This window comes from Enoplosus armatus, chromosome 16 (assembly GCF_043641665.1).
Source record: "Enoplosus armatus isolate fEnoArm2 chromosome 16, fEnoArm2.hap1, whole genome shotgun sequence".
Classification (NCBI taxonomy): domain Eukaryota; kingdom Metazoa; phylum Chordata; class Actinopteri; order Centrarchiformes; family Enoplosidae; genus Enoplosus; species Enoplosus armatus.
This window is the reverse complement of record NC_092195.1, coordinates 20,398,678-20,522,557: the sequence shown is the minus strand read 5'-3', so window position 1 is coordinate 20,522,557 and position 123,880 is coordinate 20,398,678. Positions and strand designations below refer to the sequence as shown.

The 123,880-nt window shown below is 41.5% G+C and overlaps 5 protein-coding genes and 9 gene segments (V, D, J or C); 1 reads left to right on the top strand and 13 right to left on the bottom strand.

Annotated features, from left to right (window-relative positions):
* Positions 1-6,274: 6,274 nt before the first annotated feature.
* On the bottom strand, positions 6,275-26,951 carry tmem65 (transmembrane protein 65). The gene is made up of 7 exons (XM_070922084.1): positions 26,693-26,951; positions 11,161-11,205; positions 10,179-10,246; positions 9,954-10,008; positions 7,482-7,524; positions 6,925-7,030; positions 6,275-6,400 (listed from the first exon to the last, which is right to left on the bottom strand). Exons 1-7 carry the CDS (start codon positions 26,949-26,951, stop codon positions 6,275-6,277), a joined length of 702 nt encoding a protein of 233 aa, XP_070778185.1.
* A 4,017-nt stretch (positions 26,952-30,968) lies between these two features.
* rnf139 (ring finger protein 139) lies at positions 30,969-37,169 on the bottom strand. 2 transcript variants are annotated; one of them, XM_070922305.1, is made up of 7 exons: positions 37,007-37,169; positions 33,910-34,526; positions 33,017-33,164; positions 32,784-32,890; positions 31,991-32,242; positions 31,209-31,751; positions 30,969-31,163 (listed from the first exon to the last, which is right to left on the bottom strand). In XM_070922305.1, exons 1-7 carry the CDS (start codon positions 37,167-37,169, stop codon positions 30,969-30,971), a joined length of 2,025 nt encoding a protein of 674 aa, XP_070778406.1. The 2 variants fall into 2 exon arrangements, with proteins under 2 accessions (XP_070778406.1, XP_070778405.1); XM_070922304.1 differs by having other exon boundaries at positions 30,969-31,751.
* An 803-nt stretch (positions 37,170-37,972) lies between these two features.
* On the bottom strand, positions 37,973-42,017 carry tatdn1 (TatD DNase domain containing 1). Of its 2 annotated transcripts, XM_070921855.1 has the most exons (12): positions 41,981-42,017; positions 41,342-41,407; positions 41,214-41,263; positions 40,775-40,838; positions 40,409-40,552; positions 40,202-40,244; positions 39,798-39,883; positions 39,659-39,699; positions 39,386-39,462; positions 38,881-38,951; positions 38,525-38,651; positions 37,973-38,371 (listed from the first exon to the last, which is right to left on the bottom strand). In XM_070921855.1, the coding sequence occupies exons 1-12, from the start codon at positions 42,000-42,002 to the stop codon at positions 38,269-38,271; spliced, it is 894 nt and encodes a 297-aa protein (XP_070777956.1). In that variant the 5' UTR covers positions 42,003-42,017; the 3' UTR covers positions 37,973-38,268. The 2 variants fall into 2 exon arrangements, with proteins under 2 accessions (XP_070777956.1, XP_070777957.1); XM_070921856.1 differs by lacking the exons at positions 40,775-40,838; positions 41,214-41,263; positions 41,981-42,017 and having other exon boundaries at positions 41,342-41,381.
* A 295-nt stretch (positions 42,018-42,312) lies between these two features.
* ndufb9 (NADH:ubiquinone oxidoreductase subunit B9) lies at positions 42,313-45,997 on the top strand. 2 transcript variants are annotated; one of them, XM_070921850.1, is made up of 4 exons: positions 42,313-42,430; positions 43,813-44,005; positions 44,389-44,502; positions 45,567-45,997. In XM_070921850.1, the coding sequence occupies exons 1-4, from the start codon at positions 42,342-42,344 to the stop codon at positions 45,696-45,698; spliced, it is 528 nt and encodes a 175-aa protein (XP_070777951.1). In that variant the 5' UTR covers positions 42,313-42,341; the 3' UTR covers positions 45,699-45,997. The 2 variants fall into 2 exon arrangements, with proteins under 2 accessions (XP_070777951.1, XP_070777953.1); XM_070921852.1 differs by having other exon boundaries at positions 42,322-42,425; positions 43,841-44,005.
* A 744-nt stretch (positions 45,998-46,741) lies between these two features.
* Positions 46,742-51,780, bottom strand: LOC139299011 (angiopoietin-2-like). The gene is made up of 6 exons (XM_070921854.1): positions 51,142-51,780; positions 49,273-49,507; positions 48,417-48,551; positions 47,552-47,768; positions 47,024-47,219; positions 46,742-46,888 (listed from the first exon to the last, which is right to left on the bottom strand). Exons 1-6 carry the CDS (start codon positions 51,778-51,780, stop codon positions 46,742-46,744), a joined length of 1,569 nt encoding a protein of 522 aa, XP_070777955.1.
* A 3,012-nt stretch (positions 51,781-54,792) lies between these two features.
* LOC139299306 (Ig kappa-b4 chain C region-like) lies at positions 54,793-57,073 on the bottom strand. The segment is given in 3 exon segments: positions 54,793-55,232; positions 56,033-56,140; positions 57,019-57,073. Coding segments are annotated over 3 exon segments (495 nt in total).
* A 1,432-nt stretch (positions 57,074-58,505) lies between these two features.
* Positions 58,506-61,441, bottom strand: LOC139299305 (Ig kappa-b4 chain C region-like). The segment is given in 3 exon segments: positions 58,506-58,923; positions 59,718-59,844; positions 61,424-61,441. Coding segments are annotated over 3 exon segments (477 nt in total).
* A 6,500-nt stretch (positions 61,442-67,941) lies between these two features.
* On the bottom strand, positions 67,942-69,225 carry LOC139299304 (Ig kappa-b4 chain C region-like; the record flags this gene model as incomplete). The annotated part of the segment is given in 2 exon segments: positions 67,942-68,389; positions 69,192-69,225. Coding segments are annotated over 2 exon segments (363 nt in total), but the record flags the coding sequence as incomplete, so codon positions are not given.
* Positions 69,226-72,067: 2,842 nt separating this feature from the next.
* On the bottom strand, positions 72,068-73,776 carry LOC139299303 (Ig kappa-b4 chain C region-like). The segment is given in 3 exon segments: positions 72,068-72,588; positions 73,390-73,516; positions 73,768-73,776. Coding segments are annotated over 3 exon segments (468 nt in total).
* A 6,507-nt stretch (positions 73,777-80,283) lies between these two features.
* LOC139299302 (Ig kappa-b4 chain C region-like) lies at positions 80,284-81,978 on the bottom strand. The segment is given in 3 exon segments: positions 80,284-80,793; positions 81,595-81,676; positions 81,922-81,978. Coding segments are annotated over 3 exon segments (480 nt in total).
* A 6,497-nt stretch (positions 81,979-88,475) lies between these two features.
* On the bottom strand, positions 88,476-91,452 carry LOC139299301 (Ig kappa-b4 chain C region-like). The segment is given in 3 exon segments: positions 88,476-88,980; positions 89,782-89,908; positions 91,435-91,452. Coding segments are annotated over 3 exon segments (477 nt in total).
* A 6,795-nt stretch (positions 91,453-98,247) lies between these two features.
* On the bottom strand, positions 98,248-99,886 carry LOC139299372 (Ig kappa-b4 chain C region-like; the record flags this gene model as incomplete). The annotated part of the segment is given in 2 exon segments: positions 98,248-98,676; positions 99,856-99,886. Coding segments are annotated over 2 exon segments (366 nt in total), but the record flags the coding sequence as incomplete, so codon positions are not given.
* Positions 99,887-107,353: 7,467 nt separating this feature from the next.
* LOC139299300 (Ig kappa-b4 chain C region-like) lies at positions 107,354-109,914 on the bottom strand. The segment is given in 3 exon segments: positions 107,354-107,774; positions 108,576-108,657; positions 109,897-109,914. Coding segments are annotated over 3 exon segments (435 nt in total).
* A 1,544-nt stretch (positions 109,915-111,458) lies between these two features.
* On the bottom strand, positions 111,459-113,120 carry LOC139299299 (Ig kappa-b4 chain C region-like). The segment is given in 3 exon segments: positions 111,459-111,932; positions 112,734-112,860; positions 113,112-113,120. Coding segments are annotated over 3 exon segments (471 nt in total).
* Positions 113,121-123,880: the final 10,760 nt, after the last annotated feature.

Sequence of the window (123,880 nt, the reverse complement as noted above, 5' to 3'; positions counted from 1 at the left end):
AATTACTAAATGTCGAATAGCCCGATGAGTTAAAAATCTAACTTGTGTTAGCGGGTAATTAGACAAAACTTCCCTGTTGCTACTAAATACTTTTGATAGAGTGTCATCCCAAGTCAAATTATTTATGTATTTATTCATTTAAATGTTTTCATCCATTTCATTTGTGGCTTTACACATTTCTAAACTCCCGACTGTCCTGTTGAGCATATAAAACATTAACAAATATATTTAATATGCATGTCTTTTTTTAGTTGAACTAAAGATTTAATAGTCTGCTTTTTTCTACTGGAACTGATGTTTTTCCTCAGTTGGTCTGCCTCTACTGGACCACAATGCATTTTAGATGCTCGAATCCGTTTCCCTACAGGAATCATTCATGTTTCATATTTTGTGTGACAGCAGTTTGACACCCTGTATGATGACTGAAGCCTGTCTGTTTTATATATCCGTTTCCACGCCGTTCGTTTTCCAGCGCAGGTTAACGAATACAAATCGTGCAGCTGAAGCGATGACAAGCGTATGAAGCTGATTGTTCGAGCCTGTGAGGACTCAGTAACTGTGTGTGTGTGTGTGTGTGTTATCAAGATCTGAGTGGCGGCAACACACACACACACACACACACTGAGGATTAGAAATGCGATTAATAGGAATGAACAAAATCCAGGAAATCATTTGTTCAATTATGTCAAACATTTCAGAAGAATCGTGTCATTCTAGATAAAAGTTAGATCAAACTTCACTCGTCCAGTCCTCAGTGTGTGTGTGGAGGCCAGTTTTGTCCCTGAGCTGTCGGTGTGTCCCTGCCCTTTAATGTTTAGCCTTTAATTTGAGTCAAGTTGCCAAATTTCCTACATATGCTAAATGATGCCCGAGGTTTCTTTCTTTAATTGTATTTTGTTCTCACTAAGGTGTTGTACATTTCACGGGTAAATATTACCAGTTTCTGTGAAATTGTCTTTATCTCCATATACATTTTAAAAATAAATAACTGAAATGACGCTTGAAGATTTTCCACATCGGATGTCCACTTTTTAAAGCCCTGATCCCAGACTCACACTGCTGAGGCTTTCATTCCTCAGATTTCATTACCCGCTCTTCCCACAGCTGAGTCAAGACGGATATTAAAACCTGAGAGTTTGGTAGCAAAAATCAATAATCTGCCTTGACTTGACCTCGTTGGCAGAAGAGTTATTGAGGGAAATAATGAGACCAAGAGAAAGTACACTATTAATGCCACTAATAACCTAAAAACGTTCTCAATTAAATATGTGCACATGATGCTGCCCTTCTAAAAGGAAATGTTTTGTTTTTTTCATTTGTTCCTCGCGTGAGGCCAAACGGTGGGAAACTTCAAATCAGACACCAGGAAAACATGGATGAACAATAATGCATCGTTATTCATTAATGAAACAGAGATATCTTGATAGTAAAATGTAGCTGCTGATAATGTCAAATATTCCTCGACGGGGTAAAAATATCCCTAACCCTCGTTAATCTGAGCCTTGTTCCTGTAATACGGACATTTGGGAAAAAAGAATCTGGACAATGGAAACATTTTAGCGGATATATTAATAATATTTCCTTTGTTTTATATGATTTATCAGAACAGCACATGAATGTTAAGTTGTTGTTTTCTTCATCTTAATTTCAGTAATATTTGCTCGTAAACCTTCTTGCTGAAAAACATAATGGGGCATCACTTGATCCATTAACAGGTTTTATTACATTTTTTAACTTGAAGAATTCGACCTGTTTCTTTACCTGTACCTTATGTCTAATGTTCAGTTCCTGAATACTAACTGTCTCCTATTTTCTATATATACCAGCTGTTTTGGCGAAATAATAAAACTGTAGCATACGATGTGCATCTGATGACTGAGGACACTTGTGGTTTGGGTTTTTTTTCTTACCGTCTACGATACCATTGGTTTGTATTTTTGATCATAGTTTAATTTTTCTGAATCTGAAGAAACAAACATCTCGTTTGACCGAGTTCAGGGTTGGTAAAACAGATTACTGTGGTTATTACTTTCGTCTAACAGCTAGAAGTGAAGAAATTTAGATTTTCCCTTAATAAACTCATTGTTACTGACAACACATATATTTTCTGCGTCATTATATCATAAATTAAAACCTGTGGCATCGTATCTACACATCAATCCAAGCCTGAGCTCAGAATGGACGGTTGAACTCATTGATTCGTGAGTAAAAACTCAGCTAAACCGCTTCATTTGAACCAATTTAATTGACAAGGACCCAAAAACCACCAACTGTTATTGATTTAAATTGCTCAATCTCGACGGTCTGAGACGTCACATTTTCCAACTGAGCTGTCGCCACTTCACAAAATCAGTGAGAGGGACAGAGAAAAACACAAGCGGAGAAGTCCCGACTGTGAAATAACCAAAACTATTCTAACTTGGGCAGAAAGTGGTGTGTAAGTAAGAAGCTGATTGAGAAAGAGACAACTTGTGTTTGGGACTTTAAGATACAGGTGCACACAATCTGACCTTAGAGCAGCTCAGAACAACCTCAGCCCTCCTCAACCACAAGTGACTTGAGTTTCCCTGCCTTGCTCGAGGGCACCTCGGCCGTCAGCGATGAAGGAGGAGACAAAAAGAGCTTCAGCATCACCTGCGGAGCCAGAGGTAAACACTCAAAATTTATTATCTTATTTTAAATTGCACATTATGTTGCAAAATGCACACGTATTGAATATTGAATCCTTCGACATCACTGGTTTTATAGTACAAACCGTACATGAATCAGTGCACAACATCTGCTGCTGCTCAGGACTGTCCACAAGATGGCAGCACAACACAGCATTCCTTAATGAGATGACTTTGTTCATATGCTTCAAGACTTCTCTTTTCTCATTTTGTTTTCTTCAGAGAAGGAAATTATGCAAAACATCGAGTACAGAGAAATAAAAACAAATAAAAATCTGCTTACCACCTTCATCCTCGTAGAGAAAAATACACAAACAGGATATGAACATGAGACAATACAAAAACATACCAGGTTGTCCACGGTAACAAACAGCATCCTGAAAACATCATCATTTATTATTATGAATTAGTCACTCCTTATTGACCAATTGAGCTTGTGATTCAAACAGATGGTATATTGCTCCTTGTTCTCATTCTCCACCACAAGAAATCTTTCTTCTAATGAGACCAAAACCTTTACAGTTAATCCAATAACAAACTTAAATATCTTCTGCAGCCGAGTGCAAACACTCATTAAAACATCAGCGAGTCTGAACTCAGAGGTTCGGCTGTTTACAAACGTCTTTTCTCAGCTTTTAATTCCTTCTGATTTGAGGATTTGTCCTCAGAGCTCAGCTCAGTGTCCCCATCCCTCTCAAGATGAACATTTCTCCCCACTGCAGCAAATATCAGAATCCGTTAAATAACAGCAGGGTTTAAAACCAGTGAAGTCAATCATTACTACAATATTTTCCCAAAGGTTTTGGCAGTTTTCAAACTTTTACAAAGGCATAGAAATAACTCTGTTCTCTTTCCGTACATTATACGACCTGCGCAGAAAATAAAGTGGATGTGCTGTTGTGAAACCCAGTTGTGACATTACAGGAGAGGATTAACGGAAAGCCAGAGGCTGTGTCTGAAATCACTCATTAACTATTTAACAGACACTCAATGGTTAACTCTGCACTGATATGGAATTCATGAATTCATAAATACTACTTTTGTCATTGCATTGTGGGAAATTTTGAGAGCACTGTACATAAATGTTACATCAAGGATTCAGACTACTACTGAAACGATCTCCAGTTCCAGCTTCTAAATATGAGGATTTGCCATTTTAAAATCACTCACAAGTTGAACAGGTTTTGGGCTGTTTTTGAGAAAAAACAAGTACTTTGAAGGATTAATCGTGATTGTGATGGATGTTTCTTTTTAGAGGATAAACGATTGCTCAATTAATCATAAAATTATCCACAGATTAGTTGATAATGAAATTAATCTTTAGTTGCAGCCCTAATTCAGACACTCTAATCAGTAGTACATAGGGAGTGATTTTGGATGCAACCAGTGACTCAACAGGAGAAAAGGATCAAATGGATTCACAATAATTACAAAACGCACCTTGAATGTTTGCTGGAAGCCGGAGTGTGTGTGTGAGAAGCACAGAAAGAGAAAGAAAGATTAAGAGACAGAAATCACTGAAAACCGAACTGACTTGTCATGTATCAACGGTTTCCATCTGGAGCTTCAAGTCTGATGAAACACAAGCTAAATAACTAATCACACAGACGGCTGGATCCGAGTCAAGAGTCTGAGAGAGAGAGAGAGGAGTGAAAAAGAGAAAAGAAAAAGATGGTACGGACAGAGAAACAGATACAGAAAGACCTTGGAAAGCAAACATCAGAGTAAAGCCCAAAACTGAAAATAACAACTTCAGCTTCCAAATAGTGTGTCGCCACTGAACGCCTCCTTCCTTAATAAAGCAGCATATTAAAAACCATCTGATGTTGAAATAAAAAGTCTGATTAAAGAGATACATCAGTTCTTCATGCAAAACAGCTAAAATATTGCCATCGAGGTAGCGGTGGACACTGTTCCTTTTCTTTTTATTTACATAGTTTGTTTTTTTGTTGTGTTTTTTGGTAAAAGTTTAGAGATACACAAGACCCTAACAGCTGATACTCAAGTGCAGTGACTGTATATTTGTCAGTGAAAAGTCTGCTCAGGTTCAGCTCAAGTGATGAGAAACATTACATGTTTTGACTCAAAATGAACAAATAGTGTTTTGGAGATGAAGTCTTCAAATGTATAAAGCGTCTGCTGAAGAAAAATAACCAAATATAAAATAAATAAAATCATGTGCAGTTCAATTAAAAAGGTCAAACATGCAAAATAGTGTTCCCACTGCTTAAACAGTCGGTCAGTATGTACCGTTTGTGTTTCTACAGTCAGGATGGGAAACGACCACCGGCCTCACCTGGAAGTTTCTATACTGGGGAAATTAGCCACTGGATTCTTGGATTCACCCCCCCTCAGTGGGGAAGAAGAGGATGTCTAATACCCTGTTGTAGCCAGCAGCTGAAGCTGATATTTGGAAGGAAGAATAATCCAAATCACAGCTGCTGTCTGACGGTGTTGAGACAGGTGAGCACTTCCCATCCTGGGGGCTACTGAGGCAGCGTCCACAACAACCATATGGTCTCATTTCTAAGAATAATTTAGCTTCAATGCCCTCGATTCCTCTCATCACTGCTGAGCCACAGCAGAAAAGAAAAGATGTGGAAACGTGGTCAGATTTTTGAAAACTTGTGAAAAGGCAACACATGCAAAATACTGAATTCAAAAGTGGCAAAAGCACCAGTGAGGTTATGCATTCGTTCGCGTTGCACCAATCCAACTCAGATAGCACACGCTGGATCAGAACGAGTCAGACCATGATGGAAATCAAAAGTGTTTATAGTTGTTCGCACAGCCACACTCGAAGGCAGCCGTCACAGAGACGAGGGAGACGTGATATTGTCTAAATATGGATTTGGTCTCTCCTGGAAGACCTTCAGTGTCGCACTCGGTTGTTAACATGAAGAGTGACAGAAATAGTTGTGTAAGGACTGAAAGAAAAGACAGCTAGAGAGAGAAGTTCAAGCCCTGGCTCCTTCCTCACCTCCCCACAGCCGACCAATCACGAAGCGGATCTGAAAGGCGGACCGTCTTTTTCGGAAAACTACAGAAATGGACGGAAATTAAAATAGGCATTTACGCATATTTATAGCTTTTTATAGATCGACTGCAATTAGTTTATAGTGTTTTATACCAGAAACATGTCGCCTAATAATGATGTGTTTAAAGCAACTGACTCGAGAGAATCTTGGATTTGACACTTGTGGCCAAAGCAGCTGCTGCTGAGCTTTAAATCTATCAATCTATCAAACGGGTCGAAAGAATGGGATAAATATGAAGAATCGATGCCCATCCCTCTCTAAAATACATTTTAAATTAGTGAATTTTGAATGGAGTGGGACCTCCTATTATATTGACAGACTGAATGAACAGACGGCATGTCTTGACGGGGCAGACGGTGTTAAAATACCACAGCTGAGGTTGTGATGGAGTTAAATATCATTAGCAGCCAGTGAAGTAAACACAAACTGCTTCAGAGACTTCAGAAGTGTGAACGCCGCCTGAGCAGGAGCACAGAGAAACATCCAACTGTAAATACTTCTTTTAAAGTTGACATCAGCTGTATCCAGTCGGTAGGTGTGACGGCGTTGTGCTGCTGTAGTGGCGTGTTAGGAGGAGTGCGACTCCGTGTCACTGCAGGGTTGTGCGTCTTTGTCTTTCTCGTCATCGTCACCCAGAAAAAACAGCGGGAACATCCCCAAAATACAGCCGATGGACACTCCGATGGCTTTACCCTGCAGGAGAAGAAGAAAGTAAGACTCCTTCACTTGTTATTCTGCTCACAAACCCTGGAGTAAGACCTATTTATTATATTCATCATTATACTATACTATTTATTTATAGCCTACTATGTTTTTTTTGAGCCATTATCTCAAATGTGCCTTTAATAGATAATAATTTTGATCTGACGCCACTTTCTGCAGACAGCTGACATTGATTTTGTTGGCCTTGGTTTATCTGTGGATCCTCCTCATTATGTGTCGTTTCCTCCTCTTCCTTCCTGCTCCAGTTTAGCTTTATTTCTGTTTTCATTTTGGCAAATTTCATGTAGCTTCATCCCTACCCCTATGGCTAAAGGCTACTTGATGTTAATGATGAATTCCTACTGGCGATATTAAACATTTCACACAAATAAAATAAAATCTCTCTCTCCTCTCGTTTCCATTCTCATTTGTCATCTATCTACTGTTGGCTATACAATACAAAAAAAAGGTATAAAATGGTTAAAAAATAATTTAAATGAATATTAAAACCTCACCATGTGAGAGCTGACCCTGGTCTGCCACATGTCCACCTGTTTGGGCGTCAGATCTGGAACCTGCATCCCCAGTTTGGAAGCCAGAGCCTCCACATAACCTGCAAGACTACATACACACATTTGTCAGTAAATGTCCAGTATAATTACACAATCATTTACCACCCATATGTCAGTTTAATGACATCCTAATCCTTGCCTTAATTATAAACCTAAAGCTGCAGCTAAAGTTACGTCACAATTAAAAAATGTCTAACACTCAAACTGGTTCTCACAAGGATATAAAGATAAAGGAGACACTTCATCCAACCTTCCTAATCAAAAACGAATCACTTATAAAAATGGCATTGAACAGGTTCTCCAGGTGAGAATGAGCAAAAAATAAATAAATACATCACATGGCAAAACAAGACAAAGAAACGTCAGATCATTCATTCACAACTTTAAGTTAAAAAGGCAGCAAACGGAGTGCAGTTCTAACCTGCTCGTCTTCAACAGACTTCACACGTCTACCTCAAAATAAATCTGAACCCTCAGAGATCGTTTATAAAGCTGCTTACCCGAGACCTGCCAAATCTGAAACCAGGTTCCCCAGAGCCGCAGCTGCAAACACACAAGGAGGGAAACACTTTGATTTCTGCTGCTCTGATGAAACACAGAGTGACAGATAAAAAATGCATCACATATAATAAAGGATTTTACCGATTTCTAAGTGTTCCAACAGTAATGTGGAAATTGATTTATAGCACATGTTGATGACTTTAAGGACTAGTTTGAGATTCAGGGAGTCATGTTTTGGGGTGAAATAATGTTACTGCAGATCTCTCTTTTCCTGAGACAGCCAAGGTAAGAGTTACCTGAGTGCTCACAGTCGAAATCAAACATATTTCAAAGGTCATCCGTTCATTTTCACATTTCAGAAGTTTTAGGGAGTATAAGAAGCTTTCAGAGCTCTTCAAGGCATGTGGGAACCCTCTTCTTACCTCTCAGATCCATGTGAGATTCTGAGATGAGGACAATCTCTCACAGACTGCTTTTCACCTTTCACTGCTATAAAACACTTCTGCTTTCAGACAGTCATGGATGTAATCCACCATCAGAGCCTGTGTCGTCCCTCCAACATGCCCCCAACAGTTGAAGAAAACTCACCCACATGCAAAAACCAGAGCCAATGAGTGAAAACACCTAAACTCTACAGTGCCAAGTGGCCCACATACATCTCTGTGTTTTCAGCAGAGAGAAGAGTCCCAACAATAGATCAAAGATGAGAGTCGGTAGGAGTGAGAGAAGGTGTGAAGGCTTTTACAGATTACAGAGCACCTTTGGAAAACCACCGAGACACGAGTCAGCTTCTTCCTCCGTCTGCCTTCGTGGTTTTACTGTCAGCAAAATCAGCTTCATAACAATTCCAGTTAATGTAGTCCATCAACAACACTTGGCAGCTATGAATAATTCACGCTGTGGATCGGATTTTCACAGGGGATTGCTGACAATGTGGTACAAAGACATTTGTTCATGGCCATTAAACCTGGAAAGGTGCTAAGGATGTGTTTGTTTTGCCTTCAGCGAATCTCTGGAGGCATTAAAAGCGACGATGCCTGAAGCTGGCACAGAGTTTCCTGCGGGAACTAAAACTCCAGATGGACGGCTTCAATCCGAGTTTCCTTCAAAGAAAAAGTGGCTGCGGCACCTCTGACACCGATTGTGAATGACAGCGAAGTCAGCAATAAAAGCTGGAAAAGGTCTCCCCTTAATATGGAATCAGTAAACTGGTTGAGCGTCTCTGCAGGATGGATGACGATGAAACAAATATAACGCAGCGCCTGGATGGAGAAATGCGTCAGAGCAGAGCTATTGATCTATCGTCTTCAGCCACTGATCTGCACTTTGCAGAGGAAATTGGAGCCAAGTATCCATGGAAACGGAATAATCTAGCGGTGAAAAGGGGGAGAAAGCGGGCTCCGGTGCCTTCATGGTTTTCAAAGCGTAATAAAGACCCCAACTGAGACCCAGAGCAGCGACCATGATGACAGCAGGCTGTGTCAGGACAACTGATGAGCTGCCAGTTTAAAAAAGATATTTCAGTGCAATTTCATACAACTGTTGGCATCACCTGAGCTACTAGTACGAGTAATAAGAGTCCTCCGGGTGATGGCTGATGGAAGAGGGGGCATCGCTTTCAGACATGTCATGTGCTGTGTGACTTCCAGCCTGAATATAAGCAATAACACCAGACTTTATGTGGTCGTAAGGTGGGGACACTGGGCTGGACTCCCTCTTCACCTCCTCCTGGACGAAGGAGAGAAGGAAGTATTTGTTTCTGGTGTGAAGCCCAAAATATAACTAATAAATTCACTGCTGTGTGGGTTGAAGGTTTTCCTCTATTTTTAAAAAATGACTTCCTGAGAATAAACACATCAGTGTTTTCTCAGGAAAATTGGATTTCTGTCCATGAATTAAGTTTGACCTTAAACACAGAACTGCAGATAACTAATTATAACATTTTTGATGATAAATTATGACGTAACATTTTAGTAAATCAATTCCTATTTAACAAAAAAAAACATTAGAGAGAGAATTACTGAATTTTCTAACCAGTTTTAAAATCACTAAAACACGCAGATATTTTCAAAACTATCTGCAGGTTTTTTTAAAAAATGTATTAAAGTATAATTAGTTATTATAATTTGTATCGTTCCCAATTCCAAAGAATGAATTAACGACTGAAAACTTGCCGCCATCCTCAAAGTAAACATTTGAGCTTTGATTTCAAATAGAGAATGTAATGCAAGTATTTTGGGGAATTTACTGACAAACAGATGTAAAGCTGCAAATCAAAGTTTGAAATGTTGCCTGATAAGTGACTTAAATGCTTCTCCAATCAAAACTGCTGATGCTTAATTCTCTGTCAATCAACTAATGGATTAATTATAAACGGAAAGGAGAACCAGCCAACAAGATGATGAAGTCACTTCAGGTTTCACGGTGACTCGAGTGCAGACTGCCTGGTCCGTTTCTCTACATGTTCTTACCAGCCATGGTGGAGATCCCCAGGGTGACTCCGATAGAGAGTTCAATCTGTGTTCCCTGGAGAACAGGAGACAATAAGGTTCATCCAGACTCAGTGTCAGCACAAGCAGAACAAGTAGACAGAAGAAAATCTGATCTTTAGTCAAGACTTCTATTCCGTTTCAGAATATCTGTGTTTTTCTTTCTGGCAAATTAAGCTTCATCACTGTGTGAAGAAATTCACTTACTGCTGCAATCATGATGGCATTATCAAGGAAGCCAAATCCAACAAAGGGGAGGGCGTTGTGGAACAAAACTGCAAACAAACAGAAGGAAGTAAATAAACAACAGTGGAAGGATTAACAGATAATCTGACATTTGAATGTGTTGTTTTGCACTTTGCTGTCGGTGAAGTGCACAGCGCACATTAATCATCAACCTGGCTGGTACACGAAGAAATGAAATACACCATTTATTCTACACATGTGCTCCCATTCATTTCACAAATATTTGGTACATATTTCTATAGCTGTGAAGGAAAATGTGCTCATGATTTGGTGTGCAGATTGTTTTGGTTCAATTTGAATCAGGACAGAAGCGTTTTTGCGGAGGATTCACAGAACTCACAGAGTCCTGTTTGAATATTAGTGCAAACCGTCTGTACGCTTCCAGTGTGGCTGGTCGTACAATGCTGCAGCTCGCTGGTTGTGACTCAGCATATGGGCTTTTATTCTGAACACCATATGGAGGTTTTGGAAGCTCAACTTTACTAATCCTGGGTCTGGTATCTGTTCTCTTGGTTTAGCAATCTGGGTCGCACGGATCTCCACAGCAATATTCTGCTGTATATGACCCCTGCTGGGCGAAATATCATTAATAACTCTTGTGAGTTCTGTTGAGAGAAAAACGTCTTCAAAATGATGTGGCGCGATTATGAGGTCAGTTATTGAACCGAGGTTGTCTCTCAAGTTCAGACTTCACAGAACAAACTGATTTGATGGAATGATAGACAAGAAAAGCTAATTAGTCTGGTCAGTAACACACAAGCAGCTTTGATTTCTACTTCTGAAAGTATTTATTAAAAAAGCAAACAGTCCTCAAGCCAGAACGGCTGACATCATAGAAACACTGATGGAGGAATTTCAGGTTGCACTTTATTTCCAAGTGTAGAGCAATAGTGTGTGTGTGTGTGTGTGTGTGTGTGTGTGTGTGTCAGATTTAATCTCTCACCATATCTGATCTGGGCTGCAGTCGGCGGCGAAGGCTCCAGGGTCTCTGAGAGGAAAAAAACATCAAAACACATCAAACGTTCGCTCATTAACTGCTGAGGTTTGACTTTAAGCGTCTGCAGCAACACAGAGACAGTTTGCTCAGCCCAGACTCATTACAGTCGCCTCTCATGTTCAACCACCTACACTTCAGTCGACGCTCCACAGTAACTTCTGACAGAGCTACAGTGAAGATCCTGTCCCACACAAACACTGTTACTGTTGTGTAGTGGTAGAAACCAGCACCGTCGCTAGCAGAACTGGACCTACGAGGGTCTATGAGAGCGACAGGCCGGACTCAACTCAAGCTCAGAACCTCCTCAGACACCATTCATCATTAAATAAAGTGATGCAGAAGGTATGACTTTAAAATGATCAGCGTGTCCTCTCACCTGCCACCACTTTTATAACGTCAACACAGAAGTGCCAAAACGCATCATCCAATTAAGTTTCTTCAAAATCAGGCCAGATGTGTTGTTCAGATTTTGACCTTTCATTTCCGCAGCCCGTCAGTGTTGGTTTTAACTGTCAGCAGCAGACAGCCTAAAGCCTCTTCACATTTCATCAACATTACAACAGAAGCGTCTCAGACTAACCATTTAATGTGATACATGGAGACATGAATACAAAACTTTATCATCACAGTGGGAGCCTGGGTATGGAATCTCAAAGCTGCTTGACTTTTTACCAAAACCTACATAAAAACGTCTTTTCCAAAAGGTTTCAAAAAACAGGAACATTTGTCAGATTCTCAGTTTTGTTTACAAACCCTGTGATAAGAAAAGTTCTTTAAATATTAATTTTGCTCAGTACAGAAACTCAGGCAATTATTCTAATACGCAGCCCTACAAGCCAGACGTTACTCCGCCTAGAATGTGTACTTGCTTGTTTTTGAAGGGCTTGCATGATTGATTTCTGGATGATGTTGGACTTCTGAGGCAAAAGTTGGATCAACTTTTTTACCAGACAACCTGAAGACTTTAGTCGGAGCCTCTGCAGCAGGATTGCAGGATTGCCACTGTGCCAACACAGTTCAATAAAAAGAAAGAAGAGTCTGTGTGAAAGCGGCCTCAGAGCAGACTACCTCCAACATGGCTGCCCGAGGTTACAGTATTTCGAGCCAGATGAAAGCTCTCTATGACTCCCTCGAACTGCCATCAGTAGCTTAGACTGCTGCAGCGTTGTCATATTTCACATTTTCTGTTTCTGAACTACACTACCTTTGAGTAGACACAGACACCCAGGAAGACGTTATGGTCACCCATAAGACAACTATTTTCTGGTTCACAAAAAGGTGATTAAATGACGGTTTAGATTTTAACTTCAACTCCTGAAGTCCTGAAGGAAATTTTGTTGGCAACTAGGCATTAAAACACTAATCTAATGTAAAACACATTAAAGCAATATAAAGTTTGAAGTGGCTATATGTCTAACTTAACGAATGAATTATTGCAGGTTTAAGAACACACTGTATATAAAAGATGCAAATATGGCAAAAAAAATAACACTAAAAAACTGCAGCAGATCAAGTAAAACAAATAAGCACTTGTACCATCCTGGACAACAAGTGGAAAGTGCAGTTCTGGGTAAAATAAAGGGCAGGAGTTCACGTGACTGTATGACATTGAGAGATTCAGCTTCACATGCTGGTGTTTATTCTACAGTCTGACTTTAATTGGTACGAGAGCCGCAGAGAAGCAGCAGACTTGAGTTAGTATGTCGAGCACCCTGGGGAGACACTGAGCTGACTCAAGAGAAGTGGGTCACTGGACCAGGGGCCAGACACCAATTGCAGGTATAGATCAATTATAGCAAAAAGATGAACCTGCTGAGTCCTTCCATTCCTGACCTTCCTCAGGGAAACTAAACAGAGAGAGGCCACAGTGTGTGTGTGTGTGTGTGTGTGTGTGTGTGCGTGTGTGCATAAAGAAGCCAGACTCATCTTTCTAAACAAACAGCAGCAGCAGCAGCAGCGTGGACAGAATCACACCTCTCTGACCTTTCCACAGCGACTGGTGGTTCAGAGTCTATTTTAAGATTCAGGATTCGAAGGCTCCTTCCAAACACCACAGCACCTGGTTCTGAAATACACCGGTTCCTTTTACTACTTTACCTGCCAGAACAAGGACCTCTAAATACTGGCTGATTGTCTCTCAATGTGGCTGATCAACAAGACAAGGGGCTGCAACTAATAATTATTTTCATTACTGATTTATCGATCAATCAATCGTATAAACATCAGTCTGTACATCATCACAATATCCTAGAGCTCAAGGTGATGTCATCAATGTTTTTTGTTGGAGCAACAGTTCAATAGTACTATAATATTAAGACCAAGAAAAACAAACAAATTCTTACATTTGAGAACTTGTAATCAAGTGTTGAAGTGTGCGTTTATCAATTATCAAAGTAGTCGCTCTAAAAGACGAAATGTCAAACTGTTGGTTAGATAAAACTATATTCCATCTCCTCCATTCAACCCATCTTCTCCCAAATCAAAGCCTCTCCCACAGCCCGACTATCGGAGAGATTCACACGAGAATCTGGCGCTTCCTCCTGCTTCCTGATAGAATGCTCCAATAAGCTAAAGTTGCCAGGCAACAAATTCCTTTCCGCTCACTGAGCAGTATCGCTTAGCAACAACATTCATCCAGGAAGTGACACAGGGACTCAATGGAGGGTGTAAGGAAATTTTAGGTATCAAATTACAATTTTGCTCTTCACACATTTTTCAAACCAACAGGACTCCACTCTGCTGTGGAGTCACAGGCCTCAGGTGCAGCCAACACTGAGCACTTCCACCACAGCAGCAGCGAATAGGTAAACTGCTCGAGGACGCTTATTCTCCACTCTTATTTAGGAAATTCCCAGAGTCTAGGACTGCCAAACCGAGAAGAGTCTTAGCAGCATCACACATGGGACGACTTCGCCCTTCAGTCTGTGCAGCACAATATGAAGCCTGCATGTCAGCATTTTACAAACTAAACTACATTTGAAAGTTCACATAGCTGTTGAAACAGCCTGCTGCTCTCACATTTCTCATCACACTCATGTTTCCTGAATGTATTCTCACCCTACACCATGAAATCAACAGAGAATCCACTCAGATGTATTATTGGGTTTTGTTTGAGATGTTGGTACTTTTGCACACCCCATTTTAAATAGACATTCATTGTAATTTAAGTCCCTGTATATGACTTTAAGATCATTCTGTAATACCAATGCAAGTGATAAGTGATGTTTGGGAGAGCAGTGACAAGCAGAACATATGTAAATGTACCTCCAGGTTAGATTAATGCCCACAGAAAAGGCATTTCTGTCTCATGGACGTCCACTGAATCTAAAAGAGAGGATCTGTGAGAGCTGCATCATTTCACCGTTGGTGCATATCATCCATTAAAAATGATTTATGTCCCGATTATACATATGTAAACAAAAATAAATCTAGGTCTGCCTCTGGAATATTCTTTATGAAAACATTATATCTGCTTCTATTTCATTTATTTAATTTACTGGAGAGTTTGTTGCACTTTATTAGTATCTTAAAACAGGGAGTGTTTAGCCTTTGTTGGAATATTGTAACAGCAACAGACCAGTTTAATCTCTGAATCGGAGCAGCTATCCTTTTAAATCAACATTGATCCTGAGTCTAATTATAAAAGCACAAACAGAACATCCATCGCTCCCCAAAACGCTGGTACAGTCAGCTCATTAAAAGCGTCTTTCTCTCTGGGCCAAGGCCTTGATTAAAACACGTTTTCATCTGAAATTCTTTCATGTTGGTAATAAGCAAACGGAAACAAAACTTTTCAGTTGCTTGATCAGGAAAGCAATTAATGTGTTCAGTGTCAGCGCCACGGTGGTTTAAATATCACAAACTTAAGGAGACACCTCAAATGGCATGATGATACGGTGTATCTGGGCCTATAGCAGCAGCTGAGTATGGTATGTTAGCTGGTCAGTGATCAGCCAGTTGACAGTACTTTCCTAAAGAAAAGATCATGGCACATTTCTGCAGCGCGGTCACAGGCTGAGCAGCCCCTGAACAAGGCTCTTAACCCAGATAGATCAGACTGTGGTTGTACTGTGACTGAAAGGGAGAGCTCAGTAAGTGCTTTCAGAGAGGAAACACTTGGAGACATATCGCTGGGCTGAGGCGGAAAGGTTGATGTACCAATAAAAACTAAATGTGACAAAGTGCAATGGAAACAGACTGAATAAATCATGACTAAATAAAGCATGTGACTTATTTGTCACCGAAGCTTCTGCTCTACTGAAGAGCGATGAGGAGACTGTTAAAGTTCCTCAAATTAATACATGAAACTAAAATAAATGTTATATTTCCTCATCGTTTGAGGTTTGACTGGCGCTCTTTCAATTACATCGTCTTGTTGTGCCCTCTTCTTCTGCAATAATTTAAATGGCACCCCACCGGAGAATTGAAGCCACATGCCATCACCGTCGACCGCTGTGCTGCCAATGATGCTGCTTTTATCCACCCCAACTTACAGTATGGAGCCTGACAAGTCTCTTCTGGACTCACTCCAAACTTTATTTTGTTGTCCCTACTAGTGGCAAAGATGGAAGAGCAAACTTAACTTTTCATCCATCCAAGAACTTTGTTTTGTGGTGTGTAATGAGCGTCACAGCCTCACGGGGGCCTCTGGAGTGGCTGTCGACTTCTTGTCGTTTTGAGAGAAGAATATTCATTTCAAATGCGCTGCTGAAAATATATCAGGCCACACAGTGGGAATAACCCATTTACACCCTTTCTGATTTTGCCTTCCTAATGACTGCAGTGTGAATACAAACACTGGGACTCCTGGGAAAACATGTCCAGAAATAGATCTGACTGACGCGGGCAAAACATTAATATCACTACACAATCTGCCAACAGCAGCAGATTTGGAGTCAGATGAGTAGATGCAGAAGAGTTGTAGCTCTCAGCTGCAGAACATCTCATAAAGCACATAATGACAGCAGTGTGGGACTAACACAGTTCATATGTCAGCGTGAGTCAATCAAACATAAGCTGACGGCGCGCATGTGTGTGTGTGTGTAATTAAACATCAGCAGATGTTGCTTCTATCTGCTGTCAGACTGCTGATTAAGAGTGGAACTGCTTCCTGCAACACACACTGCACACCTGACAATCACACACCAACAACAGTTGGTACTTTTCTGCAGTTATAAGTGAATATTCCTGAATAAATCATCACTTAACTTGATAAGTCACGGTTTTAGTTGATGCTGATATTCTTTAATTTCATTGTGATGCCGTTACACTGTCCCTGTAAGAACTGCTGCAGATGTGAACCTAAAAAAAAGAATTGATTTATTACTGAACACCACACTAGTTTCAATCACTGAAGGATTTGAGCTCTAATTACATCGACTCAAATGTGGAAAACATGACATTTATTTTGACATTTGCAATTAAGAACATCTTTTGTGTTCTTTCCGTGTTTTGGCAGTAGGTGGATCCTTGCCCTTGAAAACGTCCCAGTAAGATGTGACAACTGTCACAACTGCCACCAGTGAAAACAAGAAAAACATAATGCCCTCAATTCCTGAGGGTTTTTAGAAACGCACAGAGCGGTAGATAATACTCAAGGACTGCTTATTGTCACATTAGAACAGAAATGGCATCTTCATTCAGCCCATAAAGAATGAACTCTTATGGTCTTGTAATTAACCAATCAATCATCCTCTTATCAACTTATATACATAGCAATATATCAGGCATGCTCTCAAGCAAATAAGGTCCGGTAACCTGGAACGGTCATCTTATTTACTATTATACCTGTTGAAGAGCTTACGAAGACTAAGGACACTGCATTTAAAAATAGCAGCATTAAAGGATAAGGCTTACAATATTTCATTGTAAACAAATTCCATTAAAAGTTCAACACCAATGACGTGTTAGTCTCTCAATTCTTTCTGCCATCTGTACCCTGTCTGTGGCTCTCAGCTCGAAGTCCATTTGTTTAACGGGACAGATCACTAAATCACTAATGATCAGATCAGGGCAAACAGAAGACAACAATGTCCGACTGCATAATGAGGTGACAACAAATGGACAATTATTGTTATTGCTACAAAGAGCTTTGAGTCCTCTAAAATCTGAAAAGCCGCATTACAGCTAAAATCTACTGAACTTGTCTTTCAACGGTTTTCTATAAATCTCTTTGCTTCTTTGAGACAAACTCTTCGTCCACACTTTGAGAATGTTTTCAGACAAGGTTTGTTCTAATATCATAATTATTATTGTTTAAACAGCTGTTTCTGCTTTAATTGAAGAGATATCAGAGAATGGCAGAAGACAGACTGTCATGTCATACGCACACACACACACACAGGACGTTTCTTTCTATTAAAAACTCTGGATGCCAAACCTTCATGTGGAGTAAAATTAATTGAAGAATACTCATCACTGTTTTCACTCTGTTGTCTTCTAATTGGTTTTCAGGCACACTTTCCACATCAAACCTCCAGGCGTCGGATTCTTCACTTTCGATGAGTTCAGCGTGATGAATGTTGACACTGAAATATGACTCAGTCTGATTAAATCCATCACTGAAAATTAGGCTGTGCTCAGAGCTGTGCTGTGAATACAAGTTGCCATTACAACTGGAGGTAAAACACTCAAGAAACTGACAGTGATTCAAAACTGCCTCTGTGGAATCCAGTTTACATACTGTGAAACAATCTTTTACCTGCTTTTACTGTGGATTCTTTCCACCAAACTGCCATATGCAATCAAATTAAAAATACAACATATGGCCAACAGTATGTGGACAACCCACATGCATATTACACCCACATGTGGTTGCTGACCATTCCAACCATGGCCATTAATCGGCTGCTATAACAGCCTCCACTCTCCTCTGGTTTCAGGCTTTCTAACAGATCTGGGACCAGTCAAGTTCTTTCACATCAAACTGGGAAAACAATTTCTTTACGGACACGAGGACATTGTCATGTTGGAACAGGAAAGAGCCTGTTGCCACAAAGTTGGAAACACACAATTGTCTAAATTCTATTTGGGGTATTTGGGGTATCCACAGATTTGGCCATATTATGTAGCAGTTGTTCATCGCTACAGCTGGGTTTCACTAAAATACAGGTACTGCAAATACTATCAATCAATAATCATATCTCCAGTGGCGAAATGCATCACCTCTTTCAGCAGCTTTCATCCAGGAAAAAAAACATGTGATGCAATCTGGCAAGGCGCTGCATTGACCGGTCAAACACGAGTCAGCATACATTCCTTGTAATTACTTTGTAATGTTAATGACAAATTTCTGTTCACCTGGTGATCGTGTGGACAAGATTGAATTATCGTCACTGTGATACTTTACAGAGTTGTAAACCCTTCTTCATAGTGTTAATAAACGCTAAGCAGTGACAGGTCTTCAAAGTGAGGGATCTATGACTAAAAGTGGCCTTCTCAGATTGTGTTCTCACTGCTACCTGAAACAACATGCACCTCCACAGACGTACTGCCATGCTAGCTCCCTCACTGCAAACTGGCACAATGATTTACAACATTTATGGACACATAAATCAATGATAAAAATGTTTGTTACATTAAACAGTTTGCCTTCTTACTTTGCAGACCACGCCTATATACTTCCTTAAGAAACTGAAAATGCTCTGTGAGTATGCTGTCAATGCATAACCAACATTTCCTCCAGCAGCTCGACAGTAATATCCTTGCAGTGAAGAAAATTGATTATAATACATTTGGGGGGGGGGGGGCGGTGTTTTACACCTATTTTGTCAGTTTTACACAAGTGAAGTAAAGAGGTGAAGAGCTGCCGGCACATACTGCAGTTAAAATACATCATCGGTGACACTGCTGCAGGTTATTTTTTCCTATTTCAAGTTTTTACAGTCAACTTTCCAAACTCTTCAGACCTGTGCAGGAACGCTGACATTTTTCATTTGGGTAACAAGCTCTTGGGACATAACAGGACTCTGCTGAGAGCAGGTCTCTGCTTCCTGCCAGACAGACAACAGGGAGAACACAACAGATAATGCAGCTCTGCTGTCGAACTGGAGGACAGCAGATGTGCGCTGAAAATAACAAAAGGACATGTAGTCGACATACTGCCAGCAGTTAAGCTGTTGTTGAAAATGCGACATTAAGATGTCTCTTGTCTTTGTTTCAAACACAAAGCAGCCACCTCGTGCGGAGTTTAGCTCTGCTGTGGACTTTCTGCCTGACAAACAGTTTGAAACGACACTTGGCTCAGTAGAATCACAGGCTACGAGGCTAACATAACAGAGCCAAACACACATCTCTGCAGGTGGCAAGGTGTTTTCAAACTCTTCCTGTATTTCTTCACCCTCCATCTTTATGTAATTGTCAGCTTTGAGATGCGGAGGGGATTCATCTCAATCTCCCAGCATGCGGCAGCACTTTCGGCTCAGTTGAGAGCGATTACGTGCTGCTGTCGACCTGGAAGACTCGGGCACTGATTTAAGGAGGCAGCTCGAGTTTCGGAGTGAAGGCCTAATTTATGTGCCAGCCAAACGGCATCTCTACTTTAATCTTACTCAAACTTCCCAGGTGCTGCTGCTTCACTTCAACAGATTGTTCATCTGTCTCACGCCTCAGAGGAAATCACTGCTTCATTTCCAACTTCCACAGCACTCTATGATATTGACAAGTTCCTGAGGTGTGTTGGCACACTGCAGGGAGTGGATGAGTGAACACACACACTGTGCTGTGTGTTTACTGTTATTATAGGTATATGGAGGATAAACACCGGTTTCATTCTCTATGCTGAGTGTGCTGGAACAATGAAGCCTCCACTACATCAGATAAATGAGGGTTTGAAAAGTACTCTACATTTTATGTTTATTATCACTCATTGAACCTGAATCCTTGCGATCCTCTAACTGAATGCATTTAGGTTTAACTCTAAATAACTCTAAGTAGCCTGCAGTTCTTCATTCATAACACTGAGCTGCACAAACAGCAGAGTGAATAAGTTCATAAACTGATCATGTCTACCACCGTCTACTTCATCCAGTTCCAAACTTGAAAGCTGGAATGAGATGGTTATGATGTCGATACCTACAGCTGCACTCAACAGCATTTATATGAAAACAAACAAACAAACAAACAACTGCACCTGTGTTTGCTGCAGCTCAGGGAAGTGTCCTATTCCTACTAATTAATTCCCTGTAGATTTGTACCATTTGTCTGAATTAATTTCAAGCGTCTATTATTGTCGCTGGTGGGAAATGTTCTCTGCACAGACACACACAACAAACCTGAAAAGAAAAGGCAAACCTCCAGCACCCGATCCAAAGAAGAATGCAACAACTCTTCATACTTTTCACCCCAACAACCCCCCAAGTTTTCAGTCCAGGGTGTATGGTGTCACTGTTTGCTCCAGCTACAGTAAAACACTAGTAAAAGCCAGGGAAACATTTGTCAGGATAAAAGGGCTGGAGTGCACTGTTAGCTAAAATGTAACCCACCCGCAGCCTGAACCACATGCTGGTTCACTGGGTGTGTCACACGTTCAGTGGTTAATTATAAGCTATAGTGCAGTATGTGTCCAGTGAGCTGCACCGCAAACAGAGGATTTATTATGAACAGCAGCACTGTATTAACATGAAGAAAAGGTCGCCTCGCAATGTCCTGCCCTTCGTTTCTTTAGAGACCAAATGAGATAATGTTATCCCAAGAGTGTGCGCTGAGCAACAATAATGCAAGATGTTGAAATGTTGAGCCACAGCATCTTATGTAAAATAAGACTATTTTAATCTCCTCATTATAATTTGGCACTCTGCATTTCTGAGAAGTGTTTTCTTTCTTTGACAAGAGGCACAATTTGCACATTGCTTACACACACTGAACCTGGAATGAACAACTGGTCCATCAAACTTTCGGTCCATCCGTTAGATATATAAAATCATTGGATCTGATTCCCAGTTGGTAAACTACCCAGTCTTTTTCTCTCCTGGGTCTTTTTTATTAGCAAAGAGCGGTGTCAACATCATTTAGATTGCAGGTTTCTCACTTTTAGTTCGCACTTAACATCATTTTTGGACGTTATACATATTAATTGTGTAAAAGGCAAAAATAAAGACTTTGGCTGTTTTCTGGTAAATGTGCTCTCTGCAAGGCAGTTTATGTACTCGAACGTTGGTTAGAAAATAAAAAACATAACTAACATCACTCTACAACCACAAGTGGACTGTTTGTCTCCAACAGGACCGACAGAGTGACTCAAAGTTGACTCTTTAAAGCAGCTAACTAGCTGATTGCATCATGTCAATTCCATGGATATCATATCAATATTTAAAGCTAATCAACACCAGTATAAGTAACTTAAATTCAGGTGTAAATGTAAGTATGTTGCACCAGATCTTTGAGTTTCTGTTGTTTGCACAATTAAAGCTAAACCTGGATTTGGATGTAATAAAATATAAACCCACCCGACTCCATCCAGTGCATACCCACTAAGCTTTGGCACAAAATCAATATCCCAATAAATATCAAGAGTCTTTTTCTGAAGCACAGATCCATGTTCAGTGACACTCACAGCTGACGTACAATAATAGCCCAAACACAGAGCTGTCCTCACACAAACCCTGAACCACCATATGCTGCTCTGGAAGGAATTTTCTGAGCTGCAGATTGAAAAGTTTAAGTTTGACTTTTATTTCTGGAAGGCCACGTTTTCAATTTTGGAAGTGATTACAGATAATCATTACAAACAGTCTGTATTAGGTCATTGATCTACAGGATTGTGGCATAACTTAATTCAGCCAACTGAGCTTTTTGGAGAACTAATTTAATCTTAACAGCGAAATGGAAACTAAAAAACATTCTTAAAAGGCACTACCATTATCTCCAGTACAGCCTTTTACTTTTCTGTCAAACTGACACATAAGTAACGGCAGATTCACACTTTTATTCTGCGTTATAATTGGACTCAGTGGGACATCATGCTTCAAAGAACATGGACATAGTGTTGGAGTTCCAGCCAACATTTCCTCGATACTGTGCATCAACACCTCAGTGTTTTTCTCTTCTTAAAGCCAAGTGACAAACATTTCTGTAAATAATACTAATTTCTTTCTCAAATGTTTTTGGGACTAAATATCTCAAAAGAACCAACATACGAGCATGAAAAGTCATTAAATGATATTGATATATACTGTAGATATTGATGCATTTGTTAAGAGATATTACAGTGTTTGATTACGTCTATATTACAGAGCCCTGGCTAATGAGCAGCTCAGCTTTTAGCAACTGAGGCTCCCGTGCCTTCTCAAAGGGTGATCAGCTCAGCTCAGGCTTCTCAACAGTATCATTTTGTGTGAAACTAATGCAGGTTGAAGAGTGTGACAAGAGACCTTTACGAGTGTCCCGCTGTGTCTGCTGCTTCTGTCACATACATGCAAATGGTCTTTCCTGGGGAAGATGAATGGATGGACGAATGCTAGTCAGAAATACTTCTCCCCGGGCGGTTTTTCTAAATTAGTCTACCCCCCTTTTCACTTGTCACCCACATGATGACAGCATCAATACCCAATTCAATTATATGGAAACCAAGCCCATCTCTGGAGCATCATTAGTGAGAACAACATATTAGCAGTGCGACATCAGACAAATGACTGTGGAGAACAAACAAACTGTTACCACTCAATAATCCTGACGTAGAGGACGTCGGAGCGTTAATGATAAAAAAATTCTCTCTGTGTTTGGACGTTATTGCCAACCTCTTCATAAACCAACCTGTTCTCAGGTGTACTCTGTTTTTCCTTCCTCCTGGATCTGAACTCCTTTTGTTAGGTTTTGAGGATGCATTAAATTCAGGAGGAGGTGCATACACTTCAAAATCCTAACCAACTGCCGGCTCCACATGCAGCACACCATGACTGAGTTTTGCAAAAATCAGAGGATCACAGTCAGATTTTTCTAGATCGAATCATAATGGCTCAACAACTCTGATGCTCACTGGTAAAGTGAGGGGAGGGTCCTCCCTCACAAAAGAGCCTTGGCTGAGTACAGACACCAGCTTGCAGAGAACACTTTAACCAAATAACAAGTTTAATTTTGGCCCGTTGTCAAATCAGTCACAGAGTTAACATGAATTAGTTACAGGACGCACCGGTGCTGAGCCCGGCTGTGGTAACACAGAGCCGCACTGCTACACAAACACGCTGCGGTGGACAAAACACAGCAGAGTTCAGTAAAGAATCGATGGGATTTTGTTCGGTTTTAATTCAGCAGATACCGATCCTTCAAAATAAGCCTGGATCGGCCCTGATACCGATACTTAGGATCAGCTCAGGACATCTCTAGTAAAGCCCAATCGATATTGGATTACTGAGGCTCGCACCAATATTGATATTTGAGTTTTAAAAAATCCATTGATGATAAATCAATCGATATTAATTTATTTTAACATAAACATCTTTGACAAGTATATGTTCTGAGAGGGACAGTGAAAAAACCTTCAGTCCTCTCCTCTGGTGGACAGATAATGTAACAGAGACTCTTTTTCTAAACCACCTCAAACATTTCTTTGGATTTCTGTACAGCAATTTCTCACAATAATAAAGACCCCATTCCACTTAGGAATGTCACCATGCCAGTGAGCCAGCATGCATAAACACCAGAGTCCTGGAACGGACACATCTAAATGGAACGCAGTCATTATTGAAGTTAAAGTTACACCTGTATTTGACAAGTCCAAGTATCTGCTGTGACAAAGGCCTTTACGTGTCACACGATCTCAGCTTCGTGTGACTTCACATTTTCTCTACTGGTACGTCGACGTCGAGCCGCTGCAGTTAAGAGCCTCTGCTAAATGTCTGACACGTAGATGTGATGTTTTAATGAGCCTGCAGCTCAGAGTAACACTGACTCACTGGGAAGAAAATGTTTCACAGCTCAACAGCAAATGCTTCCGATTCTCTTACTGTTCTTCGATGGCATCTGGCTCATTAGTAGTAAAAGTAAAGGAGGGGGCGCAGACAGTTGTTTATTAGCGAGGACTCATTCCTACACTGGGCCATCTAATTAATATGCAGCACAATGCTGCAGAAAGAGGCGCTGCTTTGGTGGCCGACTCTGCACTGTCTAACTTAAAAATACACTTTACCAAACACTCTGAGCTCAGACATACTCTTACTTACTTTTGGATATGTTTACATACAGAGAAGAAATCAAGTTACTGTGAGGAATCAGGTTAAGGCAGGAAATCGTAGAAGGTGGTGACATTATAATAACCCGGTTACTGTGTGCTTTGACTTGTTGTTGTTCTGATCCAACATTGAAAATGAGCGCTTTTCATCAACTAATGCAGAAAACATTGTTATTCTCTTCTCATGCATCAGTGAAATATTTACAGAGATAAATACAGACAATCACTGGGTTACTGACGTGCATGTAAACATAACCAGCCAGTGTTCATTTTTTCCAATCACAGATAATGTTAGGGATCATGAAAGTCTATGGATCACTGGGATTATAACCCACCAGTTCCCATAGAAGCTCAACAGCACTGTTGAAGAGGAGAGGGAGGGAGGTCCTACTCAAGTCCTCATAACCAAAAGCCATAAAATGCTCAGCCCAAACTTTTGTTGTCTTTTCATCCATCTGATCATTTCTATTTTTTTTGTAAAAAGAAAAGTGTAATTTTCCTTGAAACTACAAGCGAGGCAACGCTGCAAATCCATTCCTAAATCCAATTTAGTGTATTAAAAACTGAATAAAATGCTGCTGCATAGTAGGCGGATAGATTAGCAGCCAGAAAAGGGTAACAATTTCCTAAAAATGTGCCTACATGTCATCTTACATAATACCCTGAAAACGCAGTTTGGGTGCACAGTGCTAATGAGAGCGCTGTGTTACACAACAAAGTGATGAGGAGTCTGAAGGCAACTGAAACTCTTTGAAATCTTGGCAGCGTGTCAGCATTTTACCATGTCAGCATTATCTGACTGTACTGACAAGATGGGGGGGCAGTGGGATACTGCAGAGACGAGGAGGACAGTAAACGCACCGTGAGACACTGAGGACGCAGAGCACCTGGTGATGTACTGAAGTTTGTGAGATGAAAGTGAGATTTACACGTCTGTGGTGTCGCCAAACATTTTGAAGTCTAAAATGATTCTTTTATTATCAGCTTTTACTGAATTAACCCCAAGAAGCTCTGATGACTTTACTCTGATGTTTCTACTCCTGATTCGGCAGCTGATTTTACTATTTCAGTCCTACGATGAGTCACTCTGGTTTTGGTTTGGTTCACATTGAGACTGTTTTTTTTTTTTTTGCTAAACAGAAAATACCCTCTGGTGACTCATAAGAGGAAATGTATACACGTGCTACACACACACACACACACACACACACACACACACTCGCCTGCCTGTGTCCATGCCCACTGACAGCACACACGCAAAAGGAAATAGTCTCAAACCACACACAACGAGGCGTTTAGGTGCCACTATCAATTTTTTCAATTAAAAGATGGACTCAGGAAAACTTTACTGGCAGAACATACCCCTCATATTTCAGCTGGGGTTTATGAGTGCTGAACGATGTCGGCCCCTCCTCTGTGACATGATGTTTTTAAGCTTCCCAGACCATCAGTGCCAGCATGTCACATTACATTAGAGTTGCCATGATTACAAGTTTCAGGCTTGGAAATACTGTTCGCTCCAACATCCCAGTCCGAGTCCTGATGTATCCGACTTGGTGCCGAAGCTGCTCATCAGCTGCTAATCACTTCTCGTTAAAGAATGAGCTCTACAGTTATTTAACAAGAAAAAAGTAAACATAAGAAAGGGAAAGATCATTTTATTTATTTGCCACATAGGCCACTGTTTCAAGTCAGCATATGCAGAATTAAAATGAAGTGGAAACCACTCAGATGTTTGTAACGCTCGGGTTTTGGGAGTGCAACCAAATGCTAATTCAACAGTGTGGCACCACCTGTCCTCAGTTTGTACTATGTTCAGGTGTCAGCGTTACATTTGTTATTTTCAGCCTCAAACTTTACTTCTTAAGTAAATGACCTGATAGGTTCCAATATTAAAGTTTATTAAAGTTGTAGAGGACCACACCCCTTTGCCAGTGTTGTTGCAGTTTCTACAGCTGCCACCTGATGTTACCACAGAGCCTCATTTTACAGACAGCACCTTCAAATGTCAACCAGTCGCTAATTAGCAACACCTGGTTCACCTGTGGCAGGTGTGGCCTTTGAGGGCCAACAGTCTGCAGGTCTGCACTTAAACAAGGACCCCACCCACTGCTCAGCACTCCTTAAAGCAGAGAGGAAGAACCCATCTCCTGCTGAGGTCATAGCTGTTTGCTCCTGCACTTGTACCAAGAGTGAAATAAAGGTGCATGTAAATATCGGTCATTGTAGGAGCGGGAAAATATCGCGTGTACCTGTGACCTGTCATTCAATCTCAGAGCTTCTCACCTTTGACCTGCGCGGTTTCTTTCTTACCTTGAGCGATGGCTATGGACTCGAAACTCTGCAGCTCCTTCAGTAAACACGTCCTCTCCGTCGGCTGAAGGCGGTAAATAAACTCTTTGGCTCTCTTGGGGGAGTTGAGCGGCTCCTTCGGCTCGTTTCTCCCGTGTGTTCCCAGGCAGCAGCTCGGGATGTGTCGCCCTATCCCCGGCAGCCTCGGCACTATCACCACCGCCGGTGGGAACTTCAGGACAACCGGCGGGAGAGCTCTCTGTAGGCACAGCTTCAGCATTGTGGCGAAATAAATAACTACTTCTCCCGAGTCCGTAAAATGTAAAACCTGCTGGGAGGGGGGGGGGTTTCCGTCGTCGTCTCTCCGCTCCAGCAACGACTGGCGCTCGGGCTGAAGTTGTTGGGTCCTACTAACGTTAGCTAACGTTAGGTTCGACCTCAGAGAGAAAGAAACCGACGACTTTTGACGACCGTCTCTCTGAAACTCGGGTTAACTTTCAAGCCGCCGTGCATATCTTCCTTCCGTGCCGTCCGCCGGCTAAACCTTCTCATGATCTGTCGGACTCGGCGGTCAGGAGTTCGGCACATGAAGTTCAAGCTAAAGCCGAACAAGAATCAAGACATGTCAAGTCGGCCGGAATTAAAAAAGCACACTTCCGGCGGCAGCTTTCAAAATAAAACATGTTGCTTCCGGTCATACCTTTTCATAATGATGTAATTCTCCTACGGTCCCCTGTAGGCATGGATGGAACCCGGTACAGGCCACCTCACCCTTTGGGCCCCCGTCACCTCCTACAGACCCTCTGTAATTAACATTTCTTGTTGGAAAGTCACGGAGCTCAGTTAAAAGAAGGGATGTCAATTTGTCTTGGATTGTACAATATCAAGTCTGAGGCGTGTCACATTGTGCGACTGAATGAAACACATGATCCATCTGTGTTATTCTCATGTTTTACACAGAAAGGGCGCTTAGCATACACAAAATACACAACTACATGCCAGTGTGATATATTGCATGTCAACGGGAGCTTACTCTGTCGGTTAGTGTGTTATTTGTCATTTCATGTTGTTTTCTGATCAGATGGTTTGTAGGCATGAGTTGCAGCTGTTGATTTCTGACACAGGCTTTGGTGTCCAAAGCCTTAAACCAGTGTCACCTAGGCCCAATGTTAGGATTGACAACCACAGATTTTACCTTGTTTCTCTAATGATACTAGACAACCCAAAATCATATGCATAAGCCTTTAATAGCACATGGAGCAAAGACCCACCCAAGTCTAAGTGTCATTATCTCATGTGCTCCCATGTCTTTTGTCTTCTAAGACTCGTCTTAACCCACAGAAGGTGTCCTCAACTCTGAACTAAGGCGCATCTTGGTTACCGCAGTATAGAAGTATAAGTATGTAGGTAACTACTCATTAAAACACATATGCGTTGATAGTGAAGTGTTGGATGAAGGTCTCAATCTCATCACAAACCATTTAAAAACTGTGTTGCTGTGAAGGCTGCCCAAAATTGAGCAGAACGTGTTCTTTGTTGCTCTCATGTGAGTTCAAAATCAGTCACCTAAAACTGCAGACTGGAGCTTCAAATCTATCAACTGAGAAATCACACTTAACTCAAAATGATGAAATAGCGCCATCTACTGGTCTGATGCGTTAACTGCATCTCCACACACTGAAGGCTGTATTCTCATGTGTGAAGCAGCTTCATTGGATTCCTACATGTGTCAAATATGTACCTAACAACGTCATTCACAGGTGATGTTGGTGACATTTCAGATACAGTCCAAACGCAATATCAAAGATGATTTTATTTACATAAATTTCTTTTTAAAACAAAAGGCAAAATGAACAGCTTTTACCTTTTTAAAAAGCTTTCAGAACAATCAAACTAATCATCAAAGTTCTTCATCGCTGACACATGTCAAAAAGCACAGCTTTCTAATCAAATTAGACCCCATCTCTGTCTCATTATCAACAAGAACTTAATGGATTCCTTGCAGCTTATTTTCTGCGACCAGTAATTACAACAGTAATGAGCATAAGTTTGTAGTCAAACCCTTAAGACGTTCAGGCTGTGGAAGTCTAAACAATGTAATACTCGGAGGAGTTGTGCTTGAAAGCTTTTTAATACAAATTCACAATGAAGATCTCTGTCGTCACTGAGGGATCTGTATTGGCCGAGCTGTACTGTGAAAAAAGGTGAAAACACGGCTCCTAAATATTTGCTGGGTCTTTCTTGCGTGCCAGTAGTTAGAATTTGGATCAGTGTTCAGTAGGACATCTGCTGCTGGACAACAGAACGGAGCAACTGCTTCTTGTAGCTGAACATTACGACAAATTTCACAGATTGTATGAAATGACAGTATCTTTGCAACTTCAGAAAACAGTCATAGGTGTTTACTTTTCCAGACTTTTCTGCAGCTCCTTAAGATTGTTCAGGCCTGGAAATTATTCCGTTTATTGAAAACACTCTTCCAGCCCTGCAGCGGGACCCTGAGAAGCACAGTTTGAGCCTTCGTGAAAGGTGCAGTCATCATGGTTTGTTGCCCAAGTCGGACAGAACGACAAAGCTCCGGTCTGTACCAGTGATTACTAATAAAAAGGTGCATTTACTGAATGATGTGACCACACTTCTGGGAACAAAGATGACATCTGGCCTTACAAGATGACTAAAAACTGACATGTAAAACAAATGTTGGTACTTTCTTTCCTTTTGAAAGAAAAGCAACAAGTACTGAAAGTCCATGGTAGACAAAACAAGTGGCACCCTTTCATACTGTATTTTTGTGACATTTACTGTGGAGCATCAAGAAATTATAATTTTACCAAACAGATTTTTGGAATAGAGCACTTCAAATCACACTAGTGCTCTTATTACAAACAACAACTTGTTAGGTCTGGAACAAGTATTTAATCAAACTAAATACTGATGTATGTGAAGAGAAATGTGGACAGTAGCATTATAAAACAAACAAAAAATTATCCTATGGGAGAATGTGTGCACGTTTTTGTTTTATTATATGTACAATAACGTACACAAATGTAAGCGAGGTCACACAAGAGACCAGTAGTAAGTAATGATAGAGGTATATCAGTGATTACAGTAGCAAGTCATTTCTTAAATCAGACACACCTCTCTGTTTTTCTCTGGTCGACGCAGAGTTGATAGAAAACTGCTTCACTCTCCTGCCTTCACACTCTGTCTGGACAAGTTCACGAATATTCTGTTTTAAGTTAGTTAAGGACAAAAAAGTTGAACAAGTGTGCCACAAACTTGAGCTGTGATCAATCTGCAAGTCAGGATTTGAGAGCACTCGAGGCTGGTTTAGACAAGCATTTCAAGAGTCACGAGTGGAAGAAACTCCACTGACACATGACGAAGAAGTAACCCTGATGAAGACCGTTAGCCAATCATTTTTGGCAAAATAAAAACAGTGGCAGCAGGTTTCAAACTGAAGCATACAAAAATCATCAGCAGACTGATTAAAGCTTGAATTTGTTTAGTCGCTCCACAGTTTTGTTGTTAAACTAACACACTCCAGCGTTTCCCCTGTAATACACTGCTAGGGAACAGGAACTGCATCTTTAAGACATCGTCTAAGCACATTACATGTCGGCAGGCGCACACACATGTCACACATATCCTCTCTCACACACACACAGGCTGCATAAGTGACAAAATCTAAACCAAGTTGTGATGTAACTGAAGTGTGGCTTCTTTTCTTTTCTTTTCTCTGGGGAAGAAATATCTCCACAGCTAGCTCAACAAGGCAGACTTGTTATATGCAGAATCTCTGAGATATCTACGCTGCAGAGAGTCTGATAGTTTAGTGTAGCTTATTGATGGTTATCAGCTTTGAGGCATTGAGAAATAAATTATGTAGAAACAGCTGTGCCCACATGGCAAGTATCAGGATCTCCACTAATTTTGAGATGAAGTAAAAATAAAATAAATTAACCGTATGAGTTTTTGGTCTACATCATGCAGCCTCGGCACACACACACACACACACACACACACACACACACACACACACACACACACACACACACACACACACACACACACACACACACACACACACACAGCAGCAGTTACTCTTTTCCACGAGCCCTTATAGAGTAAAACCCAAACTCAAATCAAACAAAAAGAAACTAACAAGAAAAAACAGAATGACATCCCTGACATTTTTCAAGAACAAATTAAGATGCTGAAGTTGTGTTTTATAATTATTTTTAACTTAAATATAATAAAGATATAAGTATATATTTTTTCTATAGATCTTTTCTCGTCAGTCCTCGGTGGAGTCTGTGTCATCATTGATATAGTCTTCTTCTATTGGCGTGCTGCCATTTTGAGTCCCCCACTCATCTTCATCATACTCTATGCTGTCGTTGTCCTCCAGCAGCTCGTTGTCGAGCTCCCCCGGTCCTCCTGCAGCCTGGACTCCGGCTGCCGCTCCATCGTCCGGCAGCTCGGCTACTGGCTGTCCATGCTGGTTTTCCCCCGGCGCTGGTGGGGCTGCAGCAGCGGCGTCCTGCGGCGCTGCGTAGCCCCCGTTGTTGTTAGAAAAGGCGGCTCTGTCTTGGCTCTCCTCCTCGACATAAACTCTCTGATGGCACATGGGGCACGTGTCCTGGATGTAGAGCCACTTCCTCAGGCACAGTGCGTGGAAGTAGTGGTGGCAGGGCGTGATGCGGGCAGAGGTGGCGAACTCCTGGTAACAGATAGCGCACACATCCTCGATGTCCCTCAGCTGGTCCCCGTGCACCTCCGGCAGGGAGTTGATCTTCTTGACGGCTGTGCGGCGGTTGATGAACGTCTTCCAGCCGTTCTTGGCCTGCAGGTAGATGTTGAAGTAGGCGTGCAGGCACATCATGCAGGCACGGATCTTGCTCCCCGACTCGAACATCATCGTGTAGGCACCGTTTCCAAACATGATGACGCCGAACAGGAACTCGATGATGTTGCCTGTGGAGCGCACGTAGTAGACATAGTCGTCCAGCTTCTCCCACAGGACGTTGGAGAAGCCATCCGCCATGAAGAGGCCGTAGACTGTCAGTGACACCACCACCTGGAGGGAGGGAATTGATTATAAAGATTTTGTTTTTAAGATTTAGTGACTGACATTTTCTGACAAATTTCAGCTTTAAAAGTCGAAAACACAGGTCAAGGGAAGCGGGTGAATGTCCATCTCCTATCACAGAATAACTCCTGGAATACACTGAACCTCACAGACTGATGAGACCTAACAGGAGTTATCTGACTGTATAATTGTTCAAACTAATTCTACAGTAAATTATCTGTCCTCACCTTGAGGCAGAGCTCCACGCAGAAGGCGGTGACGGCAAAGAGCCAGGTGTTGAGGGCGTAGTGGTGCCAGAGGGCGTAGCTGAGCACTACGGGGAGCACAAAGAGCGCCAGAGACACCAGCAGGACTGGGAAATGGCGTCGAAAAGAGGAGACGTGGGAGGCGCTTAGGGACATCAAGACAGGGTCGGTCATGCCGTGGATGAAGTGCAGGATGGCCGTCAGCAGGAGGCACATGTTCCGGCTGAGGCGGACCTTCAAATCAAAGCGAGAGAGGCTCTCAGTCACTAATTTATAATGCAAAAAGTGTTTAACAGCAAGCAATTGCAAATGTTCTTTATAGTACATCAGTAATTCAACAGGATGTTTCCCACATAATCACTTCAAGGTGCCTGCAAGTTTCATCAACTTAAGACTTAGGAAAGTTTAAGACTATTTCATGCCAATTAGAAACAAAAATAAGACTTTAAGCTGCGGCGGTTTAGGGGTTAAGATGTCAAGCATGAACAGCAACGTCCCCTGGTTCAAGTCCAGTCAGGGACCTTTGTTGGATCTCCCTCTCCCTTGTTTTCTATTATCTCTCTACTGTCTATAATAAAGGCTTAAATATTGATGAACAATGGCATACAAAACAGGCTTGACCACCTCATTCAATCAATATAGGTAAAAACATCATTTAAAAAAATACACCAGAGCAATACACACTGGAAATTAAAAAAAAACAAAAAAAACAGACTCAGAAATCAATCTGTCAATCAACTGGGGAGCCAGAGGCACGAATCCTGCAGTGACATACCAGGCGTTCCTCAGGGTCCAGGCTGCTGAGGCCGGTCTGCAGAGCCAGGATGAAGAACAGGACAGGAGCCACGAAGCCTAAACGCTTGTCCTCCTCCTCCGTCGAACCTGAAGGGTCAAAATCAGACAAAACACTTAACTCCAGGAGCTTTTTTTTTCTTTTTTACAGCCAGTATGTACAACAGATTAGAAAAGTTTGTAGAGCAACACACACACACACTCAGTCAGTCGTACCTATAAAGGCCAGGATGCTGAGGCCGAGGTAGTGTGCGACAGAGGAGATAACGGCACTCATCCCCAGAACAGTGAGTGTGGAATCACAGCCAGAGATGATCAGGTTACTCGTCAGATCCCAGAACACGTCCCAGCTCAGCAGGTAACCCTGAAAACAGTGCAGGCACAGAGCTCCGCATGTCACCTTTACTTATAACTCCCTCTGCTCTTCACATTCAGACATTTTTGGGGGGGTCTAAGGCACCTCTGCTACAAGATGTCAGCATCAGGTTGAATTCTGCCTCCCAAACAAGGAAACAGAAATTAGGAAATAAAGGTTTCTGCAGTGTTCATCTAGAGACTTTTAAATACCACACAGAAGGCAATTTAAAACAACAAGGCCTACAATTATTAAGTACATGAATTTAGTGACAGTTATTTCATGTTTTTGTCAGTACTTCCAAGCTGTATATGACAAGGATTTCTAGTGGTGTAATTAATCAAATAATTCAACCTGGATAAGCAGCAGGAAACTGATGATTCGCTTAAAAAATAAAAAATGATTAATATGTTTCAATTAATCTAAGCTTCATGAGATTTTGAGATGGTGAGCTTACTGTAGCTAGCAAACCGTGTTTGTAACAGGTCTGATGACGCTGACTTAAACTGCCTCCTGCAGACCAATCCACTGTTGCAACAATCACACTTTCAGTTTAAAGATAGAGCAGGCAAAGGTAAATATTTAAGACCTTTGTAAATGAAATGTAAGACTTTAAAACCTGCCAAGGTTTCCTTTTTTGGAGGAACTGAATTCAGCGCTTTTTAAGACCTGCAGATACCCTGATTAACAGCAAACTGAACGGTTCTTATCGTACCTGTGAGTCGGAGCTCCCGTCTGTGGCACCACCTGTGGCGTCACCGCTCTCCCTCCTCACCGCCCTCACCACGTAGACCAGGATCAGTGCCTGGGCAGTAACCCGGGTCAGCCAGAACACCCGCAGCACGTCAGGGAATCTGATCCTCTTCCACGTGTCCTCTAGCAGAAGCTGAAGCCCATAGATCCTGTACATGTGCCGTACGAGCAGGTAGACGTACCGGCACGAGTAGTAAAACCATTTGAGCCTCATGGCCAGGCACACAGCCGTGTTGAGAGCCAGCGCCAGGCCTGAGAACACAGCCACCAGCTGCCTGACGTCTGCAGGCAGCTCAATCATCAGCCCCCACAGAGGGATCATGATGTCCAGGACCACCAGTGCTGCAAACACGGACTGGAGATTGAGCAGGAACACGTAGCCCACTCCAAAAACAAGCTGGACTGCGGCCATGCCCAGCCACAGCGTCGGCCCGTTTCGGGGCAGCAACCTGAACCCCAGTGCCGCTTTGTAGTAGGCGCTGTAGAAGTCTATGTGAGAGGTGGCGTAGTAATTGAAGAGGACCGCCGCCATGCCGAGGAGAACAGCAAAGAAGAGGGTGTAAAACTTAAACAAGGCTTTCTGGGAGAGTAGCAGCACCACACTGGAGATGAGGACACCTGGGACACACAAGACACAGAGACACAGTTGGCAAAGATGAAGATTAACATGATGGAATGGTAAATTACTTCACACATATATATCACACAGACTAAAGTGTGGTTTGTAAATGTGTCTGATTAGATTCTCTATAATCAATCTGTCTGATAAAACAACAGTAAGAGTTGTTATAGAATGTGAACATTCTCTGAGAGAGAATAATGTGAGTGCCCGAAATATAAACAAGATCAGGAGGAAAACAATCAGCTTGCAGCGCTATAATATAAGTCAAAAGCAACAGGGCAAATAGAGAAAGAGTCACACATTTCATCAAACAAACCTGTCAAACATTTCTTATAGATAAGACATAATAACCCAGACGTTTGGTTGCAGGTCATAACAGTAAACTTTGGCATATCGCAGGTGCACGGGTGAAAAATCACCTGTCATGAGATGAAAGATGGAAACACACAAAACTAAAGTCCTCCATTTGAAAGGAATGCTGTCCACAATACACATAATAATAGTGTAACATACAGCTACTGTATAGGTATGACTGTAATGACATGTTAGTGTCGTAATAAATGTTACAGCACCAATACAACATACTGATTGGCTGTGGATTAGCTGAACCAGTCAGACGCTCCTTGACGTTTCACAGCGATGCTATCACTGTGGCAACGCAGTAATAAGTTATGTCGAATGTCTTAATATTTGTTCCTCAGTGTGTTGTCTTTGCATACAGGATTATCAGTTTAAGGTAGGATTAAAGAGAGGTTCAAGGTTCAGGGTTTTTTTTATAAATAAATAAGCTAGTATATACTAAACTCATAAACTTCATGTCTTATACACAAAATGACAAAATAGTCTGACTGTGTGTGCATGTCTAAATAAGGAAACATTATTTCTTTGGATGAATTGTTTCCGGTTTTAACTTTGAAAACAGTTGGAACCAAACTGGTTAGTGGTGCCTGAGCAGTCTATTAAAATCTAGTATATTAAAAGCAGCAAAACAGTCTTGGCATATAAATTTAGGTCATACTGAAGTTGACCATCTCATTTTCGCCTGACTCCTCCCATACCCCTTGTATACACTGCCACCTTGACCTTAGGCCCCTAACAATGTTTAACTGAAAAGCTTTGTTCACCTTGGATCACAGTGTGAAGAGTTCATTGAGTAAATGAACTTAGCTGTTTAGGGGGTGTTTGTGGATGTCTTCATTTGAGTTTATTCAAATAATATTGTTCACATTTTGGTATGTATTATATTGTATTTGTATTTCAGGTAAACATTCCTAGGTTGTTGGTACTAAAGAAGTCGTGGGTTGAAGAAACACAAGACTGTTGGCTGACCCACTTTAAAAAGGCACCTTATTTGGCCCCTCGCCTCGCCAAACCCAGAGCTCTTGGCTAACACCAGGAGGACTTTCATGGAGGCTGAGCCGTTCAAAGGTCTACAAACTGTACAAACGGAGAGTTATATAACCTGGTAGTTGTTTATCTGTGTAGTGTTTTCTGTTAATGACTTAACACTCCACAGAGAGAAGCTTTACCAGGTTGTTTTTTGTGAGGGGGAAAACAGCTGTGATGAATGTAGACTAGGTTATAGGCACTGAACAGCTGAAGCTATGTCTGTCCAGTGCCACAAAAATATTTGTTGTGAATCACGTAATAGAATAATAAATGTGTCAAATTAGTTATGACTGGCTTGTCTGTAAAAGACAGTGCATCAGACTGCACTAACACATTTGAATTTAATGTCACGATTACTGCGAAAGTTGAATGAAGTCAAAATGTGTGAATATTACGCCAAAACGCCCATAAAGGTAAAATGGCTTAAAATTGTAATGTCCAAGTGAATAGGAAGTAAAACCTCACCAACATTTGTCATATTGTGTGATCTTAAATACAATATCTTTTGAAATGTATAGGATTTTGTACAATGGCTCACTGTAAATGTACGCAATAATAAAATGAGCATAAGATCATGATACTTTATATACCCCATGCCCACACCAAGTCCTATAACGCTATAGAGTTCAGATGATTCGTGCAAGATATTAGCTTTCTAGGCAAAGTACAGGGATAAAGAAGCATATTTTGACAGGCAGAATGACAGGCTGCCATAATGTCCCCCAACAGTCACTTTGAGGACTTCCGCTGGATTCCGGCGGGGATACAGAATTTGACACGACACCTGTGATTAAATACCTGACGTTAGCAGCAGTAAGCTAGCTCGATAGCGACTTGCTAGCACTAAACCAGAATGAATTAGGTTTGAGGGAAACTAGTTAAGCACTGTGTTAGACATATCTGGCTTCTATTGATGTTACTGCTGGTAGTTAAATCGGCTTTAGTGGGTCTGACAGGTGACATAGCTTCACACTGATGACTAACGTCATGGCTAACGCAGCGTCAGTTAGCTAGCTGTCAGTTGGTTGTGTGCTGTTGACAGAATCGGGAGGCTCCTGTTCTGGACCCTGCACTTTAAGATGCTTACCCATGACTCTGACCAACACCTTCCCCATCGCACCGGCCCATCCCGAACCAGGGTCGTAGTAAGAGTTAAAAATGGCGTCGATAATAAAGATACAGGGAACTCGCAGCGCCACATCCAGCACCGCTAAGGCCTGCTGGCCTATCCGGGCTTGAGTGGACGCCATGCGGCTTCAATGGAGGGCTTACAGTCCTGTGGAGCCCCGTCTATCCATGCAACATTAAAATAAGTTTAAGTCCCCCGGAAGCCGTCTCCGGTTTCGCTTTGCCTGGCGTTTATTTCACAGCTGGGAACCTGCTGCCGTCCGCCATGTCCGCCCAGCTGAACCTCCTGTTGCTTCTTCTTCTTCTGTTTAATGTCGTGTTGCTGCCATCCGGAGTGTTATCGCCACCAACCGTTACACGTCAGGGTTCTCCTCAGATCCTGTCTCGTCCAGTATCATGAAAAATATCAGGATATCTCTGAATTGGCCATTTCCTATTGCTTTGGTTGCTCTGGGAAGACCGCAGAAGTTGCTCGGCTGTTGGTTGGTTCCGACGTAACGTGACGTAACTTCCAGCGTCAGAGGGTGTGGCAGCTGACGTAGCACTTTTCGCAAACATTTACATTTTTGCTAATATTATACGAATAAAAGTGGTAATTGCAGTTTTGAAAACATGTTAAATATGATGCTTTTCTTTTGTTTTCTTCAATGGTCTGGTCTTTTCTTTCCATCTCTATTGTTTAACAATATTGTTATAAATGTGTAAGGGCAACATATTTTGGTTAATAAAGTTTACTGATTTTTTACTGATGTAAATGTACTGTCAACATAAAACATATTTAGATTACTCTGTGCATAATTAGATATATTTAACCCACACAAACTTTTTATAAATGATATGCAAATGTTTATTTTCTCCTTCAACTAGCTCATTAGTTTGTGTTTTTATTAGGTTTTACATGATAACCGATGTATATATTCCCGTAGACAGTACATGGATGGCTACAAATCACCTGCTAAGTTCAAATAACATAGGGAAAATTTATTTATACAGATATACAGATTTATTTTTTGTGGCCTACCATGAAAAAATGTCATTTTTTATTTCAGAAGAAGACAGATCGGAAGCTATTTGACTTTTCAACATTGGTAAAGGGGGAGTTTTAACCCTGGACCCATCATTCAAACAGGCACACACACACACATTCATAATAGAGCCTTCATCAGGTCTCAAAGTAAAATAAGGCCATATCAGTCTGTCTCATGAAGGTCTGCTTGGTCATCAGCTGGAGCTGAAGAAGACTTTGATGGTGTTGTTGTAGATTGTGTTCGCCAGCTCCAGCGGCTCCTCTTCCCTCGCTGCTGCCATCACCTCTAGAACTTGTCTGGAAGAGACAAATAGTGAAATCTATACATTAGCTATTAAAATCTAACGTATGATGGATTGAAAAACATTCATGTTTGCTTTCAAACTGTTGAATTTATCCAAAGAGTTCTTCAAAGAATCTCCCCTCTAACTTTATTGCGCCTTTACTCACATGATGTGACAGGGCTCATTCCTGTCCTTCAGACAATGCCCCACCTCCCATTTCTTCTTTGTGGGAAATGTAGTTTTAAGATATTTGGAGCCTGCATGAGTGTTCTTCACGCCACACCACGGAGCATCTGGGAAGGAGCAGGCAAGTATGAATGCATAAATAAATACAACAGTTAAAAAAAAAGCAATGTGATGTACAAAACATCTTGACCTTTTATATCTTATGTATTAATGAAACATGTTGTCTTGGATTTAAATGTTTCATAACTGTGATACAGCTTCGATGAATTAAGTTGAATTCAGTCTGACATTTTGCTTAAATGCCTTCTTTATTACAATAAACTGGCTGCAACTCACCTGTTTCTATCATGAGTCTCTCGGTGGGGATAGACTTCATAGCTTCAATATTAGCCTCTGTTTTCAAGGAACTGAACAATACAAATAACAATAAACACAGTTTAAGTTGCAGAATTCTCAATATGCACCTCTAATGAAATTCTCTTTAATTTGTTTCAAAAGAGATTATGTGAAAAATGTGATCTACAGTATGTATTAGGGTGTATATTTTGGAAATTAAACTATTTGATTTCCATTTTTAAGGTACGGAAACATTAGCCTTCCAGATGTAATGTAATGTACTAATACTTCCCCTCATTGAAGACTGGGCTGGTTGATGATATATTAGTGACGAGAAACATCTTCACCATTGACATTCAAGTATGACATTTTTGTTGATTCACAAGCGTCAAGCAGATAGTTTGTTGCAACCTTATTGGTTAACCAAAAATTCAACACACGTCCCGTTGGCTCCATAGTCTGTTCAGGGGGAAAATGTCTACATCATAGTTCAAAATCCTCTCACCATCCATTTATTCCAATATAGAGGTCCAGGTCAATGAGGGCAGCAGCGTCCTCTGCAGTCCCATCAAATGAGTGAACCTGAAAGAAATAATTAAAAGGTACAGAACAGGCGTGTTTGTGATGTTGTCATCTCAACCGCAATGAAACTGTAAAGGATTATTCAGTTGAGCTCACACTGATTCCTTCTGCAGTAGCAACACAATTTTACAAGAACATGTACCACTTCCGAGTATAAAATACTAATCGTATATGTAGTATAAAACAAAGTCCTCACCACCCCTCCAACACATCTGTCTCGATTTCTCTTCATGATGTCTGTCAAAACAGAGACAGAGAAACAGTAAACTACTTTGTATAAAAAAAATTCCTCTAACGGTCCAGATCAGGACCAGGTCTTGGGTGCACAAACCTACCAATGAACTCCTGATGGGAGTTTCTGCAGTGGAGGAACATGGGCAGCTTGGTCTCCTCTGCCAAGTCAAACTGCTTCTCAAAGTATCTGTTAGAGACCAGAAAGAGCAAAGAGAGGGAGAGAAAATAAATGAAGGACACTTATTTACCGAAATACTGTATTTATTTCCAACTAGTGCTGACACTATTAGCCTTAATAATCGAGTAATTAATCAACTAAAAATCACTTGAATGAAACAATGTGAGAAGGTTAAAAGTCTCTAATTAAACTGCTCACAGCTCATTGACACACACAACCAGTGACGGCATCACAATTAGCCAAAGGTACATTTTAAAGGGTCAAAAGCAAATTATGTGCAGCCACTGAGAGCAGCTTTAGATACTCAATAGAGACAAATAAACTTACTTGAGTTGAGTCTCTTTTGGGCAAAATTCCAACCTGTCAAAATCTGGAACGAAGAGAAAAAACACACAGTATTATTAATGGACATAAAGAATTCATAGACCACAGAGTCAGGACAACACTGAGCAATGAGCCATAAGTGACTTATTTCTTGTGGATAAAAATGTTATTTCATTACTGCACGAATGCAACAGTGTTAACAGTACACACCTAGTCCACACTCTCCAATGGCTACCACCTTTCCTCTGTGTGCTGCTGCCAGCTCCCTCAGCCCTGAGAAGTACTGAGATTCTCCATTCAGCTCAAACTCACTGCAGCGGGTGGGATGGCAGCCGACCGTGCAGCAGAACTCATCTGTAATAAAGGAGGGAGCTTCTTAAACAAAGAGGTATAAAAGGTCCAGCACTGAGGAAAGCATGATTCTGCTCATGAAGAAATGGACTTTCACATTCACATTTAGCTCTTGCCCCTGGCTCTGCCATACAATCCTAGAGGGCCCATGCACACTGAAAATTAACCAAAAACCATTTGGTCACACTTTGTTCCACAATACGTGTTTGTCATTGTTATCATTACCTCTGCTCTCAGCTAGTTTCAGGGCCTCCTTGCTGTCTTCAAGGTTTCCTCCTGTGATCATAAACTGTGAGCAACAGATATTACTTACAAATGAGACTGAAGACATTTCAAATGGGTTGTTTTTCAGTGTTTCAGTGTACAATAACAAGACGAAGAGTCTGCAGCTACTCTGCACTAAAAACAACAGCTGAGGCAGATGGGAATGTCATTCACTTTGCAGGTATTTGGTCATAAACCAAAGGACAAACCTGATGATGGTGCTAGAGGAAAAGTCAAAGGATGACCAAAGTATCTAGGATTTATCCTTTAGGGACCTTGACTGTCTGTACTAAATTTCATGGCAGTGCGTCCAATAATTGTTTAGATATTTCAGAAAACATTGCAATCCCTGACTAGAATAAGTGCACACTTATATTAAAGTGGCGGACACATGGCTTACCTTTTCAACTCCGATTTTGAGAGCTCTGTCGACGATCTGACTGAAGTCATCTGTCAGAAAAATCACAACTGGTCTCAGATGAACTTTGTCTCAACAGCCGACAAGTCAAAAGTCAATGAGTTTCTTACCGTCGTGTTTCTGCTTCCCTCTGTAGAGTCCTCTAAACATGGGATCTGTCAGGTTCACACCGATATCTGGAGAGGGAGAGGTTGCAACACTGCAATATGTCCCCAAACATTTTCCTGTGATTCATTGCTGATGTGTATTCAGTTCCTAATAATATCAAAGAGAGAAAAGCAGCAAATCCTCTTTGAGAAGTATCTCCAATTTATTTATTGTTACTTAAAAGTTTAGTTGAGGTTAATGATTGAATAGCTGATTAATCGACTACTCCTTTCAGAACTACACATTTTAAATCTTAGATGTTCTGCTTTTTGAGCCTTTCGCCAGTTTGTGCCTGTTAACATTTGAATAACAGTACCTGCTGCTGATAGTTGTAGTAAATGTAGTGCAATATAAGCTGTCATGAGGAGTGATGAACTGCTATAAACCGAAAACAAACCACCTGACACTTCCCTGCACAGCTGCAAAGCTCTGTGACTGCTGTGTTGTCATTTTCAGCAGGGCTAACTCATAGCTCCATGCTAACTACACATGCAGGCTTGTCTGTTTACAACAAACACCAGCACACAGGACACTCAGAGTCTTCTCCCCTCTCTTAATGTTTAATCAATCCAGCCATTAAACACATTAAACACGTGTCTTACCAATGAATTTGTGTTGAGCCATGGTTGTAAGAGCAATGCTTCTACAAAGCACCACACATGCAGCTCTCACCACTCCCATGATGCCACAATACCGTAAGTACTGTAGCAGAGAGAAGCCACATTACTGAAACAGCTAGCTTTCTATCCAAACTGTTATATAAGAGACAACGTGAAGCAAATGTACTTTAAGTTAATCATTATTGTTAACATCTACGATCAAATCCTGACCAAAAAAAGTGACAAAAAAGACAAGAAATATATTTTCGCATTTTAAAGGCTTTTACGGTCGTAACGTCCAATCGCCACAAAGTCCCAGAATCCTCCGCGCTGATCGGCGAGAAGGTGACAGGGGACGGTGAAAATGGCCGCTGCCTATCTCACTCACCAGCAGAAGGTGTTGCGGCTTTACAAGAAGTCGCTGAGACACCTCGAGTCATGGTGCATCTTTAGGTAAGGGGGGCAGTCTTTGTCTCGGCTCTATGCTGAATAGTGAAAAATACAGAACCCGCTGCTGTAGTGTAGTCTGTTTGCTGTGCTGATAAGCTAACAGCTAAGCTAACTGCTAGCTGCTGCTAGCTGCTGCTAGCCAGGTCACTCATTCCTCAAGTCAGTTCCACAGTAAAATGCGTGTCCTTGTCAGCTCACCCACTCTTCTTTCAAACAAGAATACACCTCTGACTCTGTCCTGTTCATTTTAAACGTTATATTGGCCAAAGGTTCGCCAGCTAGCGTCGAAATCAGTGAGCAGTCAAGTCAGAGCAAACTTGACTCTCAGTGTCACCACAGACAAACTAATACATGAATACATATATATTAGCCAGATTCGTTCATACAAAATATTATTTATTTTAATTTTAAAGGTATTTGCTCGTTTACAGACGGCAGCTGTCATTTGCTCACCACCAAACACTGTTATGTAAAAGTTTCCCACAAACAGAAATATCATGAGGTTCAGTCTTGCACGATTTATTGACACTGAATTAACAGGATAATAATGAATTCAGATTCAATCAATCAAGTCATCAAACCTCTTTAGGTGGCACATCAGGGGAACACGTCATTTATTTGCAGGGTAGGGCTTCAACTCTGTTCCATAGGATGAACTGAGTCATTTATAGACACACAATGTAGTGTCAGTATATATTTGGCTTTTCTGCGCTGCAATTTCTTGTCACTTATCTGCTGACATGTGCTTAAACAGATATATCTCCTACAAGCTCATGTTTGTCGACTGATTTATTAAATGTTTTACAGTTTTAAATATTGTTATTGGATCGAACAATATTGTTATTGGGTAAACAAACAATAAGCTCCAGGATGTCGGACAAGAATAATGAAGAAGAATCAAGAAGAATGTTATTGCTCAAACATCTCAATGTTGGCTGGAGCACACTGTAGTGTGTCTTTCTCAAGTTTGTTTGAGCCGATATGATTAGTTTATCAACAGAAAAATAATCAGCAAATATTTTGATAGTTGTTTAAGTTATTTTAGAAGCAAAAATAAACATCTTTTAGGTTTTGGACTGTTACTCGAACAAAAAATGGGGATGTTTCCTATTTTCTGATATTTTATAGACTAAATGATTAGTTTATAAACTAATGTGCAGATTAATCAATAATGAACATAATTGTTAGCTGCAGCCCTACTGTTTACAATTGCATGCAAATGCATGCATAAAGACTGTGTTTGTGTGAGATTTTAATGGTTATACTGTATCTACATTTTTCTCTTACTAGATGTCTTGCAGTTACATGAGACATCCTGGTCCCCCTCTGTACTGTCAGAAGTATGATTTAAGAAATATAACTGTTGTGGCATTTTCCCGTTATAGAGACAAATACCGGTTCTACGCCTGCATGCTGCGGGCTCGCTTCGATGACAACAAGAATGAGAAGGACATGGTGAAGGCCACCATGATGCTGAAGGCGGGAGAGGAGGAGTTCTGGGCCAACCAACATCCCCAGCCCTACATCTTCCCGGACTCTCCTGGAGGGACGTCCTACGAGAGATATGAGTGCTACAAGGTGACGCAGAGCTTTACCTGAATAGTGACCATGAAATAATTTAAAGTCTTCTTATTTTCTCTCTTACATTACTAAGAAAACAAACTATTATTCAAAAAATGTATGTATGACAGATATGTGCAGGACGATGTGAGAAAGTGTGTTGAACTTGCTGTCAAGCTGTTACTGCCCTCTGCTGGAAATGTTAGGGGAATGCAACAGGATTGTGTCAATATCTACTTTGAAGAAAGCTCTTCCACATATACTGAGAAATGATATCCTCAGATGTTAAAAGTCTATAAGAAATTTATAGACTTGTTTTAATGTTCCAAAATCGTGATGTGAACATGTGACAGTCCTAATGTTACATGATGAAAGTCCTGAGCTCTGCTTTGTTCCCGTAGGTCCCAGAGTGGCTGCTGGACCACTGGCACCCCTCAGAGAAGGCCATGTACCCTGACTACTTCTCCAAGAGAGAGCAGTGGAAGAAACTGAGAATGCAGAGCTGGGACAAAGAGGTGGGCTGCTCAGCATCCTGTCTGTCTACAGGACACATTGTACATAGCACCAGGGCACACGCCGCCTCTTCTTTGAGTATATTATGATGTTTTCCATACAAAAAGCAAAGAAAAAGGCAAAGTTCAGAGGAACGAATTATGTGTAAGAGAACTATGTTTTTTTTTCCTCCTATACTGGTACTCATTTTGCGACCCGCCAGGTTTATCCCTGTGACCCTGTAGAGGGGTCCTTCCCCCTAGGTTGGGAACTGCTGTTTGTAAGACATCAGTAGCAGCATGTATTACTTAGATTAATAAAGTCTACTTTTATTTTGACATTTCCACCTGGCTGCATTGTTTAATAAACTGCAGTATGGTCAGCTGCAGGTGGAGTTAGTATCAGTTATACCCACAAGGTGGCACTGGAGTTCAGTTAGACCATTGAGACTCTGTCAGCATGTCATGAAGCCTCTCTGTCAGTCAGAGATGAAACGATTTGTTGATTTGACCGTAAATGAATCACCAACTATTTTAAGCAAAAAATATTTTCTGGGACTTTAGAGACCAAATGCTACAAATAATCACATGAATTGATAATGTAAATTTCATTAATTGCAGCCATGAGGTGTCTCTGCTTATAATTCAGAATGCACAATGGATTAGGTATACTATGTATATGACAATCAGTACGATCAGTGCAAGTTACCCTTCACAGCGGTGAAAGAAGAATTTACTGATTGCCAATGAAGAAATTATTGAAAACATATTTGAAATGAAAATTAAGAATGTTGAATATTATGTCAAAGTACAGTAACAAGTAAACACAATATTCTCTTTGTTGGTCCAACTATTATTATGATACGTTTTCCAGTCAATGCCAGATATTTGCTGATTCCAGCTTCTCAATTGAGAGGATTTTCTGCTTCTCTCTGTTATGTCATTGTTAATTAAATATCTTTGGGTTTTGGACATTAAATCAGACGAAATTAACTTCTCAAAGTGGTCACCTTTGATGGACAAAAAAAACAAAACAATTGATAATGAAAATAACTGTTAGTTGCTGTCTTGTTTCTGTCTGGTTCCAGGTCGCCCAGCTGCAGGCTGAGACTCCAGCCAGCGGCCCCAAGACCGAAGCCCTCCCTCCTGCTCGCAAGGAGGGCGACCTCCCCCCTCTGTGGTGGCAGTACGTCACCCGCCCCCGGGAGCGCCCCACATAAACACCCTCCACCTCCGAGGGTCAGTCATCCCCCCCAGTCTGAGGGGAAACTATCCCAACCACACAGCAGCAGCACGAAGACTGGCTGAGCTCTTATTGAATCACCATCTGTCTGTAAAGAGTGTTTTATTAGAGTCATTTCTGAGGAGGTTCACCTGTGCAGGTTGCATGGCTGAGAAAACGACCTGCCTGTATTCACACTGATTCTTCAGTAGTCAGTTTAAGGCGGTTGGTGACTTTGAGAAGTCCTGTAGATGTGTCACTTAATACCTGTAACTGTTCCAATAAATAAATGTATGATGAAAAGTGTGTATGTGTTTTCTTGTGAGACACTTGCACTTCATGAGATGACACACAGGGTGGCTCAGTATGTCCTGTAACTATGTGATTATATAGTGTTTGCATACATGCATAAAGCATCATGTAGCCTTAAGCTAAAAGCTATTATAGGCTGAAATCCTTTCGTTGCTGCAATGCTACCAAAGGAATACTTTGATATGTTCAGGAAATTTGATTGGCCATCCCAGGTGCCACCCCACTATCGTATGATTGGCTATCTGCCCTGTCAGAGGTGGGACCTTAGTTTAAACCAACTGTTTGACGAGTACACTTAAAAGCAGAAGAAGATATTGGCAGTAAAATAAAGTAATTACTGTTCAGGTATCAGACTCCGGTGGAGCAGTTTATTTCTCAGTCACACTGACCACTTCCTGTTTCTGCTGCAGGACAGTTGAACTTGTGATCATGTTGGTCTCACAATACTTTGTGACTTCCTGTCTGTGGCTCTCGGCTCTAAACCCACTGGGATGTAAATCTTTACAAAAAAAAAGGGCTACAAATATATTGTCTTATTTTTTAAAAAGGCTTAGTAATTTCTAAAAACCACTGTAGTTTTATACATGTTATTAAAATAGAAAGAAACAGTGCATTTGTTGGGAACTATTTTCAGCAGCGGATTCATATACGTTTGGCTAGCAGTCCTTAGAAGCTGCTGGCAGGGCTTCAGACTGTTTTACTTGTTGCTTAATGGAAGACGCTCCATCGCTATGGAGACAAGTGTGGCCTGAAGTTGCGTGGTCGTATCATCATGGTGACCGCCTTCAGAGAGTAGAAGTCTGAATCCTTCCAGGAGAACCAGACGATGCCGTCCGGTCCGAGCAAGTTCTGAGCTTTCAGAGAGTACCGCCCCCCCTGGTGGAAAAACACTTCAACATGAACATATTTATACAACATGTTTCAACATTAAGTTAATATTAGTCCTACTTTCTTCTGCGTCCGTGTGCTCTACATCTTACTATATCTTGTGGTACATACAGACAGTCCTACCTTGTAGTAGACGCCGTTGAGGTTGGCGTAGAAACACTGGTGGAACCACCAGCCGGCGTGGCTGATCTCGGCACAGATGTTGCCGGTGTCTGGCGTGCTGAAGCCCTGTTGGTCGTGGTACCAGCCGAATGAATCCTCCACCGTTCCACTGAAACCAGACACATGGAGGCGGTACTGGTTCTCCTCATCCTCTATCCTGCAGGAGGAGGAGAAGAAACCATAACGTCGATAACAAACTAATGCATTCATATGATAAGTGATACTTCACTGCCTGCATCCCTTAGTTACTGTTGCTACGTCTGTCAAGCTTTCCAATCTTATAATGATAACGTGGCATCAGATTAACGGCTGATTAACGATTGTTATATAACCACCCACCTCTTACTTGCCTCATGCGTACCGCTTCACATGTGGAGAAATCTAGAGCTTGGCAGACCTCCGCCTGTCCTCAACATGTGTCTCTAACAGTTGTCTCTGTACTGTTACTGTCTATATCATCTGTCCTTCCTCCACAGTCTCTCTTTCTACCTGAAGGTGTGGTACAGGGCGTGTCTGTGGGCGTGGCTCCAGTCCTGCAGGTCGATGCGGAGGCTGTAGTGGCCATGGTTGGACAGCAGGTGGAGCTGTTGGTTGCCCAGCCAGTGTTCGCCTCGTGGCTCGCCAAAGCCGACTCGGTACTCCGACCAGCCGCGGTTAAAACTCACTGAGCCATCGTGCCGCCGCTGAAACACCGTCCAGCCCCCACCTGGGGCACACACAGAGACATACATCACGTTTAAGTATTTGCATGCTTCTCCCACTGTGACCTGTCAAAACGTCTTCCATGAAAATGTTTGTGTCCACATGATGAATTTAACTCCAATATTCACTCTCCTTTTAGCTCAGTTTTTGGTCTCCACCACCTCCTGAGGGAAACATCTGTCTCTTTAGCTGCTAAATGCTGCACTATGTTCAGCAGCTCGTCTCTAGCTGTGTCTGCCTGTAGTTAGGCGCTGAGCAGGTCGTGTACAGTTGGTTTTTAGAGATTTCTTTCTGAAAACAGTTGCCTACTGAGGTCAAAAACAACCCTGATGAGAGCGGTGAGACTGAACCACGTCAGTAAAGTTGGCCGGAAAACCAAAACAATGAGCTGAAAGACGCTAAAACGCTTCGTAGAGTCGGGGTTTGTCACTACGAGCAATGTTCATTTTTTCTGTTTTGTGCTTATGATGCATATTCCTCAATTCATTTGTGTTTAATCAAATGACCACACATACGTATATTCATTCAAATACACTCACAGATATACTGTGCACATACATGCCTTTGTGTCCATACCTCTGTGTTTGTGCAGCCACACATATTATTATTCCTTACTGAATATGCGTGTGAATATCTAACGTGCGTGTCTCACCCTCGGTCTCCATGTCGCAGTAGACGGGCAGGGTGGAGCCCGGCGACAGGACGATGGTGTAAACACCAGAACACCGAACACCATTGTGATACAGAGATGCACAGTCTGATGGACAGAGAGACATGTACTGTCCATCTGAGAGCGAGAGACAGAAACAGAGAGAGAGAGAGAGAGAGAGACAGGTCTTCACACAGCATCATGAAACCAAACCGTCAAACTATCAACTAAACCTAAAGAAACTGGTGAAATCCTGAGTTATTGCTCTGTTGTTGAGTCTGTGTTGCTGTTGTTTATTTAAATTGCATAATGTTCCTGCACCTTCATTATCATCATTGGCTGTAACCTCATTCGCTGTACAACAACAATTTACTTTACAAGACTGTCAATAGTATATCCAGCTCCTCCCATGCACTATAATGGGTGTTTATTGTCAGACACTATGCAGGTTGATTTTGTTTGTTTGATAGAAAATTAAATTAAATCTTGTATTGCTTGCTGTATAAATGTTTCAGTAGTGGTTATGTTATTGTGTCCTTGGTGTTTGGATAATAATTGTGTTTCAAACAAATTCTATCTTGGTTTCAGTTTATTGTAATCAAGCACTATGATGACTAAATGAATAGCTTATGTTGTTTGTTACAAGACAAACCAATTCAAACTGAGACCCCGAAGCCTCAAACACAGACACAATACAAACAGCAGTGGATGCAAAATTAGATTTTTGTTTGCTAAAATAAACGTCACTGTCGGATTCCCTGCAGGAAGAACTGCTGGTGTTCAAATGTTCCACGTGGCAGTAAGTTTGCAAGAACATCATGCCACATGCAACTCACCGATGTGTTTGTTGCATGTGTACCTGGTGGCAGTGTGTCTCGCATGCCGAGCAGCGGCGTCGTTCTGATGACGTTGATCGTGCAGCCTGTGTTGCGGCTCATGTGCTGCACGGCGGCTGACAGGTTGCGGAGCTGCGCCTGCAGCTCGTACAGCAGCGTTGCATGCACGTGGAGCAGCGTGTCGGCCTCGGCGTGCCGCGACTCCAGAGCACGCAACCTCTGGTCAAAGGTCGAGTTTAAACGAACACTTCCTTCACCCTGAGAGAGGAAAGGAGACAGTTTAATCTGGAGAAGGTGCTGGTGAGGTTTGTCCTGAAAACGATGCTCTAAAAAGCCAGAAAGCTGTAAAGCTCACTTGTTACCTTTAAGACTACTTTAGTTTTTGTTACTTTTTTGTCTTCATCTTGGCACAATCTAGCTATTGCGTCATTTATGCGGAATAATAAACTGAATTTAGCCCCTTGTGTAGTTTACATGCTCAGTCTGAAGGGAAAACATGGTCTACTGCTCTACAAAGACTTCTGATAAACTTCCACCAGCAAACACTAAACAATGGCACCAGTTTTTTAAAATGAGTTTGTTAAATGTCACATAGTCAGACTGCAATCTTAGCCTAACTTGGTTTTCAGCAGGGGCGGCCTGGACTGGGCCCTGGCCAAAAGGCCTGCAGCTAATCCTGTTAGCATTCAGGGTTAAGGAGGACTTAGTGGGTGTCAAGACAGAGAGATAAAGACAGGCAGATATAAACAGAGAGAGAGAGAGAGAGAAAGGAGGGTGTTGGTTTTTGTTATTATTATATTTAGTTAGTGTTTGCATCTGCCTGTGTCTTGTTTGTTCAGTTCAGTTGGTGAACATATTTGGTGAATATCAAATCCCATACTGAACTGAAGCGACAAACAGTTTTCCAGGTGGTGACACAGTAAGATTTTAGTGAAGAACTCCTTAACTGAAAGGACCCTGATCCAGAAATATATTCTCACAGCCATGTTGAACCAAGAACCACACATGGTATATTTTTATGACATATTTCTAAGATATGATTTAAGATGAATGTCATAGAACTTTGCAGGCCAACTGGAAACTTGACACTAGATAGGGACACTAGGGAACGCCAATATCTGTATTGTATTGCAAGCCGCCAGATATTCTGATGATTCTGAGATGTTTCACTCTGGATCAAAGTGCTGGACAGACAGACATTACAATGCATCCTACAGATGATGGATGCCTTGTAAATTAAAAGAACACCGCCGATTTGTACAAAAAGGGGGTCAAATCAATTAATTTTCATTAAACAAATTATTACTGAACATGGAATCTATTACAGTAATTAATCTCACACTTCTGCTCCTCATGAAATCAAACTTCTTTTCTCGCCTTTGGAATATAGTTTTGAACACAGACTGTGTGTAAAGATGGACGACGTGTTTCCACTTCCTCCCTCTGTACCAAAATGAAGCCGGATACGTTCATTTGATGTGTACTTTGATGACCTGTACCGCTGCCAGCCACCAGGGGGCGACCGAGATGTTTTGGCTTCACTTTTGGGGGGGCTGTCATGTCGTCCATCTTTCTCCACAACCGCCAACATGCAGTGTCGAGCATAAACTAGCAATTGACGCACTGAGCGTGTGTGTGGGAGGGTGTCTGTAAGTATGTCTGTCTGATCTCTCACCGGAAACTCATTTTTCTCTGTTATTTCCCTCCAGTGTTACTCCTTTTTTGTCTCACCTCTGTGCACCCACGAAGCAGATTCATAAAGCAACAGCACACATGCCTCTAAACTTGTCTGAACACACAGTAAGTGTAATTTAACTGTCACGAAACTTAAGCTGCCATTTCATTGTACATACAAAAACAAGTACATAGTAAACTAGCGAACAGCAGTGTACCTGCATCTCCAGGGCCTTGACTCGATGTTGGTGGTTTCTCAGCTCCTCCTGCAGCTCTGACATCGTCTCCCTAAGGTCCTCCAGCTGCTCCTTTCTGTTCTGGTTCTCGTGGAGCCAATGTGAGACATCGTCTGTACAGCGGAACATATCCGGGCAGCGTTTCTGCGACGTTCCCACTGGCACTGGAGGCAGTGTTGCCATCAGCCGGCACTGGCCGTCAGACGTCAGCTGGCTGCTGTACTCGCCGCACTGTGCTGCTGCGCTACCAATAGTCTGGTTGAAGGTTTGGTTGGTGCTGTCGCCAACACCAGTGTTGCCACTGCGTATTATCGGCGGGGCGTCCGGGTGCAGGTCAGAGTGTGTTTCCAGGAGGGAGGAGGGAGGATGCCAGTCAGCGTCCTCATAGTTGTCCTTGTTTATGTCCCAGTTTGTTTCAATGTTTGTGTTTGGTACATCCCTGCTTGTTTGGATGTCCAAGTCCAGCACATCCCCGTTTGTTTCCGTGAGGGTGTTTCGGTGTACATCCTCATCATGTCCAACATCTGTGTGTTCATCAGAGGTCACATAGTCACCAGTGACAGGCTGGTAACACCAGCCGATCAGTAAGACAAAGGTCAGTAAAATGGATCGCCCCTTCATCGTTAGCATTCAGTATCTATCTATCCCTCCCTGGTTGTTGCTAACAATTATCCACAGCAACTTCGTGGTGGAGTCTGTTTAAATTACCGGCTCAACATCAGGGTCAGACGTCATAGCAGCAAGACGGGGTCTAGACTTCTCCCAAAGTTAGGCTTGAGTTGTAGGCTTGGATGCAGGATGGAAAACAAGAAGACACAAAGTGAAACAAGTAGATGAAGTTCCAGCTGGACCCCTTCTGTAACATCCCAGTCTGGTTTCTGTGAAGGTGCCCAACCTGGTCCAATGGCAGGACTGCTTTAACATTCACTGGACTGGTAGTGGAAGAGATCTCTACAAGTCGTGTTCACTTTTAGCCCAGGAAACAGGGTTACAATCAGTGAGAGAAACAAATTTACATCAGTGTGATGCCAAGAAACCTTGAAATCCTTGAAGTGAGAAAAAACCTGATCCAAACCCAGCCCGGACCCAGCTCAGGTCCAGGCCAGGTCAAACAAAAGGTTCAGACCTGCAGGTTTAATCTCTGGAAACAAACTGTTGAAGAGCTGAAATGAAGTCCAGATGAACTTTCACAAAAATCTGTGATCACACAATCACAAACGGCTGGACATAATGAATTCTTTACAATCTTCAGTGGGACAAATTAGCGACACACTCTGGGTAAATGAAGATCCTTTTTAAACTACAGAAACATGGCTGAGTGAGTTCAGTACAAGGACATTTTACTGGAAATGTTTGAGATGGGTTCAAGTTCATGGAAACCCAGGCCCATGAAAACACCCCCTGTTGGTGCATTCAAGGATGCTCCGACATCCTTGATAATCTTGTGTTTTGCAGGATTGATGTTCTTGTCTGGCGATAACGTTGTCCTTTTCACGTTTACATCTTTTGTGTTTTCCTTGTCCTTAAATCCACCTTAAAGACAGTTTTCAGAAAAAGGCCCTGCTTTCACCACATGATGGCAATGCAACTTTAACAACAGAGCTGGAGGTGAATAAATGCTGACTGTGTGTGTTTATCATCAACAAGTGTTTGTCTTTGCCAGCTGATTTTCTGAGACATGAAGTGTAATCAATGGAAAGCAATCAAGCTAAAAACTGATGACAAGCTTTGCAAGCAGGTATGAAAAGCATTGGCTTAAAACATCAAAAAGCACTGCTACGATCGTTTGGTTAACGTGGACATTAGTTTGAAGTTGAAACACAAAGGAACCACATTCCTACCTGTCACCCTGTATGTCCCAGCATCCCTGCGCTGAATTCATGTCAATGGAAAAGCTTCAAGGCAGCCAGGAGACTGTGTGTGTGTGTGTGTGTGTGTGATTATCCTCGAAAGGGATTGGCAGCCTTTGGCCTGGAAGGTAACAGATTACATATAATGGGATTAGAGTAATGTGACTATTAGGGGTGGGGGAAGACATCGATACACCATAGTACTGTGATATTTTGCATGGCAATATTGTATTGTTACATGGACGCCAAGTATCGATCTTACACATTATTAATATTGCAAATACAAAGTTGCTGAAGGGGCTGCATTACTTTTTTGCACAAGATGCATTGTTCAAAATACCAGCAACAGTACAGCAGTACTCACCACACACCTTTGCATGCAGTTAAGTCGGACTATGTCGACTGTAATACAAACAGTTCACTGTGTCAGATGCAACATTTATGACAGTGTATAATTTGCAGTATTGTATCGTGGAGCGTCGGAAGGAAATCGTCAGCTGATGCACTGATCTGTTGATTTCATGTTTGTGGGAACGGATCTGCAGCATGGCTCTAGGGATGGCAATGTTGGTTGGTCCAGACTGAAATAGCTCAACAATTATTTGATGGATTGCCATGAAATCATGTACAAATATTCATGATCCTCAGGGGATGAGTCCTAATCACTCTGGAGATCCCCTGACTTTTCCTCTAGTGCCACCATGAGGTTGACGTTTGTGTTTTTTGTGAAATTATTTTGTCCACAGACCTTCTGGTAGACTGGTATGAGGAAGAGGTGGGATCGCTGACACGACTGTCGTACTGTGGCATCAGCCCTTGTCAGAGTGCACAGGACCGAGAAGCTGCAGAGAGAGAATTTGCTCTGCAGTGCCGAGATGTGAGCGTACTGTTGGACAATGCTGTAAATAATCAGCCGGAACATTTTAAATATGGCCTCAAAGGCCTGATTGACTTTCTGCGTGTGTTATACCGAATACATTTTCAAATTTATTTGGATTCTCTTCACTTGCTTGTCATAATGGGAGCATTTGTTGTACGAGGGAGAATAAAGATGTGAGTCATCTGTCTAGAATTGAGGATTACTGATTTCCAGGATGATGATATCAGAGATAGAAGGAATATGTGCCCACTCTGGGATTAAAACAAGGCTTCTAACGAATAGGGGTCTCAAAGGTGCTTAGAGATGCATATTGTTCATTCATTCATGACGGGTTTCCTGCAGATACTGTAGCTTGTACGCTATTATTCCATGTCTGCAGCTCAGGATAACATGACCAACTTTGTGAGAATTAAATCTTTTCAGACACAATGAGAAAAATCTTTTTAAAAAATCCACACACTGTTGATTAGCTCTGTAAATAATAAATGCAACGTTGTGGTCACGTGTATCTTGTCAGGCATTCATCATTTTTCTTCAATACTAAAATAAGAAAAGGATTATTCAAAAATGGATGATCAATTTATTTTCCAGAACATATGAAACATGCCAACCATGTTTAAGAAAGGCCTAATAATAATTGACATACTTATTTATATCCATTGCCTTACTTAGTATTTGGATATTATTGCTGCTGGATCTAGTTTTTTTTTCTATTCTAGTTGGTTGAACATATGTTCTATTTGTTTATTTTTATTAATGGATAAACTTGCTGTTGTTGTAACTTAATACATGAAGTTTCTAAACATGTATAAAGAATGTATAAGACATGATGAATTAATAACAAACTCATGGAAACTGCTGATTTGATGAAATCTTTATTATTATGAAATCTTGAAACCAACATTAAAACAAGTACACAAGAGAGAGAGAAAGAGAGAGAGACAGTGTCACAGAGTGCAGACTGAGAGCAGTAGCAGAGTGAAACCAGCAGCAGAGTCCCAGTGAGTCGGGTCAGGACTGGGAACACTGGTCTCTCCTCAGTGTCTCTGAGAGCGGAGCCTGGGAGCCCTGGGTGGCCTCGCAGGTCACAGAGCCCACCTTCCCCCACTGGTCTGCAGTTAGCCTCAGGGTGCTGCTCCAGCTGTAGTGGCCGTCCTTCTCCAGCACCCCGGGGCTCCTGCTCTCCTCCCAGCTGCTGCTGCTGCTGCTGCCGTCCACCTTCCAGGCCAGACTCCAGTCTGAGGGGAAGCCCTTGTTGGCCAGGCACATGAGCGTGGCCTTCCCCTGATCCACCTCCTCAATGGAGGGGGGCAGCACCGTCAGGGTGGGGGTGACTCGACCCACTGCCGAGAGAGAGAGATTAATAAAGTTTATATGAGGGAAACTAAACTTCATCCTGTTGGTTGCAGCAGAGGAGGCTTCTAGTTCTGTTGGTCCTCCTTAGATCGGATGAAACTGGTCTTAAACGTTTCACTTCCCTCTCTGAGCTCGGTAACCATGGCAACAGACAGGCATCACTGCTGAACCATGGCAACAGACAGGTTTCAGTAGTGAAGATAAAAAGTTAAAACTGGCACAGAAGATGCAGATTCTGAGGCTCTTCTTGTTTTAACTATCTTCAATATTTCTTGTCTCAATCCAAAACCTCATAAATGATGATATGTGTTTGTTCTCTTCATGTAAACATGAATCATCACTGAAAAGTCCGGCTTCATTACTGAAACATTTTATTAATATTGTTAATGACTGAACTTCTCATTTAAAATATGTCGATTGGATTTAAAATCATTCATCTGGGAGAAAGATCGAGTAATAGCCATGCGCGTTAAACACTGAACCAAACGTTACTGGCAGAGTTCTTGAGCCAGAATATTAAAACTTAAACTTTTAAGAATATTTCCTTTATACAATGCAGAGTAGTTTTTTACAATTTAATATTAAGAATGTACAAGTTTTAGTGCAACAACATTATTCATTGGAGTGGATTTTATTTTGGTTCACGACACTGTGAAGCCTTCAAGAACTGCTGCAAATACATCAAATTTCTAATGTCAGACAAAATATTGAAGTCAGGTCTACAGCTAAAAAATTCAAATACAATACATATAAAATTTGGGTTATTAAAGGAGATAAATGTACTTACAGTTAACATCCAGTCTGGTTCCTCCACCGAACGTGTACCACAGTGATACAAAGTCATTGAGCCGCCGTACAAAAACCTCTGACTGTAGAGAGACACGGCTCTCTGACTCTGACACAAACAAACTCACCAAAATTAGATTCTGTTGCTCAAATTCTGTCAGATAAAATGAAAAGTGACAATAACACAGAGCCACATATTTACAGAATGTATGTTTTTATTACATATATATTCATTTAAAATCAAATCTATATTAACATTATATAGCAACAAATTTAGAGAAGACAAAACATTTTCAAACTAAATTTGTCCTCGAGCATGAAGCCAGAATCATATAAAATGTGTATTAAATAATTTCTAATCAATAATGTGATAAAGTGATTGATCCATTGATTAACAGCATCATCAGAGTGATCCAAGTCCCTGTTGGAGTCAGTCAGAGCATTTCCATAGAGAGCCACTTTGCATCAGCAGCTCCATGCTCCAGTGCTCTGGGAGAGTTTATAGTCCTGAGAGTTGAACACTGGATGACTGACAGCTGTCCTTCATGACAACAGAAGCCACAGAAATCCTCCTCATCAAAAACATGACTTTGACCTCCGTCCTCATCTGGACTCTCCTCTGCTGCTGCTTCACAGGTAAAGTCCAGAGAATCAAACCGCTCTCCTCTATGAACATCCGTCCCTCTGAAATGAAGCCCACAAAACCACGACGCTGCTTTATGTTGTTGTCTCTGTGTCCTCAGAGTCCAGAGGCCAGGTCACAGTGACTCAGCCTGGAGCAGTGAGCTCTGCTCTGGGAGGCTCCGTCTCCATCAGATGTAGGACCAGTCAGAATGTTTATTTTAACAGCCCAAACCACTACTTAGCCTGGTACCAACAGAGAGATGGAGAAGCTCCTAAACTCCTCATTTACTATGCTAGCACTCGAGCATCAGGGATTCCAGGTCGTTTTACAGGCAGTGGATCAAACTCTGACTTCACTCTGACCATCAGTGGAGTCCAGACTGAAGATGCAGCAGTTTACTACTGTCAGAGTTATCATGAAATTGGGAGTCAGCGTGTGTTCACACAGTGAAAAAGCGTCGTACAAAAACCTCCCTCAGTCAGACTGAACAGAAACTGAACTGACTGCTGCAGCTGGAAGCTACTGCAGAGACTGATACACTTCACTGAGGACACACACACACACACACACACACACACACACACACACACACACACATTGTAAAGACATCTTAATCAAACAGATTGAACATTTCACAATTGTTGCTTTAATGATAATTGAACATGTATCAAAAAAACAACAAAAGTTCAATGAAAGTTCTCACCATGTGTTTATATCTCAGTGTGATCCCATGATCTTGTCTGATTTGTCAAATATTCAAGAGGAGCCAACCTGCGACAGTTAATGAGAAAAGTCTTGGTCATGACCTTTGACCTCAGCTTAATACTGGATCACAGCTAAATCAACTACATCCAGTTCAAAGAATATATGAAGACACATCCCAAACTTTTAGGATGAAAGACGACCCAACGAAAACCTGTACATCCCTCAAATGAAAGAAAACATTATATATATATGTATAAACTTATGTCATCTAAGGAAAAGCTCAATCTCAAATTGATTCATAAAAAGACAAAAGACATAAGTGACCTACATACATGAGTTTATTACTGTCAGCAGTGTGACAGCTGGCCGTTCACACAGTCATACAACGTCACACGAAAACCTCCCTCAGCTGGAGAGGAACTGATCTGAATCAACAGCTGCACAGAAACTGAAATATAACAAGATATGACTAAAATATTCCTCATATCTACATGTAGTTCTAACATCTTCAACATGTCTATACTACATTTAATGAAATCAATTTTATTCTTATCGACCACCTTGTTTTTGTCTCAAATGTATCGCCTTCTCTGAGTTGTAGTCAACTGATGTCAACTCTCTCACCAGACAAGTTTAGATGACAATACTTTGTTTCTCCAATAAATTCAACAGTCAGTGTTGAAGTGAATCCCTGTAATTGAACTGAAAAACGTACAAGTGAATTTATAAAGTCATGAAATCGGAACCTTTTTCACGCATGGTGAGTGTCTTTTTTATTCCACAAATTCAAACTCACGTCAGACTATTGTAGATTTCTTTAAAGGTCATTTCAACATGACCTTCATGCCCACAGGAATCCTGTCTGCTGTGTTATACCTCTGCAAACTGAAGACATTATCATGTTTTATGCAGTTAAAACACCTCAGAATTGTTCTTATAAAATGAGCTACAACAAATAGAAGATGTCCTTCATTATCATTTGTTTAATACTTTTAGATGTTAAATACAATGAGACATTAGATTAAATAATAACTTCCTTGGAAACATTTTTGATTTAAAGAAAAACATCTTTATTGTCTGAAATGTTAATATGAGGAATAGAAAATATCACTATTCAAAATTTTATTAAGTCAGAGAGAGAGAGAGAGAAAGAGAGAGAGACAGTGTCACAGAGTGCAGACTGAGAGCAGTAGCAGAGTGAAACCAGCAGCAGAGTCCCAGTGAGTCGGGTCAGGACTGGGAACACTGGTCTCTCCTCAGTGTCTCTGAGAGCGGAGCCTGGGAGCCCTGGGTGGCCTCGCAGGTCACAGAGCCCACCTTCCCCCACTGGTCTGCAGTTAGCCTCAGGGTGCTGCTCCAGCTGTAGTGGCCGTCCTTCTCCAGCACCCCGGGGCTCCTGCTCTCCTCCCAGCTGCTGCTGCTGCTGCTGCTGCCGTCCACCTTCCAGGCCAGACTCCAGTCTGAGGGGAAGCCCTTGTTGGCCAGGCACATGAGCGTGGCCTTCCCCTGATCCAGCTCCTCAATTGAGGGGGGCAGCACCGTCAGGGTGGGACGGGCATCACCTAGGAGACACCAATCAGCTTAGAGGACGGGGACCACACAGCTGTCAATCAACCACCAGACACTTGGACACCTTCACTGTGTGAGAGCTGATTTTCTCCTTTAAGGAGTTTCTGTCAGATGGTTTTTCTGCTCCACCAGTCACTCACTCACACATTGTTTCACTTCCCTTTAAGAAGCCTCTCATGCATCTCAGCACAGAGAGAATCATCATACAGGACGACCTGAAATATATCAAACTACACTGGAAATAAAAGGAGCACGTTTGGCAAAAGATCTCAACTATACATGACTTTAAAGTATTCAGTGGAAACTTGAATAAATACAGAAAATGAAATGACGAAAATCAAATGTTCTTCGTGTACATTTAAATCATCATCAGTTGAAAAGATTTTCAAACAGGATTTGAGACAATATATGACACAATAAAGAGATCAGAGATTTTACACATGTTCAAATACCCGTCTTTATCTTCACTCTGTTCAGTTTTACTTGAGCACGTTTGAATCCATCATAACAACAGTTATCATTGTGGTGTAAAATTTAACACTAATCCTGGTGATTAAAGTTTGATCTTTTCTCCACTTGAAGCTGTTTAAACTTCAGTGTGACAGGAATGTGTAAAGACAGTTTAGTAAAGCTGCTCTGAGTCAGCCTCCATGATAAAGGAGGAGAAATAAAGACATGAAGACTAAAAGTGTTCAAACAAGATATATTTATCTGCCTCCAACATCCAAAAAGTGGATTTAAAACATTACTTTACAATATTTTATTGAGTATTTGTGCAGAAACTTACTTCCAACATCCAGTCTGGTTCCTCCACCGAACGTGTACCACAGTGATACAAAGTCATTGAGCCGCCGTACAAAAACCTCTGACTGTAGAGAGACACGGCTCTCTGACTCTGACAGACTGAACTGAACCTACAAGCCCTCAAGATGCAACTTTACCATTAAAGATGGAAGCAATGATTTATCCTCCGGGTTCATATTTGATTATTATTACAATGAGTTTTTGAATTTATATTGTTGAAGTGAACTTTGTCTCTCAGTGCAAAATATTTCTGTAAAAATTATACATTAATATAGAAAGTCAACTAGTTTTCTGGCATGCTGAACATGAAGGAAGAACAACAGCTACTGAAGTAAAAGAGGTTTTTAAAGGTTTGACTTACTTCCAACATCCAGTCTGGTTCCTCCACCAAAAGTCCTCCACAGTGATACAAAGTCATTGAGCCGCCGTACAAAAACCTCTGACTGTAGAGAGACACGGCTCTCTGACTCTGACACAAACAAACTCACCAAAATTAGATTCTGTTGCTCAAATTCTGTCAGATAAAATGAAAAGTGACAATAACACAGAGCCCCAGATTTACAGAATGTATGTTTTTATTACATATATATTCATTTAAAATCACATTTATATTAATTTTATATAGCAACAAATTTATAGAAGACAAAATATTTTGAAACTAAATTTGTCCTCGAGCATGAAGCCAGAATCATATAAAATGTGTATTAAATAATTTCTAATCAATAATCTGATAAAGTGATTGATCCATTGATTAACAGCATCATCAGAGTGATCCAAGTCCCTGTTGGAGTCAGTCAGAGCATTTCCATAGAGAGCCACTTTGCATCAGCAGCTCCATGCTCCAGTGCTCTGGGAGAGTTTATAGTCCTGAGAGTTGAACAGTGGATGACTGACAGCTGTCCTTCATGACAACAGAAGCCACAGAAATCCTCCTCATCAAAAACATGACTTTGACCTCCGTCCTCATCTGGACTCTCCTCTGCTGCTGCTTCACAGGTAAAGTCCAGAGAATCAAACCGCTCTCCTCTATGAACATCCGTCCCTCTGAAATGAAGCCCACAAAACCACGACGCTGCTTTATGTTGTTGTCTCTGTGTCCTCAGAGTCCAGAGGCCAGGTCACAGTGACTCAGCCTGGAGCAGTGAGCTCTGCTCTGGGAGGCTCCGTCTCCATCAGATGTAGGACCAGTCAGAATGTTTATAATAACTTCGGATACCACTACTTAGCCTGGTACCAACAGAGAGATGGAGAAGCTCCTAAACTCCTCATTTATCGAGCTAGCACTCGAGCATCAGGGATTCCAGGTCGTTTTACAGGCAGTGGATCAAACTCTGACTTCACTCTGACCATCAGTGGAGTCCAGACTGAAGATGCAGCAGTTTACTACTGTCAGAGTTATCACTATATCAACAGTCAGGATGTGTTCACACAGTGAAAAAGCGTCGTACAAAAACCTCCCTCAATCAGACTGAACAGAAACTGAACTGACTGCTGCAGCTGGAAGCTACTGCAGAGACTGATACACTTCACTGAGGACACACACACACACACACACACACACACACACACACACACACACACACAGTCATCAGATTGAACATTTCACCATTGTTGCTTTACAATGAAAAATGAATCAAAACAAGTTAAATGACTGGAAACTAAATTATTTTCTACATGACAGCTTCTCACCATCTCCTCGTATCTCATTATAACTCCATGTCCCAAATGAATAGAAAGGAGCCAACGTGGGATAATAAATATGAAAAGTCTTGGTCGTGATCTTTGACCTCAGCTTCATATTGAATCCCAGAAATCAGGAAAACCAAAAGCCACACAACAATCCCAGGCTGAGAGGCAGCAAGACCAGCAGTCCTTTCCAGGCCAGGTGCTCCTCACTGAAGACTGAAGATCATGATGTAGCACACCTGGGCAGAGCCAGAGAGGACAGAGGAGGCAAAGGAGACAAACAGCACAGGGAACGCATACAGCCCTTACAAAGGGACAGACACAGATCCAGGGCTGCTGCTGGCTTTGTGGTGCCCCCCCCCCCCCCCCCCCAGAACTATACAATAACAGTATATATAAGAACATATATTAATATAGTATGTAGCAGGAGTATTCAAATACAATTCAAAGAGGTCCAGTTAGAGAAGATTTCCTCAAGCATAAAATAAAGTGCTTAATTTCAGAGAAGTGACAGAAAAAGTGTAGCTTGAGTTTGGCTTTTCCTTTTTTGTGAACTCCATTTTGGCTGTCTGTTTTCTCTTTTCAGAGCACGCCATGTGAAGTGACTTTTCTTTGACTCGTTGACTCTCGTCTCTCCTTTATGTGCGTCTCCCTCACCGACTCCAGTCGCAACACATGCAACTGGTCTGTGAGGTTCCTGGGCCGCTGAAACCAGTGCCGTAAAGGAAATCAAACAGAAGCGCTCCGTCAAAATGTAATAACTCTCCAGTTTCTGTCTTGGTGCCTCTCACATAGATCAGCATCCGAAACCTTCACAATCAAAATATTATTTTAAATATATAAACTCATGTTATGCAGCGAAAAAGCTCAATATTCATTGGAATCATTAAAAAAAGACATCATGACCTTCTTCGTATTACTAATTAATGATAAAATTCTCACTATTAGAGACAGAATTGATCACCTCCTGTCTTCAGGTGGTATCTTACCTTCAAACACAGGAATCTCAGAAATAGCTGTAAAACCTGATGTATATTTAGATTGCTTTTCTCCCATTGACCTTCACCAAATTACTAAAACCATCTCTTCATCTAAGCCATCAACTTGTCTCTTAGACCCCATCCCAACCTGGCTGCTCAAAGAGGTTTTACCTTTAGTCAGCACTTCTTTACTAGACATGATCAATCTGTCTTTATTAACAGGCTACGTACCACAGTCCTTTAAAGTAGCTGTAATTAAACCTCTTCTTAAAAAGCCCACTCTTGATCCAGAGGTTTTAGCCAACTATAGACCTATATCTAACCTTCCCTTTCTCTCCAAGATTCTTGAGAAAGCAGTCGCCAACCAGCTGTGTGATTTTCTACATGACAATAAGTTGCTTGAGGACTTTCAGTCAGGTTTCAGAGCTCATCATAGCACAGAGACAGCACTGGTGAAAGTTACAGATGACCTTCTAACTGCATCAGACAAAGGACTTGTCTCTATACTTGTTTTGTTAGATCTTAGTGCTGCATTCGACACCATTGACCATCATATCCTATTACAGAGACTGGAACATTTAATTGGCATCAAAGGAACCGCACTAAGCTGGTTTAAGTCGTATTTATCAGATCGATCTCAGTTTGTACATGTTAACGATGAATCCTCCATGTACGCCAAAGTCAGTCATGGAGTTCCACAAGGTTCTGTGCTTGGACCAATACTATTCACCTTATATATGCTTCCTTTAGGAGATATCATTAGAAAACACTCCATACATTTTCATTGCTATGCGGATGATACCCAGCTATATTTATCGATCAAGCCAGAAGAACCTCATCAGTTAGCCAAGCTCCAAGCATGCCTTAAGGACATAAAGACCTGGATGACCTGTAATTATCTGATGTTGAACTCGGACAAGACAGAAGTTATTGTTCTTGGCCCTGAACACCTCAGAAACACAGTATCTAAGGATATTGTTACCCTAGATGGCATTGCCCTGGCCTCCAGCGCCACCGTGAGGAATCTCGGAGTTGTCTTAGATCAGGACATGTCCTTTAACTCCCACGTAAAACAAACTTCAAGGACTGCCTTCTTTCACCTCCGTAACATTGCAAAAATCCGGAAGATCCTGTCTCAAACAGATGAAGAAAAATGAGTCCATGCATTTGTCACGTCTAGGCTTGATTATTGCAATTCCTTATTATCAGGCTGTCCCAATAAGTCCCTGAGGACTCTCCAGCTGATCCAGAATGCTGCAGCACGTGTACTGACAGGAACCAGGAAAAGAGATCATATTTCTCCTGTATTAGCTTCGCTGCACTGGCTCCCTGTAAAATGTAGAATAGATTTAAAAGCCTTCTCCTGACTTACAAAGCTCTTACTGGTCAGGCACCATCATATCTTAAAGAGCTCATAGTACCCTATTACCCCACTAGAGCACTCCGCTTCCAGAATGCAGGGTTGCTTGTGGTTCCTAGAGTCTCCAAAAGCAGAACAGGAGCCAGAGCCTTCAGCTATCAAGCTCCTCTCCTGTGGAATCGGCTCCCAGTTTGGGTCCGGGAGGCAGACACACTCTCTACTTTTAAGAGTTGACTTAAAACTTTGCTTTTTGATAAGGCTTATAGTTAAGGTTATGCTGCCCAGTTATGCTGCTATAGGCCTACACTGCTGGGGGACTTCCCATGATGCACTGAGCTTTCCTCCTCTCCCTCTTCATCTTTGCACATTCATCACAGTCCAATGCATGTTACTAACTTTATTTCTTCCCCGGAGTTTCTTTGTGCTTTGTCGTCTGGCAGGTTGCTGTGGATCGTGGTCCTGGTACGCCTGGGTGCTGCCGCCATGGGCCTGCCTGACTCTCATCACTACAGTTATTATGTTTAGTCGTAGTTCTGTTACTATTAAAGCTGCTATTATTAATGTCAGCTAGTATTACAGCTGTAACTATTAGTATCAGTCATATTTCCAGTATTATTATAATTATAGCTGCTATTTCTACGGCTAGTGCTGCCATACATCTCTGCCTGTCTGTCTGTCTGTCTGTCTGTCTGTCTATCTGTCTCTCCCCCTCTCTCTCTCTCTCTCTCTCTCAAACCCAACCGGTCAAAGCAGATGACCCCCCCAGCTAGAGTCTGGTTCTGCTCGAGGTTTCTGCCTCTTAAAAGGAAGTTTTTCCTTGCCACTGTCGCCAAAGTGCTGTCTCATGGTGGGACCTGTTGGGTCTCTGTAATAACATTATAAAGAGTCGGTCTAGACCTGCTCTATTTGTAAAGTGTCATGAGATGACTTTTGGTGTGATTTGGCGTTATATAAATAAAATTGAATGGAATTGAAATTGAATACTATATCGCCATTTATCTCTCCACATCAGTCGTCCACTAACTTTGTGGAGCTTTCAGTCATATCACATGATCTTCCTCAGCAGATGGAGTCGCCCAGTTGTCATTGAATTGGAGGTGCTGAAACTCCCATTCCTCCGAGCATTTGTGGGACTTCTTGGCCATGTTAGCTTCAAAGTTCAAAGGAATCCATGACACTAATATTAATATCACTAATTATTGTCATAAAAGACCATATTACCAAACTTGAAAGACAAAAAACTGTCCTCAAATCACTGGATGAGTTTACTACCAGACTTTTGGTAGTGACTCGACCAACTGCAGAGAGAGAGACTAATAAAGTTCATATGAGGGAAACTAAACTCCATCCTGTTGGTTGCAGCAGAGGAGGCTTCTAGTTCTGTTGGTCCTCCTTAGATCAGATGAAACTGGTCTTAAACGTTTCACTTCCCTGTCTGAGCTCAGTAACCATGGCAACAGGTAGACATCGCTGCTGAACCATGGAAACAGACAGGTTTCAGTAGTGAAGATAAAAAGTTAAAGACGTCAAACTACAAAAATAGTTTTTCAGTAAAATGTATGACCTGATATTAAAACTGTGAGGTTTACATTGAAAACACCCCCGAAAAGACCTTGATGGTGTGTTTGCTTTGTTGATTTGCTTTGATTGATCCATTGATTAACAGCATCATCAGAGTGATCCAAGTCCCTGTTGGAGTCAGTCAGAGCATTTCCATAGAGAGCCACTTTGCATCAGCAGCTCCATGCTCCAGTGCTCTGGGAGAGTTTATAGTCCTGAGAGTTGAACACTGGATGACTGACAGCTGTCCTTCATGACAACAGAAGCCACAGAAATCCTCCTCATCAAAAACATGACTTTGACCTCCGTCCTCATCTGGACTCTCCTCTGCTGCTGCTTCACAGGTAAAGTCCAGAGAATCAAACCGCTCTCCTCTATGAACATCCGTCCCTCTGAAATGAAGCCCACGAAACCACGACGCTGCTTTATGTTGTTGTCTCTGTGTCCTCAGAGTCCAGAGGCCAGGTCACAGTGACTCAGCCTGGAGCAGTGAGCTCTGCTCTGGGAGGCTCCGTCTCCATCACATGTAGGACCAGTCAGAATGTTAATGTTTGGAACAACAACCACCTTTTAGCCTGGTACCAACAGAGAGATGGAGAAGCTCCTAAACTCCTCATTTACTATGCTAGCACTCGAGCATCAGGGATTCCAGGTCGTTTTACAGGCAGTGGATCAAACTCTGACTTCACTCTGACCATCAGTGGAGTCCAGACTGAAGATGCAGCAGTTTACTACTGTCAGAGTGAGCACTATATCAACAGTCAGTGGTTGTTCACACAGTGAAAAAGCGTCGTACAAAAACCTCCCTCAGTCAGACTGAACAGAAACTGAACTGACTGCTGCAGCTGGAAGCTACTGCAGAGACTGATACACTTCACTGAGGACACACACACACACACACACACACACACACATCATGTCAGCAGGCGGATTGAATGTTTCACCATTGTTGCTTTAACCACCAATTAACATGAATGAAGAGAAGTTTTTGCAGAAATCAAATGACTTTCTCCATCACAGCTTCTCACCATCCGTTTATATCTCATGATGATCTCAAGTTCTTATCTTATAATGAACTCAGTTCTCTTCCAGTGAAGCAAAGTCTTGGTCATGACCTTTGACCTCAGCATCATACTGGATGACAGCTATTTCAACTACATCCAGTTAAAAGAAAGTATGAAGACACAGATCAGCATCAGAATCTTCATTATCAAAGATGACCCAAACAAAACCTGTACATCATTCAAGTCACACTAAATATTATTTTTAAATGAAAAACTTCTGTTATTTACAGAAAAGGTCAATATCAACTGGAATCATAAAGAGGCAAAAGACATAAGTGGCCTCTTTGATGTAACTATGTCTACATATATTTATATACAACTGCATACATATAAACTGAAAAGGCATTTTGCAAAAACACATTTTTTTTTAACGTAAAACTCAAATACATTAAGACTGAAAGTTCTGTCTTTTTTTCTCAAAGATTTATTTGATGCATTTTTGCCTTTATTGGACAGTGACAGCTGCAGAGAGAGAGAGAGAGGATGACTGTGCCCGTACTGTGCTAGTTATTGTTTACTCATTGTGTCGAACCAGTCAATCTGTGTGAAATCTGGAGTCGCCAATTCATTCTTAATTTATGGATATAAACCTTCTTTGAGGCCACAATGACCTTTGACCTTTGAGTCAACAGTGTCACCCATTCAGTGTCAATGTATTTCATTTTTTTTGAGAGACTACACAGTTCACCTTTCATATTTGTAATAATAAGTTCACATATAGACATCAGTACAAATGTATTTACAAAGCTCCAGTAGACATGACATCCTGTATCTCCATCACTTATTCACTTCTAATTTGTTCTTCTGGTCCCTTCCATCTTCTTGTTGTGGCGCTTTCAATCCTATCACATGATCTTCCTCAGCAAATGGAAATTCAATCACTGACAGCAGATCAAGTGTTGCAAATGAAGCATTCACAAACCAACAGAAGGGCAAACAATGAATATGAAGCTGTCAAAATAAGTGTGATATGAAGAACATCAAAGTCTTTAAAGCTTCAGTTGAACATCAGGATCAAGGTGTCTCCACAGCACAGCAGGTGATTGACAGTTCTGTGTAGCCTCTACCTGTTATCTGTTCTGGTTCTGACACAACATTAGAGGGCAGAGATGTGCATTAACTCCATTAGAACAACCAGAAGCAGTTATTTTACTTTGTCTCAAATTCACTTTGTTATACAGAGCAGTAACAGTGGAGACCTGAAGAAGAAATTGTGTAAAATCTAAAATAAGAACTATGTGTTATCACCTTACGCTGACGACACTCTACACTTTGTTTCTAATCCTCAAAATACTCTTCAGTATTTTAGATCAATGTAAACACTTTGATATACTTTTATAAAAATGGCCTCCTTCCATTCTTCTTTCACACATTCTCATCACCAGTGAAGAGAAAATCTCTCTCTGACTTGAGTTATAATCCTGCTCCTTTGAAAATATAGAAAAAGGCACCTGTTGTTGGAATAAAGTCAACAATGAAGAGACAAATTGATCTGAAGAAAATTATCTTTATTGTTTTACAACATTAAAAGCAGCAGCATTATTACAACAATGAAAATGTGAAGTTGCATAATGTTAAGTTTGTTTGAAGACAGAAAGAGAGAGAGACAGTGTCACAGAGTGCAGACTGAGAGCAGTAGCAGAGTAAAACCAGCAGCAGAGTCCCAGTGAGTCGGGTCAGGACTGGGAACACTGGTCTCTCCTCAGTGTCTCTGAGAGCGGAGCCTGGGAGCCCTGGGTGGCCTCGCAGGTCACAGAGCCCACCTTCCCCCACTGGTCTGCAGTTAGCCTCAGGGTGCTGCTCCAGCTGTAGTGGCCGTCCATCTCCAGCACCCCGGGGCTCCTGCTCTCCTCCCAGCTGCTGCTGCTGCTGCCGTCCACCTTCCAGGCCAGACTCCAGTCTGAGGGGAAGCCCTTGTTGGCCAGGCACATGAGCGTGGCCTTCCCCTGATCCACCTCCTCAATGGAGGGGGGCAGCACCGTCATGGTGGGGGTGACTCGACCCACTGCCGAGAGAGAGAGAGATTAATAAAGTTTATATGAGGGAAACTAAACTCCATCCTGTTGGTTGCATCAGAGGAGGCTTCTAGTTCTGTTGGTCCTCCTCAGATCGGATGAAACTGGTCTTAAACGTTTCACTTCCATCTCTGAGCTCGGTAACCATGGCAACAGACAGACATCACTGCTGAACCATGGCAACAGACAGGTTTCAGTAGTGAAGATAAAAAGTTAAAACTGGCACAGAAGATGCAGATTCTGAGGCTCTTCTTGTTTTAACTATCTTCAATATTTCTTGTCTCAATCCAAAACCTCATAAATGATGATATGTGTTTGTTCTCTTCATGTAAACATGAATCATCACTGAAAAGTCCGGCTTCATTACTGAAACATTTTATTAATATTGTTAATGACTGAACTTCTCATTTAAAATATGTCGAATGGATTTAAAATCATTCGTCTGGGAGAAAGATCGAGTAATAGCCATGCACCTTAAACACTGAACCAAACGTTACTGGCAGAGTTCTTGAGCCAGAATATTAAAACTTAAACTTTTAAGAATATTTCCTTTATACAATGCAGAGTAGTTTTTTACAATTTAATATTAAGAATGTACAAGTTTTAGTGCAACAACATTATTCATTGGAGTGGATTTTATTTTGGTTCACGACACTGTGAAGCCTTCAAGAACTGCTGCAAATACATCAAATTTCTAATGTCAGACAAAATATTGAAGTCAGGTCTACAGCTAAAAAATTCAAATACAATACATATAAAATTTGGGTTATTAAAGGAGATAAATGTACTTACAGTTAACATCCAGTCTGGTTCCTCCACCAAAAGTCCACCACAGTGATACAAAGTCATTGAGCCGCCGTACAAAAACCTCTGACTGTAGAGAGACACGGCTCTCTGACTCTGACACAAACAAACTCACCAAAATTAGATTCTGTTGCTCAAATTCTGTCAGATAAAATGAAAAGTGACAATAACACAGAGCCACAGATTTACAGAATGTATGTTTTTATTACATATATATTCATTTAAAATCAAATCTATATTAACATTATATAGCAACAAATTTAGAGAAGACAAAACATTTTCAAACTAAATTTGTCCTCGAGCATGAAGCCAGAATCATATAAAATGTGTATTAAATAATTTCTAATCAATAATGTGATAAAGTGATTGATCCATTGATTAACAGCATCATCAGAGTGATCCAAGTCCCTGTTGGAGTCAGTCAGAGCATTTCCATAGAGAGCCACTTTGCATCAGCAGCTCCATGCTCCAGTGCTCTGGGAGAGTTTATAGTCCTGAGAGTTGAACACTGGATGACTGACAGCTGTCCTTCATGACAACAGAAGCCACAGAAATCCTCCTCATCAAAAACATGACTTTGACCTCCGTCCTCATCTGGACTCTCCTCTGCTGCTGCTTCACAGGTAAAGTCCAGAGAATCAAACCGCTCTCCTCTATGAACATCCGTCCCTCTGAAATGAAGCCCACAAAACCACGACGCTGCTTTATGTTGTTGTCTCTGTGTCCTCAGAGTCCAGAGGCCAGGTCACAGTGACTCAGCCTGGAGCAGTGAGCTCTGCTCTGGGAGGCTCCGTCTCCATCAGATGTAGGACCAGTCAGAATGTTTATTATGGCAGCAGATACCACTACTTAGCCTGGTACCAACAGAGAGATGGAGAAGCTCCTAAACTCCTCATTTATCTAGCTAGCACTCGAGCATCAGGGATTCCAGGTCGTTTTACAGGCAGTGGATCAAACTCTGACTTCACTCTGACCATCAGTGGAGTCCAGACTGAAGATGCAGCAGTTTACTACTGTCAGAGTCTCCATAACATCAACAGTCAGTGGCTGTTCACACAGTGAAAAAGCGTTGTACAAAAACCTCCCTCAGTCAGACTGAACAGAAACTGAACTGACTGCTGCAGCTGGAAGCTACTGCAGAGACTGATACACTTCACTGAGGACACACACACACACACACACACACACACACACACACACACACACATCATGTCAGCAGGCGGATTGAATGTTTCACAATTGTTGCTTTAACCACCAATTAACATGAATCAAAAGAAGTTTTTGCAGAAATCAAATGACTTTCTCCATCACAGCTTCTCACCATCCGTTTATATCTCATGATGATCTCAAGTTCTTATCTTATAATGAACTCAGTTCTCTTCCGGTGAATTGAAAGAAGCCAACCTGGGACAGTTAATGAGCAAAGTCTTGGTCATGACCTTTGACCTCAGCATCATACTGGATGACAGCTATTTCAACTACATCCAGTTAAAAGAAAGTATGAAGACACAGATCAGCATCAGAATCTTCATTATCAAAGATGACCCAAACAAAACCTGTACATCATTCAAGTCACACTAAATATTATTTTTAAACTACAAACTTCTGTTATTTACAGAAAAGGTCAATATCAACTGGAATCATGAAGAGGCAAAAGATATATGATGTAACTATGTCTACATATATTTATATACAACTGCATACATATAAACTGAAAAGGCATTTTGCAAAAACACATTTTCTTTTACGTACAACTCAAATACATTAAGACTGAAAGTTCTGTCTTTTTTTTCTCAAAGATTTATTTGATGCATTTTTGCCTTTATTGGACAGTGACAGCTGCAGAGAGAGAGAGAGAGGATGACTGTGCCCGTACTGTGCTAGTTATTGTTTACTCATTGTGTCGAACCAGTCAACCTGTGTGAAATCTGGAGTCGCCAATTCATTCTTAATTTATGGATATAAACCTTCTTTGAGGCCACAATGACCTTTGACCTTTGAGTCAACAGTGTCACCCATTCAGTGTCAATGTATTTCACTTTATTTGAGAGACTACACAGTTCACCTTTCATATTTGTAATAATAAGTTCACATATAGACATCAGTACAAATGTATTTACAAAGCTCCAGTAGACATGACATCCTGTATCTCCATCACTTATTCACTTCTAAACTGTACTTCTGGTCCCTTCCATCTTCTTGTTGTGGAGCTTTCAATCCTATCACATGATCTTCCTCAGCAGATGAAAATTCAATCACTGACAGCAGATCAAGTGTTGCAAATGAAGCATTCACAAACAAACAGAAGGGCAAACAATGAATATGAAGCTGTCAAAATAAGTGTGATATGAAGAACATCAAAGTCTTTAAAGCTTCAGTTGAACATCAGGATCAAGGTGTCTCCACAGCACAGCAGGTGATTGACAGTTCTGTGTAGCCTCTACTTGTTATCTGTTCTGGTTCTGACACAACATTAGAGGGCAGAGATGTGCATTAACTCCATTAGAACAACCAGAAGCAGTTATTTTACTTTGTCTCAAATTCACTTTGTTATACAGAGCAGTAACAGTGGAGACCTGAAGAAGAAATTGTGTAAAATCTAAAGTAAGAACTATGTGTTATCACCTTATGCTGACGACACTCTACATTTTGTTTCTAATCCTCAAAACAGTCTTCAGTATTTTAGATTTATGTAAACACTTTGATATACTTTTATAAAAATGGCCTCCTTCCATTCTTCGTTCACACATTCTCATCACCAGTGAAGAGAAAATCTCTCTCTGACTTGAGTTATAATCCTGCTCCTTTGAAAATATAGAATATGGCACCTGTTGTTGGAATAAAGTCAACCATGAAAAGACGAATTGATCTGAAGAAAATGATCTTTATTGTTTTACAACATTAAAAGCAGCAGCATTATTACAACGATGAAAATGTGAAGTTGCATAATGTTAAGTTTGTTTGAAGACAGAAAGAGAGAGAGACAGTGTCACAGAGTGCAGACTGAGAGCAGTAGCAGAGTAAAACCAGCAGCAGAGTCCCAGTGAGTCGGGTCAGGACTGGGAACACTGGTCTCTCCTCAGTGTCTCTGAGAGCGGAGCCTGGGAGCCCTGGGTGGCCTCGCAGGTCACAGAGCCCACCTTCCCCCACTGGTCTGCAGTTAGCCTCAGGGTGCTGCTCCAGCTGTAGTGGCCGTCCTTCTCCAGCACCCCGGGGCTCCTGCTCTCCTCCCAGCTGCTGCTGCTGCTGCTGCTGCCGTCCACCTTCCAGGCCAGACTCCAGTCTGAGGGGAAGCCCTTGTTGGCCAGGCACATGAGCGTGGCCTTCCCCTTCTCAACCTCCTCCCTGGAGGGGGGCAGCACCGTCAGGGTGGGACGGGCATCACCTAGGAGACACCAATCAGCTTAGAGGACGGGGACCACACAGCTGTCAATCAACCACCAGACACTTGGACACCTTCACTGTGTGAGAGCTGATTTTCTCCTTTAAGGAGTTTCTGTCAGATGGTTTTTCTGCTCCACCAGTCACTCACTCACACATTGTTTCACTTCCCTTTAAGAAGCCTCTCATGCATCTCAGCACAGAGAGAATCATCATACAGGACGACCTGAAATATATCAAACTACACTGGAAATAAAAGGAGCACGTTTGGCAAAAGATCTCAACTATACATAACTTTAAAGTATTCAGTGGAAACTTGAATAAATACAGAAAATGAACTGACGACAATCAAATGTTCTTCGTGTACATTTAAATCATCATCAGCAAATAGTTGAAAAGATTTTCAAGCAGGATTTGAGACAATATATGACACAATAAAGAGATCAGAGATTTTACACATGTTCAAATACCCGTCTTTATCTTCACTCTGTTCAGTTTTACTTGAGCACGTTTGAATTCATCATAACAACAGTTATCATTGTGGTGTAAAATTTAACACTAATCCTGGTGATTAAAGTTTGATCTTTTCTCCACTTGAAGCTGTTTAAACTTCAGAGTGACAGGAATGTGTAAAGACAGTTTAGTAAAGCTGCTCTGAGTCAGCCTCCATGATAAAGGAGGAGAAATAAAGACATGAAGACTAAAAGTGTTCAAACAAGATATATTTATCTGCCTCCAACATCCAAAAAGTGAATTTAAAACATTACTTTACAATATTTTACTGAGTATTTGTGCAGAAACTTACTTCCAACATCCAGTCTGGTTCCTCCACCGAACGTGTACCACAGTGATACAAAGTCATTGAGCCGCCGTACAAAAACCTCTGACTGTAGAGAGACACGGCTCTCTGACTCTGACAGACTGAACTGAACCTACAAGCCCTCAAGATGCAACTTTACCATTAAAGATGGAAGCAATAATTTATCCTCCGGGTTAATATTTGATTATTATTACAATGAGTTTTTGAATTTATATTGTTGAAGTGAACTTTGTCTCTCAGTGCAAAATATTTCTGTAAAAATTATACATTAATATCGAAAGTCAACTAGTTTTCTGGCATGTTGAACATAAAGGAAGAACAACAGCTACTGAAGTAAAAGAGGTTTTTAAAGGTTTGACTTACTTCCAACATCCAGTCTGGTTCCTCCACCAAAAGTCCACCACAGTGATACAAAGTCATTGAGCCGCCGTACAAAAACCTCTGACTGTAGAGAGACACGGCTCTCTGACTCTGACACAAACAAACTCACCAAAATTAGATTCTGTTGCTCAAATTCTGTCAGATAAAATGAAAAGTGACAATAACACAGAGCTCCAGATTTACAGAATGTGTGTTTTTATTACATATATATTCATTTAAAATCACATTTATATTAATTTTATATAGCAACAAATTTATATAACACAAAACATTTTGAAACAAAATTTGTCCACGAGCATGAAGCCAGAATCATATAAAATGTGTATTAAATAATTTCTAATCAATAATGTGATAAAGTGATTGATCCATTGATTAACAGCATCATCAGAGTGATCCAAGTCCCTGTTGGAGTCAGTCAGAGCATTTCCATAGAGAGCCACTTTGCATCAGCAGCTCCATGCTCCAGTGCTCTGGGAGAGTTTATAGTCCTGAGAGTTGAACACTGGATGACTGACAGCTGTCCTTCATGACAACAGAAGCCACAGAAATCCTCCTCATCAAAAACATGACTTTGACCGCCGTCCTCATCTGGACTCTCCTCTGCTGCTGCTTCACAGGTAAAGTCCAGAGAATCAAACCGCTCTCCTCTATGAACATCCGTCCCTCTGAAATGAAGCCCACAAAACCACGACGCTGCTTTATGTTGTTGTCTCTGTGTCCTCAGAGTCCAGAGGCCAGGTCACAGTGACTCAGCCTGGAGCAGTGAGCTCTGCTCTGGGAGGCTCCGTCTCCATCAGATGTAGGACCAGTCAGAATGTTTATTTTAGCAGCCCATACCACCTTTTAGCCTGGTACCAACAGAGAGATGGAGGAGCTCCTAAACTCCTCATTTACGCTGCTACTTATCGAGCATCAGGGATTCCAGGTCGTTTTACAGGCAGTGGATCAAACTCTGACTTCACTCTGACCATCAGTGGAGTCCAGACTGAAGATGCAGCAGTTTACTACTGTCAGAGTCTCCATAACATCAACAGTCAGTGGCTGTTCACACAGTGAAAAAGCGTCGTACAAAAACCTCCCTCAGTCAGACTGAACAGAAACTGAACTGACTGCTGCAGCTGGAAGCTACTGCAGAGACTGATACACTCCATTGAGGACACACACACACTCACACACACACACACACACACACACACACACACACACACATCATGTCAGCAGGTGGATTGAATGTTTCACCATTGTTGCTTTAACCACCAATTAACATGAATGAAGAGAAGTTTTTGCAGAAATCAAATGACTTTCTCCATCACAGCTTCTCACCATCCGTTTATATCTCATGATGATCTCAAGTTCTTATCTTATAATGAACTCAGTTCTCTTCCAGTGAATTGAAAGAAGCCAACCTGGGACAGTTAATGAGCAAAGTCTTGGTCATGACCTTTGACCTCAGCTTCATACTGGATCACAGCTATTTCAACTACATCCAGTTAAAAGAAAGTATGAAGACACAGAACAGCATCAGAACCTTCATTATCAAAGATGACCCAAACAAAACCTGTACATCATTCAAGTCACACTAAATATTATTTTTATACGACAAACTTCTGTTATTTACAGAAAAGGTCAATATCAACTGGAATCATAAAGAGGCAAAAGACACAAGTGACCTCTTTGATGTAACTACATCTTCACATATTTATATATAACTGCATACATATAAACTGAAAAGGCATTTTGCAAAAACACATTTTCTTCTAAGTACAACTCAAATACATTAAGACTGAAAGTTCTGTCTTTTTTTTCTCAAAGATTTATTTGATGCATTTTTGCCTTTATTGGACAGTGACAGCTGCAGAGAGAGAGAGAGAGGATGACTGTGCCCGTACTGTGCTAGTTATTGTTTACTCATTGTGTCGAACCAGTCAACCTGTGTGAAATCTGGAGTCGCCAATTCATTCTTAATTTATGGACATGAACCTACTTTGAGGCCACAGTGACCTTTGACCTTTGACCTTTGACCACAAAATAGTAATCAGTTCATTCTTGAGTCCTAGTGGACGTTTGTGCCAAATTTAAAGAAATTCCCTCGAGGCGTTCATGAGACATGGGACGGATGGACGGACAACCAGAAGACATAATGAATGAATGTGTGGTGATCACTGCATCTCTTCCTGTCTCAACAAATATTTGCTTTGTGACATATAAATAAAATAGATTCAACTTGACTTTGTTGAGCTTTGCTGTTCTTGTTCTGCTGTGTGTCTCTCAGTGTGTGAGATCATTGAGAGTAAAATTCCTTGAATGTGTTCACGTGCTCGGCCAATAAAGCAGATTCTGATAGAGCACAAGGTTGTAGCCACGGCAGCAGATAATGCTTCAAATGTGGATGTAGCTGCAAAGAAGCTACAAATGCTAAACCGTGGATGCGTCACACATACATCTTCAACCTGGCAGCACAATGATGATGTCACTGCTTCTACTGCTGGCCGCCCTGGGGCTCCTTGTTCAGGGTGAGACTCTCTCGTGAACACTTTGCTTCAGGATGCAACCAGGTTCACCACAATGATGTTCTGCTGTGACGGAGAAACACTGAAACAAGCAGCATTGACCTTCTTCCATCTATTCTCCGTGTTAAAGAAATGAGACTTCTGTTTGGATGTTGATTATCTTTCTCCAAACTGGATTTGTCTCAATAACCCTTCTCCTCTTGTTCATGTTTTCCAGGTTCATCAGGTCAAAAGATCCTGACTCAGTCTCCTGGATCTCAGTCTGTTGCTCCAGGACAGACTGTCTCTCTCAGATGTAAAGCCAGTTCAAGTGTTGGTACATGCCTCAACTGGTACCTTCAGAGACACTGAGAAGCTCCTAAACTCTTGGTTTATTATTCTACAAACAGTCAGTCTGGCGTTTCAGACCGTTTTAGTGGAAGTGGATCTGGGACTGACTTCACTCTGACCATCAGAGGAGTCCAGACTGAAGATACAGGAGATTATTATTGTCAGCAGTGTAACAGCTGGCCGTTCACACAGTGAACGTCGTACAAAAACCTCCCTCAGCTGGAGAGGAACTGATCTGAATCAGCAGCTGCACAGAAATAGAGACACTTTAGAAGTTTGACTGACAATGAAGTCCAACACATTAACACTAGTTTGAATATTAGAATATTTATGACTTTTACAGATAAATCTTCAACTATTTTAAGTGTAATTTGAAATTCATTTCATTAATATTGAAGTTTAGTTTTCAACAAACATAAACACATCACATGTTTTTAATGAGCTTGTGTTCATAGTAAAACACACAAGTTGTGTTATATTTTGAGATCACACTGCTGATACTGATACTACCATGTTATAATATGCTGATGATATCCTACTTCATAATTCAAATACTTTGTAGTTTACTCATATTCAATAAACTTTATGAACACTACTAAAACTGTGTTTCTACCAACGGCACCCTTCATCTATAAAACACATACAGTTCATCTGATTAACATTGAAATATATATATTTGTAACACATCTTTATTATAAATTGTATTGTATTGTATTGTATACAGGATGTATAATTTTCATACATACAAGATTTACATGAACGCCCCCCCCCCCCCCCCCCCCCTTCAACGATCCAGCACAGCACAATCATGGTTCACAAACACGGTGGAACATTGTTAATAAAAACAATACATACATGGAAAGGAAAAAAAAAAAACATACATATATATCAAAAAAAACATCAGTGCCTCTCCATAACACTCAGCCATCATTCCTTGGCCTAGGAAGTACATTCCAGAATATATTGGCTATTCTAGGCCCGACATATTGAAGGAACGGCATCAATACCTCATAAAATATACCAATTTTGCCTTTAGACCAGTATGTTAGATATTCCATGGGTAAAAGGTCAAAAATGATCTTATGCCACTCAGAAACTGTGGGTGGTTTATTTGAGACCCATTTTATTCGTATGCTCTTACGTGCAGCATAGGTTAGTACATTCAGTAACTTTTTCCTATAATTCTGCTTAATTCTCAAGTGTGGTCTTCCTAACAGAAGACAGAGTGGATCTACGTCCAACTCTTCATTAAAAATCAAATTTAACTTGGAAACAACTTTCACCCAGAAATCCTGAATATGTACACAGGTCCATACAGTATGTAAAAAACGACCCACTTCTACATTACACTACTGATTTCTTTGGGTCCATCTTATTTCTAAATTGTGGTAATAACTGAAGACGATGTAACAATCTAAATTGCAGTTCCTTTCCTCTATTACACATGGATATGCTGTTAGCATTCTCCCATATATTTGTCCTTGTGTCCTCATCTATCTCCACCCCAAGATCTCGAGCCCATTTTTGCACGATCTCACGATCTGCTTTACAGGACTTACTTCGGGCTTCATAGCACTGTTTAACTATAAACCGATTGCCATGTATTTTATTGCGCAAATGTTCAGTGGGTGACAATTCCAGATTAAATTTGTACCCCGTTTGACTCTGAATAAACATTGAAATATTTTGACACGCTTTTTTTAGACTTTTAGATTTTTTGGGGGGCAATTCTTGTTATTAGACAATGAAAGCTGAAGATAGACAGGAGAGGTGGGAGGATGATGCAGCAAAGGGCCCGGGCTGCGTTAAGGACTCAGCCTTAACAGTACGCGCTGGACTAGATGAACTACTGGGGCGCCCCTTGAAGCTCATTCTTGACCTCTGAAAAAACAAAGCAATCTTCCCTCAATGTCCATCCACTGGCTGGTGTGGAGCTTTCAATCATACCACTTGGTCTTCTTCAGCAGATGGAGTCACCCAGTTGTCTTTGAATTGTAGATGTTGAAATTCCCATTCCTCCGAGCACCTTTGGGACTTCTTGTCCACGTTTCGTCCCGATTTGTTCCACTGTGGCACAAGAACAGTGTCTGACACACAACTTTGTAACAGCAAGCTGATAGTCAGTCAGAGCATTTCCATAGAGAGCCACTTTGCATCAGCAGCTCCATGCTCCAGTGCTCTGGGAGAGTTTATAGTCCTGAGAGTTGAACACTGGATGACTGACAGCTGTCCTTCATGACAACAGAAGCCACAGAAATCCTCCTCATCAAAAACATGACTTTGACCTCCGTCCTCATCTGGACTCTCCTCTGCTGCTGCTTCACAGGTAAAGTCCAGAGAATCAAACCGCTCTCCTCTATGAACATCCGTCCCTCTGAAATGAAGCCCACAAAACCACGACGCTGCTTTATGTTGTTGTCTCTGTGTCCTCAGAGTCCAGAGGCCAGGTCACAGTGACTCAGCCTGGAGCAGTGAGCTCTGCTCTGGGAGGCTCCGTCTCCATCAGATGTAGGACCAGTAGGAATGTTTATAATAATAACTTCTTAGCCTGGTACCAACAGAGAGATGGAGAAGCTCCTAAACTCCTCATTTACTTTGCTAGCACTCGAGCATCAGGGATTCCAGGTCGTTTTACAGGCAGTGGATCAAACTCTGACTTCACTCTGACCATCAGTGGAGTCCAGACTGAAGATGCAGCAGTTTACTACTGTCAGAGTTATCATGAAATTGGGAGTCAGCGTGTGTTCACACAGTGAAAAAGCATCGTACAAAAACCTCCCTCAGTCAGACTGAACAGAAACTGAACTGACTGCTGCAGCTGGAAGCTACTGCAGAGACTGATACACTTCACTGAGGACATACACACACACACACACACACACACACATGCACATCTCATTCACTTTATTTCAAAGACTACACATTTCACTTATTCACTTCTAATTTGTACTTCTGGTCCCTTCCATCTTCTTGTTGTGGCGCTTTCAATCCTATCACATGATCTTCCTCAGCAGATGGAAATTCAATCACTGACAGCAGATCAAGTGTTGCAAATGAAGCATTCACAAACAAACAGAAGGGCAAACAATGAATATGAAGCTGTCAAAATAAGTGTGATATGAAGATCAAAGTTTTTAAATCTTCAGTTGAACATCAGGATCAAGGCGTCTCCACAGCACAGCAGGTGATTGACAGTTCTGTGTAGCCTCTACCTGTTATCTGTTCTGGTTCTGACACAACATTAGAGGGCAGAGATGTGCATTAACTCCATTAGAACAACCAGAAGCAGTTATTTTACTTTGTCTCAAATTCACTTTGTTATACAGAGCAGTAACAGTGGAGACCTGAAGAAGAAATTGTGTAAAATCTAAAATAAGAACTATGTGTTATCACCTTATGCTGACGACACCCTACACTTTGTTTCTAGTCCTCAAAACACTCTTCAGTATTTTAGATTTATGTAAACACTTTGATCTACTTTTATAAAAATGGCCTCCTTCCATTCTTCTTTCACACATTCTCATCACCAGTGAAGAGAAAATCTCTCTCTGACTTGAGTTATAATACTGCTCCTTTGAAAATATAGAAAAAGGCACCTGTTGTTAGAATAAAGTCAACCATGAAAAGACAAATTGATCTGAAGAAAATGATCTTTATTGTTTTACAACATCAAAAGCATCAGCATTATTACAACGATGAAAATGTGAATGTGAAGTTGCATAATGTTAAGTTTGTTTGAAGACAGAAAGAGAGAGAGACAGTGTCACAGAGTGCAGACTGAGAGCAGTAGCAGAGTAAAACCAGCAGCAGAGTCCCAGTGAGTCAGGTCAGGACTGGGAACACTGGTCTCTCCTCAGTGTCTCTGAGAGCGGAGCCTGGGAGCCCTGGGTGGCCTCGCAGGTCACAGAGCCCACCTTCCCCCACTGGTCTGCAGTTAGCCTCAGGGTGCTGCTCCAGCTGTAGTGGCCGTCCTTCTCCAGCACCCCGGGGCTCCTGCTCTCCTCCCAGCTGCTGCTGCTGCTGCTGCTGCTGCTGCTGCCGTCCACCTTCCAGGCCAGACTCCAGTCTGAGGGGAAGCCCTTGTTGGCCAGGCACATGAGCGTGGCCTTCCCCTTCTCAACCTCCTCCCTGGAGGGGGGCAGCACCGTCAGGGTGGGACGGGCATCACCTAGGAGACACCAATCAGCTTAGAGGACGGGGACCACACAGCCGTCAATCAACCACCAGACACTTGGACACCTTCACTGTGTGAGAGCTGATTTTCTCCTTTAAGGAGTTTCTGTCAGATGGTTTTTCTGCTCCACCAGTCACTCACTCACACATTGTTTCACTTCCCTTTAAGAAGCCTCTCATGCATCTCAGCACAGAGAGAATCATCATACAGGACGACCTGAAATATATCAAACTACACTGGAAATAAAAGGAGCACGTTTGGCAAAAAATCTCAACTATACATAACTTTAAAGTATTCAGTGGAAACTTGAATAAATACAGAAAATGAACTGACGACAATCAAATGTTCTTCGTGTACATTTAAATCATCATCAGCAAATAGTTGAAAAGATTTTCAAACAGGATTTGAGACAATATATGACACAATAAAGAGATCAGAGATTTTACACATGTTCAAATACCCGTCTTTATCTTCACTCTGTTCAGTTTTACTTGAGCACATTTGAATTCATCATAACAACAGTTATCATTGTGGTGTAAAATTTAACACTAATCCTGGTGATTAAAGTTTGATCTTTTCTCCACTTGAAGCTGTTGAAACTTCAGTGTGACAGGAATGTGTAAAGACAGTTTAGTAAAGCTGCTCTGAGTCAGCCTCCATGATAAAGGAGGAGAAATAAAGACATGAAGACTAAAAGTCTTCAAACAAGATATATTTATCTGCCTCCAACATCCAAAAAGTGAATTTAAAACATTACTTTACAATATTTTACTGAGTATTTGTGCAGAAACTTACTTCCAACATCCAGTCTGGTTCCTCCACCGAACGTGTCCCACAGTGATACAAAGTCATTGAGCCGCCGTACAAAAACCTCTGACTGTAGAGAGACACGGCTCACTGACTCTGACAGACTGAACTGAACCTACAAGCCCTCAAGATGCAACTTTACCATTAAAGATGGAAGCAATAATTTATCCTCCGGGTTATTTTGTCTCTCAGTGCAAAATATTTCTGTAAAAATTATACATTAATATCGAAAGTCAACTAGTTTTCTGGCATGTTGAACATAAAGGAAGAACAACAGCTACTGAAGTAAAAGAGGTTTTTAAAGGTTTGACTTACTTCCAACATCCAGTCTGGTTCCTCCACCAAAAGTCCTCCACAGTGATACAAAGTCATTGAGCCGCCGTACAAAAACCTCTGACTGTAGAGAGACACGGCTCTCTGACTCTGACACAAACAAACTCACCAAAATTAGATTCTGTTGCTCAAATTCTGTCAGATAAAATGAAAAGTGACAATAACACAGAGCCCCAGATTTACAGAATGTGTGTTTTTATTACATATATATTCATTTAAAATCACATTTATATTAATTTTATATAGCAACAAATTTATATAACACAAAACATTTTGAAACTAAATTTGTCCTCGAGCATGAAGCCAGAATCATATAAAATGTGTATTAAATAATTTCTAATCAATAATGTGATAAAGTGATTGATCCATTGATTAACAGCATCATCAGAGTGATCCAAGTCCCTGTTGGAGTCAGTCAGAGCATTTCCATAGAGAGCCACTTTGCATCAGCAGCTCCATGCTCCAGTGCTCTGGGAGAGTTTATAGTCCTGAGAGTTGAACACTGGATGACTGACAGCTGTCCTTCATGACAACAGAAGCCACAGAAATCCTCCTCATCAAAAACATGACTTTGACCTCCGTCCTCATCTGGACTCTCCTCTGCTGCTGCTTCACAGGTAAAGTCCAGAGAATCAAACCGCTCTCCTCTATGAACATCCGTCCCTCTGAAATGAAGCCCACAAAACCACGACGCTGCTTTATGTTGTTGTCTCTGTGTCCTCAGAGTCCAGAGGCCAGGTCACAGTGACTCAGCCTGGAGCAGTGAGCTCTGCTCTGGGAGGCTCCGTCTCCATCAGATGTAGGACCAGTCAGAATGTTTATTTTAACAGCCCATACCACCTTTTAGCCTGGTACCAACAGAGAGATGGAGGAGCTCCTAAACTCCTCATTTACTATGCTAGCACTCGAGCATCAGGGATTCCAGGTCGTTTTACAGGCAGTGGATCAAACTCTGACTTCACTCTGACTATCAGTGGAGTCCAGACCGAAGATGCAGCAGTTTACTACTGTCAGAGTGCTCACTATATCAGCAGTCAGTGGTTGTTCACACAGTGAAAAAGCGTCGTACAAAAACCTCCCTCAGTCAGACTGAACAGAAACTGAACTGACTGCTGCAGCTGGAAGCTACTGCAGAGACTGATACACTTCATTGAGGACACACACACACACACACACACACACACACACACATCATGTCAGCAGGTGGATTGAATGTTTCACCATTGTTGCTTTAACCACCAATTAACATGAATGAAGAGAAGTTTTTGCAGAAATCAAATGACTTTCTCCATCACAGCTTCTCACCATCCGTTTATATCTCATGATGATCTCAAGTTCTTATCTTATAATGAACTCAGTTCTCTTCCAGTGAATTGAAAGAAGCCAACCTGGGACAGTTAATGAGCAAAGTCTTGGTCATGACCTTTGACCTCAGCTTCATACTGGATCACAGCTATTTCAACTACATCCAGTTAAAAGAAAGTATGAAGACACAGAACAGCATCAGAACCTTCATTATCAAAGATGACCCAAACAAAACCTGTACATCATTCAAGTCACACTAAATATTATTTTTATACGACAAACTTCTGTTATTTACAGAAAAGGTCAATATCAACTGGAATCATAAAGAGGCAAAAGACACAAGGGACCTCTTTGATGTAACTACGTCTTCACATATTTATATATAACTGCATACATATAAACTGAAAAGGCATTTTGCAAAACACATTTTCTTCTAAGTACAACTCAAATACATTAAGACAGAAAGTTCTGTCTTTTTTTTCTCAAAGATTTATTTGATGCATTTTTGCCTTTATTGGACAGTGACAGCTGCAGAGAGAGAGAGAGAGGATGACTGTGCCCGTACTGTGCTAGTTATTGTTTACTCATTGTGTCGAACCAGTCAATCTGTGTGAAATCTGGAGTCGCCAATTCATTCTGAATTTATGAACATGAACCTACTTTGAGGCCACAGTGACCTTTGACCTTTGACCTTTGACCACAAAATAGTAATCAGTTCATTCTTGAGTCCAAGTGGACGTTTGTGCCAAATTTAAAGAAATTCCCTCGAGGCGTTCATGAGACATGGGACGGATGGACGGACAACCAGAAGACATAATAAATGAATGTGTGGTGATCACTGCATCTCTTCCTGTCTCAACAAATATTTGCTTTGTGACATATAAATAAAATAGATTCAACTTGACTTTGTTAAGCTTTGCTGTTCTTGTTCTGCTGTGTGTCTCTCAGTGTGTGAGATCATTGAGAGTAAAATTCCTTGAATGTGTTCACGTGCTCGGCCAATAAAGCAGATTCTGATAGAACACAAGGTTGTAGCCACGGCAGCAGATAATGCTTCAAATATGGATGTAGCTGCAAAGAAGCTACAAATGCTAAACCGTGGATGCGTCACACATACATCTTCAACCCGGCAGCACAATGATGATGTCACTGCTTCTACTGCTGGCCGCCCTGGGGCTCCTTGTTCAGGGTGAGACTCTCTCGTGAACACTTTGCTTCAGGATGCAACCAGGTTCACCACAATGATGTTCTGCTGTGACGGAGAAACACTGAAACAAGCAGCATTGACCTTCTTCCATCTATTCTCCGTGTTAAAGAAATGAGACTCTTCTGTTTGGATGTTGATCATCTTTCTCCAAACTGGATTTGTCTCAATAACCCTTCTCCTCTTGTTCATGTTTTCCAGGTTCATCAGGTCAAAAGATCCTGACTCAGTCTCCTGGATCTCAGTCTGTTGTTCCAGGACAGACTGTCTCTCTCAGATGTAAAGCCAGTTCAAGTGTTGGTACGTGCCTCAACTGGTACCTTCAGAGACCCGGAGAAGCTCCTAAACTCTTGATTTATTCTGCCACAAACCGTCAGTCTGGAGTTTCAGACCGTTTTAGTGGAAGTGGATCTGGGACTGACTTCACTCTGACCATCAGAGGAGTCCAGACTGAAGATACAGGAGATTATTATTGTCAGCAGTGTAACAGCTGGCTGTTCACACAGTGAACGTCGTACAAAAACCTCCCTCAGCTGGAGAGGAACTGATCTGAATCAGCAGCTGCACAGAAATAGAGACACTTTAGAAGTTTGACTGACAATGAAGTCCAACACATTAACACTAGTTTGAATATTAGAATATTTATGACTTTTACAGATAAATCTTCAACTATTTTAAGTGTAATTTGAAATTCATTTCATTAATATTGAAGTTTAGTTTTCAACAAACATAAACACATCACATGTTTTTAATGAGCTTGTGTTCATAGTAAAACACACAAGTTGTGTTATATTTTGAGATCACACTGCTGATACTGATACTACCATGTTATAATATGCTGATGATATCCTACTTCATAATTCAAATACTTTGTAGTTTACTCATATTCAATAAACTTTATGAACACTACTAAAACTGTGTTTCTACCAATGGCACCCTTCATCTATAAAACACATACAGTTCATCTGATTTACATTGAAATATATATATTTTTTGGAACACATCTTTATTATGAATTGTATTGTATTGTATTGTATACAGGATGTATAATTTTCATACATACAAGATTTACATGAACGCCCCCCCCCCCCCCCCCCCCTTCAACGATCCAGCACAGCACAATCATGGTTCACAAACATGGTGGAACATTGTTAATAAAAACAATACATACATGGAAAGGAAAAAAAAACACATACATATATATAAAAAAAATAATAATAATTAAGATAATGATAGTGACGATAATGCAGGTATAAACATAGACATCAGTGCCTCTCCATAACACTCAGCCATCATTCCTTGGCCTAGGAAGTACATTCCAGAATATATTGGCTATTCTAGGCCCGACATATTGAAGGAACGGCGTCAATACCTCATAAAATATACCAATTTTGCCTTTAGACCAGTATGTTAGATATTCCATGGGTAAAAGGTCAAAAATGATCTTATGCCACTCAGAAACTGTGGGTGGTTTATTTGAGACCCATTTTATTCGTATGCTCTTACGTGCAGCATAGGTTAGTACATTCAGTAACTTTTTCCTATAATTCTGCTTAATTCTCAAGTGTGGTCTTCCTAACAGAAGAAAGAGTGGATCTAAGTCCAACTCTTCATTAAAAATCAAATTTAACTTGGAAACAACTTTCACCCAGAAATCCTGAATATGTACACAGGTCCATACAGTATGTAAAAAACGACCCACTTCTACATTACACTTAATACATAAAGCTGATTTCTTTGGGTCCATCTTATTTCTAAGTTGTGGTGATAACTGAAGACGATGTAACAATCTAAATTGCGGTTCCTTTGCCCTATTACACATGGATATGCTGTTAGCATTCTCCCATATATTTGTCCTTGTGTCCTCATCTATCTCCACCCCAAGATCTCGAGCCCACGTTTGCACGATCTCACGATCTGCTTTGCAGGACTTACTTAGGGCTTCATAGCACTGTTTAACTATAAACCGATTGCCATGTATTTTATTGCGCAAATGTTCAGTGGGTAAGAATTCCAGATTAAATTTGTATCCCGTTTGACTCTGAATAAACATTGAAATATTTTGACACGCTTAGATTTTTAGACTTTTAGATTTTTTGGGGGGCAATTCTTGTTATTAGACAATGAAAGCTGAAGATAGACAGGAGAGGTGGGAGGATGATGCAGCAAAGGGCCCGGGCTGCGTTAAGGACTCAGCCTTAACAGTACGCGCTGGACTAGATGAACTACTGGGGCGCCCCTTGAAGCTCATTCTTGACCTCTGAAAAAACAAAGCAATCTTCCCTCAATGTCCATCCACTGGCTGGTGTGGAGCTTTCAATCATACCACTTGGTCTTCTTCAGCAGATGGAGTCACCCAGTTGTCTTTGAATTGTAGATGTTGAAATTCCCATTCCTCCGAGCACCTTTGGGACTTCTTGTCCACGTTTCGTCCCGATTTGTTCCACTGTGGCACAAGAACAGTGTCTGACACACAACTTTGTAACAGCAAGCTGATAGTCAGTCAGAGCATTTCCATAGAGAGCCACTTTGCATCAGCAGCTCCATGCTCCAGTGCTCTGGGAGAGTTTATAGTCCTGAGAGTTGAACACTGGATGACTGACAGCTGTCCTTCATGACAACAGAAGCCACAGAAATCCTCCTCATCAAAAACATGACTTTGACCTCCGTCCTCATCTGGACTCTCCTCTGCTGCTGCTTCACAGGTAAAGTCCAGAGAATCAAACCGCTCTCCTCTATGAACATCCGTCCCTCTGAAATGAAGCCCACAAAACCACGACGCTGCTTTATGTTGTTGTCTCTGTGTCCTCAGAGTCCAGAGGCCAGGTCACAGTGACTCAGCCTGGAGCAGTGAGCTCTGCTCTGGGAGGCTCCGTCTCCATCAGATGTAGGACCAGTCAGAATGTTTATGGCGGGAGCTCTTTATCCTGGTACCAACAGAGAGATGGAGAAGCTCCTAAACTCCTCATTTATCGAGCTAGCACTCGAGCATCAGGGATTCCAGGTCGTTTTACAGGCAGTGGATCAAACTCTGACTTCACTCTGACCATCAGTGGAGTCCAGACTGAAGATGCAGCAGTTTACTACTGTCAGAGTTATCACTATATCAACAGTCAGGATGTGTTCACACAGTGAAAAAGCATCGTACAAAAACCTCCCTCAGTCAGACTGAACAGAAACTGAACTGACTGCTGCAGCTGGAGGCTACTGCAGAGACTGATACACTTCACTGAGGACACACACACACACACACACACACACACATGCACATCTCATTCACTTTATTTAAAAGACTACACATTTCACTTATTCACTTCTAATTTGTACTTCTGGTCCCTTCCATCTTCTTGTTGTGGCGCTTTCAATCCTATCACATGATCTTCCTCAGCAGATGGAAATTCAATCACTGACAGCGGATTAAGTGTTTCAAATGAAGCATTCACAAACAAACAGAAGGGCAAACAATGAATATGAAGCTGTCAAAATAAGTGTGATATGAAGATCAAAGTCTTCAAAGCTTCAGTTGAACATCAGGATCAAGGCGTCTCCACAGCACAGCAGGTGATTGACAGTTCTGCGTAGCCTCTACCTGTTATCTGTTCTGGTTCTGACACAACATTAGAGGGCAGAGATATGCATTAACTCCATTAGAACAACCAGAAGCAGTTATTTTACTCTCAAATTCACTTTGTTATACAGAGCAGTAACAGTGGAGACCTGAAGAAGAAATTGTGTAAAATCTAAAATAAGAACTATGTGTTATCACCTTATGCTGACGACACTCTACACTTTGTTTCTAGTCCTCAAAACACTCTTCAGTATTTTAGATTAATGTAAACACTTTGATCTACTTTTATAAAAATGGCCTCCTTCCATTCTTCTTTCACACATTCTCATCACCAGTGAAGAGAAAATCTCTCTCTGACTTGAGTTATAATCCTGCTCCTTTGAAAATATAGAAAAAGGCACCTGTTGTTGGAATAAAGTCAACCATGAAAAGACGAATTGATCTGAAGAAAATGATCTTTATTGTTTTACAACATCAAAAGCAGCAGCATTATTACAACGATGAAAATGTGAATGTGAAGTTGCATAATGTTAAGTTTGTTTGAAGACAGAAAGAGAGAGAGACAGTGTCACAGAGTGCAGACTGAGAGCAGTAGCAGAGTGAAACCAGCAGCAGAGTCCCAGTGAGTCGGGTCAGGACTGGGAACACTGGTCTCTCCTCAGTGTCTCTGAGAGCGGAGCCTGGGAGCCCTGGGTGGCCTCGCAGGTCACAGAGCCCACCTTCCCCCACTGGTCTGCAGTTAGCCTCAGAGTGCTGCTCCAGCTGTAGTGGCCGTCCTTCTCCAGCACCCCGGGGCTCCTGCTCTCCTCCCAGCTGCTGCTGCTGCTGCTGCTGCCGTCCACCTTCCAGGCCAGACTCCAGTCTGAGGGGAAGCCCTTGTTGGCCAGGCACATGAGCGTGGCCTTCCCCTTCTCAACCTCCTCCCTGGAGGGGGGCAGCACCGTCAGGGTGGGACGGGCATCACCTAGGAGACACCAATCAGCTTAGAGGACGGGGACCACACAGCTGTCAATCAACCACCAGACACTTGGACACCTTCACTGTGTGAGAGCTGATTTTCTCCTTTAAGGAGTTTCTGTCAGATGGTTTTTCTGCTCCACCAGTCACTCACTCACACATTGTTTCACTTCCCTTTAAGAAGCCTCTCATGCATCTCAGCACAGAGAGAATCATCATACAGGACGACCTGAAATATATCAAACTACACTGGAAATAAAAGGAGCACGTTTGGCAAAAGATCTCAACTATACATGACTTTAAAGTATTCAGTGGAAACTTGAATAAATACAGAAAATGAACTGACGACAATCAAATGTTCTTCGTGTACATTTAAATCATCATCAGCAAACAGTTGAAAAGATTTTCAAACAGGATTTGAGACAATATATGACACAATAAAGAGATCAGAGATTTTACACATATTCAAATACCCGTCTTTATCTTCACTCTGTTCAGTTTTACTTGAGCACGTTTGAATCCATCATAACAACAGTTATCATTGTGGTGTAAAATTTAACACTAATCCTGGTGATTAAAGTTTGATCTTTTCTCCACTTGAAGCTGTTGAAACTTCAGTGTGACAGGAATGTGTAAAGACAGTTTAGTAAAGCTGCTCTGAGTCAGCCTCCATGATAAAGGAGGAGAAATAAAGACATGAAGACTAAAAGTGTTCAAACAAGATATATTTATCTGCCTCCAACATCCAAAAAGTGGATTTAAAACATTACTTTACAATATTTTATTGAGTATTTGTGCAGAAACTTACTTCCAACATCCAGTCTGGTTCCTCCACCGAACGTGTACCACAGTGATACAAAGTCATTGAGCCGCCGTACAAAAACCTCTGACTGTAGAGAGACACGGCTCTCTGACTCTGACAGACTGAACTGAACCTACAAGCCCTCAAGATGCAACTTTACCATTAAAGATGGAAGTAATGATTTATCTTCCGGATTAATATTTGATATTTATTACAATGAGTTTTTGGATTTCTGCAAAATATTTCTATAAAAATTATGAATCAAAGTCAACTAGTTTTCTGGCATGTTGAACATAAAGGAAGAAAAACAGTTACTGAAGTAAAAGAGGTTTTTAAAGGTTTGACTTACTTCCAACATCCAGTCTGGTTCCTCCACCAAAAGTCAACCACAGTGATACAAAGTCATTGAGCCGCCGTACAAAAACCTCTGACTGTAGAGAGACACGGCTCTCTGACTTTGACACAAACAAACTCACCAAAATTAGATTCTGTTGCTCAAATTCTGTCAGATAAAATGAAAAGTGACAATAACACAGAGCCCCAGATTTACAGAATGTATGTTTTTATTGTATATATATTCATTTAAAATCAAATCTATATTAATATTATATAACAACAAGACAAAACATTTTGAAACTAACTTTGTCCACGAGCATGAAGCCAGAATCATATAAAATGTGTATTAAATAATTTCTAATCAATAATGTGATAAAGTGATTGATCCATTGATTAACAGCATCATCAGAGTGATCCAAGTCCCTGTTGGAGTCAGTCAGAGCATTTCCATAGAGAGCCACTTTGCATCAGCAGCTCCATGCTCCAGTGCTCTGGGAGAGTTTATAGTCCTGAGAGTTGAACACTGGATGACTGACAGCTGTCCTTCATGACAACAGAAGCCACAGAAATCCTCCTCATCAAAAACATGACTTTGACCTCCGTCCTCATCTGGACTCTCCTCTGCTGCTGCTTCACAGGTAAAGTCCAGAGAATCAAACCGCTCTCCTCTATGAACATCCGTCCCTCTGAAATGAAGCCCACAAAACCACGACGCTGCTTTATGTTGTTGTCTCTGTGTCCTCAGAGTCCAGAGGCCAGGTCACAGTGACTCAGCCTGGAGCAGTGAGCTCTGCTCTGGGAGGCTCCGTCTCCATCAGATGTAGGACCAGTCAGAATGTTTATAATAATAACTACTTAGCCTGGTACCAACAGAGAGATGGAGAAGCTCCTAAACTCCTCATTTACTTTGCTAGCACTCGAGCATCAGGGATTCCAGGTCGTTTTACAGGCAGTGGATCAAACTCTGACTTCACTCTGACCATCAGTGGAGTCCAGACTGAAGATGCAGCAGTTTACTACTGTCAGAGTGCTCACTATATCAACAGTCAGTGGTTGTTCACACAGTGAAAAAGCGTCGTACAAAAACCTCCCTCAGTCAGACTGAACAGAAACTGAACTGACTGCTGCAGCTGGAAGCTACTGCAGAGACTGATACACTTCACTGAGGACACACACACACACACACACACACACACACACACACACACACACACACACAGTCATCAGATTGAACATTTCACCATTGTTGCTTGACAATGAAAACGAATCAAAACAAGTTAAATAACTGGAAATCAAATGATTTTCTACATCACAGCTTCTCACCATCTCCTCGTATCTCATTATAACTCCATGTCCCAAATGAATAGAAAGGAGCCAACCTGGGATAGTAAATGTGAAAAGTCTTGGTCGTGATCTTTGACCTCAGCTTCATATTGAATCACAGAAATCAGGAAAACCAAAAGCCACACAACAATCCCAGGCTGAGAGGCAGCAAGACCAGCAGTCCTTTACAGGCCAGGTGCTCCTCACTGAAGACTGAAGATCATGATGTAGCACACCTGGGCAGAGCCAGAGAGGACAGAGGAGGCAAAGGAGACAAACAGCACAGGGAACGCATACAGCCCTAACAAAGGGACAGACACAGATCCAGGGCTGCTGCTGGCTTTGTGGTGCCCCCCCCCCAGAACTATACAATAACAGTATATATAAGAACATATATTAATATAGTATGTAGCAGGAGTATTCAAATACAATTCAAAGAGGTCCAGTTCGAGAAGATTTCCTCAAGCATAAAATAAAGTGCTTAATTTCACAGAAGTGACAGAAAAAGTGTAGCTTGAGTTTGGCTTTTCCTTTTTTGTGAACTCCGTTTTGGCTGTCTGTTTTCTCTTTTCAGAGCACGCCATGTGAAATGACTTTTCTTTGACTCGTTGACTCTCGTCTCTCCTTTGTGTGCGTCTCCCTCACCGACTCCAGTCGCAACACATGCAAGTGGTCTGGGAGGTTCCTGGGCCGCTGAAACCAGTGCCGTAAAGGAAATCAAACAGAAGCGCTCCGTCAAAATGTAATAACTCTCAAGTTTCTGTCTTGGTGCCTCTCACATAGATCAGCATCCGAAACCTTCACAATCAAAATATTATTTTAAATATATAAACTCATGTTATGCAGCGAAAAAGCTCAATATTAATTGGAATCATTAAAAAAAGACATCATGACCTTCTTCGTATTACTAATTAATGATAAAATTCTAACTATTAGAGACAGAATTGATCACCTCCTGTCTTCAGGTGGTATCTTACCTTCAAACACAGGAATCTCAGAAATAGCTGTAAAACCTGATGTATATTTAGATTGCTTTTCTCCCATTGACCTTCACCAAATTACTAAAACCATCTCTTTATCTAAGCCATCAGCTTGTCTCTCAGACCCCATCCCAACCTGGCTGCTCAAAGAGGTTTTACCTTTAGTCAGCACTTCTTTACTAGACATGATCAATCTGTCTTTATTAACAGGCTACGTACCACAGTCCTTTAAAGTAGCTGTAATTAAACCTCTTCTTAAAAAGCCCACTCTTGATCCAGAGGTTTTAGCCAACTATAGACCTATATCTAACCTTCCCTTTCTCTCCAAGATTCTTGAGAAAGCAGTCGCCAACCAGCTGTGTGATTTTCTACATGACAATAAGTTGCTTGAGGACTTTCAGTCAGGTTTCAGAGCTCATCATAGCACAGAGACAGCACTGGTGAAAGTTACAGATGACCTTCTAACTGCATCAGACAAAGGACTTGTCTCTATACTTGTTTTGTTAGATCTTAGTGCTGCATTCGACACCATTGACCATCATATCCTATTACAGAGACTGGAACATTTAATTGGCATCAAAGGAACCGCACTAAGCTGGTTTAAGTCGTATTTATCAGATCGATCTCAGTTTGTACATGTTAACGATGAATCCTCCATGTACGCCAAAGTCAGTCACGGAGTTCCACAAGGTTCTGTGCTTGGACCAATACTATTCACCTTATATATGCTTCCTTTAGGGGATATTATTAGAAAACACTCCATACATTTTCATTGCTATGCGGATGATATTTATCGATCAGGCCAGAAGAACCTCATCAGTTAGCCAAGCTCCAAGCATGCCTTAAGGACATAAAGACCTGGATGACCTGTAATTATCTGATGTTGAACTCGGACAAGACAGAAGTTATTGTTCTTGGCCCTGAACACCTCAGAAACACTGTATCTAAGGATATTGTTACCCTAGATGGCATTGCCCTGGCCTCCAGCGCCACCGTGAGGAATCTCGGAGTTGTCTTTGATCAGGACATGTCCTTCAACTCCCACGTAAAACAAACTTCAAGGACTGGCTTCTTTCACCTCCGTAACATTGCAAAAATCAGGAAGATCCTGTCTCAAACAGATGAAGAAAAATTAGTCCATGCATTTGTCACGTCTAGGCTTGATTATTGCAATTCCTTATTATCAGGCTGTCCCAATAAGTCCCTGAGGACTCTCCAGCTGATCCAGAATGCTGCAGCACGTGTACTGACAGGAACCAGGAAAAGAGATCATATTTCTCCTGTATTAGCTTCTCTGCACTGGCTCCCTGTAAAATCTAGAATAGAGTTTAAAATCCTTCTCCTCACCTACAAAGCTCTTACTGGTCAGGCACCTTCATATCTTAAAGAGCTCACAGTACCCTATTACCCCACTAGAGCACTCCGCTTCCAGAATGCAGGGCTGCTTGTGGTTCCTAGAGTCTCCAAAAGCCGAACAGGAGCCAGAGCCTTCAGCTATCAAGCTCCTCTCCTGTGGAATCGGCTCCCAGTTTGGGTCCAGGAGGCAGACACACTCTCTACTTTTAAGAGTTGGCTTAAAACCTTGTTTTTTGATAAGGCTTATAGTTAAGGGCTGGCTCAGGCCTGCCTGGACCAGCCTCTAGTTATGCTGCTATAGGCCTACACTGCTGGGGGACTTCCCATGATGCACTGAGCTTTCCTCCTCTCCCTCTTCATCTTTGCACATTCATCACAGTCCAATGCATGTTACTAACTTTATTTCTTCCCCGGAGTTTCTTTGTGCTTTGTCGTCTCGCAGGTTGCTGTGGATCGTGGTCCTGGTACGCCTGGGTGCTGCCGCCATGGGCCTGCCTGACTCTCATCACTACAGTTATTATGTTTAGTCGTAGTTCTGTTACTATTGAAGCTGCTATTATTAATCTCAGCTAGTATTACAGCTGTAACTATTATTATCAGTCAAATTTCCAGTATTATTATAATTATAGCTGCTATTTCTACTGCTAGTGCTGCCATACATCTCTGCCTGTCTGTCTATCTGTCTCTCCCCCTCTCTCTCTCTCTCTCTCTCTCAAACCCAACCGGTCAAAGCAGATGACCCCCCCAGCTAGAGTCTGGTTCTGCTCGAGGTTTCTGCCTCTTAAAAGGAAGTTTTTCCTTGCCACTGTCGCCAAAGTGCTGTCTCATGGTGGGACCTGTTGGGTCTCTGTAGTAACATTATAAAGAGTCGGTCTAGACCTGCTCTATTTGTAAAGTGTCATGAGAGTACTTTTGGTGTGATTTGGCGCTATATAAATAAAATTGAATTGAATTGAAATTGAATACTACATCGCCATTTATCTCTCCACATCAGTCATCCACTAACTTTGTGGAGCTTTCAGTCATATCACATGATCTTCCTCAGCAGATGGAGTCGCCCAGTTGTCATTGAATTGGAGGTGCTGAAACTCCCATTCCTCCGAGCATTTGTGGGACTTCTTGGCCATGTTAGCTTCAAAGTTCAAAGGAATCCATGACACTAATATTAATATCACTAATTATTGTCATAAAAGACCATATTACCAAACTTGAAAGACAAAAAACTGTCCTCAAATCACTGGATGAGTTTACTACCAGACTTTTGGTAGTGACTCGACCAACTGCAGAGAGAGAGACTAATAAAGTTCATATGAGGGAAACTAAACTCCATCCTGTTGGTTGCAGCAGAGGAGGCTTCTAGTTCTGTTGGTCCTCCTTAGATCGGATGAAACGGGTCTTAAACGTTTCACTTCCCTGTCTGAGCTCAGTAACCATGGCAACAGGTAGACATCGCTGCTGAACCATGGAAACAGACAGGTTTCAGTAGTGAAGATAAAAAGTTAAAGACTTCATTTTTTTTATCGGCAAGCTACAAAAATAGTTTTTCAGTAAAATGTATGACCTGATATTAAAACTGTGAGGTTTACATTGAAAACACCCCCGAAAAGACCTTGATGGTGTGTTTGCTTTGTTGATTTGCTTTGATTGATCCATTGATTAACAGCATGATCAGAGTGATCCAAGTCCCTGTTGGAGTCAGTCAGAGCATTTCCATAGAGAGCCACTTTGCATCAGCAGCTCCATGCTCCAGTGCTCTGGGAGAGTTTATAGTCCTGAGAGTTGAACACTGGATGACTGACAGCTGTCCTTCATGACAACAGAAGCCACAGAAATCCTCCTCATCAAAAACATGACTTTGACCTCCGTCCTCATCTGGACTCTCCTCTGCTGCTGCTTCACAGGTAAAGTCCAGAGAATCAAACCGCTCTCCTCTATGAATATCCGTCCCTCTGAAATGAAGCCCACAAAACCACAACGCTGCTTTATGTTGTTGTCTCTGTGTCCTCAGAGTCCAGAGGCCAGGTCACAGTGACTCAGCCTGGAGCAGTGAGCTCTGCTCTGGGAGGCTCCGTCTCCATCAGATGTAGGACCAGTCAGAATGTTTATTATGGCAGCCCAAACCACTACTTAGCCTGGTACCAACAGAGAGATGGAGGAGCTCCTAAACTCCTCATTTACTTTGCTAGCACTCGAGCATCAGGGATTCCAGGTCGTTTTACAGGCAGTGGATCAAACTCTGACTTCACACTGACCATCAGTGGAGTCCAGACTGAAGATGCAGCAGTTTACTACTGTCAGAGTTATCACTATATCAACAGTCAGAATGTGTTCACACAGTGAAAAAGCGTCGTACAAAAACCTCCCTCAGTCAGACTGAACAGAAACTGAACTGACTGCTGCAGCTGGAAGCTACTGCAGAGACTGATACACTTCACTGAGGACACACACACACAGACACACACACACACACACACACACTTCAATTTCATGAACTTGATTAAAACACTATACAGTCCACATCATCAGTACAGATACGATATATGAAAGCCAGCAGTGGTACTGGACAAGGATTAAAACTGGGAGTCTATCTTATCGGCCATATCACAGATAAGATTTATTTTATTATCGTCCAAGATCAGAGTCTGAACGATGTGGTTGATTGCTTTGTACAAATTCAGCCTTTTGCGGATAAAAAACAGTGCTGGAGTTTGTGAAGTCTTTTCAGGTGGAGGTTTACAGTGTTTCAACAGGAGCATGAATACCACAAATATTCACTTTGAAACCTTTTTGATAAATTCAGTCACTGACAGAAGGTCTAAGCTTACAACTGAAGCATTAACCAGTTAAACAGAGCCAAACAATCATTTCCTGATACTGTACATTCGAGCATAATACATTTCACACGTCGAACCCTCGGAACAAGATTCCTCAGAGCTCAAACTACACTTCTTTTTCATGGTGTCTCTACAGCACAGCAGGTGATGTTAGATCTACCTGTTACCTGTTCTAGCACAGATACAATATTAGATGGCAGTAGTGAGCATGAGATCCTCTTTTATATTCACTTTGTTATATAGAGCACTGACAATGGTGCTAAAGAGAAACTCTGGCCTGATCGTAATGCATTTGTTAGATAGGTGATCTAACTTCTGCAGCATTATTGAAGAAGAAGAAGAAGAAGAAGAAGAAGAAGAAGATAACCACAGTAGAGCAGATAGTCTGTGAGAGCAGTGAACATGTGGAAGCAGGAAACTGGGAGCAGCCCATGAAGACCAGTCACAGGTCATGAGGCCTCTGCACAGTCTACATTTAGCATTCATACAGTTAAGTTGCACATAAGGTACAACATGACACTCTGTGCTCCTGCAGTGATACTGCAAACACATGGAGGTGTAAATACAAGAACGTGCAGAAACAAAGGTATAAATCAGCCTTAATTATTCAGCAGCGTATCAAAACAGCATAACACCAGTCAATCCCACAATCTGTCAACAAGCGTTGTGTCTCCGCTCCTCCATCCTCATGCTGTAATACAGAACAATATATTGCAGAGCAGGACAGAGAGGGCAGATGTGAAGGACGACATGTAGCACAGACGTACTGCTTCTGTTAAAATGGCCTCCTTTCGTCCTTTCGCACCAGCTGCTGCCTGCTTTAGGATACCAGAGCTACAGAGACAGTGTTAGACTGCACTGACAGAGCTATCAGACGTGACATGTATTACACATTATGATGACTTCTAAACAAAACCACAAGCTACAACGCTTCAATCCTGAGTGTCTTTCAGTACGACACACTCTGTCTCTGTAGTAATGGATCTACTGTGATCACTTCAGACAGAAACACATGACAGCAGTTATTCTTTTCATAATATACGTGGACACGACTTGTTTGATGAATTTGTCTTTATTGTTTTTAAATGTTAACTCTTTCACTGAGTCCTTTGGTGAATCAGTACTCTGAAATTTTAATATTGTTGGTGGAAAAGCTCAGATCAAAGATATTGTTTATCACTTGATGCAGATGATATGCTGCTTTATGTGTCTAATTATGAAAATCTGTTTTTCATTTTTTCAACTAATATAAAGGTTGGGGGTAATGTCTAGGAACAGATCAAACCCTTGTTACATATGAATCCTCATGAAAATCAGACTGTAGCGATAACAGAGAGTTAGGTGACTCTCTACTGAAATGGTCTAAACGTATATATTATTGACATGGTTCATTAAAGCAGACAAAACTGATGTTCATAGAAGAACATTTTACCCAGTCATTATTAAAAACTATCTGAGCGAGAATGGAGACACTCGCTGTCATTGTGACTTTGTACATGAATCTTTCTACGTTTCTAAACATATATAATATGTGACAAAGAATGTATAAGACATGATGAATTAATAACAAACTCATGGAAACTGCTGATTTGATGAAATCTTTATTATTTTGAAATCTTAAAACCAACATTAAGACAAGTACACAAGAGAGAGAGAAAGAGAGAGAGACAGTGTCACAGAGTGCAGACTGAGAGCAGTAGCAGAGTAAAACCAGCAGCAGAGTCCCAGTCAGTCAGGTCAGGACTGGGAACACTGGTCTCTCCTCAGTGTCTCTGAGAGCGGAGCCTGGGAGCCCTGGGTGGCCTCGCAGGTCACAGAGCCCACCTTCCCCCACTGGTCTGCAGTTAGCCTCAGGGTGCTGCTCCAGCTGTAGTGGCCGTCCTTCTCCAGCACCCCGGGGCTCCTGCTCTCCTCCCAGCTGCTGCTGCTGCTGCTGCTGCTGCCGTCCACCTTCCAGGCCAGACTCCAGTCTGAGGGGAAGCCCTTGTTGGCCAGGCACATGAGCGTGGCCTTCCCCTGATCCAGCTCCTCAATGGAGGGGGGCAGCACCGTCAGGGTGGGACGGGCATCACCTAGGAGACACCAATCAGCTTAGAGGACGGGGACCACACAGCTGTCAATCAACCACCAGACACTTGGACACCTTCACTGTGTGAGAGCTGATTTTCTCCTTTAAGGAGTTTCTGTCAGATGGTTTTTCTGCTCCACCAGTCACTCACTCACACATTGTTTCACTTCCCTTTAAGAAGCCTCTCATGCATCTCAGCACAGAGAGAATCATCATACAGGACGACCTGAAATATATCAAACTACACTGGAAATAAAAGGAGCACGTTTGGCAAAAGATCTCAACTATACATGACTTTAAAGTATTCAGTGGAAACTTGAATAAATACAGAAAATGAACTGACGACAATCAAATGTCCTTCGTGTACATTTAACTCATCATCAGCAAACAGTTGAAAAGATTTTCAAACAGGATTTGAGACAATATATGACACAATAAAGAGATCAGAGATTTTACACATGTTCAAATACCCGTCTTTATCTTCACTCTGTTCAGTTTTACTTGAGCACGTTTGAATTCATCATAACAACAGTTATCATTGTGGTGTAAAATGTAAAACTAATCCTGGTGATTAAAGTTTGATCTTTTCTCCACTTGAAGCTGTTTAAACTTCAGTGTGACAGGAATGTGTAAAGACAGTTTAGTAAAGCTGCTCTGAGTCAGCCTCCATGATAAAGGAGGAGAAATAAAGACATGAAGACTAAAAGTGTTCAAACAAGATATATTTATCTGCCTCCAACATCCAAAAAGTGGATTTAAAACATTACTTTACAATATTTTATTGAGTATTTGTGCAGAAACTTACTTCCAACATCCAGTCTGGTTCCTCCACCAAAAGTCCACCACAGTGATACAAAGTCATTGAGCCGCCGTACAAAAACCTCTGACTGTAGAGAGACACGGCTCTCTGACTCTGACAGACTGAACTGAACCTACAAGCCCTCAAGATGCAACTTTACCATTAAAGATGGAAGTAATGATTTATCCTCCGGATTAATATTTGATATTTATAACAATGAGTTTTTGAATTTATATTGTTGAAGTGAACTTTGTCTCTCAGTGCAAAATATTTCTGTAAAAACTATACATTAATATAGAAAGTCAACTAGTTTTCTGGTACGCTGAACATAAAGGAAGAAAAACAGCTACTGAAGTAAAAGAGGTTTTTAAAGGTTTGACTTACTTCCAACATCCAGTCTGGTTCCTCCACCAAAAGTCCACCACAGTGATACAAAGTCATTGAGCCGCCGTACAAAAACCTCTGACTGTAGAGAGACACGGCTCTCTGACTTTGACACAAACAAACTCACCAAAATTAGATTCTGTTGCTCAAATTCTGTCAGATAAAATGAAAAGTGACAATAACACAGAGCCACAGATTTACAGAATGTATGTTTTTATTGTATATATATTCATTTAAAATCAAATCTATATTAATATTATATAACAACAAGACAAAACATTTTGAAACTAACTTTGTCCAGGAGCATGAAGCCAGAATCATATAAAATGTGTATTAAATCATTTCTAATCAATAATCTGATAAAGTGATTGATCCATTGATTAACAGCATCATCAGAGTGATCCAAGTCCCTGTTGGAGTCAGTCAGAGCATTTCCATAGAGAGCCACTTTGCATCAGCAGCTCCATGCTCCAGTGCTCTGGGAGAGTTTATAGTCCTGAGAGTTGAACACTGGATGACTGACAGCTGTCCTTCATGACAACAGAAGCCACAGAAATCCTCCTCATCAAAAACATGACTTTGACCTCCGTCCTCATCTGGACTCTCCTCTGCTGCTGCTTCACAGGTAAAGTCCAGAGAATCAAACCGCTCTCCTCTATGAACATCCGTCCCTCTGAAATGAAGCCCACAAAACCACGACGCTGCTTTATGTTGTTGTCTCTGTGTCCTCAGAGTCCAGAGGCCAGGTCACAGTGACTCAGCCTGGAGCAGTGAGCTCTGCTCTGGGAGGCTCCGTCTCCATCACATGTAGGACCAGTCAGAATGTTTATTTTAACAGCGGATACCACTTCTTAGCCTGGTACCAACAGAGAGATGGAGAAGCTCCTAAACTCCTCATTTACTATGCTAGCACTCGAGCATCAGGGATTCCAGGTCGTTTTACAGGCAGTGGATCAAACTCTGACTTCACTCTGACCATCAGTGGAGTCCAGACCGAAGATGCAGCAGTTTACTACTGTCAGAGTGCTCACCATATCAACAGTCAGGATGTGTTCACACAGTGAAAAAGCGTCGTACAAAAACCTCCCTCAATCAGACTGAACAGAAACTGAACTGACTGCTGCAGCTGGAAGCTACTGCAGAGACTGATACACTTCACTGAGGACACACACACACACACACACACACACACACACACACACACACACACACACAGTCATCAGATTGAACATTTCACCATTGTTGCTTGACAATGAAAACTAATCAAAACAAGTTAAATAACTGGAAATCAAATGATTTTCTACATCACAGCTTCTCACCATCTCCTCGTATCTCATTATAACTCCATTTCCCAAATGAATAGAAAGGAGCCAACCTGGGATAGTAAATGTGAAAAGTCCTGGTCGTGATCTTTGACCTCAGCTTCATATTGAATCACAGAAATCAGGAAAACCAAAAGCCACACAACAATCCCAGGCTGAGAGGCAGCAAGACCAGCAGTCCTTTCCAGGCCAGGTGCTCCTCACTGAAGACTGAAGATCATGATGTAGCACACCTGGGCAGAGCCAGAGAGGACAGAGGAGGCAAAGGAGACAAACAGCACAGGGAACGCATACAGCCCTAACAAAGGGACAGACACAGATCCAGGGCTGCTGCTGGCTTTGATGTGCCCCCCCCTCCCCCCCCCCCACCACCAAAAGAAAATCCCAAGAAAAGTGCAACTGAAGAAATATATTTTCATCGTCAATATTACAAATAAGAAAACCAGAACTATACAATAACAGTATATATAAGAACATATATTAATATAGTATGTAGCAGGAGTATTCAAATACAATTCAAAGAGGTCCAGTTAGAGAAGATTTCTTCAAGCATAAAATAAAGTGCTTAATTTCAGAGAAGTGACAGAAAAAGTGTAGCTTGAGTTTGGCTTTTCCTTTTTTGTGAACTCCGTTTTGGCTGTCTGTTTTCTCTTTTCAGAGCACGCCATGTGAAATGACTTTTCTTTGACTCGTTGACTCTCGTCTCTCCTTTGTGTGCGTCTCCCTCACCGACTCCAGTCGCAACACATGCAACTGGTCTGTGAGATTCCTGGGCCGCTGAAACCAGTGCCGTAAAGGAAATCAAACAGAAGCGCTCCGTCAAAATGTAATAACTCTCAAGTTTCTGTCTTGGTGCCTCTCACATAGATCAGCATCCGAAACCTTCACAATCAAAATATTATTTTAAATATATAAACTCATGTTATGCAGCGAAAAAGCTCAATATTCATTGGAATCATTAAACAAAGACATCATGACCTTCTTCATATTACTAATTAATGATAAAATTCTAACTATTAGAGACAGAATTGATCACCTCCTGTCTTCAGGTGGTATCTTACCTTCAAACACAGGAATCTCAGAAATAGCTGTAAAACCTAATGTATGTTTAAATTGCTTTTCTCCCATTGACCTTCACCAAATTACTAAAACCATCTCTTCATCTAAGCCATCAACTTGTCTCTTAGACCCCATCCCAACCTGGCTGCTCAAAGAGGTTTTACCTTTAGTCAGCACTTCTTTACTAGACATGATCAATCTGTCTTTATTAACAGGCTACGTACCACAGTCCTTTAAAGTAGCTGTAATTAAACCTCTTCTTAAAAAGCCCACTCTTGATCCAGAGGTTTTAGCCAACTATAGACCTATATCTAACCTTCCCTTTCTCTCCAAGATTCTTGAGAAAGCAGTCGCCAACCAGCTGTGTGATTTTCTACATGACAATAAGTTGCTTGAGGACTTTCAGTCAGGTTTCAGAGCTCATCATAGCACAGAGACAGCACTGGTGAAAGTTACAGATGACCTTCTCACTGCATCAGACAAAGGACTTGTCTCTATACTTGTTCTGTTAGATCTTAGTGCTGCATTCGACACCATTGACCATCATATCCTATTACAGAGACTGGAACATTTAATTGGCATCAAAGGAACCGCACTAAGCTGGTTTAAGTCGTATTTATCAGATCGATCTCAGTTTGTACATGTTAACGATGAATCCTCCATGTACGCCAAAGTCAGTCATGGAGTTCCACAAGGTTCTGTGCTTGGACCAATACTATTCACCTTATATATGCTTCCTTTAGGAGATATCATTAGAAAACACTCCATACATTTTCATTGCTATGCGGATGATACCCAGCTATATTTATCGATCAAGCCAGAAGAACCTCATCAGTTAGCCAAGCTCCAAGCATGCCTTAAGGACATAAAGACCTGGATGACCTGTAATTATCTGATGTTGAACTCGGACAAGACAGAAGTTATTGTTCTTGGCCCTGAACACCTCAGAAACACAGTATCTAAGGATATTGTTACCCTAGATGGCATTGCCCTGGCCTCCAGCGCCACCGTGAGGAATCTCGGAGTTGTCTTAGATCAGGACATGTCCTTTAACTCCCACGTAAAACAAACTTCAAGGACTGGCTTCTTTCACCTCCGTAACATTGCAAAAATCAGGAAGATCCTGTCTCAAACAGATGAAGAAAAATTAGTCCATGCATTTGTCACGTCTAGGCTGGATTATTGCAATTCCTTATTATCAGGCTGTCCCAATAAGTCCCTGAGGACTCTCCAGCTGATCCAGAATGCTGCAGCACGTGTACTGACAGGAACCAGGAAAAGCGATCATATTTCTCCTGTATTAGCTTCGCTGCACTGGCTCCCTGTAAAATCTAGAATAGAGTTTAAAATCCTTCTCCTCACCTACAAAGCTCTTACTGGTCAGGCACCATCATATCTTAAAGAGCTCATAGTACCCTATTACCCCACTAGAGCACTCCGCTTCCAGAATGCAGGGTTGCTTGTGGTTCCTAGAGTCACCAAAAGCCGAACAGGAGCCAGAGCCTTCAGCTATCAAGCTCCTCTCCTGTGGAATCGGCTCCCAGTTTGGGTCCGGGAGACAGACACACACTCTCTACTTTTAAGAGTTGACTTAAAACTTTGCTTTTTGATAAGGCTTATAGTTAAGGGCTGCCTCAGGCCTGCCTGGACCAGCCTCTAGTTATGCTGCTATAGGCCTACACTGCTGGGGGACTTCCCATGATGCACTGAGCTTTCCTCCTCTCCCTCTTCATCTTTGCACATTCATCACAGTCCAATGCATGTTACTAACTTTATTTCTTCCCCGGAGTTTCTTTGTGCTTTGTCGTCTCGCAGGTTGCTGTGGATCGTGGTCCTGGTACGCCTGGCTGCTGCTGCCATGGGCCTGCCTGACTCTCATCACTACAGTTATTATGTTTAGTCGTAGTTCTGTTACTATTAAAGCTGCTATTATTAATGTCAGCTAGTATTACAGCTGTAACTATTATTATCAGTCATATTTCCAGTATTATTATAATTATAGCTGCTATTTCTACTGCTAGTGCTGCCATACATCTCTGCCTGTCTGTCTTTCTGTCTGTCTGTCTGTCTGTCTGTCTATCTGTCTCTCCCCCTCTCTCTCTCTCTCTCTCTCTCAAACCCAACCGGTCAAAGCAGATGACCCCCCCAGCTAGAGTCTGGTTCTGCTCGAGGTTTCTGCCTCTTAAAAGGAAGTTTTTCCTTGCCACTGTCGCCAAAGTGCTGTCTCATGGTGGGACCTGTTGGGTCTCTGTAGTAACATTATAAAGAGTCGGTCTAGACCTGCTCTATTTGTAAAGTGTCATGAGAGTACTTTTGGTGTGATTTGGCGCTATATAAATAAAATTGAATGGAATTGAAATTGAATACTACATCGCCATTTATCTCTCCACATCAGTCGTCCACTAACTTTGTGGAGCTTTCAGTCATATCACATGATCTTCCTCAGCAGATGGAGTCGCCCAGTTGTCATTGAATTGGAGGTGTTGAAACTCCCATTCCTCCGAGCATTTGTGGGACTTCTTGGCCATGTTAGCTTCAAAGTTCAAAGGAATCCATGACACTAATATTAATATCACTAATTATTGTCATAAAAGACCATATTACCAAACTTGAAAGACAAAAAACTGTCCTCAAATCACTGGGTGAGTTTACTACCAGACTTTTGGTAGTGACTCGACCAACTGCAGAGAGAGAGACTAATAAAGTTTATATGAGGGAAACTAAACTCCATCCTGTTGGTTGCAGCAGAGGAGGCTTCTAGTTCTGTTGGTCCTCCTTAGATCAGATGAAACTGGTCTTAAACGTTTCACTTCCCTGTCTGAGCTCAGTAACCATGGCAACAGGTAGACATCGCTGCTGAACCATGGAAACAGACAGGTTTCAGTCGTGAAGATAAAAAGTTAATGACGTCAAACTACAAAAATAGTTTTTCAGTACAATGTATGACCTGATATTAAAACTGTGAGGTTTACATTGAAAACACCCCCGAAAAGACCTTGATGGTGTGTTTGCTTTGTTGATTTGCTTTGATTGATCCATTGATGAACAGCATCATCAGAGTGATCCAAGTCCCTGTTGGAGTCAGTCAGAGCATTTCCATAGAGAGCCACTTTGCATCAGCAGCTCCATGCTCCAGTGCTCTGGGAGAGTTTATAGTCCTGAGAGTTGAACACTGGATGACTGACAGCTGTCCTTCATGACAACAGAAGCCACAGAAATCCTCCTCATCAAAAACATGACTTTGACCTCCGTCCTCATCTGGACTCTCCTCTGCTGCTGCTTCACAGGTAAAGTCCAGAGAATCAAACCGCTCTCCTCTATGAACATCCGTCCCTCTGAAATGAAGCCCACAAAACCACGACGCTGCTTTATGTTGTTGTCTCTGTGTCCTCAGAGTCCAGAGGCCAGGTCACAGTGACTCAGCCTGGAGCAGTGAGCTCTGCTCTGGGAGGCTCCGTCTCCATCACATGTCGGACCAGTCAGAATGTTTATAATAATAACTACTTAGCCTGGTACCAACAGAGAGATGGAGAAGCTCCTAAACTCCTCATTTACTATGCTAGCACTCGAGCATCAGGGATTCCAGGTCGTTTTACAGGCAGTGGATCAAACTCTGACTTCACTCTGACCATCAGTGGAGTCCAGACTGAAGATGCAGCAGTTTACTACTGTCAGAGTTATCATGAAATTGGGAGTCAGGATGTGTTCACACAGTGAAAAAGCGTCGTACAAAAACCTCCCTCAGTCAGACTGAACAGAAACTGAACTGACTGCTGCAGCTGGAAGCTACTGCAGAGACTGATACACTTCACTGAGGACACACACACACACACACACACACACACACACACACACACACACACATTGTAAACACAACTTAATCAAACAGATTGAACATTTCACAATTGCTGCTTTAATGATAATTGAACATGTATCAAAAAAACAAAAAAAGTTCAATGAAAGTTCTCACCATGTGTTTATATCTCAGTGTGATCCCATGATCTTGTCTGATTTGTCAAATATTCAAGAGGAGCCAACCTGCGACAGTTAATGAGAAAAGTGTTGGTCATGACCTTTGACCTCAGCTTAATACTGGATCACAGCTAAATCAACTGCATCCAGTTCAAAGAATATATGAAGACACATCCCAAACTTTTAGGATGAAAGACGACCCAACGAAAACCTGTACATCCCTCAAATGAAAGAAAACATTATATATATATGTATAAACTTATGTCATCTAAGGAAAAGCTCAATCTCAAATTGATTCATAAAAAGACAAAAGACATAAGTGACCTACATACATGAGTTTATTACTGTCAGCAGTGTGACAGCTGGCCGTTCACACAGTCATACAACGTCACACGAAAACCTCCCTCAGCTGGAGAGGAACTGATCTGAATCAACAGCTGCACAGAAACTGAAATATAACAAGATATGACTAAAATATTCCTCATAATGACATGTAGTTCTAACATCTTCAACATGTCTATACTACATTTAATGAAATCAATTTTATTCTTATCGACCACCTTGTTTTTGTCTCAAATGTATCGCCTTCTCTGAGTTGTAGTCAACTGATGTCAACTCTCTCACCAGACAAGTTTAGATGACAATACTTTGTTTCTCCGATAAATTCAACAGTCAGTGTTGAAGTAAATCCCTGAAATTGAACTGAAAAACGTACAAGTGAATTTATAAAGTCATGAAATCGGAACCTTTTTCACGCATGGTGAGTGTCTTTTTTATTCCACAAATTCAAACTCACATTCAGACTATTGTAGATTTCTTTAAAGGTCATTTCAACATGACCTTCATGCCCACAGGAATCCTGTCTGCTGTGTTATACCTCTGCAAACTGAAGACATTATCATGTTTTATGCAGTTAAAACACCTCAGAATTGTTCTTATAAAATGAGCTACAACAAATAGAAGATGTCCTTCATTATCATTTGTTTAATACTTTTAGATGTTAAATACAATGAGACATTAGATTAAATAATAACTTCGTTGGAAACATTTTTGATTTAAAGAAAAACATCTTTATTGTCTGAAATGTTAATATGAGGAATAGAAAATATCACTATTCAAAATTTTATTAAGTCAGAGAGAGAGAGAGAGAAAGAGAGAGAGACAGTGTCACAGAGTGCAGACTGAGAGCAGTAGCAGAGTAAAACCAGCAGCAGAGTCCCAGTGAGTCGGGTCAGGACTGGGAACACTGGTCTCTCCTCAGTGTCTCTGAGAGCGGAGCCTGGGAGCCCTGGGTGGCCTCGCAGGTCACAGAGCCCACCTTCCCCCACTGGTCTGCAGTTAGCCTCAGGGTGCTGCTCCAGCTGTAGTGGCCGTCCTTCTCCAGCACCCCGGGGCTCCTGCTCTCCTCCCAGCTGCTGCTGCTGCTGCTGCTGCTGCCGTCCACCTTCCAGGCCAGACTCCAGTCTGAGGGGAAGCCCTTGTTGGCCAGGCACATGAGCGTGGCCTTCCCCTGATCCAGCTCCTCAATTGAGGGGGGCAGCACCGTCAGGGTGGGACGGGCATCACCTAGGAGACACCAATCAGCTTAGAGGACGGGGACCACACAGCTGTCAATCAACCACCAGACACTTGGACACCTTCACTGTGTGAGAGCTGATTTTCTCCTTTAAGGAGTTTCTGTCAGATGGTTTTTCTGCTCCACCAGTCACTCACTCACACATTGTTTCACTTCCCTTTAAGAAGCCTCTCATGCATCTCAGCACAGAGAGAATCATCATACAGGACGACCTGAAATATATCAAACTACACTGGAAATAAAAGGAGCACGTTTGGCAAAAGATCTCAACTATACATGACTTTAAAGTATTCAGTGGAAACTTGAATAAATACAGAAAATGAAATGACGAAAATCAAATGTTCTTCGTGTACATTTAAATCATCATCAGCAAACAGTTGAAAAGATTTTCAAACAGGATTTGAGACAATATATGACACAATAAAGAGATCAGAGATTTTACACATGTTCAAATACCCGTCTTTATCTTCACTCTGTTCAGTTTTACTTGAGCACGTTTGAATCCATCATAACAACAGTTATCATTGTGGTGTAAAATTTAACACTAATCCTGGTGATTAAAGTTTGATCTTTTCTCCACTTGAAGCTGTTTAAACTTCAGTGTGACAGGAATGTGTAAAGACAGTTTAGTAAAGCTGCTCTGAGTCAGCCTCCATGATAAAGGAGGAGAAATAAAGACATGAAGACTAAAAGTGTTCAAACAAGATATATTTATCTGCCTCCAACATCCAAAAAGTGGATTTAAAACATTACTTTACAATATTTTATTGAGTATTTGTGCAGAAACTTACTTCCAACATCCAGTCTGGTTCCTCCACCAAAAGTCAACCACAGTGATACAAAGTCATTGAGCCGCCGTACAAAAACCTCTGACTGTAGAGAGACACGGCTCTCTGACTCTGACACAAACAAACTCACCAAAATTAGATTCTGTTGCTCAAATTCTGTCAGATAAAATGAAAAGTGACAATAACACAGAGCCCCAGATTTACAGAATGTATGTTTTTATTACATATATATTCATTTAAAATCAAATCTATATTAATATTATATAACAACAAGACAAAACATTTTGAAACTAACTTTGTCCACGAGCATGAAGCCAGAATCATATAAAATGTGTATTAAATAATTTCTAATCAATAATCTGATAAAGTGATTGATCCATTGATTAACAGCATCATCAGAGTGATCCAAGTCCCTGTTGGAGTCAGTCAGAGCATTTCCATAGAGAGCCACTTTGCATCAGCAGCTCCATGCTCCAGTGCTCTGGGAGAGTTTATAGTCCTGAGAGTTGAACACTGGATGACTGACAGCTGTCCTTCATGACAACAGAAGCCACAGAAATCCTCCTCATCAAAAACATGACTTTGACCTCCGTCCTCATCTGGACTCTCCTCTGCTGCTGCTTCACAGGTAAAGTCCAGAGAATCAAACCGCTCTCCTCTATGAACATCCGTCCCTCTGAAATGAAGCCCACAAAACCACGACGCTGCTTTATGTTGTTGTCTCTGTGTCCTCAGAGTCCAGAGGCCAGGTCACAGTGACTCAGCCTGGAGCAGTGAGCTCTGCTCTGGGAGGCTCCGTCTCCATCAGATGTAGGACCAGTCAGAATGTTAATGTTTGGAACAACAACCACCTTTTAGCCTGGTACCAACAGAGAGATGGAGGAGCTCCTAAACTCCTCATTTACTATGCTAGCACTCGAGCATCAGGGATTCCAGGTCGTTTTACAGGCAGTGGATCAAACTCTGACTTCACTCTGACCATCAGTGGAGTCCAGACTGAAGATGCAGCAGTTTACTACTGTCAGAGTGAGCACTATATCAACAGTCAGTGGTTGTTCACACAGTGAAAAAGCGTCGTACAAAAACCTCCCTCAGTCAGACTGAACAGAAACTGAACTGACTGCTGCAGCTGGAAGCTACTGCAGAGACTGATACACTTCACTGAGGACACACACACACACACACACACACACACACACACACACACACATCATGTCAGCAGGTGGATTGAATGTTTCACCATTGTTGCTTTAACCACCAATTAACATGAATGAAGAGAAGTTTTTGCAGAAATTAAATGACTTTCTCCATCACAGCTTCTCACCATCCCTTTATATCTCATGATGATCTCAAGTTCTTATCTTATAATGAACTCAGTTCTCTTCCAGTGAAGCAAAGTCTTGGTCATGACCTTTGACCTCAGCATCATACTGGATGACAGCTATTTCAACTACATCCAGTTAAAAGAAAGTATGAAGACTCAGATCAGCATCAGAATCTTCATTATCAAAGATGACCCAAACAAAACCTGTACATCATTCAAGTCACACTAAATATTATTTTTAAACTACAAACTTCTGTTATTTACAGAAAAGGTCAATATCAACTGGAATCATGAAGAGGCAAAAGATATATGATGTAACTATGTCTACATATATTTATATACAACTGCATACATATAAACTGAAAAGGCATTTTGCAAAAACTCATTTTCTTTTACGTACAACTCATATACATAAAGACAGAAAGTTCTGTCTTTTTTTTCTCAAAGATTTATTTGATGCATTTTTGCCTTTATTGGACAGTGACAGCTGCAGAGAGAGAGAGAGAGGATGACTGTGCCCGTACTGTGCTAGTTATTGTTTACTCATTGTGTCGAACCAGTCAACCTGTGTGAAATCTGGAGTAGCCAATTCATTCTTAATTTATGGATATAAACCTTCTTTGAGGCCACAATGACCTTTGACCTTTGAGTCAACAGTGTCACCCATTCAGTGTCAATGTATTTCATTTTTTTTGAGAGACTACACAGTTCACCTTTCATATTTGTAATAATAAGTTCACATATAGACATCAGTACAAATGTATTTACAAAGCTCCAGTAGACATGACATCCTGTATCTCCATCACTTATTCACTTCTAATTTGTTCTTCTGGTCCCTTCCATCTTCTTGTTGTGGCGCTTTCAATCCTATCACATGATCTTCCTCAGCAAATGGAAATTCAATCACTGACAGCAGATCAAGTGTTGCAAATGAAGCATTCACAAACCAACAGAAGGGCAAACAATGAATATGAAGCTGTCAAAATAAGTGTGATATGAAGAACATCAAAGTCTTTAAAGCTTCAGTTGAACATCAGGATCAAGGTGTCTCCACAGCACAGCAGGTGATTGACAGTTCTGTGTAGCCTCTACCTGTTATCTGTTCTGGTTCTGACACAACATTAGAGGGCAGAGATGTGCATTAACTCCATTAGAACAACCAGAAGCAGTTATTTTACTTTGTCTCAAATTCACTTTGTTATACAGAGCAGTAACAGTGGAGACCTGAAGAAGAAATTGTGTAAAATCTAAAATAAGAACTATGTGTTATCACCTTACGCTGACGACACTCTCCACTTTGTTTCTAGTCCTCAAAATACTCTTCAGTATTTTAGATTTATGTAAACACTTTGATCTACTTTTATAAAAATGGCCTCCTTCCATTCTTCATTCACACATTCTCATCACCAGTGAAGAGAAAATCTCTCTCTGACTAGAGTTATAATCCTGCTCCTTTGAAAATATAGAAAAAGGCACCTGTTGTTGGAATAAAGTCAACCATGAAAAGACGAATTCATCTGAAGAAAATGATCTTTATTGTTTTACAACATTAAAAGCAGCAGCATTATTACAACGATGAAAATGTGAAGTTGCATAATGTTAAGTTTGTTTGAAGACAGAAAGAGAGAGAGACAGTGTCACAGAGTGCAGACTGAGAGCAGTAGCAGAGTAAAACCAGCAGCAGAGTCCCAGTGAGTCGGGTCAGGACTGGGAACACTGGTCTCTCCTCAGTGTCTCTGAGAGCGGAGCCTGGGAGCCCTGGGTGGCCTCGCAGGTCACAGAGCCCACCTTCCCCCACTGGTCTGCAGTTAGCCTCAGGGTGCTGCTCCAGCTGTAGTGGCCGTCCTTCTCCAGCACCCCGGGGCTCCTGCTCTCCTCCCAGCTGCTGCTGCTGCTGCTGCTGCTGCCGTCCACCTTCCAGGCCAGACTCCAGTCTGAGGGGAAGCCCTTGTTGGCCAGGCACATGAGCGTGGCCTTCCCCTGATCCAGCTCCTCAATGGAGGGGGGCAGCACCGTCAGGGTGGGACGGGCATCACCTAGGAGACACCAATCAGCTTAGAGGACGGGGACCACACAGCTGTCAATCAACCACCAGACACTTGGACACCTTCACTGTGTGAGAGCTGATTTTCTCCTTTAAGGAGTTTCTGTCAGATGGTTTTTCTGCTCCACCAGTCACTCACTCACACATTGTTTCACTTCCCTTTAAGAAGCCTCTCATGCATCTCAGCACAGAGAGAATCATCATACAGGACGACCTGAAATATATCAAACTACACTGGAAATAAAAGGAGCACGTTTGGCAAAAAATCTCAGCTATACATGACTTTAAAGTATTCAGTGGAAACTTGAATAAATACAGAAAATGAACTGACGACAATCAAATGTTCTTCGTGTACATTTAAATCATCATCAGCAAACAGTTGAAAAGATTTTCAAACAGGAATTGAGACAATATATGACACAATAAAGAGATCAGAGATTTTACACATGTTCAAATACCCGTCTTTATCTTCACTCTGTTCAGTTTTACTTGAGCACATTTGAATTCATCATAACAACAGTTATCATTGTGGTGTAAAATTTAACACTAATCCTGGTGATTAAAGTTTGATCTTTTCTCCAGTTGAAGCTGTTTAAACTTCAGTGTGACAGGAATGTGTAAAGACAGTTTAGTAAAGCTGCTCTGAGTCAGCCTCCATGATAAAGGAGGAGAAATAAAGACATGAAGACTAAAAGTCTTCAAACAAGATATATTTATCTGCCTCCAACATCCAAAAAGTGAATTTAAAACATTACTTTACAATATTTTACTGAGTATTTGTGCAGAAACTTACTTCCAACATCCAGTCTGGTTCCTCCACCGAACGTGTACCACAGTGATACAAAGTCATTGAGCCGCCGTACAAAAACCTCTGACTGTAGAGAGACACGGCTCTCTGACTCTGACAGACTGAACTGAACCTACAAGCCCTCAAGATGCAACTTTACCATTAAAGATGGAAGCAATAATTTATCCTCCGGGTTAATATTTGATTATTATTACAATGAGTTTTTGAATTTATATTGTTGAAGTGAACTTTGTCTCTCAGTGCAAAATATTTCTGTAAAAATTATACATTAATATCGAAAGTCAACTAGTTTTCTGGCATGCTGAACATAAAGGAAGAACAACAGCTACTGAAGTAAAAGAGGTTTTTAAAGGTTTGACTTACTTCCAACATCCAGTCTGGTTCCTCCACCAAAAGTCCACCACAGTGATACAAAGTCATTGAGCCGCCGTACAAAAACCTCTGACTGCAGAGAGACACGGCTCTCTGACTCTGACACAAACAAACTCACCAAAATTAGATTCTGTTGCTCAAATTCTGTCAGATAAAATGAAAAGTGACAATAACACAGAGCCCCAGATTTACAGAATGTATGTTTTTATTACATATATATTCATTTAAAATCACATTTATATTAATTTTATATAGCAACAAATTTATATAAGACAAAACATTGTGAAACCAAATTTGTCCACGAGCCTGAAGCCAGAATCATATAAAATGTGTATTAAATAATTTCTAATCAATAATTTGATAAAGTGATTGATCCATTGATTAACAGCATCATCAGAGTGATCCAAGTCCCTGTTGGAGTCAGTCAGAGCATTTCCATAGAGAGCCACTTTGCATCAGCAGCTCCATGCTCCAGTGCTCTGGGAGAGTTTATAGTCCTGAGAGTTGAACACTGGATGACTGACAGCTGTCCTTCATGACAACAGAAGCCACAGAAATCCTCCTCATCAAAAACATGACTTTGACCTCCGTCCTCATCTGGACTCTCCTCTGCTGCTGCTTCACAGGTAAAGTCCAGAGAATCAAACCGCTCTCCTCTATGAACATCCGTCCCTCTGAAATGAAGCCCACAAAACCACGACGCTGCTTTATGTTGTTGTCTCTGTGTCCTCAGAGTCCAGAGGCCAGGTCACAGTGACTCAGCCTGGAGCAGTGAGCTCTGCTCTGGGAGGCTCCGTCTCCATCAGATGTAGGACCAGTCAGAATGTTTATTATAGCAGACCAAACCACTACTTAGCCTGGTACCAACAGAGAGATGGAGAAGCTCCTAAACTCCTCATTTACACTGCTAGCACTCGAGCATCAGGGATTCCAGGTCGTTTTACAGGCAGTGGATCAAACTCTGACTTCACTCTGACCATCAGTGGAGTCCAGACCGAAGATGCAGCAGTTTACTACTGTCAGAGTTATCACTATATCAACAGTCAGTATCTGTTCACACAGTGAAAAAGCGTCGTACAAAAACCTCCCTCAGTCAGACTGAACAGAAACTGAACTGACTGCTGCAGCTGGAAGCTACTGCAGAGACTGATACACTTCACTGAGGACACACACACACACACACACACACACACACACACACACTTCAATTTCATGAACGTGATTAAAACACTATACAGTCCACATCATCAGTACAGATACGATATATGAAAGCCAGCAGAGGTACTGGACAAGGATTAAAACTGGGAGTCTATCTTATCGGCCATTTCACAGATAAGATTTATTTTATTATCGTCCAAGATCGGAGTCTGAACGATGTGGTTGATTGCTTTGTACAAATTCAGCCTTTTGCGGATAAAAAACAGTGCTGGAGTTTGTGAAGTCTTTTCAGGTGGAGGTTTACAGTGTTTCAACAGGAGCATGAATACCACAAATATTCACTTTGAAACCTTTTTGATAAATTCAGTCACTGACAGAAGATCTAAGTTTACAACTGAAGCCTTAACCAGTTAAACAGAGCCAAACAATCATTTCCTGATACTGTACATTCGAGCATAATACATTTCACACGTCGAACCCTCGGAACAAGATTCCTCAGAGCTCAAACTACACTTCTTTTTCATGGTGTCTCTACAGCACAGCAGGTGATGTTAGATCTACCTGTTACCTGTTCTAGCACAGATACAATATTAGATGGCAGTAGTGAGCATGAGATCCTCTTTTATATTCACTTTGTTATATAGAGCACTGACAATGGTGCTAAAGAGAAACTCTGGCCTGATCGTAATGCATTTGTTGGAAGGGTGTTCTAACTTCTGCAGCATTATTGAAGAAGAAGAAGAAGAAGAAGAAGAAGAAGAAGATAACCACAGTAGAGCAGATAGTCTGTGAGAGCAGTGAACATGTGGAAGCAGGAAACTGGGAGCAGCCCATGAAGACCAGTCACAGGTCATGAGGCCTCTGCACAGTCTACATTTAGCATTCATACAGTTAAGTTGCACATAAGGTACAACATGACACTCTGTGCTCCTGCAGTGATACTGCAAACACATGGAGGTGTAAATACAAGAACGTGCAGAAACAAAGGTATAAATCAGCCTTAATTATTTAGCAGCGTATCAAAACAGCATAACACCAGTCAATCCCACAATCTGTCAACAAGCGTTGTGTCTCCGCTCCTCCATCCTCATGCTGTAATACAGAACAATATATTGCAGAGCTGGACAGAGAGGGCAGATGTGAAGGACGACATGTAGCACAGACGTACTGCTTCTGTTAAAATGGCCTCCTTTCATCCTTTCGCACCAGCTGCTGCCTGCTTTAGGATACCAGAGCTACAGAGACAGTGTTAGACTGCACTGACAGAGCTATCAGACGTGACATGTATTACACATTATGATGACTTTTAAACAAAACCACAAGCTACAACGCTTCAATCCTGAGTGTCTTTCAGTAAGACACACTCTGTCTCTGTAGTAATGGATCTACTGTGATCACTTCAGACAGAAACACATGACAGCAGTTATTCTTTTCATAATATACGTGGACACGACTTGTTTGATGAATTTGTCTTTATTGTTTTTAAATGTTAACTCTTTCACTGAGTCCTTTGGTGAATCAGTACTCTGAAATTTTAATATTGTTGGTGGAAAATCTCAGATCAAAGATATTGTTTATCACTTGATGCAGATGATATGCTGCTTTATGTGTCTAATTATGAAAATCTGTTTTTCATTTTTTCAACTAATATAAAGGTTGGGGGTAATGTCTAGGAACAGATCAAACCCTTGTTACATATGAATCCTCATGAAAATCAGACTGTAGTGATAACAGAGAGTTAGGTGACTCTCTACTGAAATGGTCTAAACGTATGTTTTATTGACATGGTTCATTAAAGCAGACAAAACTGATGTTCATAGAAGAACATTTTACCCAGTCATTATTAAAAACTATCTGAGCGAGAATGGATACACTCGCTGTCATTGTGACTTTGTACATGAATCTTTCTACGTTTCTAAACATATATAATATGTGACAAAGAATGTATAAGACATGATGAATTAATAACAAACTCATGGAAACTGCTGATTTGATGAAATCTTTATTATTTTGAAATCTTAAAACCAACATTAAGACAAGTACACAAGAGAGAGAGAAAGAGAGAGAGACAGTGTCACAGAGTGCAGACTGAGAGCAGTAGCAGAGTGAAACCAGCAGCAGAGTCCCAGTCAGTCGGGTCAGGACTGGGAACACTGGTCTCTCCTCAGTGTCTCTGAGAGCGGAGCCTGGGAGCCCTGGGTGGCCTCGCAGGTCACAGAGCCCACCTTCCCCCACTGGTCTGCAGTTAGCCTCAGGGTGCTGCTCCAGCTGTAGTGGCCATCCTTCTCCAGCACCCCGGGGCTCCTGCTCTCCTCCCAGCTGCTGCTGCTGCTGCTGCTGCCGTCCACCTTCCAGGCCAGACTCCAGTCTGAGGGGAAGCCCTTGTTGGCCAGGCACATGAGCGTGGCCTTCCCCTGATCCAGCTCCTCAATGGAGGGGGGCAGCACCGTCAGGGTGGGACGGGCATCACCTAGGAGACACCAATCAGCTTAGAGGACGGGGACCACACAGCTGTCAATCAACCACCAGACACTTGGACACCTTCACTGTGTGAGAGCTGATTTTCTCCTTTAAGGAGTTTCTGTCAGATGGTTTTTCTGCTCCACCAGTCACTCACTCACACATTGTTTCACTTCCCTTTAAGAAGCCTCTCATGCATCTCAGCACAGAGAGAATCATCATACAGGACGACCTGAAATATATCAAACTACACTGGAAATAAAAGGAGCACGTTTGGCAAAAGATCTCAACTATACATAACTTTAAAGTATTCAGTGGAAACTTGAATAAATACAGAAAATGAACTGACGACAATCAAATGTTCTTCATGTAGATTTAAATCATCATCAGCAAACAGTTCAAAAGATTTTCAAACAGGATTTGAGACAATATATGACACAATAAAGAGATCAGAGATTTTACACATGTTCAAATACCCGTCTTTATCTTCAATCTGTTCAGTTTTACTTGAGCACGTTTGAATTCATCATAACAACAGTTATCATTGTGGTGTAAAATTTAAAACTAATCCTGGTGATTAAAGTTTGATCTTTTCTCCACTTGAAGCTGTTTAAACTTCAGTGTGACAGGAATGTGTAAAGACAGTTTAGTAAAGCTGCTCTGAGTCAGCCTCCATGATAAAGGAGGAGAAATAAAGACATGACTAAAAGTCTTCAAACAAGATATATTTATCTGCCTCCGACATCCAAAAAGTGGATTTAAAACATTACTTTACAATATTTTATTGAGTATTTGAGCAGAAACTTACTTCCAACATCCAGTCTGGTTCCTCCACCGAACGTGTCCCACAGTGATACAAAGTCATTGAGCCGCCGTACAAAAACCTCTGACTGTAGAGAGACACGGCTCTCTGACTCTGACAGACTGAACTGAACCTACAAGCCCTCAAGATGCAACTTTACCATTAAAGATGGAAGTAATGATTCATCCTCCGGGTTAATATTTGATTATTATTACAATGAGTTTTTGGATTTCTGCAAAATATTTCTATAAAAATTATGAATTAAAGTCAACTAGTTTTCTGGTACGCTGAACATAAAGGAAGAAAAACAGTTACTGAAGTAAAAGAGGTTCTTAAAGTTTGACTTACTTCCAACATCCAGTCTGGTTCCTCCACCAAAAGTCCACCACAGTGATACAAAGTCATTGAGCCGCCGTACAAAAACCTCTGACTGTAGAGAGACACGGCTCTCTGACTCTGACACAAACAAACTCACCAAAATTAGATTCTGTTGCTCAAATTCTGTCAGATAAAATGAAAAGTGACAATAACACAGAGCCCCAGATTTACAGAATGTATGTTTTTATTACATATATTCATTTAAAATCAAATCTATATTAATATTATATAACAACAAGACAAAACATTTTGAAACTAACTTTGTCCACGAGCATGAAGCCAGAATCATATAAAATGTGTATTAAATAATTTCGAATCAATAATCTGATAAAGTGATTGATCCATTGATTAACAGCATCATCAGAGTGATCCAAGTCCCTGTTGGAGTCAGTCAGAGCATTTCCATAGAGAGCCACTTTGCATCAGCAGCTCCATGCTCCAGTGCTCTGGGAGAGTTTATAGTCCTGAGAGTTGAACACTGGATGACTGACAGCTGTCCTTCATGACAACAGAAGCCACAGAAATCCTCCTCATCAAAAACATGACTTTGACCTCCGTCCTCATCTGGACTCTCCTCTGCTGCTGCTTCACAGGTAAAGTCCAGAGAATCAAACCGCTCTCCTCTATGAACATCCGTCCCTCTGAAATGAAGCCCACAAAACCACGACGCTGCTTTATGTTGTTGTCTCTGTGTCCTCAGAGTCCAGAGGCCAGGTCACAGTGACTCAGCCTGGAGCAGTGAGCTCTGCTCTGGGAGGCTCCGTCTCCATCAGATGTAGGACCAGTCAGAATGTTTATTATGGCAGCACATACCACTACTTAGCCTGGTACCAACAGAGAGATGGAGAAGCTCCTAAACTCCTCATTTACTATGCTAGCACTCGAGCATCAGGGATTCCAGGTCGTTTTACAGGCAGTGGATCAAACTCTGACTTCACTCTGACCATCAGTGGAGTCCAGACTGAAGATGCAGCAGTTTACTACTGTCAGAGTCTCCATAACATCAACAGTCAGTGGCTGTTCACACAGTGAAAAAGCGTCGTACAAAAACCTCCCTCAGTCAGACTGAACAGAAACTGAACTGACTGCTGCAGCTGGAAGCTACTGCAGAGACTGATACACTTCACTGAGGACACACACACACACACACACACACACACACACATCATGTCAGCAGGTGGATTGAATGTTTCACCATTGTTGCTTTAACCACCAATTAACATGAATGAAGAGAAGTTTTTGCAGAAATCAAATGACTTTCTCCATCACAGCTTCTCACCATCCGTTTATATCTCATGATGATCTCAAGTTCTTATCTTATAATGAACTCAGTTCTCTTCCAGTGAATTGAAAGAAGCCAACCTGGGACAGTTACTGAGCAAAGTCTTGGTCATGACCTTTGACCTCAGCTTCATACTGGATCACATCTATTTCAACTACATCCAGTTAAAAGAAAGTATGAAGACACAGATCAGCATCAGAACCTTCATTATCAAAGATGACCCAAACAAAACTTGTACATCATTCAAGTCACACTAAATATTATTTTTAAACGACAAACTTCTGTTATTTACAGAAAAGGTCAATATCAACTGGAATCATAAAGAGGCAAAAGACACAAGTGACCTCCTTGATGTAACTACGTCTTCACATATTTCTATATAACTGCATACATATAAACTGAAAAGGCATTTTGCAAAAACACATTTTCTTTTACGTACAACTCAAATACATTAAGACTGAAAGTTCTGTCTTTTTTTCTCAAAGATTTATTTGCTGCATTTTTGCCTTTATTGGACAGTGACAGCTGCAGAGAGAGAGAGAGAGGATGACTGTGCCCGTACTGTGCTAGTTATTGTTTACTCATTGTGTCGAACCAGTCAACCTGTGTGAAATCTGGAGTCGCCAATTCATTCTAAATTTATGGACATGAACCTACTTTGAGGCCACAGTGACCTTTGACCTTTGACCAAAAAAAAGTAATCAGTTCATTCTTGAGTCCAAGTGGACGTTTGTGCCAAATTTGAAGAAATTCCCTCGAGGCGTTCATGAGACATGGGACGGATGGACGGACAACCAGAAGACATTATAAATAAATCTGTGGTGATCACTGCATCTCTTCCTGTCTCAACAAATATTTGCTTTGTGACATGTAAATAAAATAGATTCGACTTGACTTTGTTAAGCTTTGCTGTTCTTGTTCTGCTGTGTGTCTCTCAGTGTGTGAGATCATTGAGAGTAAAATTCCTTGAATGTGTTCACGTGCTCGGCCAATAAAGCTGATTCTGATAGAACACAAGGTTGTAGCCACGGCAGCAGATACTGCTTCAAATATGGATGTAGCTGCAAAGAAGCTACAAATGCTAAACCGTGGATGCTTCACACAAACATCTTCAACCCGGCAGCACAATGATGATGTCACTGCTTCTACTGCTGGCCGCCCTGGGGCTCCTTGTTCAGGGTGAGACTCTCTTGTGAACACTTTGCTTCAGGATGCAACCAGGTTCACCACAATGATGTTCTGCTGTGACGGAGAAACACTGAAACAAGCAGCATTGACCTTCTTCCATCTATTCTCCGTGTTAAAGAAATGAGACTCTTCTGTTTGGATGTTGATCATCTTTCTCCAAACTGGATTTGTCTCAATAACCCTTCTCCTCTTGTTCATGTTTTCCAGGTTCATCAGGTCAAAAGATCCTGACTCAGTCTCCTGGATCTCAGTCTGTTGCTCCAGGACAGACTGTCTCTCTCAGATGTAAAGCCAGTTCAAGTGTTGGTACGTGCCTCAACCGGTACCTTCAGAGACCCGGAGAAGCTCCTAAACTCTTGATTTATTCTGCCACAAACCGTCAGTCTGGCGTTTCAGACCGTTTTAGTGGAAGTGGATCTGGGACTGACTTCACTCTGACCATCAGAGGAGTCCAGACTGAAGATACAGGAGATTATTATTGTCAGCAGTGTAACAGCTGGCCGTTCATACAGTGAACGTCGTACAAAAACCTCCCTCAGCTGGAGAGGAACTGATCTGAATCAGCAGCTGCACAGAAATAGAGACACTTTAGAAGTTTGACTGACAATGAAGTCCAACACATTAACACTAGTTTGAATATTAGAATATTTATGACTTTTACAGATAAATCTTCAACTATTTTAAGTGTAATTTGAAATTCATTTCATTAATATTGAAGTTTGTTTTCAACAAACATAAACACATCACATGTTTTTAATGAGCTTGTGTTCATAGTAAAACACACAAGTTGTGTTATATTTTGAGATCACACTGCTGATACTGATACTACCATGTTATAATATGCTGATGATATCCTACTTCATAATTCAAATACTTTGTAGTTTACTCATATTCAATAAACTTTATGAACACTACTAAAACTGTTTCAACATGAGAGTTTCTAACAACGGCACCCTTCATCTATAAAACACATACAGTTCATCTGATTTACATTTAGATTTTTTGGGAGGCATTTCTTGTTATTAGACAATGAAAGCTGAAGATAGACAGGAGAGGTGGGAGGATGATGCAGAAAAGGGCCCGGGCTGCGTTAAGGACTCAGCTTTAATAGTACGCGCTCGACAAGATGAACTACTGGGGCGCCCCTAAAAGTTCATTCTTGACCTTTTATCCCTCAATGTCCATCCACTGGTCTGCTAGCTTTCAATCATACCACTTGATCTTCTTCAGCAGATGGAGTCACCCAGTTGTCTTTGAATTGTAGATGGGTTAGGGTTACATTTCATCCCGATTTGTTCCACTGTGGCACAAGAACAGTGTCTGACACACAACTTTGTAACAGCAAGCTGATAGTCAGTCAGAGCATTTCCATAGAGAGCCACTTTGCATCAGCAGCTCCATGCTCCAGTGCTCTGGGAGAGTTTATAGTCCTGAGAGTTGAACACTGGATGACTGACAGCTGTCCTTCATGACAACAGAAGCCACAGAAATCTTCCTCATCAAAAACATGACTTTGACCTCCGTCCTCATCTGGACTCTCCTCTGCTGCTGCTTCACAGGTAAAGTCCAGAGAATCAAACCGCTCTCCTCTATGAACATCCGTCCCTCTGAAATGAAGCCCACGAAACCACGACGCTGCTTTATGTTGTTGTCTCTGTGTCCTCAGAGTCCAGAGGCCAGGTCACAGTGACTCAGCCTGGAGCAGTGAGCTCTGCTCTGGGAGGCTCCGTCTCCATCAGATGTAGGACCAGTCAGAATGTTTATAGCTCTGACCGTTTAGCCTGGTACCAACAGAGAGATGGAGAAGCTCCTAAACTCCTCATTTATCTAGCTAGCACTCGAGTATCAGGGATTCCAGGTCGTTTTACAGGCAGTGGATCAAACTCTGACTTCACTCTGACCATCAGTGGAGTCCAGACTGAAGATGCAGCAGTTTACTACTGTCAGAGTTTTCACGTTATCAACAGTCAGTATGTGTTCACACAGTGAAAAAGCGTCGTACAAAAACCTCCCTCAGTCAGACTGAACAGAAGCTGAACTGACTGCTGCAGCTGGAAGCTACTGCAGAGACTGATACACTTCAGTGAGGACACACACACACACACACACACACACACACACACACACATTTCATTTTATTTGAGAGACTACACAGTTCACCTTTCATATCTGTAATTATGAGTCACTTCTACACATCAGTACAAATGTATTTACAAAGCTCCAGTAGACATGACATCCTGTATCTCCACCACTTATTCACATCTAAATTTAACTTCTGGTTTCTTCCATCAATAAAAGCACCAACATCTCAGATTCTCATCTCAGTCGCACTTCATTAAAACAGGTTTTGTGCATATGACATCTTTCATATGTACAGCAAAGTTTAATCCACATTTCAGAACATGAAAATACTTAACTCAAGTAAATCCTCTGACCAAGAGAAATAAAACACACAAGCATTTAAACAATTCATGCAAATTACAGGAATGGCAGTGATGCACAGTGCCACAACACAAAAACACCCTTTATTTCTTACATTCCCAACAGGTAAGACACATCATCACATGTAAGACCAAGAGTGTTGTTTATTGTTTTAAAGGTTCTTGAGACAAAGGCCACCCATCCCCTGAAAGAGAGAATTAATCAACATGAAAGTTCAGTAAAGCAAAATGATTTTCATTATCCTGTTGGAAGTCACTTTTGTGAATATTCAGATCCTGTTTCTTCCCTTTAGATTTTAAAGAACTGAACATGGGAAGCTACACAAAAGAGAGATTCTGGTTCGGGTCGGGCTAATTACTGGAATGTGTACATGTTCAGTTAAGTGTTTTCTCCTTCTGTGATAACTCTGAAGAAAGTTTGGACATAATTAAACCAAGTGTACAGATCATTGTGTACAGACATTTTTTTAGCATGTTGGTAAGGTAATGAAAAGTATCAATCTTATTAAGTTTTAATAATTTAATAGAATCAGCACCACCCTAAATGACTGATGAAAACCAATTGAAGTTCTCCATCACGGCTCAAAGCCATCGTGGAGTGAAACATTAAACGGTTAAAGCAGTGAGGTGGAAACACCATGACGTGTTGAGGACAGCTACACTTCACTGACTCTGTGTGTTTGCATGTGTGTCCTGCCTCTCTGCTCCCAGACGTTAAGAGGACAGTGTTGATCAGCGGCTGTCCAGGCCTTTCAGAGCCACTGACACGCCGGCAGCACAATGATGATGTCACTGCTTCTACTGCTGGCCGCCCTGGGGCTCCTTGTTCAGGGTGAGACTCTCTTGTGAACACTTTGCTTCAGGATGCAACCAGGTTCACCACAATGATGTTCTGCTGTGACGGAGAAACACTGAAACAAGCAGCATTGACCTTCTTCCATCTATTCTCCGTGTTAAAGAAATTAGACTCTTCTGTTTGGATGTTGATCATCTTTCTCCAAACTGGATTTGCCTCAATAACCCTTCTCCTCTTGTTCATGTTTTCCAGGTT

What these genes read in the sequence shown, in the direction of transcription:
- rnf139 (XM_070922304.1), bottom strand. Translation starts at nt 37,169, where the DNA reads ATGGCGTCCACTCAAGCCCGGATAGGCCAGCAGGCCTTAGCGGTGCTG. An exon ending in TGAGGAGGGAGAGCGGTGAC is followed by an intron (nt 33,165 to 33,909) that starts GCCACAGGTGGT and finishes CACTGTTTTCAG; the next exon opens with GGTTACCTGCTGAGCTGGGA. An exon ending in CAGCATCCTGGCCTTTATAG is followed by an intron (nt 32,891 to 33,016) that starts GTACGACTGACT and finishes TTGACCCTTCAG; the next exon opens with GTTCGACGGAGGAGGAGGAC.
- ndufb9 (XM_070921850.1), top strand. Translation starts at nt 42,342, where the DNA reads ATGGCCGCTGCCTATCTCACTCACCAGCAGAAGGTGTTGCGGCTTTAC. An exon ending in AGAGATATGAGTGCTACAAG is followed by an intron (nt 44,006 to 44,388) that starts GTGACGCAGAGC and finishes TTGTTCCCGTAG; the next exon opens with GTCCCAGAGTGGCTGCTGGA. An exon ending in TGCAGAGCTGGGACAAAGAG is followed by an intron (nt 44,503 to 45,566) that starts GTGGGCTGCTCA and finishes GTCTGGTTCCAG; the next exon opens with GTCGCCCAGCTGCAGGCTGA.
- LOC139299011 (XM_070921854.1), bottom strand. Translation starts at nt 51,780, where the DNA reads ATGAAGGGGCGATCCATTTTACTGACCTTTGTCTTACTGATCGGCTGG. An exon ending in GCGAGACACACTGCCACCAG is followed by an intron (nt 48,552 to 49,272) that starts GTACACATGCAA and finishes TCTCGCTCTCAG; the next exon opens with ATGGACAGTACATGTCTCTC. An exon ending in GCCCTGTACCACACCTTCAG is followed by an intron (nt 47,220 to 47,551) that starts GTAGAAAGAGAG and finishes CTCCTCCTGCAG; the next exon opens with GATAGAGGATGAGGAGAACC.
- tatdn1 (XM_070921855.1), bottom strand. Translation starts at nt 42,002, where the DNA reads ATGGCTCAACACAAATTCATTG. An exon ending in CTCCCATCAGGAGTTCATTG is followed by an intron (nt 39,700 to 39,797) that starts GTAGGTTTGTGC and finishes CTGTTTTGACAG; the next exon opens with ACATCATGAAGAGAAATCGA. An exon ending in ACAGATGTGTTGGAGGGGTG is followed by an intron (nt 39,463 to 39,658) that starts GTGAGGACTTTG and finishes TATTTCTTTCAG; the next exon opens with GTTCACTCATTTGATGGGAC.
- tmem65 (XM_070922084.1), bottom strand. Translation starts at nt 26,951, where the DNA reads ATGCTGAAGCTGTGCCTACAGAGAGCTCTCCCGCCGGTTGTCCTGAAG. An exon ending in TCAGATTTGGCAGGTCTCGG is followed by an intron (nt 7,031 to 7,481) that starts GTAAGCAGCTTT and finishes GTGTGTATGTAG; the next exon opens with TCTTGCAGGTTATGTGGAGG. An exon ending in CCAGGGTCAGCTCTCACATG is followed by an intron (nt 6,401 to 6,924) that starts GTGAGGTTTTAA and finishes CTTCTCCTGCAG; the next exon opens with GGTAAAGCCATCGGAGTGTC.